We start from the raw sequence: 144,179 nt of genomic DNA, 5'->3' as shown, positions 1-144,179 counted from the left end.
AACAAAACAAAACAAAACACCTTTCCTATCTCACCTATTCTGGTCATATTGATTCAGATTACTACCTCATTGGAACTGCATAATTTTTTAAAAATTTAACCTTGTTTTGGCCCTGTAGTGGGTTGAATGGTAGCCCCCAAAAGATATGTCCACCTAGAACCTGTGAATATGATCTTATTTGAAAGAAGATTCTTTAAAGATGCAATTAAGTTAAGCATTTTGGGATGAGGTTATCCTGTATTAGGATAAGCCCTAAATGAAATGACAAGTATTCTTATTAGAGAAAAGAGGAGGAGAAGAAACAGAGGAGAAGACATAAATAAGAAGGCAATGTAAAGAAAGAGTCAGAGAGTAGAATGATATGTCTGCAAGCCAAGGATTGCCAGAAGCCACCAGAAACTAGGAGATAGGCATGACATGGATTCTCCCCCAGAAAAGAAACCAAAACCTCGCTGACACCTTGATTTTGGACTTCTGGCCTCCAGAATTGTGGGAGAATAGATTTATGTTATTTTAAGCCACCACGTTTGTGGTAATTTGTTATAGCAGTAACAGAAAACTAATCCAGTCTTGTAGAGCTTGCCTCAAGAAGCAATTTTGAGTTGAAGGGATCCAGAAACTTGCTAACTTGCGGATCTTAAGATCTAGCAATGACCCTCGATAATTCACTCCTGAAGTCTGAGACTCTGGGGCCCAGGGAGCAGAGAGATTTGACACGGATGAATGGATGAGTCATTCTGCCAGTTTTAGACCATGCCATGATACTGTTCTTTTTTTCTTTTATTCCACAACTGATGCCAACCAGCTTGCTATGACAGCTGTCAAATCAGATGTTAAAATGCTTTGATGAATAACTGAAATGCCACCTAAAAATACAAAGGTTTTTTTTTTTTTGTCATCTGTTAAAAGAGCACCATTCTGGAAACCACAGAAAAGTGCTCAGAGCTTTGGTTTTATTAATTTATTCATTAAAATATATACTATGCACATTCAAGGTTTCTGTCTTCCTGAGATTTACCTTCTATGAGGTCATTTCATTCAGTACAATTAACTTCATTTGACTTGATTTGCTCTTCCATCAGGTTCCTCTCAGTTTATGTATAAAACTCCAGACATGCAAAATGGATAAGAACGAGGATGATGATTTGCTTTATAGAAGGGTTCTTTGCTTTGTAAAAGGATTAAATGCATTGCTATTCATTCATTCAGAAAATATTTATTGAGAATTTATGTGGCAGACACCATTCTATGCACTGGGGATATAGGCGTGAACAAACCAACCTTCCTTCCCTCCGTAAGATTACTTTCTAATGAGAAAGACAGACATTGAACAGACAAACAATTATATAAATTGATAAACATATAATATGATATTAGATAATAATAAGTAATATGAAGAAACCCCTCTTCCCCCTGAACCTGTTTTGACAGGATGTTTCTACCATTTAGGATTCTTTTTTTTTTTTTTTTTCAAGGAACCTTGGTTCCTCTAAAGGCCATAGCTTCCATTTGATCTTCTAGCTTCCGCTCTTGAATCCCCTCAAATCTATCTTTCACCCAGTAGCCAACATGATATTTCTGAAACAGAAACCAGGTCATTTCCCCCTTGGCTTTGGCCTTCAGTGGCTTCTCTTGCCCTTAGAATGGGATCCAGACTCTTTCAAGGTCTTTCACTATGTGGCCCTTCCAACTTGGAACATTGCTCATGCCACTTGCCTGTTTGCTCACTTGTTCAGCCACATTGTTTTTCTCTTAGTTCCTTGAGTACACATGCAAATATCCTCTACCTGCAGTGCTCCCTCCCACCCAGACTTAAGGAGGTCCCTTATCACAGAAATCTATCTTAGATTGGAAATATATGTGCATTTGTTTGGTTCTTGCTCTCTGCCAGTCTTCTCTTGACTTTACTAGTCTGAAACACCATGAGGGGCTGGGATTACAATTGGGTACTCGGCACATAGTAACTATAACAAATACTTATTGCATTAAGTTTTAAAAATGGAAATGCACTGTTGAATGAGCTCCAAACTTTTAATAAATCAACCCATTGTAAAGAATGAGTTACTTAAATTATTATTATATTCAATTGTATTGCTTTATATATTTATTGTTCTCCAGTCCTTTTATGCCTACTGTTGTAAAACCAGAAAGGAGAGAGTTTACTGGAGTCAGGTGATTTGTTGCCTTCAGAAGTATTTTTGTATTTCTTCCCAGAACCAATATGTTGGCTAACAAATAGAAGACAGCTATCTAGCAAATATGACTGGCTGTTGACTGTACAAATACATTAAGTGGGATTTTGTGGGCTGATTTGGAAACCTAATAGCCCTTTACGACATTGTTTTAAAGGAAGAATGCAACCAGAGTGCCAGGTAAGAAACCTTCAAGGAAAAATTCAGAACTTAATTCACCTACAAAATAAGATTGAACTTCACTTTTTTTTATTCCCTGGAGAGAATCAGAAAACAATTTTTTGGAGTTACTGGATCAATTTCCAATACTCAGCCAAGAACATTTGATTATATATTTTTTGAATTTTCTGTAATGAAGAAATTATTTCTAGAAGAAAGGAAAGACACTCAGGGAATACAATGGCAGAAGTGTAACAAATGACGTAAGGACCCATTGTGGTAGTGACAAGGGTAGGAAATGTGTACACTGCTGGGACTCACTCACACGTGATGCTCGCAATCTTTTGCAGAGCTATCAGCCTTAGCCTAAAGAGGAACAGCCATAAATGAGCAGGTACAAAACCAGGACGTACACTGAGGTGATCTCTCGAGCCTTAGCTTTGATCTTTACCTTTGGAAGATGAGTCGACGTCTTGCGAGCATAATCCGTTCTCAGTTGGACAATGCGGAGGGTAACCAGAGAATGTACGAGTTTGCACTCAGGCTTGGAACTTCAGATTGGTATGAAAATCCCAACTTGGACCAACTTTTTTCTCCTCATTTCTATTCTGCCCTTGGGGCTGTGGAAGTACAGGTACTGTCGTTTTGCCCTAGGATTCCCCTCTTCCCATCATTTATTCTAGATATTCAGAGGAGGATTAACTGAGTACCATAAAATCCTGTTCTGGGGGAACCCACTGCTTTAGAAATTAAAAAGTGCTAAAACATCATTAATAGTTTGCGTATGTATGGCACTTTATAATCTTCCAAGTATTTTCTTTTATAAAAATTTAAAAAAAGGTAAATATGCATAACACAAACCTTACCATTTTAACCATTTTTGGATGTATAGTCCAGGAATATCAAGTATATGCATATTGCTGTGCCACCACCACCACCATCAATCTCTATAAGTCTGCTCATCTTGCAGCACTGAAACTCCAACCATAAAACAATAATCTATCAAGTGTTTTCTCACACACGATTTCATATTTCAGTCTCTTCTCTATAGCCCTAAACGAGGAAGGGATGGTACTTTTAGCTCAGTAGAGCACAGTGGTTAATGGGGCAGGGTCTGGAATGCTATCTGGTTTAAACTTCACGCATCAGTTATTAATTGTTCGGTATAGAACCTGCCTTACGAGGTTGTGAGGATTATAGGAGGTCATTCCTAAAGTGCTTAGAACATTGTCATCACACAAATACTGGCTGTAATCATCCCCACTTTGCAGATAAGAAAAGTAAGACTCAGTGAACTTGAGAAATTGGCCAAAACCCACAAAATTAATAAATAGCAAGTGAAAACCTGACCTGTGGTTGAGTCAGTGTTCTTTCCTTTATACTAGTCAAGAATTAGTCAAGTCTTAGCTCACTACCAACACAGATAACATGTAATAGTCCAGACTTTAGGCTAGCCAAAGGAGGGAATTTCACTTGAGCCTTAATTTACATTTTGACTTCAGAATCAAGGCCTTGCACGCTTCCTTATCAGCCCTGGAATCCCGTTGGAGGTGCCACATAGCCTTAACCTTAAAAGCATGTTGGGAACCAAGGAGAGCGAGAGCTGGGGATGGGGAAGTAAGAGGAAAGGTTAACAAAGGTCAAACAGGATTAAGGTAAATGTTCTAAGTTAGCACTGGAGGCCCAAAGGTAGTTTCTTTTGGGGGGACTGGCATAGGAGATAACTTTAAAATTCAGAGTAGCGCTGGTGAAGGAATCAAGCAAAGCAGGATTATCCTAGGAAGCCTGTCTCAAAATTAAGTGGGGAATAGGATACGTTCCAGACCCACGTCACAGGTGTGTGTGTGTGTACGTGTGTACACCTATTCAGGTATCTGGGATATAAGGTAGGATTCTCTCTTCACCTTCCTGCCTCACACTTTGTACTAGTGCCCAGGTGACATGGGAAAAATAGAGGAACCAAGAAAGGTCCAAGAGTGGCTAGGCAGAAGGGGGGAGAAAGGTGACCTCGTCACCTTACAGTGTAAGAATTGGGAAGGATGGGAAAGAAGGTCTGCTCTTGATGGCTTCGTGGAAGTGCCTGAGTCTTCAGCTCTGAGGCATACGAGTTCTACCAGTTATTTCCAAATTCTACCATTTTAGGGATTTCAAGTTCTTCGAATGAAGTGGGGCAGGTTTACACTACTGGATGCTTCCTTCAGAGCTGGCATGGGGCTGGGACAGGACAGGAGATGGTAAGAGAAAGACTTGCAAGATGGGCTACTTCTTTAACCCATTTTCCGTTTTCCCCTGCAGGTTTCCTCTTCATCAACCTCCCACCCCCTTTTTTTCTGTACTATTAACCTTTTCTTCTCTATGGCACATTGTTTTTGCACATAAGCACATTCACGTCTCTCTATAACTAAAAAATCAAACAAAATCAACAAAGTAACCCCTCAACATCTGCTCCCTCCGTCTGGTTACTGTTCTTTATTCTTGGCTCTCTTCATGGTCAAGCTATCTGAAAGGGTTGTCTCCATTCGCCAGTTACACCTCTTCTCCTTTCAGTCTCTCCTCAATGCACTACAACCCTGCTTCTCACCGCTTCTATCCACTGAAACTGCTATTGCAAAAGCCACACAGTTTTCTGCCATCCCAAATCTCATGGCCACTTTTTCTTCTTTTGATGATGGATCCTCATGTCATTTATTACACTTATGCCATTGTATTCCCTGAATGTCTTTCTTCTAGAAATAACTTTTTCATTATAAAAAATTCAGAAAATGTAAATATCAAATGTTGGTGACCAAGTATTAGGAATTGACCCAGTAACTCCAAAAAATTGTTTTCTGATTCTCTTCAAAGAATAAAAATGTGAAGTTCAATCTTATTTTGTTAAGTGAATTAAGTTCTGAAGTTTCTCTTGAAGGTTTGTTATCTGGTATTCTGGTTGTATGACAATGTTTTACTGCTCTGTCTTCATTACCCAGTAGTACATACCTGGCACATAGTAAACGCTCAATTAATATTTGTTGAATTAAATTGACCTCTGATAGAATCTGATACTTCATCATTCTCTCCTTTCTGTTCTTTCTCAGGCTTTTTTCTTGCTCTCCTTCCTTGGCTAGTTCCCTAAGGGTCAGTGGGCCCCAGAGGGGCGTGTCCTGCGGTCCCTACTTTTTCCATTCTATAGACTTTCTCTGGATGATTTAATCTAAACCCTTGGCTTCAATTGTCTTCTCTAAGAAAATGATTTCCAAGTCTATATCTTCAGCCCAGATGCCTACTAGAATCTCCAGTTGAATGTCTGCCTTGTACCTCAAAGTCAACATTTTCAGAACTGAATTCATTATCTCCTTCCTCACCCTTCCTTTTCTGTGTGCCCTTAGCTCAGTGAATGGTGCCGACCATGCTCCAAGTTGTTTAAGTCAAACCCCTGGAGCTGTGTTTCATTCCTTGGTCTTCCTCATCTCTCACATCTAATAAGTCATAAAACCCTACCGACCAATCCCGTCTCCTCAGTAGCTCTCAGATCCTTCTCTTTTTCTCTAACGCCACTACCATCACCCAAGTCCAGGCCACTATGATTACTCCCTCCATTATGGCAGTAGGCTCCTCATTGCTGTCTTTTACTTCTGGCTTTCCTCAGATTTTTGCCTTATCTTCATCCTGCTTGGCATGGATAACTTCCAGTCATCCCTCCAGTTTCATTCAATATCACTTCCTTTAGGAATCTTTCCTGACTAAGCCCTCCCCACCCTTGAATCCTAGGATATGTTGAATGTTTCTATTATAAGTGTTCCAAGCATTTAAATCATTGTATTGTAATTGCTTATTTAATTGCTTAATTGTGTAACTAACCACTAGATCGTAAATTCTGTTTTGCACTGGTGTGTTTTTAGCACCTAGCACAGAGCTTAGGGCACATAGTACCCATAGCAGCACACAGTACATAGTGGATGCTCGACAAGGATTCGTTGAATGAATCCGTGAAAAGATTTTATAAAATGAAGAAGCACCATTTTGTGGTTCATCTAAAAATAAACAAGGTCAGTAGTTTAGCAAATAAATCTATGGTGCGTGTGTAAACCTCCCACTCTCAGTGCATGTGGTTGATGAACCTCAACTATGTAAGTGAAACCTTATTTTCCAAGGAAAAATAGTCAATGTGAATTGCAGTGTCATAACTTTTGTTGCTCATAGCAACAGGCAGCTGCAACAAACAAAATTAGCAAAGAAGCAAAGGTAACAAAACCTCATTTATCCATCCAAATCTTTTCTGTTTAACTCTGCAGTCTTAACAGTTCAATAATTCCACTGCAAATTTGTTAAGATTCATTGCTTTCCAAATCCATCACATGCTCAGGCTTATTTGCTTGTCTCTTTCTGTTGGGAAACTATTTGTTTCTAAAGTGGCCCAGAAAACAACTTTTTTCAATGTTAATTACTGAAAGATTAAGAAAGGTAAAATAAGAGTCATGCAACAGAGGATTTGTTTTGCTCCTGGATTACGTGGTAGTCAGCATGCATAGTTATCTTTGGGAATGCTTACAATAATGTTATTTTAAAAAGTATAGCTTTTCTTATTGTATCCCTATGAATAAGATAATCATTTTTGTTTTCCTAGTCCCATCAATTAAATAGCTTTTTCTAAACACTTCTGTCCCTGTAATTAAGTTTCTGGATTATTTACTATGTAAATTGCAACGTGAGAATGGCCAAAGCAGTAGATATGTCCTAGGTCCTCAGTCCTTTTGGGAACATGTGACCCAAGCACTTATGAGGCACATGGGATATGGTGTGAGGAAGCAATTGTAACCAAATCCTCATAGGTCAGGGTTTCTTCCTACTAACCATCAACCAGTGCTTTGGACTTAATATGATCACTTAGATTGAACTTGAACTTGAATACCTTAACTCTAAGGGTGACTTTTTTACAAACTGAAATGCTGGGAGCAGTTGCTTTCTTCTAGCGTTGCAATACCTAGAACTATTGTTCTATAAATATTTGTATGATACTAGAGCATGTACCTAAATCTACTTTAAGGGTAATAACTTCATTCTTTTCTCCCTCCCTTCTTTCCTTCCTTTTATAAAAAAAATTACTATTTTCCTTTTTTCATCCAAGTAATATGAGCACACAGTTTTTTTTTTTATTATTGTTAAATTTATTGGGAGTGACAATGCTTAGTAAAATTACATTGGTTTCAGGTGTACAATTCTCTAATACATCATCTATATATCACATTGTGTGCTCACCACCCAGTTCTCCTTTCATCACCGTATATTTGACCCTGTTTGCCCTCTTCTACCATCCCCATTTTTATCCCTTGGTAACCACTAAACTGTTGTCTGTGTCTGTGAGTCTTTGTTTCTTTGTTTGTCTTGTTCCTTTGATGCTTTCAGTTTTATATCCCACATATCAGTGAAGTCATATGGTTCTCGACCTTTTCTGTCTTATTTCGCTTAGCATAATAAGTGTTGGAGAGGCTGTGGAGAAAAGCACAGTTAATTCCTTCCAAAATAGTAGAATCACAATTTTTGGTTGAATCCATATTTAGTAATTTATTATAACAGATATGTAGTTTTGTATGTATGTAATTTGTGCATATATATGATATATATAGTTTATATTATGTGTGTATAATCATATGGTTAGTTACACTATATATGCTATGTATATAGTTTGTAATACATATATTAATATTATGTATATAGTTTATATATACTATATTAGTCAAATACATGTATATAGTTGATACTATATATAGATTATACTATAAACTATGTTATATATACTGTATATAGTGTATGTATACTATATACTATATATATACTGTATATAGTGTATGTATACTATATAGTCAAATACATGTATATAGTTGATACTACATATAGATTATACTATAAACTATGTTATATAAACTGTATATAGTGTATGAGTACTATATAAAGTTTCAGCATACTAAAACATTATGTGTGCATGTAGTGTGAGTATATATAGTGTATGTTATAGTATACTTGCATTTCTTACACAATTTCTAGGTTTTCTTGGAGTTAGTAACTATTTTATATTTTCATTTCCTTAGTTTTATATATTCTGAATTATGGCTGATTCTTTTCCATAAAGTGACTCCCAATACAGCCTTTTTCATGATGAAATCAGTAAAGTAATCTGCAGTTTTATATTCTTTCTTTCTTAGAGGAATCTATCCCATCACCTTTTATCTTTCTTTTTCAATCAGGATTGGTTGCTTTTTAAACCTATTACACCTCTGTGTCCTAGGATTCATTTTGACACCCTCTTGAGAATTCATCTCAAGGAATTCTCTCTCAACAGTGCTGAATCTTCCCTTTTCTTGGTTTACTCCATCACTTTATGGAGTCAACCAAGAAATGGAGCATATTCCTCAGAAGCTTCCAGAGAAAGGGTGCCTAGGTGTTTACATGAAATTTTGTATGTCTGGAAATGACTTTATTTTACTCTCACATAGTTTGATGTTGAGAATTATTTTTCCTCAGAATTTGTCTTGGTCTTTTTTTTTTTATTAGAACTTTTCTTCAGATATCTGGCGATTCTTGATTATTCACATTTTTTCTTTAAGAGTAAGGCATTAAATAGAGTTCCTTGTTTTGATTGGGGCAGGGGACAATGAGGCTGATGAGGTGAATACAGAGGGAAAAGGAAAGGCTATTTTCAAGCAGCCAACCATTGTTTTTTGTTTCGTTTTTCAATTTTGTTCTTTTTCAAATTTTGTTTATTTGCATCTATGAGACTTAAAATTTCCATCTGAAAATTTGGTTAAGTTTCTTTTCTAAATCTCTTGAAAAGAAAGTATGCAAACCTGAGCTAATGTTTAATTTTTAAATATGACTGCTATCTCTTGTATTAATTATAACTTCATAGATTGTTTATTCCTTGATTTTCTTTTTAAAAATACTTTATTTGATTAATAATGTCAATTAGTAAATTCTGCAATTAACTAAATAAACGTATTTTACAGAAAAGATAAGATATTATGTGTTTAGCCATAAGATGGAGAAATCCTGGTTTAGGTGATTTATAAAGTTTAGGGTAGTTACTTTCTCTTAAGTGAGTAATCTTTCCAGCTTTAGGTATCTCATATGGATTCCTATCAGAGGTTCATTCTGAAGCCCTCCTTTCTCCCCCACAGAGACTCTCCAAAATTACAACTGATGCTTGTTTTTTCTTTTTCTTTTTTGATAAAAAACCAAAATACAGCAGCTCCCTTTTATAGTTGCAGGTGTTTACTTTGGCACTTAAAACAAGGCTTTAACTTGAAGCATTTCCAATAGTACATTATTTATAAATCCTAACTATCACTGTTTTTTCCTCTTTACTCAAGGGACTTCATAAATCAATGAATAAAGAAAGGTGATTGCACTTATAAAGCTAACATAATAAGCCTTCATTTTAACTTGGATTCTTTTTCCTAGATGTTATTGAATGAAAAATATATTCTTAGCAAAGTCTTTTTAAGACTTGACCATGTTAAAGGGATTTTCAGCATGAACACACCATGGCATTTGCTCAGGAAGTGATTTAGCATGTGTGCTGAGGACTCTTAAGTTGAGAAACTGAACTAGATCAATTTTTCATTCCCTCTGGTTCAACTTCAAGTACTAATAAACACTATAGCATGAAAACATGAGGATGTTTTGGATGTGGGGCTGGGTGAAAGGTAGTTTGTTTTGTTATTTCTTTTTTCTTGTGCTTAGGTTTTGAACTAAGATACAAAAGGAAGTAGGAGAGTTGATGCTTTGCTCTGAAGTTTTAAAAAGAGAAAAGGGAGGATTTCTGTTTACTCTGTACTTCCTGATTAGTGCATCTTAGACTTCAACCAGGCAGATGAGTTCCAGACTTCCTGAAAAGAAGTTTTGTTGCTGGGACCTTCTCATGTTTTCCTATTTACATGGCCTTTAGAACACAGGAGCACATTTTGTTATTACTTACATAAAATATTTTTTGACTACATAGTTTGCTAGCTGTGGGGAATGCAGAGTCATAAGATGTAGTCTTCGCATTTAAAGGATGTATGCATTAAAATATGAACATCTTTCCAAATTAGAACTTGCTAACTGCATAAAGAGTGGGACAAGCAGGTCCTGTTACTGCAGTTCCCTTTCCCTTCTCACACAGCCAGCCCTGCCTTGACCTAGCTATGGGGCAAGGTCAGCTCTCCTAGAGATTTGCTTGGTATGACCCTTTTGCTTCTAGAGTGCTCAGGCCAGTGCACCCTGGCTATTGGATATCCCACGCACATTGGGGTTTTCTGTCTGTAGTTAGGCCTCTTTAGCTTGGTAATGATTGATGATCAGACAACCTTTTCTTGGTTACTGACTTTTGTGCTTTGCATGTCTCTCCCCTCTCCAGCCTGTCTTGATTCTGGGAGGTGACAGACTGTACTGGTCTTATTACATACTGGTACCTACCAGTGCTGACCTCCTGCCATTCCTTTTTCCTGATCATTCCTTTTTCCTGCCATTCCTTTTTCCTCTCCTGCTGGGGACCATACCAGACTTCATGGGGGAGGTGAGACTTCAACCGAATTTTGTGCAAAACAGGGTCTTGAAAGATTAATCTGAGAGGGCACACACATTGGAGTGCAGACAGGGAGACTTCATGGAAGTTTTATAGTAGTCCAGAATAGAGGGTAAAGTCCAAGTTAGTGGCAATAAGAAAAGAGGAGACTGAGAAAGAATGATTTAGATTGACTGAGACTGAGCAGAAGGAGAAAAGAAGGCATCTTTGGATTCTTAGAAATGCTAAATGTAAAAATAAAAAGGTTTGGTTAGAAGGTAATGGTGACTCTCTGGGGTAAAAACATGAGAAACCATGGAGGGATCATTCCCCACTAGGGTGACCAAATGTCCTGATTTGCCTAGGACTGAGAAGTATTTCTGTTCATGGGGGTTTTGGTTTCAAGACAAAGCTGGTTCTTAGCAAACCAATCAATGCCACCATGATATAGTGTGGTATTGAATAAGAACTTTATCTTCTTTTTGGCCGGGGGCTCTTTTGACATTTTGAGTGAACTTTGCCTGTGTCATCTTGAACATTTTAAATAGTTTTTGAGATTTTAGTCAAAGAGGTTGAGATTGTATGACGGGGGGAGATTGCTACACATAAAAGTGGCAGGTGCCTGTGTGAGTATAGCCAAACTTCATGCTTAACCCTTAACCCCCCACTGCCAAATAAATATCAGCGTTCAATTTGCATAGATTAAAATGTTTTGCTTTTTTTGTTATGATTTCTTTCCTTACAGTGAATGATTTAATGCTTGCTGAAATGGCTCAAAGCAGAAATCAGAGGGATGAAGAGAAGATAAGAACAAGAAAGAAAGAGAAGAACTCTTAGAGTGAACAAATTGATTGCTGAATGCTGAACTTGACTGTACAATACCTCAGGGCAAGTATCTGGTAATCTCTCTTCTCTGAGATACAGATGGAGAGCTGATGAAGAGCTCAAAGTGCTTTGAGCAACTGGAATAGATACTGCACATTCGCGCACTGATGCTTATGCGTTTAGATCAGAAGACTGAGCTTCAGAATATGATTTACATTTAATGTAGATGTTATTACAACAAACTTATTTGGGTTTCCAGCCATCTGAATGCTGGAAGCAATAAACCCAAAGTTTGCTTCTAGGGGCTGACATGAAAATCAGTGCAAAGTGACCACTGGTCATTTGATAGTATGGAAAGAGACAGAAATAAAAATAAAAATTTGCCAAAGTAATCAAGAAAGGATAGTGGTCTTTTTAACGCAGAGATAATTATCCCATGCATCTGTTATTGTTTTATACCTTAATGTAACAGCTTATAGTTTAAAGAGGACCCTAAATTATCAAGAAAAAATCAAATACATTTAGCATACCTTGTTTGAGATCCAAGAGAACTATTTAACATTTTAGAAAGATTTTCTGTCAAACTTACATTAACAAGTCTTTAGTTTCTGAAAAATTGACTTCTGTGGAATACTTTATTCCAGGAACTATCAATTAGGGAAATGTTACTGCATGTTTAAAACAAACAAAATGAGGAAACTATGTGAGATCCAGGCCTCTGTGTTAGAATACCAGGGACCCTGCATTTCTGAGAAAACTGACTTGCAATCTCCCTATTTAGCTAGGGCTGCACAATGGATGCCAACTGTAGAACAAAGCCTGATCTTGTAGACATTCTGTTGCCCTGACTGCCGGCAGAGAGCCATCACAAGCTTTAGTGCAGCCCCAAGGGGCGCATATATTAAAGAAAAAGCAAGAGCCATGCTCCAAAATGGCTTATTTAAAATGCAAAGGGTAACAAGAGAGCTACATTTGGGGAAAGCCCAGCTCTCAGAAACAGGAAAGTAATACCGAATCTTGGTTAAAGTTGCTTGCTCTTGAACTAATTAGCTGGGGATTGAATTCAGCATGAGAAGTCAGAATGTGGGTTAAGAGTGAAGGAAAATGTTATTTTTCCTGTTAGGTACCAGCCTGGTACTTCAGAGTGTAGTAGCAGGCAGCATGTGAGATTCAGGCAATTTGACGAAATCATAAAATTGTGAAAAAAACCGTGACTGAATGAAAAGGGGTTCCAGAGGTATAATTTGGGTCAGATGCATGATAAAAGGCATTTTTATCTTCTTTGGTGGTAGCCTCTTTGTAATAAGATATGAGCACATTTCTCATTAAAGAAAAAAAAGAATTACACACAATTCAGTGGAACAGCAAATAATACGTTCCCACCAGTTTTGAAATACTATCCCTACCTAGCATTGATCTACTATTGTTTTCTTTCAAATCTCTTTTCTTGTTTTTCTAAGATGGGAGATTTGTGGGAAAATCATACATAAAAGAAGGAAGCCAAGATATTTTACTTTTGTTTTATTTGTGAACCTTTAAGAAAAGGATAGCATTTATAATAAAGTCATATTACCCATTGATGGCATCCCTCACTGGATATGTGTCCGTGACAGAACATGTCTGCATTTAACAAGATCTTCTTAACAGGTCTGTGCTAGATTCAAAATTTTCATGCCTAATTAGCTGTGTAAACAAATTTGGAATTTAGGGAATTTTCTGTCACAGGGGGTGAAGTTTAATTACTTATTTTGTAGGTGGATCTATTTTGTAGATGGGTTCCCCCCACCCCAAATTTGAAGTGTCTGAAACCCATGCTATGCTCCATGGGCTCCTGTTGACTCTTATGTCGTGTATTCTGTGTTAGTTCAGTTGCGGCTTCTGCATTCAGAAATGTTCAGAGCTAGAATTGAGGGTAGACCACCTCAGGGAGAGTTACACTGCCCACAAAGTGCAGGGCACATTTCAGCAGAGGGCACCGCCCCCTCCCTCCCCCCCCATTCAGGTCCTGCTTTGCCAATGCCCAACAGTTATGTAAGGTTTCCGTGCTCAGATATCTGCCAAACTTGGGGGTTTTGTGAATTTCTTGTTAGTCCATTGCAGAATGAAAAGAAAGGCAGATACAGACTGTGCCAAATCAAGAATTAGGAAAGAAATAGGATAATTGGGTGTGGCCATCTATGGGCAGAGAGCACCCACCGCAGCACCAGCTGGGCAGGAATCCACAGAGAAGCCAGGGGCCTCAGTACAGGTCACCCACAGGTGGCGTTATCTTCTATGACCCAAACTTAAATGGCAGAGCTCATTTGAAGCTCTTCCAGGCTTGCTGCTGGGTGTTTCTAATCGTGTGTTTTAATTAATGTTTATATTGTACTTGGGCCCAGAGGCTGTTTCAACAGACCAGCATATATTTAGAAATCTCTGAATAAATAAATGTAAAATAAGGGAAAACTGACTCTGCTGGAATGATGAGAGTGATTGTTTCTAAACAGATAGATTAAGGCTTCAGATTCTGTTGCTTGAGACTAACTCCTCTGAAATATCATGGCCTGTCACCTAAACACATTTTTTAGGTGTAACAGAGCATGGTTTTGGGATCTTATCCAGGATCTGACTTTAGAAGTCTATACACTGGGTCTTGAGGCAGTTGGGGACACTGTAGAATTTACTACGTCAATTTTGACTGTAAGAAAAAATTAACAAAGAAACAGTAGCGATGTCAGGTTGGCAGTAGCAGCAAATTTGTGAGGCAACATTTACTTGGACCAGTGTAGGTCTCTTCCCACTGCTGGAGAGAGGAGATAATTGGAATGGGCTAGTTCCTTTGTCTCCCCTCACTGTTTTCTCTTGCATTTTTGCTCTTCCTTTTAAAATAAGCTTATATCTCTTCCCCATTCATTTTGAGTTAGTAGCACTTTTAGGGAGTAGATTTAATTCAATTTTGCCAATATTTACTGAGCCATCTCTTCATTCAAGGCAAGAGCTAGACTTTTAGGGAAATGAGACGTTTACAAGTTAAAGGAAATGTATTTGTAAGATACATCTTGCTTCTGAACATGTGCTAAGTTTGGGGCAGATGAAAGCATCTTCTGCTTCTCTTTGTCAGGATCCATTAGTAGTTAAATTCTCCAGTTGTGATTTTCTTTGGGCTCCAGAGAGCTTGTGAAAGTTACTCAAGAACTATAAGCCTGGAGTGTTAGCAAATTGCCTGGCAATAGTAAGGAGGTCTGGTCCAGGGCAGATGAGTAAGGTTCTGAAGTCTGTCTGGTGATCTGCCATCACTTTTTGCTTATCTTTCCTAATAATGGCACCTCTTTTGTCCCCCTTTCTCCATCTTCAGGGGTCCAAATTCTTCAAGGTGCCCTAAATTAATGGTTCTTGACCCCAACTGCAAAAAGCATTGAAAAAATACTGATGTCTGGGCTTCATGCCCAAATCAATGAAAAGCACTGCAGTGAGTCTGTTGTACAGTGAGAGTTGAGATATAGTGCCCTCTGCCCACCTGAGAGCAAGCTTGCCCTCAGGAAAATACCTGCTTAAACTATCCTCCTTCCTTCATTCATCGTGCCATCATTTCTAAGACAGGTTGTAGATTTAATAACAGCTTTTTGATTTAACAACAACAACAAAAAAGAATAAGAAAAATATCACCGCATTAATAGCACACCTTAATTTTAGGTCATGACATGGTTTCAGAAATATTAAAATTTGAAAATCATGTAAATATTAGAATAAAGAGATATAGTTTTTAATATAATATTCACTGAAAGCAAAACTTTACCTGAAATTTTTTTGAGGGTTATTAGCCTTGTGAAAGAGTGTACTTTCTAAGCCAATAATTTCCCCCTGTCGAGAACCATTAGGCTAGTCAAATATGTATTTTAGGAGCCACAGCTTGTATCAGTTATTGCTCAGTTGCAGAGAACAGACCCCACACTAGATGGCTTAAGCTGAAATCTATAAACGACAGGGTATTCAATGATCTGCAGAGCTGGTCTGGGGCAGAAGAAACAGACTCTAAGCTGATGAGCTTCCAAAAATGAATCCTGAAGCCACGCCACAACTGAGCCATCAAAAAAGGAACTGCTGTGCTTGCCTTGATCTGTACACTGCCTGTCAAATGGAGAAGCGGTGGTCAGGAAGCCAATTCTGCTAAACCGGGGAGTCAACACTGTCTACAGCAGCCGAATGATACCTCATGTCCAGCCTTCTTCCTCAGTCTGGATCTACATTCTGAAAGTGAATCTGATGATGGAGCCTACAGTATACCCAAAACCCTATTTCCAAGGAAGCATAGGAAAAAGCAGTTAGTTTACCCGATTTTGTAATACATAGGAAAGCATTCCAGGAGGAGGTTGGAATAGATGTTGAACGAACTCATCTTTAATATCTTCTAACTCACACCACTGGGTAACCAACTATTCTAGGTAACTCGGTTTGGCCCAAGTATCCTCTTCACTCTCCATTTACATTTTTTTTATATCGAGTTAATTTTTGTCTTTCTTTTACTTCACTCTACTCCCTATTTTCTCATTGATAACCATTATTTTCACACTTCTTTCCTTTTTCTGGGCCCTAACTATAAATTTTCTGAGAACTTGAAGAGTCTGTATTTCATACTTGGCTTTGTCAATAGACATGATATGTGAAAAGTCTGGGTTGATGAAAAGTTTGAAGTAGATGAGCTAGGGCCTAGAATACTCAACTAACACTATCTGTATCTCTAGCCACTCAAGATACTGTGGGAATAAATATTCTGGGGCAGAGGCTTATATCTTTGAATCATATTTTCTCCACCTAGAAGACTGGAGCAACAATTAACATGAACAATTGTCTGATTGGAAGTAAATGTGGATCAGTAGCTGTAAGTCCAAGTGGATAAAAGTCAAGCTATGCTTTCTGTCTCTGGGTTATAGTCTTTTGCAATTAAAAAAAAAGGTGACCCCTTATGGTTAGACATAGTAATGATTGCTTACCTGATATATTTTTCTTTTAGTTTGTTGTTAAAATCTCCTAATTATTAATTTGGTTTAAGCTATGGGGACTTTGATCCTAAGTTAAATACCTTAAGAGAGGTAAAAACATCATAAGTCATTTACTCTTTAATGTAAGCTTGCCAGATAAAGCACAGGACAACCAGTTAAATTTGAATTTCAAATAAACAATGACTAATTTTAGTATAATTTTAGTACCATGTTTCCCTGAAAATAAGACCTAGCTGAACTATCAGCTCTAATGCATCTTTTGGACGCATTATATATTATAGAACATATATGTCATATATTATATATATTATATTATCATATATAATATATATATATATTAATTATAATGTATATTATAATTAATATAAGACCTGGTATTATATTATATTATGTTATATTATATTGTATTATATTATATTAAAGACCTAGTCTAATATTATAGTAAAATAAGACTGGGTCTTGTATTTTTTTCTCCAAAAGACGCACTAGAGCTGATGGTCCAGCAAGGTCTTATTTTCGGGGAAACACAGTATTAGTATGTCCCAAATGTTGCACAAGATATAGTTATACTAAAAAATTATTCATTTTTTTTACCTGAAATTCAAATTTAAGTGTATATCCTGTATTTTTACTTGCTAAGTCTGGTGTGAATGAGCTGATCAAGTTATTTCTTGAGAATCCATTTCTTGAGAGGGACAGGGGATGAAGAAAATCTGCGGGTAATGCACTCTTGAGAGGAATAAAGTTGACCACTTTGGGCAATCTACAGCAAAGAAGAGGGAAGACTAAAAACAAAGAGACACTAAAGTGGTTCTGGTTACCATTGACCATTTCCTAGACATGTATGCAAATAAAGCCCTGATATGAAGATAAATCTCTGCTCCTTCTCTGCAAATGTAGCCACTCTCCTCAAATATTTGGATCTGGTCCCAATGCAGTGTTCTGTTGCCCAGGCTGAACAAGCCAAGCTTCGAGGTAAGTGGAAGGGATGAGCAGTGCAGGCATTGGATACCTTGGAGCCTTGTAATCTTGCTTGCACAACCTCCAGATTGCATGGTTCTTGGCTTCAGTGCAGCTGGGCACAATTTCAATGCACATCTATGGAGACCATGTCACAACAACAAAACAAACTAACGTAGCTGTGAGTTACATTAACAGCTTGAAAAAACAAGTCAACAGACTTGAAGACTGCTCTGGGAGCCCCTCCCAGGGAGTCAGATTTTGGCAGAAAGGGAGTTACTGTGCCTCCTCTTTGTAAAGCTAAGATTATTCTATATGCTCTGCAGCGTGTCCCTTCCAAAGAGTTTTTGTTTGGAGAGAACCCTTATTTGCTTTATTGTTGATCAGCATTAGATCTTCCTGAGGTGCAGAGTGTACTGTATGGCATGCAAATTTCTTGCCCTAAAAAATGCTTTCCCTGCTACAGATGTCATACCCATACAATGGTACATCTTTTCTTCAGCTCTTCTACTGGTGTTGGTCACAAATACACTGAGCCAGAGCTTCTAAATCTTCTGATACTTAATTCAATGTCTGGTTACAAATTGGTAGTGAGGAAGACTTTACACACCTTTACATATCTTATATGACAATCCTGAAGTAATTTTGTTGGAGACTTCTTCCTCCTTACAGAGAATACATTAGTACATGTAAATTAAAGCTGGTAACAGCTTCCCCATTACTGAACTAAGAACAAACTGGCTTCTTAATGTTAGTGGATCAGGCCCAGGAGTATATATATGGATTGGAGATTGGCCATTATCAGGAACCTCCTGTGTTTTTTATTTTTATTTTACATCTATTTATTTCTCATCTTTATGGAAGGTTTGATTTATGTGCCACTAACATCAGTGTGTATGGGTACATACACTGAGGAAGCTGGTGAAGAGAAGGAAAATTAAACATTTTGGAGGGTATCTTCTTAACTGCTCTTTGTGATTTCTTTAAAAACAGATGTCAGGTATGCCTCATTTTGCATCTTGAATCTTTTCATCTGATTTGCATATATCCTTGGACTATCATATTTTACCTTAAAGTTTAGTTCCCTACACATACACTACATTATAACAATTCTAATTGTTGCCTTGTTTACTAACTGTAAACTTACGTCTGTAAGACAACAACAAAAATAGCAAAGCCATCCTCATTTTCCTGATTTTTCTTTGGTTGTCTTTTTTATACCAAGCCTCTTCTGACTCATATCCAGGGCTATCTCAATTTGTGCATGTCTCCAGATTTTTTTTTTTTTTCATTTTCAGTATTTCCCTAGTTCTTCTTTTTCCTGTTATTTATTTCCCAACTCCTCTTTCCACATATCCTCCTTTTCTACACTATCTCTTACTGTTTGTCTAGACCTTTGTTGAGAGATACAACCTTCTTTGCTTTTTATTTATTTATTTATTTATTTTAAGTGTGTTTTTCCAGGACCCATCAGCTCCAAGTCAAGTAGTTTTTTTCAATCTAGTTGTGGAGGGCACAGCTCCACACTGGCCCATGTGGGGATCAAACAGGCAACCCTGGTGTTACGAGCATCACGCTCTAACCATCTGAGCTAACCGGCCACACTTCTTTGCTCTTTTATCACAGAACTTTTCATGAGGTTCTATTCCAAGTCTCCTTAAACTATGTGGAATAAATTGCCTTAGCTCAAGGAAACACTCCAGTGAGAGGCATGGAATGACTTAGAATTTTGAGTGTGAAAGGAAATGGGCTATGATCTCTTTTAGGTCCATTCAACCCTTAGGATGCCATGATTTCTTGAAGAAATGCTCTTGGGATTGGTGGGTCAGGTGAACTCTTTTTGTGCATTTAGATTCTACAACTTGAACAATATGGTTTGAAATTAAGTTTTGCTGAGCTGAAAAATAAACAGACAAAATAATTTCCAAGCCAAAAAATATTTGCATCTTTTCAGAGAGGTCAATATTGTTGGATGGTCAGAAATCTTTGTAATATCTGAAAGGAGATTAACTCTCAGAAAGGAAAGTAACTGTGAAGTGATTAATTCCTTCCTAATGTAGGTAACAGATCTTTCTCTGGCATACCTTGGTTCTCCCTACATTTATGGTAACTTTAAATCCTGCCGGGGGGATTAGAGGTCATTGATATCTGTATCTTTCCATGTACTCCCTTGAATTCCTTGTGAAGGCTTTATTCAGGGTTAAAAAGCTTCGCTTTTATGGGACCATGCTCAATATGGGAGACATTGAAAAGGAAGGCTGCAAAGTTGTATGTCATAAGTGATAAGCATAAATTCAAATCTACTTATTTTGTTGAGGCAAAATAATATTTGTTTGTTTGTTTCATAGTGAACCTACTCTGTTCCAGGCACACTGTTAAACAGTAGTGAACAGTGGTGAGTAAAGCAAGATATTGGACTTTCACCCTCATGGAGTATAAAGTCCAGTGGGGAACACAGACAGTAATCACATAATCTTACAAATATATGTAAAATTGTCTCAATAATAAGTGTTAAAAAGGCCATACATGGAGTGATTAGAGACAAAACAGCTGGGTTTGACATAGTTGTAAGACAGGAGGAGGAGATCCGAAGGAAGAAGAGGATTTGCTTGGTTGATGAGTGGTGGGAGGAGTTCCCTAGAGACAGGGGCCAGATGCCAAAGTTCTGTGATAGGAAGGATGGATAGGGCCAGTGCAGTTGGAGTAAAGTGAGTTTGAGGCAGCAGCAGAGGGCAATATGAGGATGGGAAGCAGGAGCCAGATCATCCAGGGACTGAAAGGCCATGTTAGGGGTGAATTTGGTCTTTAATCCTAATAACAGGAAACCATCAAAATTTGTCGGGGGGTAGGGTGATCAGACTTACATGTCAAAAATATTCTATTTAGATATCATGTGAATTATTAGAGGAACTAAAACATTTAGAGCTAAGATATATTTTCTTATAAAAATTTATTGTGATTAGAACACTTTACATGAGCTATATCTTGTTACACAAGTTGGATACACAAGTTGGGTGAGGTGGGGTCTCAGGGAGTCACTAAAGTGGGAAGAGTGTGGTCAACAGGTTAATGTAGACTCTGGTTTGGTGCACAACATGGAGCTACTCAGCAAAAATCTCAGAGCACACTGAGGCCAGTTGCAGCCCACCTGCAGCCTGTGGTCTCTGATAGTTTTCTAAGACTTCAATGTGGGCAGGACTTGCTGCTCTCCAGCATTGGGGGAGTTGGGTGGGGTGTGCTCCCAGCGAGTCAGCAGGGTGGAGGGAGCGGAGCTCACCAGGCCAATCAAATTCAGATTTGGCCTGTGAGGGTGGGCTTAACATAATAAAGATTGTGCCCACCTGCCGATTGCATAGGAGAAGGATAGGACACAAGGAAAATGGCAACTGTTCTCCAGCCCTCACTACAAAGCCACAGACCTCAGTCTCCACCTTGTATGTCTCTTGACAGCTCTGAAGTTACTGTCCCTTCGTTGGAGCCCAAGGTGAGTGCCTGCTAGTTTGAAAATCTGTGCACGTGCCTTTTAAGAGGACGTCTGGTTTTCTTGCAGCCTTCAATCCCACCTGGATGGTCTGAATCCCCACTGTTTTTCACAGTCAGATGTTGTGAGGTCTCCTATTCTCGGCACCAGCACTCCAGGCTTGGGAGACTGGTTTGCAGTTGGGCTCCCTCGCTCCTCTCAGGGAAACGTCTGTGGCTGAGATAGCCCTCCTTGTTCTCAACTGCCACACAGAGGTTTGGGGTTAACTTGTTTCATGTCTCCATCCCTTTTGTTAGTCTTAATGTGGCTTCTTTATACCCTTAGTTATAAAATTTCTGTTCACTAGACTTCAGATGATTCTCCAGGTTGATTGTTCTATAATTGAGTTGTAATTTTGATGTGTTCATGGAAGGAAGCAGACACAATGTTTATCTACTCTGCCATCTTGGATCTCTTCAGCTTTGGGCTTTTCATATATGGTCTTTATTATGTTAAGGCATTTTCTTTTTATTCCTAGTTTGTTGAGAATTTTTATCCTGCAAGTGTGTTTGATTTTGTCAATCATCCTTTTCTGCATCTGTTAAGATGATCATATAATTTTAATCCTTTATTCTGTTGTGGTGAATTACATTAATTGATTTTTGTATATTGAATCATCCTTGCATCCCGACAAATTCCACTTGATTGTGTTGTATCATTTTTTTAAACGTGCTGTTGGATTTGGTTTGTTAGTATTTTGTTGAGGATTTTTGCACTTATATTCATCAGGGATATTGATATTTCTTGTGCTGTCTTTGCCTGGCTTTGGTATCAGGATAATACTTGAGATATATTTTCAAAGGGTTAACTTATAGTTCTCACTCACCTCCTAGGTAGTCGTGTACAAATCTTTTGGACAGCTTTTTATTCTCTTTGTGGCCTACTTATCATATCTATATAATGCCCTAATTGACTTGCAGTGTGGTTATGAGTCTCAATTGAAGCAACAGTTATGAAAACATATTGAGAAGGGTAGATTGCTAAGTAAGTTAACATAAATATTTTAATTTTTAGCAACAGTGGGCAGCAAAAAATGAAAAGCATGAGGAGGTAGCAGCCTTTGCCATGAATTATGTGGTGTTGTATTATATCTTCATCTAACTGAACTTAGTATAGACTTGTTCTTAAAATAGCAAAAAAGTTGCTAAATTATGATAGAGAATGTAAGGAGGAAAATTTCTTCTGTCTTTCAGGGTAGACTTGTAAATGAGTTGATACTATGTGTAAATAAAACAGAATATTTTGACCCCCCTTTTTTATTAGTTTCAGGTACACAAGACAAAGTAATACTTAGACGTTTATCATTTATATCCCCCACACTGTGTGAACCCCCCTTCCTCCATCCACTATCCCTCTGACATCGCACAGAGCCATTACATTTCCACTGTCTCTATTCCTAATGCTGTACTCCGCTTCTTTTAAGTATATACATACATACATATATATATATATATATATATATATATATATATATATATATATATATAAAATTATAGTTGGCATTCATTATTGTTCAGCTTCAGGTGTACAGTGCAGTGATCCGGCATCTACATCTTCCCTGAGGTGGTCTCCCAAATGGGACAAGTTTCCATCGGATACCCTACAAAATCTTTATAACATTATTTATTACATTCCCCAATTTAATTTTCAAAACCCCATGGTCATCTTGTGGTTACCGACTGTTTTCTAATCCCCTCACCTTCCCCCTTATCCCCACCCCCCCGCCCATCTAGCAACCCTTGGTTTTTCCTCTATGTTTCCAAAACTGTTTCTGATTAGTTCATTCACTTATTCTTTTCTTTAGATTCCACATATTAGTGAGATCATATGGTATTTGTCTTTCTCTGTTTGACCCCATTTTTTGACCTTCCTGTTTTGATCTTGTCATTTGACTTCATCATATTGACCTTAAGGACATTTTGACTCTTCTAGCTACTCTTTTCTCTGCCACTGATAACAATAGTGAAAAGTATGATAGCTGTATTTATTGAGTGATTACTAGATGCCAAGGTCCTTTCTAGGTGCTTTACATTTATTTTCTCTTAAAGTTCAACTATTTGATAAGTATGCAGTATTATAATTCTAATTTTATAAATGAGAAAAGTGAGAAACAGTCAGACAATTAGGTTATGCAACTTGACCAAGATCATTCACTCAATGATGTTTACAGTTAGTTCATGGAATACAAAAATGATTAGAAGTGTACAAACCATACAACTGGCCAGCCCTTCATGATATGTCAATTCTGAATTATCTGAGAGAAATTACTCATAATGCTATCATGAAGAAACAATCAGTTACTTTTAATCAAGATCATAATGAATATTAGAGGTATAAATAATCAATAAAAATAACAATGTGAATAATTAAAACTTTGCATGATAAAGTGTGTTATTTACCAAATTTAACAGAAAAATAAAATATTATTGACAAAATTAAATAGCAAAATTTTTACTTGGTATAATGAAAATCTCATAAATGATAAAATATTCACCATAAAATTTACCCCCCAAAAATTGATCCCGATGAAAATAGTATTATAAAATAAAAATAGAAATGGAAAAATTAGAAGTATTGTAAGTGTATGTAGAAACTTGGTCAAAGAATTACAATGATTTAGTGAAATTTTCTTCAGTATTTATCTTTCTCTATAAAAATGTGGTCAAAACAACCTGGAATAAAAATAACAAAATCAAATTTGTGACGTAAAATTATTTTGGCTCTGTTTTTGCATTTTTATATATCTTATCAGCATCTATTATGGGGCCTTCATCAAAAATACTTACTAAAGTAATCTACCATACTTGGTATACTTCGTTTTTCATTCTTTTTCTTCAAATCAAAATTTTACTTTATCTCATTGTGGTTTTTATTTGCATTAAAGTCAATGGAATTGTAACAGCTATATACAATGTCAGAGGGATAGTAGATTGGGGAGGAGGGGTTATCACTTTGTTAAGGGAGTAAATATTACGTTGTTTGGTACACCTGAAACTAATCACATATATTTTGTACTTTATCTTATTTCGAAAATGAGTGAATAAAAATTGACTGTTGGAAGTGCTGGCGCGGATGTGGAGAAAAGGGAACGCTTGTGCACTGTTAGTGGGATTGCAGATTGGTGCAGCCTCTATGGAAAACAGTATGAAGGTATCTCAGAAAGCTGAAAATGGAACTACCCTATGATCCAGTAATTCCACTCCTAGGCATCTTTCTGGAGAAATCCAAAACTCCAATTCAAAAATCTGTATGCACTCCTATGTTTATTGCAGCACTATACACAATAGCCAAGACATGGAAACAACTGAAATGCCCATTGGTAGATGACTGGATTAAGAAACTGTGGTACATTTATACAATGGAGTATTACACAGAAATAAAGAAAAAAGGAATCTTACCATTTGCAACAACATGGATGGATCTAGAGAACATTATGTTAAGCGAAATAAGCCAGAAAGAGAAAGACAAGTACCATATGATCTCACTTATATGCAGAATCTAAAGAAAAGAATAAGTGAATGAACTAATCAGAAACAGTTCTGGGGACAAAGAGGAAAAACTGAGGGTTGTTAGATGGGCGGGCGGGGGGGCGTGGGGATAAGGGGGAAGGTGAGGGGATTAGAAAACAGTTGGTAACCACAAAATGGCCTCCGGGTTTTTGAAAAATAATTTGGGGAACGTAATCAATAATGTTGTAAAGATTTTGTAGGGTATCTGATGGGCACAGGTCCCATTTGGGAGACCACCTCAGGGAAGATGTAGATGCTTGATCAATGTACTGTACACCTGAAGCTGAACAATAATGAATGCCAACTATAATTTTATATATATATATATATATATTTAAAAAATTGACTGTTGGGGTTCATATACTAAAAAGAGGTTGATCATTCACATTTAATGAATAAGTAACCCTTTTATTTCTGCCTGGAAATAATATGGATTCTTGTTTGGAACTGCTACAGACTATTTAGTCACATTATAGTCACCTAGTAAATTCTATTGAATTATAGTTACTCAAATTAAATTATTTTGTAAGTTGATAGTGAGTTTAATTTGTAATTTATGACAGTGATTTATAATTTGACAGTTTGGAGAATTCTGATCAGCTTAAAAGTAGGAGGTAAATATTTGACAAAGAAGCCATCTTCTATTTTGACCATTAAAAAAACCCCCTCGGATTCTGTTTCAAAAAGGGCTTACCTGAAGTTATAGTTAATTTTCCATTGGTAAAATATGTAGTAACTTTTGGAATCTTTCATTTACCTATAGTGGAAAATATCCGCATTAGAATCTGCATGGGTTGTTCAAACATAATTTCCACTAATAAATTATGAGAACTAGAACAAGTGATCAATAATGACCAAGAAATACAGATACTAAAAAGATGCTTCCTTTCAGTTAAAAAGAAGCAATCTTTTAGAAAAAAATCCAAGTTGTCGAAAATATTAAAATGTATGCATAGCTATAGTTCTTAAACTGGAGGCAATCTTACATTAATTTGCTATAATAAATAGCTAGTGAAATAAAATGCAACACATTAGTAGAATGGGCAGCTTGAGAATTGTGAGTTGTGGAATTATTTTACTGTTTTAGATTAGCTGTTTTAAGACATACTACAAAAGAAGAAAAACCTCAAATTTTGTATATAAAATGAAACTCTTTTTTTAAGCTCTGGGAAATCTGTTTGCAAATCAGTGTCATGCATGTTGTTTATGATTGGGTATATTAAACCTAAATCCAGGCAGTGTATCATAGTGGTTAAGAGGGCAGTCTCTGGAGTCTGACAGCTTAGGTTCAAATCCTTGCTTTCTCATGTATCAGCTATAGGACGTATGAACAATTATTGGGAAAATTATTAAACTTCTTCAAGACCTTGTTTCCTCAGTTCCAAAGTGGGGATAATCGTCCAGCTTCGTAGAATTGTTGTCAGGATTATATGTGTTAATACATGTAAAAAATTTTCCTCCTCCTCTTCCTCCTCTTCCTTGTCCTCCTTCTCCTTTTTCTTCGTCATAGCTACAGGAGAGACTTTTCTAGTCTAATACAAATAGGCTTCTTCTCAATTTAATCTATGGTTGGTTTTGGAGAATGTTCTTTCCTACCTAAATCATTCTTTACCTCTGTATTCATGTTCTTCCTATGGGCTCCTTGATAGCTGTGGTGTGTGTGTGTGTGTGTGTGTGTGTGTGTGTGTGTGTGTGTGTGTGTGTGTGTTGGGGTTGTTAAGATTATAAAATGTAGCATACTATTATATTGTGATGTGAATCTAGTATTACAGGTATTAAAATAATAGGAACACACAGAGAATAAAACTAATTTTGAGAAGGTACTTTTAACTGTGACCTTGGTAAAGTACTTTCCCTCATGTTTTGGCTTGTTTAAAAATTTTTTAAAAGCATGTAAAATGCAGCCATTGGACTAAATCCCTAATTTCCTTCCTAAGCTTCAGATTTATAATACTCTTCCTCCTATCTGAAATGCTTACCCAGCTGGTCCCAATTTAATGAGGCCATGCATCCTTGGACACCTGTATGATGGACCAATATAAGGTGGATTATATGTTTTGAACCCACTCAGGATTGTCAGTGGAACCACTGTGTTAAAGGGATCCAGGAATGAAATACGCAGAATCATATGCAATATTAATATGTAGGCCATGCTGAATGACAAAATGATGTGATGGAAAGAGGGTTGCCTGAATTTCTGCAGTTTTTAATGTTGAAAGGCATTCACTAACATCTTACTGAGCTGGTTTGTTTAGGCAACATATTACAGATAGAAGCTGTTGCGAATTTTACCTTTAACTTTCATCTTCCCTACTTTGTCCTCTTCTGTTTATAAAAAGCTACCGCTTAGCGGGCTATTTGTTACCTGTATTGAGTGTCACCACCATCAAGGACCCACAATTTTTAATGAACTCTTCTGGGCATTGAGTAAATATTTGCAAATGTTCTAAATGCCAGGGCCTCTTGAGAACTTAAGAGGAATGTTGCTTAAGCAGGGCTGGGGGTAGGGCAGAATAATTCCTGACTGCAGTGTGCAGCAAATTTTGGAAGTCTGGGCTGAATGTCTCCCATCTCTACCACTTTAACTATTACTGTATTGGTGGCTGCCTTTCCCTCAAACTGCCTTGAAATACTCTCATGTTGACACGTTGGAGGAGAGCAAGAATTCTCTTCTTCTCATTTGGGTTTTGATCTGTGTTTGAAAAGGGAATTATGGAAATGTAGGTCTGCAAGGGCATGACAAGGCAAGCCATCGACCTCACAATGAGGTCTCAGCAAGTTGCTTCATGTTTTCCATTTATAGCAGCTTCTTTTCTGCCAGCTTTTGAAGCACCCATAAAACAAAATAGGCTCATTAAATGTGAAGGGATAAGTGAAGTTGGTGGTTGCACCTATTCAAATAGGCTTTCTTTTTTAAATGTTTACATGCCAGAAAAAAGAACAGTCAGAAGATGAATGCCTCCTTATCAGTGGCTGCTCATGGCCTCCGTTTAGGGGTAAGAGATCAGTCCAGGTCCGGAACACATGTGTATTTTGCTCTACACCTAGCACTAAACTGGCCATCAAGGTTAATGTCACAGTGAAAAGGCAGGATGGCCTCATCACTGTTATTTCATTCACTAAGTTTGGATGTGAGCATGAAGACTGACTGTCTCGTGTTCCTTCCTAAACAATCAAGGACATGTTTTCATGACTTTTCCAACTTGGGCATGGGCTTGTCTTAGATATGCCATTTTGGTGACAGGGACAAGTGGTAGTCCTGGTCTTTGGACCAGCTCTTTCTATCTGTAGATCCTCTTCTTTTATGAAGCTTTCCCACAAATTTGGTTCCTTTTCTGAACCTACAGCAGCCATATTTTAAAGAGCTGAGGGGGATGCCAAGATACATAAGAGATGGTTTTAATCCTTGAAATCTACAGTCAAAGAGGTAACGTGATGATGTTTAGTAAATCACCATGCACATATGAGGCAATTTGAATGGGTCCTTGAAAGGTGGAAAAGTTTCTATGGTTTTGGGTTATAGAATAGTTTGAGCAAAGGCACAGAGGTGTTTATAGTCAGTGGACACTCTTTTGGGCCCTTATTTTATTTGGTCTGAGGAATATATGACACTTGCTTCATCTTTTTTTTTTTTTTTTTGGCTTTATAGTGTCATTTTATTTTTATTTTATTTATTTATTTATTTATTTATTTATTTATTTATTTATTAGTTTTAGGTGTACAAGACAAGGTAATACTTAGACGTTCATCATTTATATCGCTCACACTGTGAACCCCCCTCCCCCCACCACTTGCTTCATCTTGAAGGGTTTTCTTGGCTTCTGTGACACCACTGGGTTTCCTCCCATTTTCCTCATAGCTTTTTCCCAATCTCACTCCCAGGTTTCTATGACCAGATAGATGCTGATGATACCTGGCCTCTACCTCTCGTCAGTCTGCTGTCTTAAAGGTCAGTCCTATATATCTAGCTGTCTACTATTCACATTCACATATTCAACTCTTACTTAAATACGTTAAGTCCAACATGTCCAAAACTGAACTTGTTATTTTTCTCCCTAGTTCTGCATCTTCCGCAGTGCTTCTTATCTCAGTGAATGATGAATATCCAATTATTCAAGTCAGAAACATGGTATAATCTTTGACACCTCACTACCCATCCCTCTCCATATGATAAACCATTATGCCCCTTCTATTGTAGTTTCTTAATATCTCCTGAATCTGTCCAGGTCACTCCATCTCCATTGCCAGCTCCTTGGGTAATCACCCCATCTTTTGCTTGGATATTGGCAGCAGCCATCTATCTTAGATCTTTCCTCCAGCTAATTCTCTGTCTACATTGTAGCTAAATGAATCTTTCTAAAACACAGGCATGACCGTTGTATTGTTTCTTTCCTTAAAGGCCTCTAATAGCTCTCCTTTGCTCAAAGAATAGCATCCAGATCCCTAATTAAGGCTACTTGCCTTTCTTGTTTTGGCCTGTCTGAACTCTCTTACCTCATTTCTTGCCACCACCACTCCAGCTCTCTGAACTTCAGCCATTTTGCAGTGTACTTGCGGTCTACCAACTCACCAGGTAAGTTTTCATATCTTCAGGACTTGTGCACATTATCCTCTAGCTAGCACATTCTTTTCCCTTGCTCTTCGTGTGGTCTCAGCTGGGAAATCATTGTTCATACTGTGTTCTAATAGCCTGTTTAGTTGTCTATATCCCTTTAAGTCAGTCGACATCTCTTGTACAGTCTGGAACATTTTAGACGTTCAGTAGATATTTTTTGGAATTATGAGTTAGAAGTAATACATGAGATATCTTTAAGAAATGACAGATAACTCAGTTTAACTAGAATGTAGGATTTGTGAAAGATAGGAGTGAAAGTTATGAAATAAAAATGGTTAGTCGTCTTAGGTTGGGTTCCCTGAACACAAGTTCTGAGATAAAGAACCCAGTGCAGGAAGTTCCTTGGGGTCAACTCCTATGAGGGCAGTAGTGAGGCAGGATATGGCAGACTGAGAAGTTGAATTTACTGGAAGCTGCCGCAGGGCCCTCAGCTAATCTCACATGGCACATAGAAGCTAGCATCACCCTCCAAAGTTGTTCTGAAATGAGACAAGGGGGTCAGGCCTTTGTGTACCCACAGCAATCAGTCATTGGATTTGGGCTGCCTCTGGGGAGGGAGCAAGACTTGGGCCAAACAGCTTCTTTTGGCCAAAGCACTTTCTGGGGAGGAATTTCACTAAGACCTGTCAGAAGCCAGCACTGCTGGCGTCTGGGGGAAGGAATGCCTTGGTACCAAAGGGGGATTTGGGCGGCACTTCTCAGAATCCACAACACTAAGTGTGCTTCATGCCACACTGAGGAATTTACGCTTTATTTGGTAGGTTTGGGGATGTCATTGAAGGTGTTTACACAGAGAAATAATGTGAGTCAGAGCTGTATTTAGGAAGATTAACCTGGCAGAGGTGTTTAGATTGGATTGGAGATAGAGAAACTGGAGTTAGAGAGGAATGTGGGAAACTTTTGAAATAGTCCAAGTAAGGAAATAAAGGCCTGAGAAAAGGTGTTGGCAGTGGAAACGGAAAGGGCCGGTGGTTGGTTGCAAGAGATATGGCAATGCTAGAATTCACAGGCCCTGGCAACTGATTAAATATAGGAAATATGGAGGAGGAAGGAGACTCAAAGGTGATTCCTAGGTTATGAGCCGGGCTGAAATGTAAGAATGGTAGTGCTGGTAAGAGAATTTCAAGAAGCATATAGGCTTGTTGGTAGATTTGTTGAATTTTCAGGAAGGCAGCCACTCAAGTAGAATTGACATACAGATGGCTGGAAAGTTTTTCAGGAGGGCAAAATACGCATTAGTAAAAAGTTACATGATATAAAGATGGTCATGCAGTGGTGTAAGTATCAAATGGATATATAAACAGTTAATGCTGAAAGGTCTTAGAAGAGAGAAATCACTGTGGCTAAGATGTCTTTGTGGATGAGATGGCTTTTCAGTGGGGTCTAGAGGGAGCTGTGGGACCTATGTTTGGAAAGGAGAGATAGGGAGGGAGGCATGATGACATTCTAAGTGAGGGGCAATGCTTTGAGCAGAAACAGAGAAACAGGAATGCACGCATGTTCAGGAGACTATGAGAAGATAAATTTGGCTAGAAGAAAGGATTCGTTGAAGGAAATTTTGATTTAAAAAGTTGAAAAATTGATTGTGAAGGGACTTTAATGACAGGCTGAATGACAGGAAGGTTAGAGGAATTCAGGAGATTTCTTGCAAAACTTTGCCTCTGTTTCTGAAGTTTGATCCTATCTACTGCCTGAATGTGGATCTCCATTAACACCCAGAACTAACACTTGCCACTTGACAGACACTCTCGGTGTTTTTTACACCGAAGTGGCTCTGATGTAGAAGACTACTGGTCATTGGCATTCTTTTTCATAGAGATTGTATGAAGACATTAAAGGAAAGTCCAGCCTGCATGTGTTTCTGGGGTTTTTATATTCACAGTCTTTGCTTAGGTTTCATGAGGCATGAAGAATCTGCAGACTAATTAGTCCGCTGGTTTACAGGCTCACCCTGAAAAATAAATATTGTGAATCTGCAAGTGGAAAGTCAGTATGTATAATCTAGCTGCCTAGTCATGCCTGCCCCAAATGCTGTTGAAAACTTTGACCAAGGGCTATAAAACTGTCAAGAGCTGGGGCCCAACCAAGCTTCCACATTAAATAGCTCATTATTGAAGCTATTGGGAAGATAACAGGGCATGCATTTGACTTTCTGGGATCATTTGACTTGTTTGCTACAGAAGCATCTGGCAGAGCTAAACAGCTTTGTATTACATCATTTTTCATATCTTATTTTTTAATTTATACTCTACGTTGATTTATTTGACGTCAAAACTTGTCCGGCTCTCTTTTAAATATTACACTGTAGGATAGAAAGGGTATCTTGATATCAATGCAGTAACTTCTAGATGGAATCTTGAGAATGGCACTCAGACTGTTAAAATAAAAACAAAAAACATATTACTTTGGTGTTTTAGAACAGATATTTAATTTCACCCTCCTCCAAAGTGACCCTGGGCTGCTATGAAACTTCTCCACTGCATTTTGTGACATTTACATCATCAGTTACTTTCCATTTTCTTTGCATAATAATTTCATCACAGGTATTTGAAGCATCTCTTGGGAAAAGGATAAGAATTACTGCTGAAGCAACTAACTTTTTTTTGGGGAGGGGGGAATAGGAGAAGGTAAATGGTATGTGCTGAAGCTCCATGGTTACTTTTGGGATGGCCTGCTAGGTTGAGCACCAGTGATAAGAGAGTATGCAATTGATGATCTGTGAACAGTTACTTCTGTTAAGGTAAATTGGCCCATGCATGTCTGTAGCTTTCTACACAGCTAACTGCACAAGCTTTCATTCAACAGAAGAAAACATGTCAATTCTTGAACTATTTTTTAAAAAGCAACTGAGCATGTTATTAAGTTGCAACTGATATTCAACAGCTCTACATTAATCTCTAAGAAGCGAACAAAGGAGTATTTACTCTTTATATCTACTGTTCAACTTTGCACAATGTCCTTTAGATGTTTGGTCTAAAGTGGGTATGTTTCAGTGATTCAAAGAAGAATCATACAGGGTTGGGTGTTGTGTTTTCAATGTTAATTAATAATCTTACTTGCTTAATGCCTTACTTACTTCATTTAGATCTTCCCTAAATCCAGTCTCATTTTCGCAGCTGCCTCAGACAGCACTCGTATAAACGTTTCATTTCCTCCCTAATTTCCTCAGCTACAGATGAAGAAGAGTCATCTCCTGACCCCATGGCATGATGTTAAGAGTGCTGAGAAGATTTCCTTATTTCCCAAATTAACTCTCATAAATCATTTTTTTAAAATGAGGTATAATTGACATATGACATCATGTTAGTTTCAGGTGTACAACATAATGATTTGATATTTGTATATATTGCAAAATGATCACCACAATAAGTCTATTTAACATCTGTCACTATACATAGTTACAAAATTTTCTTGTGATGAGAAATTTTAAGATTTATTCTCTTAGCAACTTTCAAATATGCAATAGTCTTTTATTAATAATATTCATTTATTATTAATAAAGGAATGTAATTTTAATGCAATTTACTTACCCCTGGTCTCTACTAGCCTCACCTCTGGCAGATGGGGTTTTGGTTTACCAACATGCTTTTTTTTAAAAGGCACAGAAAATATTAGTAGTCACATAGAATTAGCCACTGACCAGTAACGAGGTGATTAAGCCTTTGGAATCAAACTGAGCTGGGTTACAGACCTGGATCCCCCACTTCCTGCCTGTGTGACTTATGCAGTTTATCTCTCTGAGGCTCAGTCTCTTCCTCTTTCAAATGGGCTCCTGTCATAAAGTGAGGTCATCTAAGCATATCAAGTGTTTAGCACAGTGTGAGGCCTCAGTGTTTGGCATATAATAGGTACTCAGTAAATACCAGCCCTCATTATTACTATTTAAATATGTAGGCATTAAAAGGCTACAGAGATTTGCTGACACTAAGCTATACCTTTAAGGTATTCGATATATAGATTTTCAACTGAGGCACTAACCTAAATTCTAATTTAGAAGATGCATGTGAATTGCTCAATACGTGCATCTTAACACCTCTGAATCCAAACTGCTCCTGCAGCTTTTGCCTCTTGCATCTATTTGTTTGCCATCTGACACCTCTTGCCTCTGCTGTGGTAGCCAAAGTCTGGCCTCTCCTCCTGGTTGTCTATCACCAGGTTTGGCTTTGTCATGCCACCTCATGTACCCAGGCCTGACCTTCTGGCTAGAGTTCTGTGTTTTAGCTTTGCCCCACCAGGTCGGCAAAGATGGAGCCATCTCATGGGCTGCAGGTAGGACACGAAGATGTTAAAGTCCTCAGTCAGTGGGACTGGTAGACTCTATAGCCAGAAGCTATCTAACAGGCACCCATATGGAAGATGCCGGTAACCCACAGCCAGATTGGGGACTCGATCTCCAATTTTAGTTTAATGCCCATTTTAATGCTTAAGAAGATTAATATGGCCTGACTGTGATTACCTATCATATTTCCAAGATCCTATGAATTCCTTGAGTTTGCTTTGAATTTTTTTTAAAAAAGGACTTCTTAATCTGATGTGACGATCATTGTGAAAAAATAAATTGCAGATACAGGAAAAGTATAGAGAGGAGAATACACTGTTCTTTTAAACCTATCCCAGAAATAACTACAGTTTACATTTGGAGTACTTTCTTGTTTCTGTGCATATATTTATATAATTGAGATAGCACCTCCTGCAATTTCTGCTTAACACTGTATCATAAACATCTCCCATTCCATAATAAAAATCTCTTTATAAACATTTTAATCATTGCATAATATTCTATCGTATAGATGTGCCATACTTTTAATCATTGTATATTTATAAACTGTTTGTTTGGTTATTAGAAACACTAAAGCAATCATATTTGTGCATAAACATTTTCTTATAAACTTCAAACCTAGTTCTAATACCTTTTTTATTTTGAGTAAAAGAATAGTTTTCTTTTTTTCTGTCATCCTTGGACAAGGAGTAAAAAACTAGACTGGAACCATTGTAGACACTTAAATATCTATTGCATGAATAAATAAGTATTTAAAAGGTGATTTGCCTTCATTAGAAATTAATACATGGAAGTGTGGAACTAAGTAAGAATTCTACTTACCCTTGAATACAGAAGTATGTTAAAAAGAAGGGATTTAGAGAAAAATAAGTGAAACTGAAAATAAATCTGGGAATTAGAAAACTGTTCTCTGCTGCAGGGGAACACTTCCATTCCCAGAATAAAGAACATCCTTATTTTCTAGCTTCTTCGTTGAGGCAGAGAATGCTGGCCAGGGACCAAACTTGTTTGCTCTTCTTCTTGGACGCACTGCTAGAATCTATTTCCCAGCCTTCCTCACAGGCATGGTCAAAGGAAGATGAGCCGAGTGACATAAGCCACCTCCAGGCCTTCCCCATAAAACAGTCTCACTTCCATCTGCCATTGATCTACCTTTTGATGTAGATGAGCACAGTGACCTTAGAAGTCATCTGTTGAAGATGGTAGAGCCCCTAAACAGAAGAAGCTTGGATTCCTGAATCTCTGCTTGGAAACAGTTGCCTGCCTATCTTGTTATGGGAGCCAGAAACCTAGGCTCATTTCTGACATGTCCTCCCTCACTCACCATATCCAATCCATCACTAAGTCCTTTAGTTTGTCTCCTATATATACTGAATCTGTTCTCTTCTCTTCATCCTCTCCACCAATACTTTTTGTCCAAGTTCACATATCATCTTTCCCTGGGCTGCTGGCAAGCCTTCTAACATGGATCCATTCCGGCCCCCTTCTAGTGTCTCAAATCTTGTTTTTCCTCTACTACCTTCTTTGGTGCTGGATGCTATAGGGCACATTATATTGTGATAGGACCCCTGGCCTGAACATTTGTGCTTGCTGTCAAGTAAGGGCAACACTAAGGGTGGTAGGAATATGTCTAGAAGCTATTCCTATACTAGAAAGGAACTAAGATTAACCATACATAGAAGTGACTGTGAATTGCATAGATATATTCTACTAAACCCAAACTAAATGTATCTTCCTAACTCAACTTCCCTGGACTGAATTTCCAAAAATGCTTGTGACCATTCCAGTGCCACCCAACATGAGAAGTGTGATGTGACAAGAGGGGGGCGTGCGGGGGAGGCTAAGAGGAAAGAGCAAGCCTAACCAATTAGCTAAAATGTATTACTTGAGCAAATTTTACAAGAATAATATGACCTTGTGACACATTGCTAGGGTCCCTTCAGAGCATTGGCAACAACTGGTGCAGGGAACGGAGCTTGAAGCTTTATCTTCAGTAGTTTCTCTGAAAATTCACCTTTGAAGAGCAACTAGTTTTATGCAATACTCTGTAGTTGGGCTTGTGATGTGCTCTGGGAGCAGATAGGCTCATAGTGTTAACTAAAAGACAACACTTTACATAACATCTAATTTGTCTTTGCATTTAATTCAGAACCATGTGTCCTGGGCATAGTTGGTGCCTGATTTGCTTAGTGAGTGTTACTAGGAGGAGAAGGAAGCCACAATAGAAGAGAAAGATAGAGGAAGAGAGAAAAAAAGGTGGAGAGCCAATAGGAAAAATGTCAAGAAAGAAGTTCAAGAGGTATGAAGCCATCAGGCCAGTTACTCCTGCTGCAGGTGTCACACTTATCAAACAGCATGCTGACCTTGGGCAGCAGAGATTGATGCCTGCTCCACATCCGCTCAGTCACGTGACTTTCCTGGGGGCTTCAGTAGAAACTTCTAGCTCACTGACAGCATTCCACATCAAGCCTCTGTGTCTCCTCTCCTCTGCCCAAGGGCTTTCTCCAGTGCCAGGGAGCTCGCCCCTTGCAGGCAGTTGTAAGGGGATGTGGCCTTAGTGCCCCTGGGGCAACCCTCACCACAGGGATGGATGTTGGTTGACAAATGGACCAGCCTAGGCAGCTTCTTGTGGGAGGCTTTTAAGGTGAATTCCACACTATTTCCCAGAGGATTCCCAGAGAGATTGAGTACCAGTTGCCAGAGAGATGCGAGTACCATAGAAGTGACCCTTTCTTTACCTCTCTCATTTTTGGCATCTCTCCCTTCCCTGACTCATTTTCCTCACTTCCTCGCCTGTGCTTCCTGAGTTAACCTTTCAAACTACCCACACTCAATGCTTGTTCAGAGTCTGCTTTGGGGCAACACAAACCAAAACACCTGGTTTAAGTAAGTAATTTGCCATTTAAAAAACATGATATAAATATTAAAATACAAAAACATGAGATACAGTTTTTAAAGGAAATAATTTGGAGATACCCCCAAAATTCAACAAACGTATGTATTTGTGTTATGTGCTTCTATTTAAAAATAATGCTGAAATTCTGCAGAAAGTAATTGAGTTTCTATGGGAAGATAAAAAGAAACTGAATTATTGCATTCAGGTCTTTAAAATTCTCTTGCGTTTATATTCCAACTCTGGCTTATTAAAGGGGTCTGTGCTCCGTTAACATACACATGCGCTTACAATATAAACAGCTTAACTAGACATCTGTGTTGACTACATATAAGAGGCAGTTAACTTTTTGCCTTGTTTCTGTTCAGTGATCCTGATATTTTAGTCTGCTGGCCAGATGAAACAAGATTGGTTTTTTGGTACCAGATGTGTCACAGTTTGGGTTTGTATTTTGCAGGTGCTCCCCCCAGCTGGGAAGATGGAAACTTGCCATCTTTTTGAGATGATGACTCAGGATAGAAATATAAGTGTGTTAAAAATAATTCAACATATTAATGAAGGGCTTTGTCCCTTGTGGGCTTCTTATGCATAACACATGAGCAGACTAGCAGCTGTTCTGTATTTTAAAAGAAGACTTAGAAAGTTAGAAGCATTTATGGCGATTCAAAACATAAGCAACTGCTTGGAGTCATGGAAACAAGATTCAACAATAAACTTGTATTTGTGAAGCTTCCCAAAAGTAATAATAGCAATGGGCTGTGTTCAGGTAGTCTTCGGGTATTGAACAGTCTTTCTACTTCCATCATTTGGATTCACTAAAACATCTTTTTTGTAGAGGTGGAGTGGTAGAAATGACTACATTTATTAGACACGGAGATTGGTTTCTAGCTGATTTCTACCCTCCAATATTCATATTTTTAAATCACATTTAAAAATCCTTACTTATGTCTGCCATTTTCACTGAAACATATTGTGAAAGAACTAAAAGCCTCACTGAGAACTGAGGTGTTAATAAGATGTACATTATCTTCTTCCAGGCCTCGAAAGCAAGAATCCATTTGGTCACGGTGTTCATTGTTTGCCCCTTCAAAAATCACCTAATGAATATTAGCCAATGTCAAGGAATGGCAATAATCTTTACATTAACTCCTAACCTTTACACTAATCCTATGGAAAGAAGGGCTGTGTAAGCCTCTTGGTCCAGCTTCTAAACCACAAATGTGTTAGACCCACTCCATTTTCACCGTTGTGGCTCTCAAAACTTCCGACAGGCCGACAGCTCGATTTGGATATTTGGTGATAGGCTTTTTTTTTCCTTTTGGAAATTGCTGTCCTCTCAAGTATAGTAAGGTCTACATGATTGGTTCTTGAGTTTCAGTTTCAGGAGTTCCAGAGAATTTGGTGTAACACAATTACTTCTGCCTCTTTGGAATTTTGAAAGCGAACACATCAGCTAAAAATTAAGAGAGTAGATCAGAATCAGTTGGGTATCTGTGTTATTTCAATCTCCCTGCATATAACAGCAGCAGTGACAACTGGTCCTGGCAACCAGCAAGACAGGTCCATGGTTTGGGTGGACACTGTGCAGGAAGAAGCTTGGAAGGAAAGGGATGGCTTATTGGTGTTGAACTGTGGAGTACGGCCAATGAAAAGAGTCCTAATCTAAGTCATTAGACCTTTAGTCTGGGCACAATGCTCTTGCTCAACAAACTGTACCCTTGAGCATTTCTTAAAAATAAGATGGTTTGACAAGGAGACACTTAAGTTTAGAATTCTATTATTATGAAAAAGAAGTGTATGTCATAGGAGATTTTATGTTTCGAGGAGATGGAGGTTGTAAGTTGTCAAATAAACTAGCTAAGAGAGAAATTTGGCAGCAGGAGGGAAGTTATTCTGCTTTTGAGAACTCTTTTGACAACTCAGAGGGCTTTCCTAACCACTGTCAGAAAGTAACTGTCCAGTCAGAGAGCATGGAAGACTCAGAGCCCAGAAATGGGTATTGGAATGGTGAAGTTCACTCGCACTACTGAGTAAAAACATATGAATTTCCGTAGAAGCATGTTTGAAATGTGGGAACCCATAGCTGGGCCTTTTTCACTGGTGGAACAAGGTAAAATGTCTTTCAGTTTAACATGAATAATCATATTTCAGTCAGTATCAGAAGAAAGAAGCAAAACCATGCAAAATTTGACAGAATGAATAAAAAGTTTTTATTCAAATTGTAATTTAAAAAATTTATAGCTAAATTGGGTTATTTCTCATGTCCTTGGCCCCAATAATGAAACCGCATTGTGAAGACCTGTTTTGGGGAAGGAACTATTGATTTTCCCTTCCACCAATGTCCCATGCTTTCCAACAGCCTTTGCATACAAAGAATGCTCAGATACTTTAAAAAAAAAGTTAGCAAATAGAGCCATCTTTTCTCTCAATGCAACCCTGGGGTACGGATTAGTTATACTTTTTAAAGCTTGAAAAACTCCTTGTTTCAATAGTCCAGTTTTATGGATAAAGAAACCAAAGTCCCAAGAAGCTAAGTCTCACAACTGATTAATGTTAGAACTGAGACTAGAATCTTGGTTCTTCCACACTACATCATGCTGTTAGATGTTGGAAGGGATTACCATAGAAGTTGCTCAATAAATGTTTGCTGCTGAGTAAGAACAACTCTGATGATGAATTATTCTCATAATTCCCATCTCTGGGAGCTGGTTTAAATCAGTGATTCCCATGGAGGAAGGGAAGAGGGAGGGATGTGTAGCTTGAAAACATAGCAAGGATTTTTCTTACTGCTTTGGTTTGATTTTGGTAATGATATTTACTTTGTTTTGAATTTCAAATTACATTAAAAGAGAGTATGAGATTTTTGTGTTTACCAAGAATGGCTGTACCTGTAAGGGAACTCATGTGTTAACTTTTCATAGTTCTTTCCAGGGTTTTGTTTCTGTGAATGAAAAAAAGATTTTTTTCACTTGCTATTTTTTTCAGTTAAAAATGAACCTGAAAATGGGTGATTTAGGCTCTGAAATTTGTGATTGAATAGTCTAGGAATCAGATTCCTTTTTAACACTCAAGATAAAAAGGAATTGCATGTGGAACCAACCCACAAACTGATGTTCACCAACTAATAAATAGATAAACAAGATATGGTATTTCTAAACAATGGAATATTACTCAGTCATAAAAAGGAATGAAGTAATGATGCATGCTGTGACATAGATGAACCTAGAAAACATTATGCTAAGTGAAAGAAGCCGGACACAAAAGGCCACCTATTATTTGATTCTATATATAATAAATGTCCAGAATAGGCAAATCCATAGAGACAGAAAGTAGATTAGTGATTAACTCCCACCAGGGCTTGTGGGAAAGGGGAATGAGGAGTGACTGCTAACGGATATGGGTTTTATTTGTAAGTGATAAAAATGATAGAGAACTAGATAGTGGTGATATTTGCATAACACTGTAGTGTACTAAATACCACTGAGCTGTACTTTAAAATAAATTTTATGTATAGTTTACAATTAACAAAAAAGGAATTGCATCAGTAACACTTTGGTACCTAAACCCTTTCCATGTGTCTATGATTTGTGTGTAGGACTAAACTTTGGGATTAACGGGCAACCATCTTGTCTGCAGTTAATAGCTTCTACAGATCCAGAGACAAATATATATGTATATATACATATATGTGTAATTTTATAGTAATATATAATTATATTTTATATAATAATATAATAATATATATGTTTAGCAGTCAGGGCTTATGTATAATTATTTCAGAGAGATTTCTGTTTCTGTCACAATCCTCGGAAGAGTTATAGGTAAGACCCTGTTTTCTTGTTTAAGAAGGAAAAATATGTGGAAATAAGATCTTGGGCTTTTTAAAAAAAGCTCTTACCATTCCTAGCTCTGACTTGAGATCCGTGTCTATACGTAGAAAAATCACTAGATTGATTAAAAATGGAAGAGTTTAGATTAAGCCTTAATTTATCTGGAATGTAAGTAATCATGAGGACAGATGACAGGAACACCCTCAACAGTCCTGCTGTGTTACGGCTCGTTGTTTACTCTGCTTTCTTGTCTGGCACTTGTTTAGACCTATTCTCTCCTCACTGTTTCTATGCCCCTTTATTTTTTAAAACCCAACCCCTGCTTTCCTCGCACAAGAAGTTTGTGTTTTGTTCCTTTGTCTCTTGGTGAACTTTCTTTTTGACAATTACTGCACATTTAGTCAACTCTTGAGAAACATTTGTTTCAGTGTCAAGGTTACCTGGTGTTAGAGGTTATTCATATGTATTTTGAAACTAGATGGAAGAGAAAATTGGTTGTACACATTTTTGTGGCACAATTTTTACAGTCTTTTTGTTTCCTCGTCTCCTAGATTATTTATTTTAAAAAATCAAAAAATCTTGCTCTGGCAGCTATATCTAATTTCTTCCCAGACACTAAAGTTATATTGGCTGCGTTAACAAATACCTCCAAAGACTGGGTGATACTCTAAAAGAATATTTGTTTTTATTTAAAAATATGATACATCAAAGTGAAGCAGTTACATTTTAAACAAATAAGAAGACATAAAACTTTTTCACAGGATTGCGAGGGAGGATGATTTACTTTTGTTCACTGTCACTCTGGATGCCAAGAATAAGAACCATCACCATTTTCTTGCTCTGTGAGCATCAAATATAAAGATGAGTAATTTTAGTTATAAGTTGGTGAAGTTTTAGGCCTTTAATTTTATTCAGAAATTGAAATTTCATCTAATTTTATTCAGAAAGTAAAATACCTTTTCTTCACTTTGCTCCACATCTTGCGGAACTCCTCAATTTACTGAGCTTTACGGACTGAATGTTTGTGTCCTTCCAAAATTCCTATGTTGAAATCCTAAAGCCCAATGTGATGGTATTAGGAGGTGAAACGTTTGGGAGGTCATTTGGTCATGAGGGTGAGACCCTCATGAATAGGATTAGTGCTTTTATAAAAGGGACCTCAGAGAACTTCCTCAGCTCTCTTTCTACCATGTGAGGATATGAGGCTGTAACCCAGAAGAGGGCTCTCACCAGAACCTGACCATGCTGGCACTCTGATTCTGGACTTCCAGCCTCCAGGCTGTGAAAATTAAATGCTGTTGTTTATAAGCCACCCAGTCTATAGTGTTTTGTTCTAGCAGCTCGTGAGATACTGATTTTGCTTCTTCAGATCTACTCCGTTGTGGTTTAGAAAGAATTCATTATCGCATCTCCTCCCTGTGGATTTCTCAATATAATGATTTTATAGGGGATACCTTATTCATTTTGGGAATGTTGCCTACTTTTTTTTTTCACATTCAGTATCAAAAGTTTCTGACAAAATGTAAAATACCTACAGAAACCAGCATATCATGCAATGATTTATTACTATGTAATAAACAACCATGGTAAGACTGATCATGAAAATAAAAACCAACACAAATATGGTAGATCCTCATTTTCTAAAGAAATATATCTTTATTGACTTTTTCCATTTTCTTACAAAGCAGTTTAAAAAAACTCATCCTTGAACTTGCTAGTCAATGTTATGATGGCTGCCTCCTTATAAGACTGTCGGTGGAGCTACAGTCAGGTTCCTTAAGCACCACAGAAGATAATCATTGCTTGGTCCCACCTTTTCAGAAAAGAATCCAACTTTCCCCGGATAGAGTATGCTTAGCTCTCTTGAAGAAGACCAGTTTAGTGGATTAATGTCTAATTTACATGTAGTAATAAAGACACACTTTGAATCTTTACAGATTAAATGCCCACTTTATACCATGGTGTATTCGTTTGAATTATTGGTGAGTGTACAGTATATAGATGTAGATGTACTAGATATGTCTATAAATAAAATAGTGCTTTAAGGTAACAATATTCTTTGGCTGATTTAAACGCCTCTAGCGGACTCTTTTAAAAAACTAAAATGAGAATGGCCCCACAATTATTGTCAATCTTAACACTGAGCTGGTGCGGAAGGTTCCTATACTGTTGACTGTCAGCATCTCCAGGTCCACGATATATTCTCTGGGTCCCGATAGTGACTTCACCAGCACAAGCATTGCACTGACAGGACTTATTTGCTAAAACAAAAGAAAAAAAGAGAAAGGGAGAGAATAATTTTTCTTGGATTGGAGTTTCTATTTTTGGTGAGTTGTACCTCTTATAAGAATTAGGGGAAGAATGTTGAGGGTGGGATACAAGTCTCTACTTAGTTGCTTCTTGGTTCCAACCCTTCCATGGCCTTGTCCCTTGTCCATACATAGTCATTAGTTCCAAGGTACAGGGGCCTACTTTTTTCTTTGTTTTCTATTTGTCTCTCTCTGTTAATATTCTCTTCACTTTTATTGAGTATTTCCAGCCTTTACAGAGACTGGAGTTCAGGTGAGAATCTGATAATTTTTGAACTGATAAACAAAGTTGTCCTCTTTTACTTCTCAACATTGTGGATCTGTTTACATTCTAGTAGATGAAGAGACCTGTAAATAGTTAATTTCAATGAAATGTGGCAAATGCTAAGATATGTGGGGGTATACATGGTATGTATAAAGCTACATAAATGTGTATATATGCAGGGAAAAGGAGGAGGGTCCCTCAAGAATTGAGGGAAGGCTTTTCAATGCCTGAGGAGATTCCCCCAGGATAAACAGAAATTTTGTAGAGAAGTATGTTCACAAAAACTGGATGCAATTTTATTTTAATGAAGACTGTGATGGGTGCTGGAAAGTGAAGGAAAATCAGGTTGGAAGGGCAGTTCAATAGATGTGTGAATCTGAATGTCAAGTGGAGGGCAGGCATAGAGACAAGGGATTACGATTTAGCAGTCACTTCAATGGGTGAACATTAAACCAAGATAGAGAATGTGTATGTGATAAGACTGGGTCTGGCAGAGGCCAACAGTTAAGGAATAGGCAGAGGAGAAGCAAGGAAGGAAACTGAGAAGAAATAGAAGATAAAGTGGTAAACAAATGAGTGGCCATCAGTATCCAATAGAGCAGGAGAGGCTGAGGCTGACCGGAACTGAAAAATGACCCCTGGATGTTTGTTGTTGGTGGCTTTTTTCCAGAGCAATTTTGGTAGGGTAGTGGAAACAGACAATAGAGATGTGGGATACGAAGTGAGAATGCAGAGATTGTGATTACAGACTATGCTTCAAGAACATTGGCCAAAAGGGGAGAAGAGGCAACATTTAGAGGAAGAAACAAGTTAAATATGTAGGAAGTAGACTGGGATTTGACAGAACAAGGTTTTAGAAAAGATGGGACCTTCAAGAATTGAGGTGGTAGGTTGGCCTTGATTGACAGAAGTAAAACCTTGTCTTTGGAAAACTGAGGGAGAGTGTAAGAAGGAGGACACTTGGACTTAAGTTTGCAGGGGATGGGATGCAAGATTCAGGTAATTCATGCCTGTTGGTCTCAGTGGTTTCAGAAGAGTAAGAGGTGAGGTTACTTACTGAAAATGGTAGCTATAAGGACTTTAAGAGTGTGGGGGACATTTGATATCAGGAGCTGAAAAGAAGAAATAAAAGAAAGCCATAGGATTGCTGAGCATACTAGGGACCCATCTGAAGTTGGAGACTTATAGTATTACCAATTTGTGCTGATAAGCTGAGTATGAAAATAGATATGGATTATGGGATTGATCTAGGGTTACTGGCCTGGGAATTGAGGTGTTGGTGACAGAGTAGTTCAAGGGTCTACCAAGCAGTTGATAGACTGGAAAAAACTGGGGGGGTAGAGGTCGAGGGACTAGTATCATTTTGAGGGTGAAGAGCAGATAGAGTGGAAGGGAGGGCATGAGAGAGGTCAGTCGTTGGAGACTAAGATTCTGATATGGAACTGTTCAGAGTGATACAAGTTCCGTATGTGGCGATGGGGTTGGTGGCAAAGTGGCATGAAGCTGAATGTCATGGTCAGGGAATTGTAGGCTAAAATAGTGCCCAGATCAGGTTACCGAAAGGACAACTTCACAGATTTGCCCCTTCTTATCGCAGGTCATCTTCTCTTCTGAGTGATCTCACCCACTCTACACACTCTCCCTGAGTTATCTCATCCAGAGCTATGGCTTCAATTATCATGTATTTGCCAGTGACTTGAAAGTCTGTACTTTGAATTCCAAGCCCACTCTGTTCATCTCTACTTTGATGTCTCATAGGGACCAGAACTCAATATGTCCAAACTGAACTCACCTTCCTTTCTACAGTGGCTCCTTCTTCCCTATCTTAGTAAATGGCATCACCATTTATTGTTGCTCAAGACAGAAACTTGGAGGTTATCTTTGATGCTTCCTTCTCCTCCACCACCCCATAGCACATGGATTAACAAGTCATGTAGTTCTTTTATGTCTTCATAAATCTGTTCACTTCTTTTGGACTCACTGTTACCACCCTAGTCTCCCACCTCTTGAACTACTTACTGGTCTCTCCATTCCTATTCTTGCTTCACTCCAATCCAGGTCCTACAGTAACAACTCCTCTACTTGGAAACCTTAATATTGTCTGTAAAACACTGTGTGATCTAGGCCTTGTTCGTCTCTCCAGGTTCCATTCAAACTACTCTGCTTGTAGTACCCGGAACTCCAGACCAACTGGTCTTCTTTTTATTCCTTTTATTTGCTACTCTCTATTTTCTAGTTTTCAACTTAAATCATCTTCTTCGAAGAGGCTCACAGACCACTCCTGTTTTGGTTAGGGGTTGACTTGTTATGCATTCATGAGCAACTTGCAATGCTCATTTGTAACATTCAGCATACTTGTGAGCCCTCGTTCCATGTCTTGATTATAAGCTCCCCGAGGCAGGAATTGGTTTAGTTTTATTCACTGTTATGTCTCTATGACCTAGCATGGTGCTTGCCTTTTGTAGGTAACAGTAACATCTTAAAGGTGTTGATTAAATTAAATGTATTTCAAAATAGTTTTTGAGCACCTGTTATGTGCCAGGTACCATTCTACATGTTGTGTATACAAGAGTGAACTGACAGCTAGTCTCCAACCTCTTTACATTCATGCTGTAGTGGGTGACATAGACAAATTAATACTATGCAAGGTGTTGATAAGAACTATGAAGAAAAAGAGGGCTCAAAAAGGGAGGATAGATATTGGGTGGTATGGAAAGAGGATCGTATTCTATCTTCAATTTCGTGTAGTACTTTACAATATGTTCCCTTTTCTAGGGAAAAAACGTTTTCTCAGTATTTTCCTCAAAGGAATATAAATAATATCCTGTATCCCACAAATCCTTTCAAGGATCAGGTCCAGTCTCATAACCACCAAGAAACATTCTTTGACTATTTCAGCCCATATTAATTTTTTGATATCTTGGACCATAGGTTTAAACACAAACTCCCCCCCCCCACCTGCCGCCTTCCCCCCATTCCCCCGCAGATGTTAACTTTTGCCAAATAGTAATGTTTAAAGCTCTTTGAAATAAGGAACTATGCATTACATGCATGTAGCACAGAGTGACCATACAGTAGGTATTAATTAAGGCCTGCTAATTGATTCTTATGCATTAAATACCCATTGCACAAGTGGAATTTCATTGGATAAATTTTGTAGGATTTGATCCAAATACTTTTTGAATTATGTGATAAGAGATAGTCTGGAAATGTTTTTTTCATTTAAAATAGTTTTTTGTTTCAAATAATTTAGTATTATTTAACTCAAAATGGGCAATGTTTCAGATCATTCATGAGCAAAAAGGATTTTACTTGAGAAAAAACACTGAGTATGTTTGAAATCATCATCGATAAATGCACTGATAAGAAATCATAAAACTTTTAAAGTGCCATGTTTATTGCAAGGAAAAAAACATGTGGGAATTTTGCTTAACTGTTTGTTGATTCTGCTAGGAAATTTTATTTTCTTAAATTATGGCTAAGGGTTCAAAATGGAAAATTATTTTAAAAGAAGATTTTTAGATGAACCTATTTTATTGCCATGGGTTACAAATAATGTTATTTGTTTGGGCTAGAATTGTTAAATTGGTATTATCTGAACTGTTTGAAATCAAAAATATCTAGTATATCTCAAATTAAAAGCATCAAATGTTACAAAATTTATTCTTAGCTATTAGAAAAAAGAATGGTAATAGATCGTATTTTGGGTTTGTTTTTTCTCTTCATAAGTTGGTCATGAGAAATTAATCATTTCTAATTTACTGGCAAAGAAACAGAATCACATAATTCTGGAACTGGAAGGGAACTTAATATATCAAAGAATAGTGTAAATGTGTAAACATTAAAAATCTGTAAACTTTACCACAAGGATGAATTTCCCAATTTACTTTTCATATTCTCAAAATGAAATATTAACTTTAAAATTTGATTAAAAATGAAGAGTGCCCAAAGGAGTTTTGAGAAAATTGTAACTAGATGAATAACATCCTTAGCGTGAAATAGTTACCGTAACCCTGCAAACTTCTTGGTGGGGTGCCATCCTTTTCACATGAAGTGGTGAGCCGTATTTAAAATATGTCAGAATTTTAACCTAAAATGAACTTGCTGAGAATTTTGCAGGGGGGCACTGGCAGGCTGAGGCATTGGAGTCAGGGAGATGTGCTTGGACTCTCTTGGAGGGATTGGGGAAGCCAGTTTCAAGGAAGAGAAGCAAGGGAATGGGGAAGCAAAGATTACCCAGGAGACACTGTGAAGAAGAAATGGCAGAATTCAGAGGAAGATTTCATATAGGCAATGAAAGAAAGGAAAAACACAAAGATGACCTCACATTGTCTGCAAGGAGGTCAGCAGGGGTGGTACATATGGCTATTGACACATACGGTGCAGGGCGTTGAGATCACTTCTTAGAGACTTCCAGTTTTCAGTTTTGGTGCAAATGTAAATAATCTTATGAATGTAACAATAAGGAACTCATTTTTTTTATGAAAAGCTCTCCAGGAATAATTTTTTTATGTGCAATTAATTAACTATCACTAATTTGTGGTATCTATTTGAGGTGTGTATATGTGTAAGCTTGTGTTTTAATATCACACACAACTTCATTAGAGTCTGCAACTTGTTATTTGCATGACTTTAGAGAAGCTACTTGATCTGTCTGAGTCTTACTTTTCTGTAAAAAATGAAGATCAATATTAACATCTATTTAAGAGTGTTACCACGAGGATTAAATGAGATAATACACACAGGAAGACCGTACTCAATGCCTACCTATAAAACTTTTTAAATATTAGCTTTCCTTCCATGTGAATACTACCAAACAACAACAACAGATTTGAACCTTCCTCAACAGCTAAGGCTGCACTCTGGATACTTACTCTTAGGTAGAACTCTCCATTTTCATTTCCAGATTTAATCTGAAAAGTATTGATAGTGTTGGCATAAATGGTTGTGGCCTGTATCTGGAAGATGTCTGATGGCACAGACCTATCAGATCGGATGCTCATGTATTTGTAGACTATGGACTGGGGAAGTTCTCGGCATACCGCATTTGCAACTGGGCAAACACATCGGCTGCAAAGGCAAAAAAAAAATACATTCAATAGTTTGGCTTGGTAAGCCCAGAAGATTCTTGCTTTCATAAGTTCTGATTTTTCTTACTTCTCTGGTGTTAGAACGTAGGGATCTTGACAAGGATTGCGTGGGTAACAACGGAAGCCGCCGTGATAATTCCAACACATTTCATCTTCCCGACACTCATTTGTTGTCTCACACTCATTTATATCTGTAGAGACATAGGGTCAAAGAGTTTACTGATCTAAGCAAATTATATAAGTGGCAGATTCAGGTTTGCAAGGAAGGAGATGTTTGGAAATCTGGACTGTGTTTAATTTGCTTTTAGATACAGGACTGGGTAGGACCTCAGTTCATTGCATTTAATTCAGGATAGATGTAACTAAGCCAGACAGTCAAGACAGATTAATATGTGTCATTTCGTGATATTTTATCAAGCACCTATTATTCATGTGTTGAATTCAAAGCCAAATGCTAGCCACTGACCCTGCTTATATAAACGTGAAAGGCACAACTTCTTGCCCTCAGGGAGAGTATAATTTAGTTAGGAATATAGATATGGCAGCAGTTAATTATAAAATAAAATGGAATTAACTGAGAGATTGATGGGTGCACAGGAAGATTTAAAAAGAATTGATAAATTCTGCTGCCTGGGGAATTAGGGAAGGCTGAAGGAATGAGGAGGCATCTCAACTTGGCCTTGAAAGGTGGTGGTGATATGGGAATCTCATGGTTGGGGTGGGGAGGGCCTTCCAGGCACAGAAAGCAGCAAGTAAAAACTAGGAAGAGGGCAGTGTAGTGTGTGGCTCAGCAGCTTCAGAGAAAGGTAAAGTCTAGAGATCTGGTTTCAGTAAACAATAGCAAAAGGGTAGTGGGTGTTCTGGGAGTGGATTAGACTGTGCAGAGGAAGCAGAGCACAAGAATGAAGCTATGAAGGGTTCCACCTAGCAGAGCACAGCTATTTAAAGACAGTATGGAAGAAGAGGACTTAAGGAAGGGGCTGTCAGCTGTGAGAAGCAACCCAGGAAAAGGCAGTGCAAGGATATCAGAGGGAAGAGAGTCCTGGGAAGGAGGGTTGTGGATAAGCCAGTTTGGGCAAAGATTGATCTTAGATTTAGGAATTAGGAGCTCCCAGATAACATGTGAGAGAGCAGTTTCAGTGGGGAGCCATTACATCAACAACAATTGTATTAATATACACATCACTATCTATGTTTATTTCCCTTTACATTTGAATAGTGATGTAGGTTTTATCCAACATAAGCCTTTTCTGAATCATTCTTTCATTTGTATTTTCATTTGTTAGTTTACTCATTCCATAAGTAATTTACTGAATCCTTGCTGCATGGGCTAGTAACTGGGATATGATCTCTTTTTCTTCTCTGGAATTCTCACACCTCATGTCCTCCTTTTCAGACCTTTATTGCTTTCTGCTTTGCATTATTGAAATATGCATGTTTGTCTTCACCTTTCTATTAGCTTGTAAACTCCTTGAGGGCAAGGACTATCATACACATCTTTATATCCTTTCATCACCTAGCACTGGGGACTCCTGATTTTTTAAAAAATATTAAATTGAACTAAATTGCTTCTCACACAAAGGAGGTGGAGAAGGGTGAGAAAGATATTATCTCTATTTGATATTGGAGGAAAGACAAATAAGGGTTAAGTAACTGCCCCAAGTTCATACAGTTAGTGACAGGCAACTTTCCATTGCGAGATACTACATCCTCTAAATGAGAATAATTCCATGCCTTGCCTTTTGGATTTAAAAAACAACAACTTTCTTTTAGTTTCCAAACTGACTAAAGCTATCTGGAACCCAAAAGAAGACTGGAAAAGTTATGAGGTTTCCAAGAGTAAATTACAAGAAATGTCTTCTTTTGGACTGACTATGGCTAAAGAAAGAACTTAAATTACTCAGAAGAAATCACAATCAATATTTTTCACTTTATTTTTTTTTTTGAAAAATAAAGATGCTGTTTAGCTGCAGAGCAAACTGATTGGTTTGTTATACAGAGTCCCAACAGTAGCAAAAGGACATTTTATGTAATAATTTCATTTATTACTTTCAGTAATTTAATTTAGACCCTAGCACAATCAACACCTTAATTGTTCTGGAAGGTTTCCAGAAATTATCAACAGTATTAACATATTTGATGAGTGTGTATTTGTGTATGTGTATAATCTGTCACTATTTCTCTGTCTCGCTGCTTTTCCCTCTCACCCCTTCCCTAATCCCCAGTTTTTATTTTTGCAAGACTATGGAAATGAGAGCAGTTACTTCATCCCCAAAATAAGCCTTCTGGAGGAATGTAAGAATCCAAACTCCTTCAGTTTTACTTTAATCTGTGGATGAGATTCGGAAGGGATGGTTTCAGTGGAGGAAACCAATTGATTTGTACCTTAACAGAAAATCTCTTTCACACACACATACAAAAAAAGTTTTGGCTTAACCAAACATCCTGAAGCTGTATATCTTCAAGATATAACATTCATGAATCCTCTATTTGAAGTTCCAGTGCATTTTCACCTTTACTTATAACAAATATAAATGTTTGCAGATATATGGACGAGGCAGGTCAGATTCCACTGTACATTAATTTACTTCTGTCTTTTGCTGAGCATTAAATCCATATAAGATGAGAAACACATAGACATTTGTTTGAAGGATGCCAGGGAAATTGGTTAAGATATGCCACTGGCTAACATTTTTCTGCATGTAAGATTCATGTTAAGAGACTCAATTAAGGTTCAGAAAGTACAACCATTACAATGCAATATTTTTTCCACAATTAGGGTTCAGAAAGCACAACTATTGCAATGCAATGTTTTTCCACAATTAATGTGTTACGGCATCTCTAGTAACCTGGAAAGGGGTATAAAGATGTTCCTTGTGCAATGACTGACATTCTGATTGTGCTCATATTTGGTGGTTGGAGTCTAGTTGAATAATCATATGCATACTAATAAATCCCAGGTCATGGATCTTCCTCTGAGTTAATATTTCTTTGTTAAACCATGATATAGACTGAGAATCCCCAGTGTCTCTTTTCCTTGATCTTTTCCTTTCTTAACAGCATTTTACTGCCCTGTGGGCCCTCTTTTAGTTCTGATTAGAAAGGATTCTCTAGAGTAGATTTGCTACTAGTCATTTACATTGCTAGGTAAATTTCATAAGACATCTTGAATTAGACAGGCTGTATACTTCACAAATAAGTTTTTACATATATTATTACATTTTCCTCCCTCAGCTGCCTTTTCCAAATTAGAAAGCTGAGAAGTTTGATAATTTGTTCAAGATTGTACACAGAATGTAGTGCATCTAGGACACAAACAGATTGCCTATCTTCAGGGTCAGTCATTTTTTTCATTCTCTCATTGTTTTATGTAAATCCAAGTGACGTGCTAGGTTTTCCAGGATTATCGACATTTTTAGTTTTATCTGAGCAGTGTTTTCCCTGTTAAAGAAATTTCAAGCTACATGTAGCATTGATAGTAGGGAGAAAAAGGTGCATATTTTCAGATCTTCCAAAGAGACTCTGAAATCATACCATGTAGAGAGTTACTTCTTCCACCTATGTGTATGTGTGAAGATCATCTGAATATTTATTTTAAAACTGGACCCAAGGACATTAGCTATTTTTTGAATCAATAGTTGTTTGCCAAAGAATTCAAGTACATTTTAATACATATGAGGCTGATATTCTCAACATCTAAACTACTACCCAATTTATAATGGTGTTTTAGAGGTATGTCTAACCCACATATTAAGCTTATGCTCTAGACTCAAACTCATGGTGAGATATTTTAATAATTCGATCTTTTCTGGTAGATGATTAGAAGACGCGTAGCATGGAGATTATATCAGCTATATAGAAGGGATATCAATATTTTACTAAAATTATTTCTATTTTAAGAAAGAAAAACCATTACTTTAAATTTCAAGGAAAGGAGGGGTTAACAGTGAATACCCTTTTTATGAGATGTGCATATCTGATGATAAGCAGGGGGTTAAGAGAGCTCAAATTGTACATTCAAGGTGGAAAAAAATGAAAATCTATGGCAGAACATCCTACAACTTCCTCCCTGCTCTTCCTGGTTAAAACTAAACATAGCAGATAGGAAAACAATAAACTTACCCTGACATGTTCTACCTCTCACTACTTGGTATCCCTGGGGGCACATACATGAGAATTTCCCAGGTTCATTCACACATTGATATTGACACAGGTAACTTGAGGTTCTGCATTCATCAATGTCTGTGGAATCAGAGAAGAGCAAGGACACAGAATTGAAAAACTACATTGGTAATGTTTTTTTAGATGATATAATAGAGTAAAAACACTGCAAATTCTGTGACCGAAATACAATACTTTATAAGACGCTCCAGGGCACATTCTAACAATTTTCAGGTCATTTCCCCTAGAACTTCACAGCGCAAAGAGTTTGTCTTACCATCAGTTTTACTTAATCATTACTGACAGTTTGGCAAATCCTGGACCTAACTGTACAAGCTGAAGAGAGTGAATGAATTAGCTTATGGTAGAGGCTTTTCATTTTGGGATCTGCAGACCCACCCATGATGTAGATTCATATGTGTTTTCTCAGAAACTGGGTCGCTTTGATACCAAGTTTATTTGAGCTTTGAACTTCAAGTCCCATCACCGGCTAGCTTCTAGAGGGGACATCCCGTCAGGATCTGACCTTCAGGGGAAGAATGCTTTTCATTTCTCAATGGTGATGTCATTCCAGCTTCCTTAGAAGGGTAGAGTCAGATGTCCAGAGCCGGCTTCTTTTGGTTTTGAGCATTGGAGCATGATGTGCTGCCTTTCTGGGTGAAGTATGACCTTTGTGACCCCAAGTAAAACTAGAAGGGTCCATGAGGAACTCAGAGACGTCAAGTATCAATGGCATCCCCTCAGGATGTCTTATGCCTTTTAAATTATACATTGGAATGTGCATGTGCAATGGACTCTGAAGGTCATCCCTTCAGTTCAACAGCCCCCTTTCTACTCATGTGGAAAATGAAACCCAGGCAACATAAGAAATGTGCTCACATCAAACTGTCAGGAATAAGACTAGAAGCCAGCTCTCTTGGTTTCCATTCTGTTTCTGATATGCAACCAGCATTTTTCAAACTTAAATGTGCACACCAGTCACCCGGAGTTACGTATAGCCTCTGACTCAGTAGACCTGGGCTGAGGCCTGAGAGTCTACATTTGTCACAAGCTCCCAGGAGGTGCCAACGCTGCTGGCCATCGGGTCACACTTTGAGAAGCAAGACACCAGTGCACCCTTTCTAATTATTAGACCCACCCTACACTTAATATTTCAGTTATTTTTCCCCTCATTTCTCTTGATAACATACAAAAAAGTAAATGTTACAATTGAATTCACTGGATTTTAGAATAGGATTTCTATGGATAAAACTTTGTTTTCATAAACAGGCACATAATCAGATAAAGGAACAGCGATCAAAGGGATTGGAGTCTTATTAAAAATTATTTGGAAAATATTTTACCTTCGCAGCTGAGCCTATCACTACTTAGTTCATATCCTTGATTGCACTGACAGATGAATGAACCAAGAATGTTGTAGCATTGCTGAGCACATTGATTGCTGGCATCACATTCATTTATGTCTGAAAGGAAAGGTTACATACATTTATATATCTATGGATTTAAACAAGTCCTTGCTCTTTGGTACCTGTGTCATATGATGGTAAGTGAGTAATTTCCTAGCTGGATTCTTTGCCCCGCAGAAGCTCATTGGAGAACATTCATTCAGGTTTCATATTTGTTGGAATAGCTTCAAACATCTGTCATATGCTTCTTTTAGAAATACCAGAATTTTTTTTTTCTGGGAATGACAGATATTTTGGGGTTTGATGAAACTTTCCAAAAGAATTTAATGATCCTAATAAATATACATTCCAGTATCTATTTTCTTTTGTTGTTGTGCAGAAGCAAAATGCCAAGTCTATAAATAATTGATATAAGACACTTATACTGATATGGTCTCTCAGCATGCTGTAGTGAAGATTTATCTGTGCTATTTATTACTTTTTAAATGGGTTCTGTTAAATTCCATTACAATTATAACATAAGCCTTTGAGACCCATACGGAGTTTTGCAATGCTCTAAGGCACTGAAAATATTGTGAAAAGGCATTTTTCCTGCACTAGATTCTTTCCATGTCATGCCAATCTTAAAATTGTGTGCCGTGACATTGCATTCTGAAAGGGAGAAGAAGCATGTAAAAATCAGATGCGCTTTCAGTGGAAAGTTTATGTACTTGAACTTGCAGTAACTCCTTTGGCACCTTCAGCATTTATATCACACACTGTTGACTAATTGGTGTGTGTATATCAATGGATCTGTTTTTTTTTTTTTTTTAATTTTTGATACACCCACAGAGGAGAACTAAACCCAAAGTTCACAAAGTTTTCCATTCACATCTTGATGTGTTTTCAGAAACAGATTGGTTATTGTCTCTTCAGCTTTATGCGGGGAAGTTGATGGAAACCAGTTCACTCAAGAACACAGAAAACTGGAAATACTGCAGTGTGGCATGGGTTTGTTTTTTCTGAAGACAGAAATCAGGTAGTCAAGTGGCAGCTCCCGAAACGCTCACTTACCTACACAGGTATAGTTATTTGCCGCCAACTGAAACCCAGGACTGCACTGGCAATAAAATGATCCCGGCGTGTTCACGCATCTTTGGTGGCAATACGGAGGCATGGTGCATTCATCTATATCTAGGTTATCAGGCAAACACACACACACACAGATACATTATTGATTAACCACAGCTGTGCTCTCGAGTTCTCAGCAGAACATTATCTAGAAAACCGACCTACGGAAGACCTCATTTTAAAAGTAATTATTGTTTTTTTAAAAAAAATAGGGTATATGTGTTCTACATATGCTTTGCTCTACATTCTGCCGTTAGGTGATACGTTACGAACAAAGACTTCATAAACTTGGCTGGGTGGGTTGAGATTTAGGAGAGAGAAAAGAAATTAAGACTGTTTCACGTATATCTGAGAATGTCAGTTTGAGGAATCTAAAAGCTTATTTATGATAACAGAAGTATAAAAGAACTGTCGAAGAATTGAGTGACGTAGCATAAAACTAGGAGAAAGTGTGGGCTGCTGTTTAGTAGGTGAGTTTGGTGAAGTCACTTAATAGTTCAGTATCTTTGTTTTTTCTTTTGTAGAATGCGGATATGCTTGTTGTGAGTATCTTCTGAAGTTTCTTTGAGAATCAAATGAAAGAACACTGTGGAAGGGAAAGGATGCTAAACCAAAGTGCCCTTCTGATGCATTGATGAAGTGTTCCAACCCGTGTCCTTCTCATATAAATATTTGCAACTATAAAATGCTCAATTGAGAACTTGCAGAGTCGGATTAACATCTTAGAAGCATAATAAAATTTCATTAATACATGACTCTATACTTTGTGACAATTCCAACATGGCATGTGTAATTCAAAATAACAATCATGCATGTACAATGTAAAGACTATATAGTGACACTCTCTTATAGTAAAAAACAAAAACAAAACTATGCCGAGCTCTTCTGATATTTTAATAACTAAAAGTATGGGAAGCAGTGTGATCAAGTGGCCTCAGGGTAATCTGAGTTTGAATCTTCTGGCAATCACTAACTTGGTGTTAGCCTCTTGGGGCTTCCATTTCTTCCTCTGTAAATAATAATACAACAATGTGGTAGAATTGTTGCAAGGATTATATGAGATAATGTAGGTAAACTTCCTCCTACATCCACACAAACAGGTAAAAAATGAATGGGAGCTATTATTAATAAGTTGCAAAATCTATTTGACTTAACTTCAATATTGAAACAAATGATAATGATAATCACAGAGCTTCCCCCTCATTTATTTAGGGGGTCTCTCAAATGTTGCCTCAGGAAGGCCATCTCTGACCATCCATATAAAATATTTATCTATCCCCTTATCCTGCTTTGTATTTCTTTGTAGCCATTGACACTCCTTAACACTGTATCATGTTATGTGTCTCCCTCACTATAATGCATGACAAATAAAACAGGGCCTGGCATAAGTAGGTGCCCAATAAACATTAGTTGAATGAATGGAAATGTCATGCTAGCTAAGAGTAATTTTAGCATACTTCTTCCTAGTACCCCGGTGCCCATCTCAATACCTAATTTGTATAAATAGTACTTTCTAATAGTTCCATGAAGGCTGTGATTCTGTAAAGTGTTTGTTCACCATGATGGCCCAACACCTAGAAGAGTGTCTGGCACATAGTCAACCCTCAATAAATATTCGATGAATAAATGATGCATGTCTTCACAACCAGTAAATACTCCTCAAACCATTGTTACTTGCTAGCATTATGTTTGGCACTGCAGGTTTACAATAATGATAAATATACATATGTTCCACCCTTATCTAGTGTGGAAGATGGGCATGAAAACAGATCACTGCGTGGAATGATAAGATCAACAGTGGAAAGGTGTAAAGGGACACGGGAGCACTGTGCTCCTCGAAGTGTGGCCTGCTAACCGCTGCTGGTCCATGGACTATTTGGACCAGTCGGCCACAAAGAAGTACAGAAAATGAGAGTACTTATTTAGAAATAGCAACTGGGGTTTACCACAACATTTTTATTGTACTTTACAGAAGAATTATTCTGTATCCGATAGGAGATTTACAAAAAGGATCCATCAAAATGTGAGAAGTACTGGCATAGAGGAGGGATGACTAATTCTATTGGTGTAGATCCTGGACAGCTTCCCAGAGGAAATGACTCTGAGCGGGGATTTGAGAGTTGAATAGGAGTTTGCCAGGAGAGAGTGTTCTTGGTGCTGAAAGAGCTTATGTAGAGGCACTGAAGTGTGACACTGTGTGATGTATGTGGGGAACTATAACTAGTGGGATAGAGCTGGAGTATACTTCTTTTTGTGGGAGAGGGGTGTTCAGAGCTGGGCAAGGATAGATTAAGGTAGACCTCATAAGCTCTGTTGAGGAACGTAGAGTCGGTTCAATAGGTAAAGAAAATACCATATGATTAGATCTGAATTTAAGAACATCTCCTCCTACTCTATCACAAAGGGCTACAACCATAACTTCCATTCTCTTTGATTCTTCCCACAGTAGTTTGGGTTAATTCTTTTTCTGTACTTTTTATGCTCTCAATTGTTTATTTTCCGAATACAATGGGCAAAACTTAAGTGTCTGTGTTTTCCCACACAATCTTCTCCCAAATCTCAGTTTCATCACTGCAAACCCGGGCCTTCCTTGGAGGTTCAGCGTGAAACCCAGCCTTTGGGCACAGCCCTGTGGCAGGAAGAACTCCGCAGAGCTCAGTGTTGACATCCTGACATCACCAGCTCACATTCTCAGGCAGAAATGGATGCTGGCTGCCTGTCCCCACATCCTCATCCTCTGTTCCTAAGAGGAAATAAGGGCTCTTGACTGATTTCTGGTAAGAGGTGGTGGTATGTAAATCAATAGACAAAGGAATTCAGTGAAAGGGTTTCATGCCTCATGCTGGACCTCCCAAATGAGCCCAGGACGCTTTAGTTAATTTCTTATTTGCTAGTCGACCTTCCCATACTGTGTTCTTCCAGTCATTCAAGAAAACGTGGTGGGCACTCATCGGGGATTAAGGAGGCAGCAGTGACACAAATCAGATCTATCCCTAGCCTTCAGGGAGCTCAAGTAGAGCTCTCAAATAGAGGCACAGGATGAACTTGGCTTTGCATTCCTAGCACTGCACCCTCTTGCAGCATCAAGAATGTTCAGTATGTTAACTCATTATATAATGATAGCACACAAGTATTCAGCCTGGCTACAGGCACTGTTCTTCATATTCCCACACACGAGCTCCTGAGGTAGGGCTAGTATTATCTACATAGTACACAGGAAAAAAGTGAGACAGAGAATTTCAGTAACTCACCCAAGTCCTCACCATGAATTAGGGGTGGAGCTGGGATTTGAACTTCATCATTTGCCCTATAAACTATGCTATGCCAAACCCAGTGAATGAAGCCTGTACCATCAGTGTTTACGTGCTATGGTCCCCAAATAGGTAACTTAAAATTATTTTCTCAGTTGCTTTTGTGGTCCCATTCATACCCAAAATTTCTGCTTTTGCTGAGTCTAACAGGTAACCAACATTTTGAAATCCAGACTATGCTCAATCTTTAAAGCTAGTTTTTTTTTTTTTTGTGAATGTGGAAAGCGAATTGGCAATCAATGAAAGGATAAGCAGTTGTTAGCTGTCATTCTCCAAATATACATGAGAGCTTTGTTTTGAAGACCTGATGTGTAAACAATTAAGTGCTCAAGACAGGACTTTGCTTATTGTATGGTTGTACTTACCTACACACTGCTCTCCTCGCTTCTGATACCCTGGAGGGCACTGACAGGCGAAGGACCCTCGCAAATTGATGCATACTTGGTCGGCTCTACAGTTGTGCGTCCCTGCAGCACACTCATCGATGTCTGTTAAAGACAAGCAATGTAGAAAGGGTTTGAGTTGGTTGTGAAGATGTTGATATGTCCTTCATATTGTCCTACTACTTTTCTTAAAGAAACTGACTTTTTACTTTATTTTTAAAATATTACTTTGCAATATTGCTGTATTAGAAATATTTAAAAAGATCAATTATTTTGAGTGTTCAAAAAATAATTTCATAGATGCCAGTGTGTACCACCCCGACTTAACAAATGTTGACATTTTTCCCTGCTTCCCTCAGCTCTTATTTTGTTAAGAAATGAAATATTTCAGATATAGCGATATAAAGCTATATCTGAAGCTTCGTCATCATCCCTTTACCCATCCACCTACCACTATCTTTGTAGGTGTGAATCCTTCTTTGAGATGTTTGTATACTTTTGCCATACAAAGAAACACCCATTAGAATATACAGTATTGTTTTGTGTTTTAAAATGTAAACAAATTGTATGATACTTGTTTTTTCTACCCACTACATTGCATTTGAGAAAATTTGTTGACAAATCTCTCAAATCTGCTCAATAACAAATCTGCTCAAATTTTAATATTCTACATTACTTGTTGTTGTTGTTATTATTGTTGTTGTTGTTGTGTGTGTGTGTTCGAATTTTAGGATAACATAACTGTATAAACCTTTTATTGCAAATTTCAAAATGCAAAGGATTGAAATTGGTAATATTCCTCTAGGAGAGGTAGGCTGGTATAGTGTAAAATACATATTTTCCCAAAGCATTTCAATTTTCCCAAAGCCTTTCAATACATATTTTCCCAAAGCATTTCAATAATATACTAAAGGTGCCTTAAGGAATAGGTACCAGTAGATCGCAGTTCTAGAAAAGTAAGAAATGCTCTGTCAAAATATAATGAACCTGTTATAATAAATTTCTTTGGGGTCAAAATGTGATGTGAATCTATGTGTGTACATTTATATTACACAGTAATTTATAAGTGAAATTTAATTTTGCCTTATCTATATCACTTTGCATTCATTCAGAGCTCTCATATTATGAAGTTAAATAGCACAAATGAAAGGATTAAGTGATTTTGGTGTTCCTCAACAACTTAAGACTCTTAAGCGTCATTAAAAAATATAGCCTTGAAATTCCTTGATGACAAATTTAGCATAAAAACTGTGACAAGCTAACATAGTCCAGAACATCTCTGTGGTAGGCCCAGGGCAGTGCTTTGAAAGAAATAGGCCAAAAATCACTAATAAAAGAATGAACCATCAGTTAATTAAAGTTTATTCCTCAATTCCTGCCCAAGCTCAGAATGTTGCCATTCATCTTTCTTACATTTCCAAGGAGAATTACTGCACTTACACTACCCAGTAAAATAATATAGGACATTCAGGTTATAAGAGGGTTGTCCTCAGATACAGGCTTTGAGTAGCTGGGTGTGGAAGTAATAAGGGAGATTCTTTCCAAAAGAAAGAGGGAGTAGAGATGAAAAATACTGGAGGGATGTATGGCTGTTTATTGGATAATAACCAATTAAAGTATCTGCTTATACAATTCTTTGAACCTAGTTTTTAAAGTTTGGTGGATTTATTTTTGTTATTTTTTAAATTTTTGTTTTGAAATTTATTATTGTTATTTTTATTTTCAAATCAGTTATTATAATTCTGTCCTTTTTAGGTACTATGTAAAGGTGCAGCAATCTTGCTTTGAAATTATCCATTATTTTTTCTGTCTTTTATTATTTTCTCATATGTACTTGATGAAAACATTTCTACTGAGGTTTCTTTGGAGCTTTATGACTTGCTAATGCAGAAATGACAGCAGAATTCCTATTGTTTTATGTCAAGAACATTTGCCAGCATTTGCAGTGATAACAGCCCTGAGAGATACTGCAACGTGAGATTCAGATGTGGCAAGTTTTCTCGGTAAGTGCTGGCCGAAGATCAAGGGCTCAGGGTGGCTGCTGCATTTTCTAAAGGAGGCCTCACTAGTGACTGGGGCTTCTTTCTGAGATACCTCTCTGCAAACCAAGCCATCGCATTCCCGATGTTCTACGACTGCCTTCCTATTTGCTGGTCATTCAGTTCTAAGTCTCTTTGATAAATAGGTTAACATTTCCAGTGGAGTTCATATATCACTAAATAGGTTTTAAACATAAAAAAAACCCTGCTGCCTGGACCTACTCTTTTCTAAGAACCAGTCCATTTACCTTCTGAGAAGGATTATTTAATACAAATACGAGGTGAGTTAAAATAATGTAATAAAAACAACAACACTAACAAAAAACACCAAGTAAAATACCACAGCCTCCAGAACCAGTACATTCTTTTCCTTTCTCTATCAAAAACCAAACAAAACCGCAATTGGACTCGTCTCACCCAGGACTAACTGGTGATATTTTTCATATATTTTCTACTTACTTGGATTCACTTTTATTTTAATTGTTTCAGAAGGGAAACCTCCTGAAATTTAATAAAACACAGTTGCCTGAAATCCCCTTTAAGAAGTTATTCCAAAGGAGTCTCGGGCACGATGCTTTGTAGTGTACTCTGAACTGGATCTGCTAGTATACTAAATGACTACATTTTCATTCATGGCTTCTCTGACTCAAATTTAGAATAGTTAGTTATCCTTTCCTTTTCTCTTAGCAGGTTATCTAATGCTGAAGGATGGAGATATATATGTGTATATATATATATATATATATATATATGTATATATATATATATGTATATATATATATATATATATATAGAGAGAGAGAGAGAGAGAGAGAGACAGAGAGAGACAGAGAGAGAGAGAGATTTCTTTGAACTATCTTCAATTATACTGTCAATTTACTAGTTTATTTAAATAATACCATTTTATTATTTTGAAAGTTGTACTTTGAGATCCTGTTATTGCTTATTCACAAAACATATAAGTCATATGAGAAAGTCATAAAAGAATATACAACGTCATATAAGAATCGTTATACACTGTTAAACTCTTATGCTTCTTTTCTACTTGCATGCATTTCTATTGGTCTTAAATATCAGAAAGTTGAATGTGATAAGAAAAGCACTAAAATATACACCTATGTCAGAAGCTCAAAGCAAAATATCCGTTCCTGCACAGGGGTACCTGTTTATGAAAGCCCTCTGTGGTGAAAGTATCTGTAGTGGCGAAAAAGCAATGCTGTATTTATAGGGGAAACTGCTCAGGTCACTCATGATTTTCCTGATGATCTAAGAAAGAAGTACTCTGGGGAGAAGAGTTTTTGTTTTGTTTGTAAACTATCTAAAATTAATCCTTGACAGATAAGCTCACTAGGTTCTTAGGCCATCGGTGAACACATTCCCTGTGCCCTGGACCCCACGCTCTTTGAGGAAGTGGTCTATGTCTTACTTTTCTCTCCTGTATTCCTACACCTAAGCAGAATGCATGAAACATGGTGGATTGTCAATAAATATTTGTTCAGTAAATGAATGAATCACGATTGCTGAGAACTGATGTTTAAGGAAAGGATCTATGTTTTATCTCATTTTGAGCAGCACTTTGAAGAAGATGAGATACATGGATTGACAGAAATAGGAGGTTATTTCTAGGCAGAAGGCAAGTTACATTAGAAAACACTGACAAGACAAGTGGTTGAATGGCTGACAGCTGGAGTCTGCGTAGCTGAAGGGGCTATGTGAAAGAAGCCTGGTGCAGTGCCTGGTTGAAGGTGCTCCTAAAATGGTAGTTCAAGTCAGGAGCAAAATTCTGGGCCTTAAAAAATTCTGGGATAAGAGTTTGGATTAACACCACAGGGAGCAGCTCTGAACTATGTAGACATAGCCTAATGTAAACATTATCAAAGAACAAAATAATAGAGTGTGCTTCCTAACTTATCACAACATGTAAATCAACTCACATTTCATCAGTCTAATACATTAAGAACAGCTAATGGCAATATTTGGCAATTCCCTCATTTTTCAAAGATGTGCCCGTGTTTTCCCTCCTAGTGATTTATACCATTGCAGGTCCCTCTCTTGCGGACTTTGGAACCACCGCTGCTTTAAACAATCCCATCTGATCTTCACTCAGCTCGTGCTCCCAGACTCTTTGCCACGCTGACCCCCAGTCTATGCAACTGCATACTCAGTCTTCTCTCAAAGTTAATGGAGGCAACTGTGTGAACATCCAGTAAGTCCCGGCTCAGGCCCTTAATTCTCTATGGTTTTGGCTCCTTCCCTTCAGCCTGACTCATATTTCCCAAACCCCTGACTCATGCCGCTTCCTCTCTCTTATGCAACATTTTAATCTCTGCAATGTTCTTTCCATAATTTGATAACTTACCACGACATGGAGTCACTTCAGCGTGTTTTCATGGGCAAACATTTTCTGTATCTTAAATGCCGTAGATTACCATTTAGACGTTTTAAACGTTGTGCTGCTTTAGGTTTAAGAAATAATTCAGAACTACTTTGGAATAAGACACCATCAACCAGTTGTGAAAATGCACTGAAATATGAGGAAGGGGATTGCAATTATTTTGTTTCTGTCACTGCTTATATGATCTTGGGCCACGACATCAATTTTTTTCTCTCTCTCTGCTTCTCTGTCTGTAAAACACACTGTCTATCCCTAATGATAGTGCAGATTAAAAAAAAAAAATTCAGAATCTTCAAAATATACCTTTTTGTTTCCAGACTGTAAACCCTTAGAGTAAAATAACCATGTCTTTACTAGTCTGTGTGGGACACTGTGTATACTCTGTAAATATTATTTGACGGTGCTGTGTCTTGAACTCCTGCGGTTAAAGCAAACGTAGTGGTTGGATTCCAGTTGCTGCTCTTTATTGATCTGTGTGGATTTAAAATTTTGTTATATTTTCCCCAACCATGCTGATTTAACCTCATAAATGGAGTAAAGTAGGGGGGAAAAAGGTCAAGCCTTCATGTTTGTTGTTAAGGGGAGTTTCTCTACTCCTGGCCTCTTTCTTTCCTTTTCTTTCTATTTTCATCTCCGTGCCTCCCTCTCCCTTCATAGTCTTAATGATTTAGAGAGACATCCATCTGCTCCGAGTGATTGGTCCTAATCCTTTTTAGTGAGAAGACAATAAATTAGTACTTAGCAAAGTACTCTTTTTATTTACTTTGTGAAACTTTTTAAATAGAAGGGATTCAATGGGTAAAGATCTTATAGTTATTTGGGGTATTCATCCTAGTTTTCAATATAATCCTGGAAGGTAGGAACTATCTCAACAAGAGCTGAGGGCATTGCTGTCTTCTTGCTGCCTCATCTGTTAAAGGCTACTGATAACAATAACCTGAGTAATCAAGACATTGCATTATGCTGATTGAAATCTGATTAAGAAGGTATGTAATATTTTATATAACTTCCTATACACATCTGTTAAAATTCTAAAATTAATTGGTGTAAAAATTGGTAAATACTTGGCAATCTTTAAACACATATTATTTGATTAGGAAATCAGATCTACAGGCCTCTGGTTTAATCTTGTTAATAGCCCTGTAGAATAAGTGGTCACGTCATCCACAGTTTATGGGTGAAGCAGGTGGATGTCACTGAAATGTAGATTGGTGAGGTAACCTGACCAAGGTTATACAGAGCAGAAATTCAAACCCAAAATTTCCATTTTGCCTGTGCATTTTAGGTTTCCAGAAAGACTTATTCCGAAAAGACTTATCCAAACCTAAAAGTTCTGGGTAACAGTTTTATTGTGTATATATATATATATATATGTACATATATATATATATATATATAATTTTTCTTAGAGTTAAAGAGAGGGTCCTTAATCTGTAGCATCTTGATTCTTCCCTTGCGTCTTTCCTCTACGTTGGAATAACATTCATAGCTCTCCAAGTCTTCTGTTTCCCTCCCCAGTCCTTAGCCAATTATCAACAGTTTTTGTCAAAGACTTTCTATTTCCCTTGCTGCTTCTTTCATAGTACTGGAATCAGATTTATCTGGGCCAAATGCCCAGTTCTAGTTAGCTTTTCACCCTTCTGAAATTATCAACCAGAATTCACCCAAGCTAAGCAGTTCTAGTGGAAAAAATAAATACTGATATTAAGTAACAAAAAAGGACTGTCTTCATCCATGGCCAGCAGTAGATTTATAGTTCTAGATTCTTATCTGTTCTGGCAAAACAGATTGCTAATAATTTGGTGTGCTTTAAATGATCAACAAAAATATCACCAAAATCAACAAATATCAGTCTTGATAGTTCATATTTTTGTTTTAGAAAGTGAAGTGGCAAATCAAGTGTCCTGGAAGTCCTTGGCATTGCACTGTGTTCTATCAGAACCTTGAAATATGCTGTTCCCATATGGAAAAATGCCACATGTACTTGGAGTTGCTTTTCCAGCAAAGATGATGGATTTGCCCTGCAAATTGACCCTCTCCTACCTAGTATCCTCTATGGCTGGTGGTATTCATTTGCAAGATGATTAGATGAGGTTAGACATAGGGTTCATGAACGTGGGGGAGAAAACCAACTCATGTGTGTGAACAATCAACTCATGACTCATCTGTACTCGGCACAGACCAAATGAACCAACCGGTTGTAGGCTAAAACAGGAGAATGAGCCAGAGAACAAAGGCCTTAATTCTCATTCTTCAGGTCTTTTCACACACTGGCTAAGTGAAGCTTACTGCTTTTAGAATCTTAAAGAAAAAACATTTTCCACTGATAAATAATTAATTGTCAGGGATGTTCTCTGGCATCTCTGTCATAGCCAGCTAACCTCTCACCCTTTTTTTCTTAATTATTCAAATGTTTGGGAAAAGATGAACCTGGTATTTGGGATGATATTATAACCAATCATCAATCTACAAAACTTGTGGAGATAAAACTCTTTTGAAGCAAGCAGCACCATCAGTCTTTGTTTCAGGGTGGCTCGGTACCAGGAATTAAAGACCTCTGTGTGAAAGTTCAAGTCCAACCCACACAAGCTGGGGACCCACTTCTAACTGGATGGCCTTCAGAGATTGAATTATGGTCCCACCTTATCGTGAGATGCTTATGCACTGACATTTCAGTTGTGTTTTCCTGGAGCTCTATCATTTCACCTTACCCCTTCACATCCCCAGTTCCCAATCAAACCCCTGGAAAGTGATGAATGGAGACTGACTACACTCAACTCAGTCCACCATGCCCTGCCTGAGTACTGTGATCTGTTTCTTGGCTTCTTTCCCCCAATCCTTACAGCCAGATTAGTCAGTCTCCTTAGCACAAAGCATACACATTCCTGGCTTACTCCCTCGGGCCAATCATCACTTGAGGTCACATAGCCCCTGGCCATGGCAATGCCAATTGCAACAAGCAGGGCTTGGTGACCTCCTAATTGCATGAAACCAATTACATTATACTTGTTGTTCATTCAACAATAGACAGCTTTTGTGCCCACTAAATTGAGGCATACCACTAAATTTGCTGAGTGTAATTTGGCAGCACTTCTCCAAATCACTAACTGCCTAAGGTTTTTGAAATAAAGTATATCTTTGTGCCTCTTGCCCTTCAGAGCATGTTACCTTCTTGTGTGTATTTTCCTACCCAGTTCATTACAGCTTACTTATGATGTTTCTGTACAATGTTTCCCCATAGGCCTCCGGGCCCTTATGCTTTTCTGAATTCCAAATGGAGCAGAGAGGTAGAATGAATGTATGTGTATGTGTGTGTGTGACTCACCAAATTTGCACTAAATACCTTTTTACTTTTCGATTCAAAATTCCAGCACAATGAAAGACAATGAAAGTATAAGTATGTAGGTAAATCTAAATGAATATTGAATATACAAAATAATAATAGCAAGGTCTTTTAGGATTTATAAAATATGTAGAATGAAAATGAGAATAGTAGCATGTAAATTGGCAGCAGGGTGAATGGAGTTTAAGTAGTTAAAGGTCCTTGCATTGTTTGGGAAGAGGTAAAAACTACTAATTTATTTTAGACTTTAATAAGTCAGGGATACTCATTAAATTAATCCCAAGGGAAAGCTCTAAAGGAATAGTGAAAGAGTATAAAACTACAAAGGTAATATGGGAAACTAAAATAATACAAAATACTTCAGCATTTTAGGGAGAATGGAAGAAAGAAAAGGAAACTAAAACATCCCTAATAGAAGGCAAATTCTAAAATGGTAGTTTAAGCCTAAACATATCAACAGTTACATTAAATGTAGGTAGATCAAATGCTCTTACTAAAACCCCCAAATTCTCAGGTTGATTAAAAAAACAGAAGCCATATATGCTGTTTTAAGAGACATAGTTTAAATATAAGGACACAGATAGATTAAAGAAAAAGGATTGAAAATATACCACACAAACACTAACCTAAAGACTTTTGGCTTTGCAATATTAATATCAGACAAAGTAAACTTTATGGGGAAAAAAAGATTAGTAGTGAATAAAAAGTAACACCATGTAACGATAAGAATTTTAGATCCCAGGATAATATAGAAATTATAAATTTTACTACACTCAATAACCTGGCTTCAATATAGATAAAACAAAAAAGGATAAAACTAAAGGGAATAATGCATAAACATAATTATATTAAGAGATGTAACATACTTCTCTCAGTAACTAAAAGAATAAGCATACGTATTCAGAAATGAATAGAAAATATGAATAATGATTAAAAACTGAACTTATTAGCATATATAGAACATTGTGAAGAATACATAACCATTTCAAGTATTGAGGGAACATAAAAAAGAAAATGATTATGTACTGGCCTTAACGTAAGTTTAAATAAGTTTCAGAAATTGCAATGTACAGATTTTATTCTCTAACTAAAATGTAGATAAGATAAAAACAACAGTTACAACAAAACTAGAAAAATCCCCTTATTTTGGAAAAGAAGGCACATACTTCAGAACAACTTATGGCTTGAAGAAGATAAAATTGAAATTTGAGACTTCTTTAAACTGAGTAAAAATGCAAATATTACATATCAAAACCTGTGGGGAAAAATGCCAGCCCATAGGTAGGCCTATAGCCCCTCCTTTTTCCTTATATCATTCTTAACTTTTCCCCCACTATACTCAATGTACAAGAGATGTATATGCAGATGAGATTCGTATCTGAGATGATCCCCTATGAGAGTCGACTTTAGAGTTTTGAGGGCTGCTAAGCAAGAAAAGAAGGAAACGATCTTGACCACGTCTTTCCAAAGGGCAAAACTAGAATAAATTGGTAGAAATTCAAGGAAGGCAGATTTTTGTTCAGTGTAAGAAAAAAATGTTGTGGTCACTGGACATTTTAATAGATTAGGATGTGATGAGGTGCCTAGCACTGGAAATGTGCATATGGTGCAATGTGGATCCCAGCAGTGGGTGGAGGATTTGACTAGTCATCTGTGTTTAAAAATGGTGTTAAAGTGCTGCAAACATGGCAGAATATTAACAACTTTTGCATCTGGATAGTGGGTATTCAATGTTCATGGTATTGTACACTTAAGTTTGAAAAAGTTCTTAATAAAAAATTGAAAAAGAGATGCTGCCACCACCCTAATGTGGAAAGCTGTGAGGATTCAACAAAACTGAAATCTGTTCTTTTTCTCATTCGACACCGAGTGCATACACATATATCTTTTTATAGTTGTGAAGCTTATTTTTATACTTTTATAACGTATCCTCTAACATCTGAAAAAATTGCTTGATGATAAAGTATAGCAAGGAAAGAGCTCTTCTTAAGTGATTATTTATTCCCTCCCTCTTCCTTGAGCAAAGAAATAGTTAAATGCTAGACTTATTATTCTTTGTCCTGTTTTAAGAATTTTTCAGGAAGACTCTGCAGCCTTCATCATATTAAGACACAAGATTATTCAGCGATCAAAATGTTAAATGTGAGCAACTTGTGCCCAAATCTTTAACATACCATTAAACCAAGTGAGATTTGACTTCTTGGTTTTGTTTCAAATCGATACTATACTTAGCATTTTCCCTAAGTTAGTCACGAATTGTCATGCATACTTGAGTTTAATTTGCTGATAAATTGTGTTTGATATACATAGGCTGTAAGATTTCCCCCACCTTTCTGTGTTAAAACACTTTCAGTATTGTGAAGCAATAGCATTTAAATAACACCTCAGTATTAGTTTGAGGAGTACCTGGAGGCAATAGAGGACAAAAGAAAACACAGTTCCATTAAACTACGACCCTGAGAGGGTTTCAATTCTGAATACTTCTCAAAGCTAACATATAAAATAGTCTTTGGACTTTAAATACATTTGTGGGCATTTTACCTTCTATTTCTATCGGGGACATAAATACATTTGGACCAGTTCTCTAAGGTCTCTTTTAGTTATAAGACTCTGAAATTCAGCTCACTTTGCTGAATTCCTTAATGCTATTATAAAAAGTATTCATTGTTCAGCTCTTATCTCTTCTTCCCTCCCTAACTGAAAACATTGAATCCTGGGAAACCTGAATAACATGCTCTTGCTTTTTGGGGGCTATCATCATCGGTCTCTATACCTTCTTCCCTTTTTCATTTTTCAGCAGTGACTTTCTGGGCAGAATCAAAGGAGGGTCTAAAATGGACTCATCTTTTTGAATAGGATTAAATGGCTCTGTTAGCAGAGTGAGATGGATAGAAAGTTCTCCTCAATGTTTAAATGCACTGCTGTGTACTTGTAAAGCTACATACCTGTCAGGAATTTAGAGTAGCTTAATGCCTGTTTAGCAGCATAAACTCTGAAGAAAAATCTCACAGGGAACCATGCCCTGTACACAGTTTCTATGCCTGTGGAGTACAAAGGGAGATGGACCCGTGCCAGTTGTGCAATTGATGTGCTAAAGGTAGACGCCAAACGAAGGCAGTCTTTAAGAGAATTTCTTGGCATGAATAAACACAGATGAAAAAAAGGACTACATTCTTAGATCTGTTATATATACTTAAAATGGTTACTGCATGAAGCACATCCGTGGAGCCTATCACAGTCCAAGTTTTCATTTTAGAAGAAAATGGAAAAATTGAGCAATTCATATTGTTAATTGAAAAATTAGTCTAGAATTATTTTTCCTTAGAAATGCAATAATTTGTTTGTGGAAACCTTTAAATGCAAACCTTTGGCTTCGGGCACACGATGTGCGTGACTGTGAGGATGCCAGATAGGTGTAAGGAGGCCCTGTCAGTGACCTTCAACTATGGATCTCTTTCTACGGCTTTAAGAAGAACAATCATACTATTTTCTCACTGCGTAGCCTTTTTAAGTTCTAAATGATTTTATGTGAGATTGTATCTTTCTTTAGTTGCTTATGCTAGATTTTTTTTTTGATTTTTTTTTCTAGCCTTATTATACCAGGAATTTATCATACCAGGAATTAGAGTTTATGGGAGGACTTGTTGATCTTTTGAGAAAGTCTGAGAACCACAGAATAAAATATTTTCTTATGCAACTCACTGACAGGAAGATATGAAATATGATTGAGACAAAAGAGTGGTTAAGATCATGGGTTTTAGAGTCAAATAGGTCTCAGTTCAAACTCAAGCATCACCACATTTTACTTCTGTGTCTGGGGAAAATTATTTAACCTTTCCAAGTCTCTCCAGCACATCTGTCAAGTAGGGATAATACTCATTTCATAATGTTATTGTGAAGACTGACTGAACTAATACACACCCCAAATAGTACCTGGTTGACACTAAGTGTTTCTTAAACTGTATTGAAGATTGTGAAATGACTACAGTTGGTGTATTTCAGATTGGTACTTCTATTATATACAGAAGGAAGGAAGCAAGAAAACTGCAGACAATCAGGGCTTTTAACAGAATTTTCTATGTACTTGCATATAATTACACATCCTATCTTCATTTCCTTGCTCAATGTCAGATTTTGAAGGTGGTCCCTCATGACTGAAATCCAATTAGAAAGAGCATTGAATGACTTCCCTTTCTTTGGCATATTCCAGATGAATGGATTCAAGAACAGGCAAATCAGCCTTTCTTTCTTAAGGTCACTTCTCATTAGAGAAACTGCAAGTATTCAAATAAAAGGGATCTGGCAAAACAAGAGAATCTAAGATCTTTTGCTTTTCATAATATGTTGTGATATAAAAGGACAGTTAAAGGCTATAGGACCCTTTCGCAGCAATGGAGTGTTAATGGTTATAAGAACTTCGGGTACTTAGCAAACATAGCTTTAATTAGACCTCTAATTAGAACCTTGGAGACAGAACTTTTGCGTGAACACATTATAGCGATGAAAAAGGGATGAAAATATAAATTTCAGGAGCAGTTTTTATTATATTAACTACGTCAGGGACAGTATGGTCATTGTGTTTCAGGCATTGATGAAATTATACATCAGAACCAGAGAACACATGGGGAATATTTTCAAATGTAGTGGAAATAACTGCATGGAAAGTCAGGACAAATATTTCTGATTGTTTGCTCATAAAGACAAAGCTCAGAGTTAAGACGCTAAGATGAAAACACCAGATGCTTGCTTGGCTTCTCAAATGAGAAAGTCCCAGGAGTTTCTATGAACCATAATGGTAATCTATATCACTTGTAGTTAACAAAGCATTCATTCAATCTTATCACACAGGACAGTTTGATTTGGAGTCAATTTTTGTTTTCTTTTAATGCTATGCTAGTAATATACTAAAACCATGGCATATTAGAAAAATATTCTTTTTGAAAATTAGTTTTGGTTTCTTCGAACACCAAATGACTTTCTCCAACTGCTTTCCTTATAGCAATAGGTAAATTATATATGTGAATATGATAGTCTCTTGTTGCTTTATTAAGGGTATAACAAAGAAAATTTATAAGAAATAATTTAAGGCCTAAGTTAAAACACTATGCTTATGGTGACAGTATGACAAATCTGCAGATTGGTTACACTGACTTCCTTTTCTGTCATCTTCTTAGTCTGCCTGTCTCCATCCTGCATTTCTGACTCCTTCCTATTTAAATATTTGACTTTGCATTTGCTCTTTCTCAATTTCACTCTAATTGAATAGATCATTCCTCTAACTTGAGAGCTCTGACTGCTGCCACATTGAAGGTATTGTGAGGACCATCTCCGACTTGTGTGTAGGCCTTGGGCACTGCTACTTCAGCAATGGTTCCTGAGTACTGTTTCTCTGGCCCAGCACTGTGGCTCTCCAGTGTTCCCCACCCTCCAGCTCCAGGAGCTCAGCAGGGCTGCCTCTGCCATCCTCATCTCCTCAGTGAGGCTGGGCCTCAGAACTCCAACCTGCCAGCTAATCTTGTGGCTATGCAAGCAGATGTCAATACAATGCAGGAGGTCCTGTACGGTTGGTTTAAACCTCACTGCAGCATAGCAGGTGGTTTCATATACAAGCTAGTCTTTTCCTTAGATTCCCACTCACCAATGCCATCTTATATGACCCCCCACATCAGCCAGGTTACATACTGCCACGTGCAACACACATGTTGCCACTTGTTTGCCTTTGCCTGTGAGCTTCTCTGCAACCCCTCTGCCTTAACAGAATAGATTCTCCTTCAAGGTCCAGCTCCCACCCATCTTCTTTATGCTGCTTTTTCCAGGTCCTTTTGTCCAATATAAGATCACTACAGAAAGCAGCTTGTCCAACTCATCTTTGGGACAGCTGTATCCACAAATTATCTTTGTTAAGAAAGAGGAGTAGCAGCAAACTTGCAATCTCTGGAAAGTCAACTGCCTTGGGGAGGTCTTGGACGACTGCTCCTCATCTCACCTCAACTAGAGCCACCTTAAGGGTAAAGGAGTGACCCTAGCACTCGGTCTGGCTTAGGGTCCTAAACAGTTCTTCTCTGACTACTGAATTCTGGCATTTTCCATTAGGAAACCAGCAACTGGATAAACCTAGTGGCCACATCAATGGCCTATATATAATTTTATAGCCTCAGTTTGTTGAAGGTACCAATTTAGATTTGATACATAAATTCTATGATTGTTACATTATAAAGTGGCAAAACACAATAAATAATACTCAATGCTTCCATAGTATTTATACAATTATATTGCCACTACAACACATTTTTTATAGGACTATGGAATGCTGTGCCAAATAAAGAGAATATGTGGAACCTTTTGCAGCTTCTGCAAAGGCTGGGTTACAGTTTTACTTTCAAGCTAGTCTCCCAATAAGTTTTAGTACAACATTTAAGGTGGAACAAACCTCAAGTCGTAAAAATCCTCTAAGAGTTACAGTTATATTCTGTGTGGACAAAATCATAATGTCCTGGAATGATGCATTAAATGCTGAGTGGATTTTTAAGGTTGGTGTTGACATTTTTAGCCTTTCCTGAGCTAAGATATTTTCCTCAGCATCTCATATTTCATAAAAATTTAAGCTTACAAACAGAGCTGTGTTATTTTTAGAATGAAATCCATACTTAATATGCCTTTGAGGCAGTGTTATAAATGGAGAATAAAACCAATCTTAATTAGTTACAATATAATTACCTAACTGGGTTAACAAATTGAGAACTCAGAAATAAGTTTTGAAAACAAATGGTGTGTTTACTTCTGTGAACAAAGAGGGTGGCCTTCATTTGGATTTACATAAGGAAGTTTCAAATTGGTATCGCGCATCTTTCACTTGGTGCAGAGGAAATCTGGTTATGTCATTTCCCAGTATCTTCAGGATGAAATCGAAACTTTTTAACATGAGATGCAAAGCCTTCATGATTTGAGTCCTGCCTAACCTCATGTGCTGCACATTGAATCATACAGAACACTTGTTCCCTTTTTCTGTCTTCCACTTATGACCTTAGCAAATGCTATTCCTCCTGCATGGAACATTCTTTTGCCTTCCCTCCTTCCCTCCTCCAGTTGGTTAAAGGCTCATTCCCACAACTTCCTAAGATGTAGGCTTGGTGTTATCTTCTCTGTGAAGTCTCTAAAATGGGACTCAAAATGCCACATTGTAATTACTGTCCAATTCCTCATAGACTACGAGCTCTCTGAGGGCAGGTACTGTAACTTTTTATCTTTTATCCTCAGCACCTCCTGTGCTTTGCATGCAGTAGTTACTCAACTCAGATTTGTTAAATAATCTCACTCTGACATTACGTTTAGGGATCCAGCTTCAGGATGCTTACATTATGGTCTTCTGCCACCTCCCAAAGTGTAAACAACAAAGCAAATGTGAAACTTTTCTTCCCTTGTCTTATTATTCCCAAATCCAATATAAAATAAAAAATAAATCCAGACAACTAACACATCATCTTCAGCAGTCCCCACTCTTGAGAAGGAAAATTACAGGCATGACTATTGTTTATGAAGTGTTCCAGAATGGAAACTTAAATAGGTCAATAAATGGACAAACCACGTGTTTTACCTTTGCAAAATTCTAACTGTGAGTAGGTCTTCAAAAACAAACAAACGAACAAACAAAAACAAACAAAAAAACAAACAAAAACAAAAACCAGTATCATGACTTAGTGAAGTGAGATCTAAATCCAGTTAAAATTCTTTTGGATGACATAAACTAAACTATATATTCTTATTCTCTTAAGATTTTGCTTTATTAGCTTAGTTGTCTAGCCTCACCCCTACTCCCAAACTGCCATTCCCCTTTTTGTACTCCATTTAGATTCTTATTATTAAACAAAGGTGATTTTTAACTGGAAAATTCATTTCCCCTAAACACATCAGGAGAACTTGTTGCTCTTCTCTATTTATAACCACATTATTTCTTAGTTCATGTTTATATGCAAAATCGATGGTAAGGGACTGATAGAGGAGAGGGGGCCTATTGATAATTGCCTCTTACCATAATTTCTACAATTGCAAAAACCATGTTATATTCAGGGCATAACTCTGCTTAGGTTGTGTTCATTGCATTTTGCAGTATCACAGCCTTAAACATGTTAAAATAAGAATAAATACTGTTAAAGGTCTATGTTTAGCCCCAGTTTGCAGACAGAGACTTGCTCCATATTCCTTCAGTCATGTATTATGACTAACGAACATTCTACAGTTTAATGGATGTAGGCATGAGGCAGAAAGGCTGATTATTCTGAAGATCCTTTCAGTGCTTATTTAATTCCTAATTGGTTATTTCATGGGGTGCAGGAGCTGAAATTGCACCAAAATCTTATTAATTTAAAATTTGATGATTACCTTTGCAATATGCATATTTATAACTATATTGCTAAACAATATTATAACCATATTATTATCCTACTTAGAGTGGAACTTGTTTAGAATCATCATTTGACTCAGAAGAAGCACTTGCCTGCAAAAATAGTGAATGTGTCAATTAGAAATAATTTTAAACAATGTTTTATAATCCTGAACATAATTTTTGTGGATCAAACTCTCTTTTTATGCCTCTTATTAGCATTGTTACTATATGTACAATACTTGAAAGTTAATTCCATTCTTTCTCAAGAAACTCACCCACCTTTAAATAAACCAGACTGACATATGACCTCTCCATCTCTGTTCCCCTCCTCAGTCCTATTAGAATGATTTAACACGTTTAACCATATGTGTATACTTATTTTTCTTCCCCATCCTACAACTCTCTTGAGGTAGCATTTTCATTATGTCACTCCTTGTTCAAAATCTTTCACTAGTTACAACAGCACTAAATCTAAATGGCTTAACCAAGAATTCAGGTTTCTACATAACTGTCGTCTAATGACTTCCTATCTTTTTTCCTGCCGCCCTATAATAGCCCTCCTTTCCCTCATCTCAATGACACCAATACTGTCATCGTTATTTTGTATACGGAGCATCTACCCAGCAGAGGCTGTCCTTTGTCTTCGGGATTCTTTACATCCGGTTCATCCTTCGTGACCCTGATCACATCTGCTTTCTCCACAAAATCCTAACCAGTCCTGGTTGCTGTATCCAGTCCCTTCTCTGGACTTCTCCAGTGCTTTTTGGTAACCACCATCTACCTTCGATTACACAGGGACTGAGACTCTCATCTAGGGTTTTGTGGATTTAAATTGTTAACTTGAATTACCTTTATCATTTAATTTTTTACAATCTGACCTTAATTACCATTTCAGATAGACTGAAAAGTTTTTGCCAGAAACACAGGCGTTGAGCACAGTTTGAACACATATTAACTGAATGCATTTGTGCATGAATTGATGAGTAAGGGACGAAAAGTTGAACAAATGAATGCACGAATGGTGCAGATTTCAGGGTATACATGGAAAAATATATCCTAAATTTACTCTAAAAATTTGGGGTCTAGTGAGGGACAGAAAGTCAAGGCTCTTGATATTTAAGGGATCCTTCAATGCCTACAGGACAAAAAGTAATGTGTCCAGCAAGGAAGGCTGGAAATAGGCTCTTTTGGTTCCATAATCTCTCAGTTGAGCCCTGTGTGTTTGGGAATTTAAGATCAGCATGAAGTTATGGTGACAACTTGGCCACACAATGTCTCCTTGCCTTCTACCCAAGAGGAAATGGTGACCTCATTGTTTGGGAAGTGGACTCTCCTCCAAAGCATTTGATGACTGCCTTTCTAAAAGAGTAAATGAAATGCAAAGTGGGGCAGGGCAGACCCAGGCTTACTCAGAGAGCATGCACCAGTTCTGGTGGTAAAGTCATTTCTGAGTTTTATATATATGTTTTTTCTTCTGAACCTTTTAAAAGATCAACTCTGGTTTCAGTTTAATTTTTTTTTTTTCAAAAGAAACCTACATGGCCACTTCAAATTTGTTCCAGATGGATTTAGTCATAGAATGATTGATTATCCACTCAGTTGTGAGCTATGTGGTTAAGCTCAGAAACCTACAACAAACTGGTTTGGAGCAGTGTTTCATGGTAAGTGGCAGAAAGGATAATCCTTAAGCTGTCATTTTAGAGTTAGTGATGAGGAAAGAGGAATTTAGTGGGGCTACTTATGTCAAGAGAATGTATTAGCAAATGGATGGCTGGATATGAGGAAATCTTACGAGCATAATGCGTTCCCCCCCACGCCTCATCCCTCCAGACTTCACAGTAAAGGGAACCAGATATGACTGGGAGACCCCCTGAGGGCTGCCCCAGCTCTCACTGCCTGCTTCATGGACCAGACCAGCCTCCCCAGGATGCTCTAGGCTCGAGGCCAGAGGCTGGCCTCTACCTGGCTGCCGAGACACCCATTTATATCCCACTACCTACTCAACAGGCCTACAGAGGTTTTTATTATTGGCATCAGAGACACCTGGACAAATCTGGAAAATAATTTTTGCGGAGAGTGACCAAGGAGGAAATGTACTACACTCCATACAGAGCTGTATTATGCACTTTAAAAAGTAATTTAAGAACATTTGGTCCATTTCCATGTTCTTTAAGAGGGGGGAAAACACCTTCCTTTGACTAGCTCCTTTTAATAGCTGTATTAGCTTTTTCTCTATTCTTTCCCTCTGGTTAATTCACAATCTGGCTACTAGAATATTCTTCTAGGGGAAACTAGATGTGTCTGGTGGCCTTCCCTACATGGCACTATTTTATAGGTCCTCCCATACATGGTTCAATTTCTTGGTTTCCACCTTCATTGATTTTCCTGTTTTTGCTCACTTATCTTTTCCTTTCCCTTAGAATGGTATTCTACTAACTTAGTGCCTTCTTGTTGAAAAACAAGCCATTATTCTACCTCTTATCAAGATACCTACTCCTTAGAATTCCAAGAAAGATCGTGTTGGGTTTAATGGCTTCTGAACTTTTAATGATTACACAACCCATTTATTATAATATTAGGATATGTTTAGAGCATGTCACCTAGTAAACATCTGAGGCAAAAGAAAAGATGTGAACATATTTAGACATGAAAATGACAATTCTAGGAGCAGGCTTTTGAATAGGCAGTAGAAAGAAAAATGTAACCAAAACAGAACACAGATTTTTATGGGAGATGGAGAACATTTTCCATGATTCCCTAACAAACACAAATATCACAGATGTCTAGGACAAAAGTTAACATGAAGCAAGAACAGTTGAAATTTCTTTTATGCAACAGGCATGTGAGTACATGTTAATCTGCAAAATTAAAGGTAGTTTTTATGTTTGCTCATACAGTTTTTATTACGTGGACATTGTTTATTGGTAGAGTGGGGTAAAGGAAGATTTTTTAATAAAAAGAAGTTTTAAAATAAAGGAGGTAGTTATGATTATTTAGGAGTGGTTTTGGAGAGAATTCATAGCATTTTAGAAATCCCAGGTCCATGAATAAGAAAATGGTACATTCATATAAAAGGAGCTATTAGAAGCAGCAAGGTTCTTCTTTTGGACAGTTCTCCACCTATTTCAACCACACCCATCAGGCTGCATATCTGAATGAGTCATCAATTCTCTAACCTTGCTGGGGATGTGGGTGCACTTTGCTTTTTAGCTTATATTTTGCTTTTTGAAATTATTTACAATTTTAGATTTAACTTTAAAGGTTTGGCTGGAATCAGTGCAGGGGGAGTCTAAATGACAGATTGTCGTTGTCAGCTTTTGAGGTAAATCGCAGGGATGCCATACTTTTGGCATTCTTGCCCTTGAACGTGGGCTGGATCTAGTGACTTGTTTCTAACGAACAGAATATGGCAAAAGCAATGAGTTGTCACTTGAGTGACCACGTTACAAAAAACTGTGGCTCCAATCTTATTAGGACTTTCTCTCTTGCTGGCACCTTCTCTTGCCCTTCACTTCCTTACAGAAAGGAAGAAGGCTGCCATTGTTGTAAGATGCTCTTTGGAGAGGTGTATGTGGCAAGATATTGAAAGAGGAAGAACTCGTGAGGAAAGGCGGCAGGTTGTGAATCCTGCCAACAACCATGAGTGAGCTAGAAAGTGGGTCCTTCCCAGTCAATCCCAGAGACAACTGCAGCCTTGGGAAAGACCCAAAGTCTCACGACCCAGCTCAGTCACACGTTGATTTCTGACCCAGAGAAACTGTGAGATAATAAATGTTTGCTGTTTTAAGCCCCTAAATTTTAGAGTAATTTGTTACGTGGCAATAGGTAACTGGCTGACAAACTTCCTTACGGTTTCTGTGTGATGGATAATAGTGCATAAGCTCAGGAAAGACTGGTTGCTTTGGTTGTAAGCATGGTTTGAGTCTGAGAGGGGAAAAAAATCCCAAACTGTGACATGAAGAAACTTATAGACTTTAAAGAGATTGTTCTTTGCTGAAAGGTCATCATATCCCCCAGTGAAGGTATTAAATCAATTCAAAACCAAGAAAATAAAAAGGAGCCTGTAACATTTAGTATTGTGTTGCCAACTTTACATTTTAAAGGCGTTTATATGAATACATGCAAAGAGTATATTTACTGTGCACCAAAATAAAAATAACTGCTTTCTAAGCTAGGATTGAAATGGAGTCCTGGGCAGTGGCTTGAACCATAGTAAATGCCCACGCCACTGCCTGGGAAAATGGCTGCAGTGAACCAGCTTTTAAAGCTCGGTGATTTGGTTCAGGCTTTTAGCAAACAACCAGTACTAGATGTGAACTGTTTTGTCAATAAAGAGTCAAGTCATTAGAACTGTCTGTTTTTTTGTTTCTGAGTCATTAATGCTATTATAATCACAGAATGCACCTACATTCTTCTCAGGGCAGATTTTAACTTGCTCTGGTATGTTTTCCTGAAAAAAAAAAAAAAGCCATTTGAAAGGCAAAGAAGAATTCCTATCAATAAAAACAGTTTAAATTCCAGGCATATATCAATTATGAACCATACAGTTACCACGCTCCCAAGGTTTGTAACTTAGACAAAGCGTGCTCTCTCTACTCTCTCATTCTTGTTCTTTTGATATAATGTTGAATAAGAGCTGGAAAGGACAACTCTTAATTTTAACAGCTAAGAAAGCTGAGGCCCAGCGATGTTAACTGGGTTAATACAGTCACTTAGGGGCCAACTCAGATGGGGACCTTTGCCTCTTGCTGAATTTCATCGGGTTTCTGCTACAAAAGACTATTTTCTGGGATCCTCTGGAGCACTCAAGCATTAAAAACATTCCACTATAGGAGAAAATTCTATTAATTAGTAAGGAAGGGAACTATCTATGTGTCACAGCTGTAGCTGTTACACTGGAATTTATATCAGAGAAACTGAGTATATAGCCAGAAGAGAAAAGCATCTTTTTTGGGGAAAAAAAAAAAGACACCACGCACCACATGCAAATCTGATTCTATCTAAATTATACCACATATTGCTAACTGCAGAAAATAGAAAATGAAGAATCACCAGACTTATCAGCTTCTTGGTAGGCTCTGTATATATCAACAAAATCTAGGAGCTTGCTAGACCTGCAGAATCAGAATCTTCATTTTAGTAGGATTCCTGGGTAATCTGTATGTTCATTAAAGTTTGAGAAGCACTGGTCTGTTACACAGGGTATATAGGAGATTCTCTAAAACATATTAAATAATTGAATCACAAATCTAAAGATTCCCACAGCCAATCTTATAAAAGCAGCAAAACTGATTTATTCAGGTGTCATCTTTTCTTTTTTCCTTCATTAGTCTTTTGAAGAAAACAATGCATTTATACATATAGAGTTAGGTGGAAGATTGGTAATTATATTACTATTTTATAAGATACTATAGTAAAACCTGTTTTCCATTCGCATAGTCTTACGCTTCCTCATCGTTGTTTCCTTTCCTGTCTCGTTCTCTTTTTATCTCTCCTCCAGTTCTATTTTGTATCTTTCTTTTTTCTTTCTACCTCTCATTCCTCTCATAGCTAGTTACTTCAGTCTCCCAGGGTGAGTTGGCTCCTGGAAGAGAAAGATATGACTCAGCTGTATGCCCTATTTTGCTTTTCTTCTCCATAAATGTGTGAATACAGTCTTGGCTTCTACCTTAACAGGTGTTCACCGCATTTCTGCTTTTTCCTTAGATGACTGATTTTCATACTGAGTTGTATGTGGTGATGGTTGGTGCTGCTGGGGGGAGAGTGTCTCAGTTACTTGAGTCGCTCACTCAGCAGAGGAGCTGGGGAAGTCCCTAAACTGGCTTCACCATTTCATCCTAATACTACGTGGGGTATATATTTAAAATCAGTCAATGGGCACGTAACACTTAAGTCACAATTTTCAGCAATTGCAGTTACCCCGTTGTGATCTTTGTGGTTAACAGGCTTTACCTAACTGTAACGGAGAAGAGGGAAAGTGGTGTTTTCTTTCTGCTGAGTAATTACATGGACATAACAGTGATGTATCCTTTGTTAGAATAAGTTTTAAATGTAGCTCTCCGAATCCACTGCAAAGGCTTGGTCTCAGTTTGAATCTGCACTGATTCTGCTTTTTCTAATTTGAGATCTACCCTGAGGGTGAGGCAGGCCCACTGCTTGCAGTTAGTTTTGCGCATTTCTTGGGATCTTGACTTGATTTTTTTTAAGCTCTTGAGAAAATTCAAAACACCATTCATATTTAATCAAATAATTAATTGAATCTTTCTTATTGAAGTCTTCCTTCCTTTCTCCTGTTACTATAAACTGTTCCCTCAAGATGAGACCAGGAAATGTGTATTTTACCGAGAAAAATATACAGTTAAAACCATTTGAATAGTTTCATAGATACTTTTTGAATAGATTCATAATACTTTTGGTAACGTGTAATTCCATCTACCTCTGACTTTTATACTGTAATATTTTCCAATAATTATTTAAAACTCTCTATCAGAACCCTAATACTGGGTGGCCAGATTTTTACATTGACAACTAAAGCTCTTTGTCTAATAGGGTGATATTCAGATAGGCTATCTGAGATATTAACGATCTGTGATAGCTTGGTTTGTTGAAAACTCTTGTTCTGGCATGTTTACACAATCGAGTTTTCTGCTTAAAATTAAAGAATCAATAGAAGATTCTGTAGTTTACTTAGAGGTGAACTCTAATTTATAATGGTTTTGTGATTTAACATTTTTGAAAGAGCTATTCATCAAATAATCTTCCTGGTTTTTCAGAACAATCATTAGCTAGTTAAATTGCACCACAATTAAGTTTCCTTCTTTCATTTAGCTTCTTTTATCATTTGTTCACTTTTTTTTTTTTCATTCACTAAAGAAGGGAGGTCATGCAACTGAAGTTCAAAACAAAGCCCTGTATCTTTACCAGATTGTGTGGGAGGACTTTTTTCTCTGGCTACCTCCCTGGATTAGGGTCCTTCTGATATATCAGGTCGTGAACTATTTTTACAAAAGGAGCCCACAGCTTTTCCTGGGAAGTTTAATTAATCATGAATGACTGAAATTTTCTGCTTTGCTTGTTCAGTGGAGTTTTAGTCTGGGCTATCTCCTGACTATATAATTTACTGAAGTCTAAAGAATGAAAGAGCTTGGGGATTCACTGTCAGTCCTAGATAAGCTATTTTCTAATTTGTTCTGTGATGGTGTATCTAAAATATTTGTTGTGTTAAAAATTCAGTTCCTCATTATAGATTACAAAGGTGGGTTAGGATGGAATCCAGGTAAATCTCTAAGAAAAGTTAGTAAAGAAATGGCCAGGATGCTGCAGAAGTGTAAGACAACAGAGCCTAAGAGGTTAGGCCTTAACACTTTTACTTCTATTTTATTGACCCTTTGTATAGTCTATCTAACAAAATGCTTTGTTGATTAAATACTATAGTAGCTGTCCAAGGTGCCCTATTCTCTCACAATAGGGATACACATGAATTTAGAAAGCAGTTTCTAGTATTGACATAATGGGAATAATGAGAGGGGAATTGTGTTCTGAATCATTTTAGAAGCATTATTGCCTTTGATCAGTTTAATTTTGGTACTTGTTACTTTCCTACCAAAAATAATGGTGCATTATATGTTTGTATACCTGTGTGTATATGGGCATGAACTTGAGTGGGTATGTGTATATATGCACATGCGTGTCTAAATAGCTGGAATAAACTTAATCTAGGCAAGAAATGGGGCATTTAGCCTGCATAGACAGGTTTCTAAAGGGTTTTTTTTAACAAGTTCTTTTGGAATGTCCTTTTCTATTTTAAATGAGGTATCACCTGATATCACAAACTGCTTAGGAAGGAACATGGATAAGGAGAGAAATGATGCCAGATATCTAAATTGCTCATGTATTTTAAGAGAATGACTTAGGTTGAGCTAATTCTCTAAGAAGCCTCTTCAAATCAATAACAATTGGAAGGATTCAACAGCAGACTCTGAAAAACAGACTTATACTGATCTTTGTAATTTTGGTGTATTAAAAAAGTATTGAGATATTTAAATTTTTCAGTGAATAGTAAAAATGTCAATGACAATTTAATGACATACTTATTTTGTGAATGTATATATGAGAGAAGGGCTTGGCTGCAAAATATTTCACAAGTGAAATCTAACTAATCACCACTGAACAAAAATTCTTCCCTAATCTGGATCATCGTAGACCTGGTCTCCAGGGTGGGCACTGACTAGGATCCCTCAAGCCGTTTCTCATTTTGGATTGAGTTCCACACCTGCACTCGAGGGAGTAGGATTGGATTCCTTGCACACAGCTCTTTAGAGTAAAAAACTCATTTCACTATAGTCCCTGGGGCTTTTTGAGATTTAACTACATGCACAAAGGCAGTTCCAGTTCCCGTCATAATTCTCACTTTAGCTGGGCACACATAAAGCTATACAAACAAACAGCTTTTATGGTTGTCTCTACTTCAACTCCCTACTTCACACTTGTATTTCACTGACAGTGTAAGTATAAACTAGTTATCAGGTCACCAGCTGTCCTCCGTAAGCTGGGTTCTTTCTTCCTGTGCCCCTGGGATGCATGGCCTTCCTTCTCACTTCTCTAGCAATTCAGTTCTTCCTACTTTGGGACCAGATCAGAACGGAGCTTCTCTAAGTCACCTACACCCAACGAAGTGACTTTCCTGGATTCCACCCTGTAGCATTTGAACAAAGTAGATTTTAAAAGGATAATTTCTGGCCTATGGGAGAGGGAAATGATCCGGATGGACTCTTTTAACCCCTTTTCCTTTCTTACTCTTATTATATAGAGCTTCAAATACCCCAAGTTTCTTCACAGTTACCAGACCAGTTTTATGATTTTCTCACTTGAAATTATCATGAACATTAACATTTCCCCAGTTCAACTCTATTATTGTTATTCACCAGTAGATTTCTAGGAAGGATATGTTTGACACAGAGATGCATTCATTGGTTAAATGGCTTGCCAGAAAGTAAAAAGAGTTTAAGTATTTTCAATTACTGGTCTTGTTCTAGGAATAATAGCAACCTATTTATTCACCAATGTTTATTAAAAACTTAACCATCCAGGATATAAAGAATAGATTTTATAACTTCTTCTTTCAAGTGGCTTACACTTAAAATGGGAACAAAATATCTAAGACCTCCAAAATTAATGAGAAATTTGATAAAAGACATAGTTGGGAAATACACCTTATATATACATATGGTCCTCAATAGCTCATTTTCAAGGATAGTTTTAGAACTCAGTAAACTTTAAGCCTGAGTTCTCTGATGATTAAAAACCATTCACTTATTCAAACGTACACACATATACATACACAAACCAAACATTTGCTTAGTGCTTATTCATTAATAAGTAAAATGGGACTCGGTTCAGGAAGGTATTGAGACAGATGTGTAGAAACACATTAGTATTTTGTTGGGGAGAGTTACAGAGGAAGGGACAAATACTAGATATTTGCTGTGCGGCGGTTCAGCATCAAGTGTACTTGCTGACTTGGTGTCCCCCCGCATAACCCCTTGTTAGCATTCTTGTCAGCAACACACTGCTCCTGGGTGGGGGGCTTTTCTGGGAAACCACTCTGAGACATAAGGAAAATGGACGCAATGCTGCTTCATGCTGGTTCTGTCTGGCTGCAGGATGATCACTTCCTCTGCTGCATGTATCTTAATTTCCTCATCAGTCCTCCCAATTTCCCCTCATCATTCTCTCCTCAACGATCCATTCCAAGGAGGAACCAGACTTTTGTTCTTGACCACATTTCTGGGATAAGTTTTCTTTTTCAGTCCAAATATGGATTTTAGTAAAGTGTAAGGCTACCTTTGTCATAAACGACTTTTACTTCTACTTTTAGCAATTTGTCATGTAGTTGGTGTGATGTACCAAGCGTTTATGGAACTGTTTGTTTCTTTTATTGTTATTTGTAAATTATGGGTCGATGATGCCAAGTTCTTTAAGGATTATGACCACCCTCTCCTTTTACTTTGATTTTATCAAAGTGCCTTAAAACAGACAGTGGTCCTCAAACTTGATTGAATTTATTGAACACTAATTGAATGGTTTTGTGTTCTGTTTGATCAACTTCACTTGCAATATTGCCTGGTTACCCTTGACTAGTATACATGTACAACTATTTGAAATGTAGTTCAAGTTTTAGAATTTGAGTTAGCCCAAGTCCCAAATATTTTAATCTAGTTAGTACATATTTACGTAATATTGGTTCACTCTATCTCCCTCCTTTTAATCTGTAGTCATATGAAATTGACAGCAATAATCTATCTATTCTGCTGCCAGTATCCTGGCACTCAGCCTTCCTTTGATGTCGTGTCTTCACTTCTTTATTAAATGTTTACAAATCATTTAGGTTCAAGCTACAAGCCTGCAATTGTGGCTAAATCTTTGTAGTGGCAGCCATTTTATTCTGCCAATATTTGAATGCAGTTTTCTTGATCAGTTTTATTTTTGAGTGTGCAATTTGCAGTTGCCTCCTGGAAAAAGAAGCATACTAATGCATTTCAGATGTGGCGTGAATTACTTATTTGTACATTCATGCAAAATCAAACACATTTGGGGCAAACTTTGTTTACTCTTTGGTTTCAAAGAATAAAATTGTGCCAGCGATTCAACAAGTGCAAAAGCAAACCTTACAAATGGGGCAACTTGTTGATTTCAGAGAACAGGGTTTGAGACTTTCTGCTGGAGAAAGAAAGAATGAGCCAGTATCAGCGTGCATTACTGAAGTTACCCAGGCTTGCAATTCTACTCTAATCTGCTTCTTTTTGAGAGGGAAATTCATTCCACAAATAAAACTAACTGTTAACTAGTTTTAATAAGAATCTTCTTGTCTTTCATGGAAAGTAAATCTTTGTTCAAGTTTAAATTGAACAGAAGATACTTGTGTGAATATTCTAATATTTTATAATATTCATAGAGTCTAAATAGAATGAGATGTCAGCTGTGCATGTGGTATTTTGGTAACTGAAAGACACACTTTAAGGCCAAAATTAGAGTCAACCTCCTCTTTTGTGATTTTGTATTAACTGAACCTTCAAACAGTATTGCTTCATCTCACAAGTTTGTGCCACAAGAGTAATGGGGGTGACTATAGAAGGTATGGGTATATCTTAGCACCAATCTATATTACCATACCCATAATGTAACTTAGAGATTCACCAACTGACAATGTAAGGACAGTTACAGTATTTCACATTTGTAGGTTTTATAGAGAGGTGTAAGATCTCTGTTGTCTTAGTAAGATACCTCCTTTACCTCTAGATGGCGCATATCATGTCCTCAGTGCAGGGATATAGTCCTGATGAGGACTCATGACCAGTCATGTTTAGGGATCACAGTTCTGGTGATGACAATAAGCAGGTGAGAAAAGTAAAATAGAAATATTATTCTATCCTAGAAGCAGAATGTACATTTTTGACGTTTTCTCTTTACTATTTCCCATATTTCATGTAAAGTATTCTGATCCCGCCCTCTTATTTTTGTAGCTGAATGCAGCTTCCTGAAGATAAGATTAAGGTAGAATACTGGTTCTCAAACTTGGGCAGGGCCCCAAATTATGGGATTGTTAAAACACAGGTTGCTGAGCCCCACCCTCAGAGTTTCAGATTCAGTAGGTCTGATGTGGCCCAGTATTTTGCATTTCTAAGAAGTTACTGGATGATGCTAATGCTTCTGGTCAGGAGACCACAATGGGAATCATTGAGTTAGGCAGTTACACAGCATAGTGTTTAGTGACAGAAGATTGATCATACTGATCTCTTCCATCTTTCTACCTCAAATAGTTGTAGTTTAATTTTCATGAGGCAATTTTAAGGACACTTCCTGATTGTGCACGAATCAGATACATATACATAATTGTTCATAAATGTATATTAAAAATTAGTCTTAAATTAACTAAAAATTCAATGACTACAGTATTTGAAAAAGTAAATTATGAAACAATGTTAGATTTTTCAGGAGCTAATCATTTTTGTATTACATTGCATGGGCTTATTTAAGTAATTAAATTTTCCCAATAAACGCAACTCCTATCCATTTATGCAGCTTTAGAGAATTTTCAGATACTCAAAGGTAATTAACAACTAAAAACAATGAAGAACTGTAAGCAGACTAAATACCCATTTACTTTCTGCTTGAAGTATTTCTTTTCTGTTAATATCATAATTTATTCAATGATAGTGTTCCTTTTACAAAATATCTATTTTCTGAGATCAAAGCTCTTTGGTGGGGGGCTGTATAATTATGTTACCAAAAAATGGGCATTTCCTCACAAAACTAATTGAAGCAACCAGAGACCCTAATGATGATTAGTGAGGATCCACAAAAGGATACTGTTTGAAAGTTGTTTGGTAATGACGATGCCAAGTGTGCTAAGCCCTCTTGATTACACTATAATTTATAGATTCTCTTTTGGACATGAGATCATTTAAGTTTCAAATGAAAGAAGTCAAAGAAAGATGTCTCTAGACTGAGACTCTGAGACTCTGTGCATGTTAGCTCAAGTTTCTCTTTTTTAAAGTCGATGTATAGATAATAACTTTCATTTTCAAAATAGTATTTTAGTTATCCTTATTTTTTAAAAAAAATGTGCAGAAGATAATAAATAGATGGTCAACAAGAGTCTGGAGCTTTTTAACCCTGAGTATGTTTTTGTTCCTGTAGGCTTTATAGAAGGCATTGTTTTTTTTTTTCTTTTTAGCTGTTTAGTTGTTCCTGTGTCATAAGTAATAATGATAAAAATCTAATCAAATATAGCTAAAAATGTAGCTAAATATTAAAAAATAAAAAATTTGGCAAACAAAACTTTACAGTTGAAATAGCTTCTGTTTGAAATAGCTCCTGTGTTTAATTTGACCATGTACCAATTTTGTGGGGTAAATTTTTTCCCCACAAAAATATGGAAAGATGAGCTGTGATATGACATGTATCTAAGTATGGAGGTGCTAATGTCCAGGTATCCTACACCTGCAATCCAGAACATGTGGAAACCAGTTCATTGACAAAATGGCAAGTGGGATCCTGACAATTGAAAAGAAAGGCTCTGTCCAGGTACATTAAAATCAATGCGATTTGATTTTTGAAAGTTCAAAACAAATGGGAAAACAGTCACACTGGACAAACCATACCTTAACCCAAAAAAAGAAAAAAACGTGGGTCTACCATTGAGACTTTCTCACTCTTGGCTGTGAGGTACAGGAGATTCGATTATTGGGGGTGTTCTAGGGTGTTCAACCATCCCATTTATTAAGGACTGAGGCATTTCCAGGGATGTGGGGATTTTAGTTTGCAAACCAGGACAGCCTCAGGTAGACAGTAATAGTTGAAAACCTAGGGTGTGTTTTCACATCTTTCACCTTATATAATACAAGCCAGGCACTGCATTCTGGATTTGATTCCATAATCAGTTTTATTAGGCATTTCTATTGCATTCATTTTTTAATGGCATAGTTTCTTTAGCAAGTTAGTAATGACTTCTGTAAATCTTGACTGAGTTTAATTATGGCTTAATTACCAGTTATACAAAATATCCTGTGTTTAATTTTTCAAAAGTTTAATTAAATGAGCAAATTCCTTCAAATTGGGCAATCGTTGCTTTTTCTTACTTGTCAGTTCCCAGATGATTATTTTTAATACAAGAATGGGGCTCTTAAAAGGTATATATTAAAAAAAATTCTTTTTCAACTTGAACTAGTGATTTCTAACTCCATTTCCTTTGAGGAAAATTACATACAGAGTGTGCACTAAAGATGTAGAAAAATAAAGTGAGTCATCAGTGGGTTACAATATACTCCCCATTCATCCAATTTTTTTGGAGCAGATGAATATCTGTTGTCTTTGAGGTAGATGATATCTTATGGAGAAACTATTAATTTATAAAACTTTATTTATACCTGACTCTAGATATGTAAAACTGAAGTGATCTTCATGTAATTTTATAACTGACAAGGATGGTTGGTGCCTGTCATTTGAAATTCTGAGTGTGAATGACTCCCCAGCATCATCCTCAGTTGACAAAAATTGTCTGATAAAAACAAAACTGCTCACTCTGAATTTGATATTTGGATATTATATTGCATTTTAAACCCCCTGTTTTTGCACAAAATTGAAAAAATTCTGGACAAATTTTTAAAAAAGGAGTAAAAGAATCACATTTTCATTAAATGTTAAAATACAGACAGCTGGTTAAACATATATTTATAAAATAGAGTACATTTAAAAATATCTAGTGGTATGTAAATTATTAGGTGCCAGCTGTGATTGGTAACAGTACATTCAAAGTACAGACTGAAACAGTACAGATTTCATCCATCACATAAACATGTCTTCAGTTTTAGGTTATGTAATAATAAACTGTACCTGCTGAAAACTGTATGTGGAAAAAAATTTTTAATACAAATATTGCTCATCCACAGGCATTCATTTATTCCAATCCCATGACCGTGGTAAATGTGTTTGGATTACTGGGCAGAAGCACGCAACATTGAAAAGGGAATGGAGGTCTTTATTAAAACAGAAGCCTCCTCAAACTCCTCAGTGATGTCAGTAATATAGGTCCTGGGAGCACATTATTGTTTTAAGCAGAGGTCCCCACACTTTCACATTGGTTATAAAGCATTATTTTGTGCTGCTGGCCTGGAATGAGAATGTCATACATCTGTAGTCAATTAGAAGAAGCTGGACTGAATGTTTGATTAGCTCAATAATAAATGGGCATAAGTGTGACTAGACTTATGTTAGTCAGATTCCCTAGACAGATTATTCTGTTGTTATCGTATGAAATAACCCCCTTTTATCAACAATTAAGTAAATCCACATTTGTAGGCACTTTGTAAAATTGTGAAGTAGGAAGAAATCCAATTTTAGCCTTAAGTCATCCAAAAAACTTTTAGCCCTTCTTCCAATGACATAGACCCCCAATTCCAAGTTTTAGAAATTGGTTGAATTATGCAGGACAGTTTGGGTTGGAAATATACCATGTGCAATCTATATATATATATATATATATATAGATATAATATATATATCTATATATATATATATATATATATATAATCTACCATAAGCAAAGTATTAAGTAATTTTAGCTTATAACTATAAAAATTTCCTGAAGAAGTAAGAATTATAAATATTTTAATTTGTGAAAAGTAACTTACTTTGTAAGGTTGTCTAAATCTTTTGAAGAAAAATTAAATAGGATTTTATTTTTATTATTCACATTTTATTATATAGTTTCTACTGTCACCAATGCATATTGTAAGTCCTGAATATGTTTTAGTCTAGAAGTTACTCATTCGGTTATAGGCATCATTTTTCAATTCAACCACAATTGTCAACAATGGACTACAAACTACTTTGGGAAATAACCCAATCATTTCTCTGTTTTTGGTCTTCTAAGTACCAGTGAAATATACATCTGAAGTCTGCAAAATAATTCAGTATATAAAAGTCAACACTTAAAAAAATTTCAGCAAAATGTTTCAGTTTCAGGAAAAATACCACCAAACCTTCTAAGATAATTAAATATTTCAATAACACAATGAAAATTAATATCTTAAGTAATCTGAGGCATTTTTTATCAATATTTGCTCAAATACATATATGTAAAATAACCTCATGAGGTTATCTCCTTGACATAACCCTTAAATTAAATATCAGAATATCAAGCAGTTGCTGAAGCATTCATCATCAATATTGGAATTCTGACTCATGACAGTAACACGAAACAGATACTAATATGATGGGCTCTCTGAAAAGTGACACCATCACAGCATGGGTTGACTCTTGAGGTAGGGTACTTAAAATTTGAACACAAAATATAAACTAGAAGTCAGAGTGTGATTTATTTCCTTACTTCATTTAGAAGCTGTTTAAAATCTCCTATCTCCTATACAGAAGATATAACTCAACACTGGTGAATAAGGGGCAGTGAGTACCACGGGACCGGAAGATACTTTTTGCCCTTAATGCAGCAGTTATTTGATCCCAGCTGAACTGCTCGGTGTTGAGGGAGGAAGGTGTTCTCTTTCTCACTCATAAGCAGGTAGAAAGTCAGAACTCTTGGGCACTTTTCATTGATGCATATGTCCCAGGCATTTATGGTATAATATGGGATCTACTCAGTCAGCCCTGCAGCGCAAAAGGAATCTGGGTTTCCTATGGCCTATCTCAGTAACACAGTCTTCCACATGAGGTGAATCTGAAAGGGTTTGCTAAAAAAAAGGGAAACAAAATCCCTTAGCACAGTCCCGTTAGCTAATATCCTACACGTCTTCGAAGCCTAAGATTCTTATCGCTTTGCTAGGCTGAGTCTACAGCTGTTTCTAGAATACACAGTGATGTGTACTCTTTGTGAAAACAAACAGAAAAACCCAGGCAGATGGTGCTATGGTGCAAGTGATATGAACAAAATATGTTCAAATGAGACCTTTAAAAGACATATGAATATGAGTGGGGGACATTCCCTCAAAGGTACTGAGAAGCAGGAGCTCCATTTCTTTATTCCTCAATAAGGAAAAAAAGTCAGTGGCAAGTTCAATTGAAAAGAAAGTTTGAGAAGCCAAAAGGGAATATTTATGGAGTAGCTTGACAGCACAATTTCAAATTCCCAACGAATAACCTGACTGCTCCTTCTGACAGCTGTGACTCGGCCCTGCCTGCCTGGCTTTGAAGGCTGGCTCTGCACTCACCACCTGTGTTACCTGTGGTTCTCAAACTTGGCTACACGCTGGAACCATGTGAGGAGCTTTAAAACATACTGATGCCTGGAACCCACCCCCAAGACTATTATTTCATTGGGCTGGGGTGTGGCTTGGACATGGAGGAGTTTTAAAGGCTCCTAAGTGACTCTAAATATGCAGCTAAGGTTGAGAACAATTGATGATCTCTGAGCCACAGTTTCCTCATTTGAAAAATGATGACTATACAGACAGCAACCACCTTTTAGGATTATTGTGATGATAAAATATGATAATGTGGGAAAAGCATATATAGCCAATGTCTGGCACATGTGGGAAGCTCTCAAAAATTTATGAGTTGTTATTTTCACTACAAGGTGCACTTGGGCAATAAGCTTCTAGTTAGGATAATAAATCATGCTTACCTTGGCAGATGTTATGCTCACTCTGCTCATAGCCTGTTGTACACTGGATCCGGTGAGAAGGGTTGGAGGGAATGCGCTGAGGGTCAGCTGGGTTCCTCCGGATGACAAAGTTGTTTCGGCCAGTCTGCACTTCTGGGCCTGCAACTGCAGTAGCACTGGCGACAAAACCACCCCCAGGCATCGCTCCACTTGTTGCCATGCCACTGGCTGCTATACCCCCAGCTGTACCTGAGGCTGCAGCTGCATTTGCGGCTGCACCCACATTTTCGGATGCTGGTGTTTCTTGTTGAGGTTGTTCATTATTGACAATAATCTGGGCTGTTTTAGGAAGGCAGAGGTATCCTCCATAGTGGTTGACGCATTTCATTCCACCTTTGCAAGCGTCTGGGACAATGTCACATTCATCAATATCTGTGGTCAGTAATAAAATAAGTCAGGAATCTTCATAGGGGGAAAACTGAATATGTAAATATACGCTCATGCCTTGTTGTTATAATACAAATAGGACAGGAAGAGTGACAAGAGATGGAGTCAGAAAGCTATGTTCAGATGGAAAGTCTTGGAAGCTGGCTCACCTTTGCACTGCTGTCTTACAGGATCCCACTCATATCCATCTGTGCATTGCTGTGAAGAAATGATCAAGATGGGGCCAAGAGACAGTTAATTGGGATATCCAGTCCCTAGGAAGTCACTCTAAAAGCTTCATTCTTATGGCAACAATCCTTGCACTAGAGTCCTGGATAGACGATGAGATGGGTGGTTCAACATACTCTAGCTTTTCTTTTTTTAAAGACATTTCTGTGCATTGGCCCACTTCAGGCATCCCTTCTCAATCACCAGTTGCCTCAACTCTTCCCTTGCGTTTGGTACAGTCACCCATGAATATCATCTTGGAATTTTTTCCTGTCTTGGTACTACTCTCCAATCTCTCTGGTTGTTCTGCTCTTTTATTGCTTTATTTACGTCTCCCATATTGTGTATTTTACAAAAAAAAAAAAAAAAAAAAAAATCGACCAAATTTTTTTTTCCAGCCCTTGACTGTTCCTTCTCTTTCTGAATCCTCTTAGAGCATTCCAGCACCTGGCTTTCCTTATCATTCCTATTCAGCTGAGTCCACAGCCTCCCTCTCACGCCCTGGCCTGCCTCCTAGTTTCAGTTCCCACATGTCCTCTCTCGTTCATTCACTGAACAAACCATCTATCAAGTACCTTCTCACACAAGACACCATCCTAGTCCCTGGGAATGCAAAGATCCTGAAAACTTTGTCCCTGTCCTCAATCAGCTCATAGGCCAGAAAAAAAGACAGACAGGTAAATGAGTTGGAGCAAGATGTGAGGTGCTGTGACACAGCATATTGAAGGAGTGATGGACTCTGGCCAGGGATGTGGGTGGCCATAACAGGATAGAAGGGAAGGCTTTATGGGGGAGGTGAAAACTGAATAGGGCCTTATAGGATTTTTCCAGGGAGATGTGGGAATTCTAGGATGAGGGACCATGTGAACAAAGGTGCAAAATTGTTAAAGAAGGGAGGAGCTGCTAGAAGTTCTGGGTGGGTCGAGATGAGGTTAGAGAGATAGGCAGGGCCAAATGTGGGAAGCCTTTTTTTTGGACAGGCAGAAACTGAATTCTCACTGAACTGAAGGTCAGTGAATCTCAAACTGTACTATGGTTAATAACCGAGGGTGCTTGTTAAAATGCCGGTTACTGGGCCCACCCAAAAGATCCGATTCTGGGTAGGAGGCCTGAAATGTGAATTCCTAACAAGCATTCCAAGTGATTCTGCTACAGGTCATTTCTTCAGATACAGGAGAAAGATGCTTCAGGAAGTATTGAGCAAAAGTAGGGTAAACAAACAAATGAACTTAAATTCTTTTAATAGAGCTGAGAGTTGCTTATATACACAACAGATGCTTGGCAAGTAAATAGCTGCATGGAGACAGAAAGGTTAACTTAGATATTTTACTGATATCTGAAACTTTACAGGGTAAACACTAGACTCACTTTATCTCCCAAATTAATTTTCTAGTTTTCCCAACGCTGTCCAAGGCACTGCCATCATTCTCAGGACCCAGGATTACAATGTTGACATCAGCATTGACTTTTCCAATTGTTTTTCTTCAAGCTCTGCTGACTGTGTGTCCATTTCTGTATCTACCAATTGGTATAAGCCTTCCTAGCCTCATGAGTAGGCAAGTCTCCTTAGCTGGTCTTCCTATCTCTACATGCTGCACACACAGCCTCCATGGCAAACTCTCTTGTTCTCTTGGTTATATTGTTCTTCCATCTAAGAAATCAGAGTGGCCTGCAGACCTCTCATCTCCTATGGTTACTCTCTCCAGGTTCTCCCCACGACCCAGCTCCAGCCCATTTGACTTTGTCACCTCCTGGACTCATTTTGATTGTTTTTACTCCTAGCCTTTGATTATGCCAGTCCTTCTGATTCAGATGCCTCTTCAGCCTTTCTAGATTAATCCAAAGTTATCACTCCCTCAAGAACCAACACAGAGTTGTATGTCCCCCAATATGCCAGATTGACATCAATTACCTCCTTATTTTTCTATTGCTTTAGCAACTTGTATAATCTGTATAATAATATTATTTGTACTTGCTTAGGAACTTTGTAGTTTTCAATGCTATCTTCCCAGAGTAAATTCCCTGAGGTTAAGGTCTGAATTTTCTTAGTAAACAAATAAACTTAAATCCTTTTGATAGTGATGATAATTGCTTATGTACATGGAAGATACTGGATGAGTAAATAGCTGAATGGATCCTATCTTTAACATGAAAGGGGGATATCAGGCTGTCTTGTGGCTATGAGCCCATCCTTCTGAAAATTATCTTTCAAGCTAGGCAAGATGACCATTCACTTGGATAATCTGTATGCTAATAGAAAAGATAGTTTATTTTAGGTATTTGGTTCCAGTACCTTTAATATGGATCTACTATTAAACAAGCCTAGAGTGAATTTAGCTTCAACACCTGCTGGCTATGTAGCCTTAAGCTAATGAGATATTACCTCTGATCTTCAGTTCTATCAACAGAAGGAAGATGATACCACTTACCTCATACTTTGCTGTGAGGATAAAAGGAGAAAGTGTCTCCACAGTGAGGTACTCAAAAAAAAAGTTACAACTTGTCCTTTAACCATGAATTATTAGGCATAAACAATTCAAAAGAGAATACACCTAATCTTAGCAAAAAGGATGTCATATCAGGGAAATCTGTTATAATAGTGATCTTAAAACAATAGTGTTTAATCTTCTCTGCTTAAGATGAGTAAGATTTAGGTGATTAGCAAAGGGAAGGGAGTATAAGATAAGCAGTTGTAAAAGCAGTAAAATTTCTTATTAGATGAATATAAAAATGGGTAACTCTTTATATCTTAGCTCCCTGAGAAGGTAGCCTGAATAACAAAACACTTGCATTTGAAGATAAACAACACATGTATTCATTTCTCTTGCTTTATTTATCTTCAGTAGAGGAAGCAATTACATTTACCATTAAGTTAACAAAATATTTATATTAAACTTTATTTGATTTATAGTTGACCTGAAAAACAAGGAACATTTGCCAGATGAATACTAACATTCTAAGGATAATGTAGTACCAAAAAAGCGAGATAATGTTTATTATCCGTAATTGACATTAGCTCACTTTTAAGAGTTTTACTTAAAAATTTTTTTTCACATTCCTTTGAGTAGGATGACTTAATTTTAAATTGGGAGCAAGTAGAAAAATATGTTTTTCATATTCTGATCCAGGACAAATGTCATTTGCCTCACAACGCTGATTAAAGAATAGAAAACACAAAACAGAGGTGCACATTCATCAGAAGTGAAGTAAGTGCTACCCTCTGTTCTCACCACATCCATTTCTGGTGGTGGGAGCGGTCAGATGGTATTTTCATTATTTCAGTAAACATTGGTTATACCCAGGCAATTAACTAATTAATTAAATATTACTTGGAAATATCAGACATGCTAATTAGAAAATGCAAAACCAAATTTCACACAATGAGTGTTGAAACCAGTTTAGCAAATATCACCTCCTGGTAACACATAAAGTCTATCTGAAGGGCATTTATATGAGTTATTGGTTATACTATAAATTAATATTAGCCTTCATAAAGGCAATAAAGGCCACTTATATGAGAACATAAGTCACACACAAATGAGGTGAAGTGCTTTTGTGACATTCAACTTTCTTTTTTGACGTGAGCCTTACTCTGCAAGTTTTGGTTTCATCTCCAGGCGCATAGGAATCCAGGTTTTCCAATTCCTTATATCCATTAATGTATTGAATGTGTTGAAAACAGGTAGCTTACTTTGGTTTTTGTTTTAAAAGGGTTCCCCTTTTTTGACCTTGCACTAATTATTACATTTTGGTGCCTACCTCAACTGGTGATCTAAGTGAGCTTTTGAAAGGACAATTTACAAGGAATCTTAATCGTGAACCACGCTAAAGCGTTGTTTAATTTATTACCCTCCGGAGTGCAGCCCGCGTACACTGGCAGAAGTGGAGCAAGTCTCCCTTGTGTCACAGAATCCCGCTGAACTGCACTTATCTCAAATTCCATCACCCCTTACCGTGTACGTGATGGTTTCTTCGGTGTCCTGTGACTTGACCAGAGCCAGAATCAGCATGGTTAGGAAAAGCTCTTTCAACATCGTGAATCTCAAAGAAAACACAGGACAAACCGATGCTTAGTATCAGCTGCGGGGAAAAGAACAAAACTTTAGCTGTGAAGTAACAAGTAAGAAAGGGGGGGGGAAGCTGAAGCTTCCACCAAACCCAGCTTTCAATCTCTTTTCTCATCTCCCCTCCCCTTCCAAACCCCTCACCACCGACCCCTCACCCCAAACCTTCCCGGGGCCAAAAGAGGCACCAAACACTGTAATACCGCGGCAGAATTACGTTTCGCCTCGCGCTACGCTGCGCACAATATATACAAAGGTACCGTTCCTACTGCACCTACACGGCAGGCTCGTGAAAGGAGGCGGAAGGGAAAGAACACAGGGTAATTAATTTCGAAAGAGATGGCGCATTTTTATTTATTTTATTCCCCCCGAGGGTGGAGGTGGGGCAGCAAACCTCGTAGTCCCTTGAACGTGAAGGCTTTTCCGTTTATGCTCACCTTCAGCGAGTGAAGCTCTTTGCACAGCCCAGCAGAAGTACCTGCTCACCAATATGAATTACCTTGCCCTCACCCTTTTTTTTCTTTTTTAAAACAAAACGCCAAAACTGAACTCGGGGGCCCTCTCCTCCCGGTTCCAGCAGAATACTTGCCCTTCAGAGCTCCTTCCACATCCCCCCGCACAAACTCTCAAAGTGGTCCGTATTTCCAGGCGGTTCTCTGCGCGCAGCTTTGTTCAAAAGCCCCAGGTTGTGCGGAAAAGCGTCTGATTGCCTTGTGCCTTACTATCCCGGGATTAGCTACCTTCAGGGTCTGGGCTGCGTAGGGCCGGAACCCGGGGACCGCACCGCAGCCCGAGGTGCCAGTTTCCGGGCGGCCGGCCTGGCGCCTCCAGGGAGGTGAGGTCCTCTTCCTTAGCAGTAAGCTACCAGGCGGCAGTCCCGAGAGTTGCTCGGGGCTCCAGCTTCTAACCAGCTCCCATGGAATTCAGGTGCGGCTTAAATCTCGCACATCGAACCCCTGAAACTACCAAACCTCGTTTACCGGCAAATCCCTGTCTACTGATGGTGGGCGCGCACACACATGCCCATCCAAACAGATGTCACCCAGGGACTTGCACATGCTGACAGCTCACATTCCGAGACCGCACACCTCCACCGCCCTCTCTGCCCGAGAGAGCCTGCACAATCTGGGGAAAGGCTCGGGTACACTGCACCCCTCAGATCACCCCACTTACTCCCCGGAGCGCAGCCCTGCGGGCACTGGGCATACTGGTGTGACCCCCGCCTCGGGGGCTCCTACCTGCGCGGCCGCGCTGCGCTCCAGGCCCGGGCAGCGAGGGGAGAGCGCAGGGGAGGGCAGCCCCGTGGGTCTGAACGGGCGAGGTCTAGCAGTGGCGCAGCGGCAGGAGGAGAAGAAAGGACGGGAAAAGGGGAAGGCGAAGGGGGGCGGAGGAGAGAGCTGAGGGAGGCGCAAGGGCTGAGCCAAGCGCTGCAAGCCGGGCGGGAGAGTGCGCCGCGCAGCTGGGTCCGCGCCCCCTGCTCCGAGGGCCCTCTGCCGCGGCTCCCAGACACGCTGCAACCCCAGGCCGAAAATGGCACGTTTGGCATGTGATGTCTGGGGCTTGAATCAGCCCTGGTGATGCTGCAGCCTCCCGGGCAAGTTTTCCTGTCTGCGGAGGGGTAAACATCTCTCGAGGAGAGCTTCTGAGGAGGTTCCTGAGAAACTGCTTTTTTTTTTTTTTTTTTGTAACCCCCAATTAGTGAATTCTAGGAGAGTAAATTAATCCCATTCATAGAACTGGTTCTTTTGCCTTTTCTTTCAGATGCTTTTTTGGTTTTATGGATTGGGAGGAGGATTAGCTTCGTCAAATGTAGAAAAAACAGCATTCATTCAACAAATTATTTGTGACCTGCTACGTGCCAGGTGTTAAGAATAGGCCAAATAGAGCTCATACTAACAAAATTGTGAGGTGGGGTTTGTTTTTGTTTCCCTCAAACTTCCTTTTTATGGGCCTCTTCTCCTCCGCCTTCTCTCCTCTGGTACATTTGTGGGAATCCCTAGTACTGGTCATTCAAAGTTGGGCATTTCACTCTCACCTTTCATACTAACGGTGGAATTTCAGGAATTTGGAGAGGAAAAAATTTTTTTCTTGCTTCTTCAAATCATACCACATGATTTAAGTTATCTCTGAAGGCTCCAACTCTAAAGTCAGATTAATAGTTTGCTTTTAAGGCAGTCATGTCTTCTAAGAAGCAAACTGCCAAACAAAATTTCATGAATGAGACAACGTGCAAACTGAAGGTATTAAGGACTTTGATCCAGAGCTGGAGGCAGAGGGTGGGAGGAAGAAGAATCACTGACCATAGGGGAAAAGGTGGTAGACAGTGCAAGAAGCAGGCTGTCAGGAGGAAGCCTCTCTCCTTATCTAGCGGGTATGCAGTGGGTTTGCCCAGACCTTGCCAGTTTGGTTGCAAGCCATATTGAAATATTGGACAAGATCACAGGAGCTTCACAACTTTGAACCTTACTTGAGTATGTAAGGTTTTGCTAATAGTATTGAAGATTTGTACTACCCAAATTCAAGTAAGTTTGTTGTCCTAGTCATTAATGATCTCCAAATTTTTCAAAGAAAAAATTGAATCTTTGCTTTTGAATAGTAAACAGTAAAAAAAGTCCAGACATTTTCTTTTTTTTTCTTTTTGAAATTTTTCCTACCTATCTTCAGCCCTTTCCCCAGAAAAAGTGGGTTAAAACTCCCAAAGCTCTATCTCTGGCCCGGAACTCTTCCCGTATACAAGTATACAACTGCTGACTTGTAATCTTCATCTCTACATCTACTGGACATTTCAAACTGAACAGGTCTGCTGAGTCTCACCCTCTTTCCCCACCTGCTTCACCATTTCAATTAAAAGCAATTTCATCTTTCCATTTGCTCAGGTCCAATATCATGGGTTTAATCTCTTGATTTCTCTTTTTTTCACATATGCTGCATTCTATTCTTCAGAAAAGTCTGTCAGCTTTATCTTCAAAATATATCCAGAATCGGACCACATCTTATCAATTCTTTTGCAACCACTCTGTTCTAAGCCATCCCATCATCCACTTGGATTATCACAACAGCCTTGTAATAGGTCTCCCTGCTTAAACCCTTGCCCCCCTGCAATCTTTTCTCAGCATATGTTCATACAAACGGAATCCTAGAGTATGTACTCTTTTGGGTCTGGCTTCCTTCACTTAGCATGCTTTTGAGTTGCCTCCTTGTTGTTAGGTACACCAGAAGTTCATTCCTTTTTGTGGATGAGTAGTATTCCATTGTGTGGCTATACCTTGATTTGTTTATCTGTTCACTTGTTGATGGATATTTGGATTGTTTATGAATAAAGCTGTCATGGACATTCACATAGAAATCGTTGTGTGGACATGTGTTTTCTTTTCTTTTAGGTAAATACTTAGTAATGGAACTACTGGGTCATATGGTAGGGGTATGTTTACCTTTATAAAAAAGTGTCAAACTATTTCCCAAAGTAACTGTACCATTTCATTTTCCTACCAGCAATATATGAGATTCTATTTGCTCTACATCCTTGTTAACACCTAATGTTGTCTTGTCACTTATAACTTTAGCCATGATTGGGGGTATGTAAGTGACATCTCATGGTGGTTTTGTTTTACATTTTTCTGATGTGTTAGTGATGTTGAGCATTTTTGTATGATTATTATCCATCAATATATGTTCTTTTGTGACGAGCCCAATCGAATCTTTAATCCATGTCTTTATTGTTTTCTTTGTCTTACTTAGTTGTAATGATTTTGTTAAAAATGTGGTTTCCCTGCAAGTCCTTTGTCAGATATATATTTATTGAATATTTTCTCCCAATCTTAATTTGCATTTTCATTTTCTTAATGCTGTCTTTTAGAGCAAGGATTTTTAATTTTGATAATGTTTAATTTATTATTTTTTTCTTTTATATTTTGTCCTTTTTATGTACTATTTAAAAAAAAATCTTACCTTGGGCAAATCTTTTAAGCTCTCTAAGTCTCAGTTACTGCTCCTGTAAAAGGGGGAGGATAATACTCTGCTTCTAAGGTTGTGAGGATTGAGTGAGAAACTCATGACAAATATCCAACACATTTGAATGAATGTTCTTACATATTAGAACGTATGGTGTGAAGGGCTGTAGTAAACCATTCCTCCCCCATAATACAACCCAGTGTTATTTAAGAATGCTTCCTATTCCTAACCATAGGGTATCTCCTGACTAGTCTAAAGACAGTAAAATTAGCAATGTATTTTCGAGCTATTGTTTCCAGGTAGGCTATTGTCCCACTTCGGACCAATCAGAACTGAGGATAAGGATTTTTTTTTTTCCATAGTTAGGGGAAAGGTGAAGGGGAGCCCTTTGCTTCAGTTGCCACTGGTAGACCTGTTACAGCCCAGAGATAAGCCAGCTTTAGCACGAAAATGATACCTGCTGTGTATGGCCAACACATGGAGACAATCTGGATCCTTGATGGATTGTTCATAGGCCAGACTAACCCTAGGACCCGTGATACTTTTAGGGATTCTCCACAATGTTTTATTTTCTTTTCAAGTCAGAAGAAAACAATATACATCATCTAGCCTGGGTTATATAATATTTGTCTTTATACCATTGCAGCCATAAAATATAATTGTTTTATGGAGGAAGGGGCCCCTGAAGGCAAAAGTGCCTAGGTAGGAACCATCAAAGTCACATGGTTGCCGTGATTGTTGAGGACTTTTCCAGTTTTTCCACTGAAAGTTCTATGTCCTGGGAAAGCCCTCAGTCCTAGGCAATCTTAAAATTTTGTGTAGAGGAAAGGTGTAGCAGAAAGAAAAGAGGACAGGTAGCCAGGTGTTCTTGCCTGGACTTTGGCGTGCTCTAGCTGGGTCACCATGGCAGTCACTCAACTTCTTTGAGTCAGTTCTGCATAAACATCCACTAGGGTAATAACATTTAGCTGTAGTTATTATATTGTACTTTATCATTGTTGTTATCATAGTTTTTACCAGTTCTTCATTGATTCCCTTTTCTCCTAGTAATAATATACTGGTCTTCTTTGGGAAACCAAACTTTATAGTGGTAGACCATGACCAGGCCTGCCTATAGCATGCCCTTAAGTATATACAAAGGGAAAATTCCTAGGTCCTAAAAATAAGGGGAAATGGCCGAGTGCCAGTACAAGAATGTCAAGGCCCAGCCCCTGACAATTAGGCATGTCAATGTGACAGAATTATCCTGTAGTGGTTTAAGTTGTTTCTGTATGCTGATAAGATTGGGCACATAAAGAGTCCTGGGCCCCAAATTCTGGAAGACGGCCTTTTCTACACGAGCTGTCAAGACTTGTAGGATTTAGGCCTGTCTCTGAATTACAAGGCAGACCAGGAGCTGGGGTATCCACCCTGAGCCCTTATTTCATTCATATCCTTTGCTCACTGATTCTTACTATCCTTGAATCTAGACACTACTGTTTGGCCTAGAGCATATCCAGTTCATATGATTTGTTTGGAGCTATTTTTCCTCTGAATTTTGTGGGTGAGCATGTAGCCCCGGCTATGCCAATAATAATGCCAATAATAACATCAAATCTCCTTTAGCCCCAGTGATTAGCTCAGAAATGATAGCTATACCCTAAGATAATCCCCAGTGCGGGGACAGTGTGCATAGGACCTGGGCCCAGAGAACTTGGCTTCAAATCTTGACTGTGCCCCTTACTGGGTGTGTGAAATTGGGACAGTTCCTTGACCTCTTTGGGCTTTAGTTTCCTCACCTGTAAAATGAGGACAGTGATAATCATCTATCTAAGTATCTGTCTTGTAGAGTTTTATGAGTATTAAATGAGAATGCACATAAAGCCCTTAGTATAGTTCCTTTCACATAGCAATCACTGCTGCTATTATTATTAATCACACTGCCCTATCATTCATCAGTTTATGCTGTGAGCTGAGTAAGTCAGATTCACTGTATGACAGGATAAAAGAAGTTATTAAGGTTGAACATTTTCTTCACATTTTTTGTTTGTAACTAGTTGATGGGATATTTAGAAGAAGCAGGGTCTGGACATTTTACTCCGTTTGACACCTGGGGTCATGGAAATGTGTGGCCCTATATCGAACAACATCCTGAGATGATGGTATTTTTGGAATAAGTAGCTCTGAGATAACTAAATTTTTGAATTTCAAGTGGCATATAAAAATTATACTTCCTTACTCATGATAAATAGTAACAGCTAACATTTAAGGAGTACTTAACACTGTATCAGAAACTGTAGTTAAGTACTTCATATGTGACAGCTCAACAGTACCATTATTAATGCCTACTTTGCTAAAAAGGAAATTGAGGCACAAGCAGTTTAGTAACTTGTTCCGCTCATATTGTGAGTGAGCAGCAGAGTGGGGGTTCAAAAGCAGGCTGTCTGGTGCCAGAACCTCTGCTCTAAATGCTCCTCTATATTACTTGCTCTGTACCAACTGAGTTTAGGATTGAGGGCATATTGGCGTAGAATTAACCCCTGGTCATTCGCGGAATGGGAAAGCATTTACGAGACTCTACAAGAGTAAGAAAAGATTTATTAAAAGTCAAAAAGAGAGAGAGAGAGGGAGAGTTCTGTTTGGAACTGGCAGAAGAAGTTTTACCAGGGCAGTTAGAGGGAAAGAGCTGCATCCATTTCTGTTTAGCTTGACTTTTATATTTTTCTGAGCAGGATGTAGGGTGCTTGTCAGCTTGCCGGAGGCTGCCATTACAATTGTCTTCTCCTGGGAAACGTGCTGTTCCCATCTATGATGGAAGTCACCTTGCAGGGGGTTGCTGCTGAGATTGGGAACTGTTCTGTTCCTACCTACGATGTATGTAAGGTGCTTGTGAGCTTGCAGGTGCAGTGCTAGCCAGGGGATTCAGAGCCAAGGGGTTAATGTTTAGCTGTTCCTGTTAGCCCTTAAGCTCCCTGTTAACTACCTGTCCCATCCTGCTGGCTCACAAGCCCACTCCTGTTAACTCTTTACTTGTCTCATCATCAGGGACAGGAAAGGGGCATGGGTGTAGTATAAGGAGGCATCGATGTAATATAACAACAGAAGTTCTAACTGGATGCATAGATTGAGCAGACTGCAATTAGAGATTGCAATAAATTCACCTTGTTAAATTGCTGTGAGCTTAGGGGAATCTGAGACCTTAAAGATTTGAAGATCTGTTTGGTGGGGGGAAATAAAATCACAATTTCAGAAGAGATTCATAGATGTTGATGACCACACATTGTGCTTTAAGTCTTCATATGCTTTGAAGTGTGTATCTGAATCAAAGATTTCATATCAGTGTGGCTCAGGCCTAAGAGTAGCTGACTAAGGTATAAGCTACCTGTGTCCAGTGGGTATCCCTGGCATTCTAGACACCAAGACATGAATTGCAGAATTAGCCTATGATGTCTGGCCATGTAGCCAAACCAGGCAATTTTGGGGTCCAGTTGGTTTTTAAAAGTATATTCCCTTATGAAGCTATTGAAGGAGAAGCCAGTGTTGGATGTATATAAGCCTTTGCCTTTCATAGAAAGTGTTCATTTGTTAAATACTAGTATTCTTGGTGACATGATCAAAATTGATCACTGACTACTGTAGGTCTGTAACATACTCTTGCAAGAATACTTTTGATTCTTGGGCTGCTTTCGTTTTGATGCTTAAAAATTCAATATTTTTGAAAAGCTAAGTGTACCGTTGTTATCCATGAAAATATTCTCGTGGTGAATATACATATGGATTTTTGTTATATTTGCCATTATTGAAACAAGTCCTTGGAAGAGATAGCTTCTAATATTCTTTTTAGTGCTAAAATTCTTTGATTTTATCTTGTCTTTTGTCACTGAATTAGAGTCAGCATCCGGCTAAGAAAGAAGATGAATTTAAGTGGGTTTTTGGAGATGCTAAGTGTTTTCTAACACTTAGAAACACATATGCATACACATATGCATACACACACACCATTATAAACCTGTACACAAAAGATAATGTGTACTTATTAAATTGATTGATAAAATACCCCCAAACATTAATCCATGTGACTTGTGCCTTACAAAAGGACTCATTGAAATACATGGAGGTTGGATTGCAGCTTTAGACTCAAAGAATATTGGCAAATTTGCATTTATGTGACATTAATTTGCCTCAAGTGTGTCATTGGTGAGTTTTTTTGTTTTAGTGAGTGCCAGATGTATTCTTCTTCTGAATATATTTAGTGAAATGATGCCGAATGCCAAATGGACATGAGAAAACTTTCAGTCATCTGGAGCTTGTAAATTGTTCTGAAATTTTTGGAATTTTATTGAAGGCTTGATTTCATCATAGAGCAGAGAATACCTTGGATGAATAAAAAGCAAATCAATCAGAAATGATTGGAACCAGTAATTAGAATTTCCTTGGAGAGATAAAACGTATGATGTAAATCCACTGCCTTGCAAAAAAGATTGCTTTCTAACAAGTTATCAGAGCTCACAGAGCAACTTCAGATGCGGACACAGATGTGAAGCTTTATTTTGTTTTTGGCCACAAGTTCTTCCCTCTCTCTCTCTTTTCAGACTTAACTTTTCCGGAAACTTTATTTGGCTAATCACGGCTAATACGGTTTAAAGATGATTGCATTATAGAGCATCAAGTTAGAAATAATACCCCCTGAAAATTAGTAATTTTATTTCAATACATAATTTTAAAAAATGGATTATCACTCCCCCATTTTGCCAGTTTGGAATCTTTCCATAATATTTTGTTGACTTTTAGTTTTAGAATTTTTGGTATTTTATTTTCCAACTTTATTTTACCTTACTTGAATTATTTTTTTCCTTCACTTCATGGATTTTTATTAAAATAGAAAATCTTCATCTGTCCTTTTGTGAATACTTAAGCTTGTATCTTGATACTGATTACAGATACCAAAATAGATTTTAAAATCTCTTTGAAAATATTTAAAATAATTTTTTTTTTTAGGGAGCAGTGGTTTAAACAAAATTAAAGACATTGTGTATGTTCAAATCTAGAATTTTAAAACTGTATAATATCATTAGTAATACCGATTTATGATTTTTTCCCCTTAGTATGTCATATCCTATCCCAATGGAACTGCTGAGAGCAAAGCCTAAAATGGAATGGAGGTTATTTTTCTTTCTGCTCTTAGAGAAATTTTAAGGCATAAATTATTTTGATAAACTGGCATTAACTTCTTTCTCACTGCAGAATGTGGAAAGGCAAAAAAAAAAATAATAATAAACCACAGAAAAAACAAACAAAAAAACCCCACCTTTCTATGTGGAATTACAGTGTGCTGCTAATGGAAAAAATATAAGAAATGACATATCTGACTTTTATGGTTGATTAAATAGGGCAAATGTGGAAACACTTTTCAAGGTAAGAGGTTAAAAGTTTACATATTCACAAGGGAGATATTGCAAGGATATTGCTTAGATTTAAGGGTTTTTTATTTTAATTTTTTTTAATAACACTGTTCAGGCAGATGCTTCAATTGTAGTTAATTTTTAAAAGGGCCAAGAGTTATAAAACACTTGAATTTGTTCAATTTAGTTGGAAGAATGGCAGGATCAGAAAGGACTTTTCCATCTGATTTAAGATAGATGAATTCATTTTATGGTGAAAAGGAAATAGAAGAAAAGGGAATCTTAGCAACCATCTGCTCCAACTCCCTCATGAAACTTGGCGCTTAGACGACTTGTCCAAGTTAACGCTAGTTAGTGGCAGAGCTGAGGACTAGAACCAGGTGTCTTAACTCCTCATCTTTGGAGCATTCATTCCCCTCCCCTGTTCTATCTCTTTATCAAAAGCCTCCTTTGTCTATTTCACATAATCTTTATTATCATCATCCATCCATACAATACAATTGAGCATTTGACTGGGGCATGTTTCCAGGCTTAGGGAGCTGTTGGGTGGAGCTGACCTGTACGTGTGTGGAATTAAAAGAGTGTTATCTCTCTCTTCCACCAAACTGTGATCTTCTGGAAGGTGGGAACTGTGTTTGTCTACCTCTCTTCCAGCCTACATGGCAGAACATGCTCTATGAAACTTTATGCAGAATGCACTGTCCTTCAGGAAATTTCTCCACCTGTCCTTATCCTATGAATCCTCTTGTCTGTTTTGATTTCAGTCCCCATTGCCTCCTACTAGGAATCCTCCTCTCAGCCCGACAATTCACCTAGTCAGCCTGACTTTGATTTTGGTATCTCTCCTAGAGATGACCTTTCCTATTATTTCTGCTTATCACTGTGCTTTGCAGACCTTGAGCAGGTGACCCCCATAACTACCCCTGCTGTAAGCTTCCAGGACACTGCCCTAAGCCCTTTCTATGCCCAGGTCCCACTGGTCTGGGAGCTGAAATTGATAGTTTTATCTTTGTATTGCTGACGAAATGAGGATAGCCTGGCACTTGGTAGATACTCAACAGATGTTTGTGGAACGAACAGCAAAAACACTTCATAATATCATCTTTGTCCTCATCCTTTTCATCTTTTTCTTGAATATTTATCTTGGAAAGATGGTGTTAAGCACTGTGTGTGATGTAAAATGACACATGGTTTGTTGGTCACACTCAGATACATAAATAAAACTTACTCTTTGTCTTGAACCTCTAGATAGGTGGTTTAAGTACCTGGAAAATTTAGTGTATAACTGCTTATTTTTCGCCTTTTCTGTGTATTGTGAAGACTTAGTTTGGTTATAAGTTTGTGCTATATTAAAGGATTGTTTTCTCTTCTGAGGGACTATTTAGTCAGTGAGGAAAATCGGGGTTGTGCTGTATACCCAAAGAAGACTATGAGTCTTCTTTCAAACACTCAGAAATTCTGGGCTAGAGCTAACTAATAAACAGCAATTTCAAAATAATGTGTGAATCAGCTGTATTTTAGACAAAATGGTAGTTATTTTTCTTCTGAAGTATATTAAAGGATTATAACAATTGGTTTAAAAGTGACAAACTTGATTAGAATCTTTTCCCCAATGATTTGCTAATATTTAAAAATGAATTTATTATGTTTCTAAACATTCTATAGTTTCCTTCTTCCTAATGGCTCTTTCAAACAACAGTGTTTGTTTTTTTTCAGACTGAAAAAGTAACAATGCTCAATGTAGACATTTAATAAAACTATAGGAAAAAATAAAGATGTAAATTAAAATCATCTATAATGAAATTGACTTTAAATATCATCACCCTAAGAGACAACCACTGTTAACATTTTGTTGTATTTCTTTCCAGACTTGTCTATATGTTCACTTACTCTCTCTTGATTTCTCTCTCTCTTCCCTTATTTATTCTAAGTATATATGCAAATATAGACAATGTTACTTTGGAGCATATACATTATATATATGTACATGATTTTATATATTGTGTTTTTCTTTCTTAACATTATATTTTAAACATTTCCTCATATTGTGCAATATTTTATAAAACTTATCTTTGATTTCCTCTATGAGTAATCTTTAGCCCTTAGTGCTAGTCATTACTGAATAGGACAACCATAATTTCCTGGATAATAATCATGTTCCATTTCAGTTGATTGAAAATCCAGCTTTCATGGGAAAATTATCCCTTCTATTTTATGACTTATAGATTGAATTAAATGCTTGTCTATCCTATGACAGCACCGTGTATATTTCCGTTTTCATTACATTGACCTACAGTTTATGATTCCCACGTGTATGTGCATCTGTATGTCGGTCTCCCTTACAGGACCAAAAGCTCCTTAAGGGGTCAGGGCACGTTAATCTTGATATCATTAGCTCTCAGCTGAGTGGCTCTAGTTGGTGCTTCATATGTGTTTATTAAAGAAAAATGAAGAAATGGAGGCCCAGGGACATTAAGTGTTCTGAGAGCAGGATTAGTCTAAGCCTCTTTGCTGGAGGGTAGGGCTGGTCTCCTCAGTTTCTTTGTTACTAGAGTTACTCCAGGCCACAACATGCCGACATTGAGAATAATTATCTGTTTCCTTGTCTTTGTATCTGCTTTTTACTGCAGGACCTTCAGTCCCACATTTTTCTCCTTCTGGACAGGGCAGGCTCAGGTCTTACGTGGGCTCATGAATGCATCCTTCTCACTTCTGCTTACAGCAGACAACTGCTGAGCCTGCAAAATGGCCTAACTCTCCTGGGAATGAAGTCTGAGGTATTCCATCGGGCACTGCAGTTCCCACAGTTGGGCTGGAGCCTTTGAGGCTCCAAAGTAAACTGTTTTCTGCAGCCTCTGAAGCTCTAAAACCACCCTGGACCCATGCAGAAGTGAGGGAAAAGTCTCTTGTTCCTTCTCAAGCTACACTGTTACATGGGCACCAAAGGGGCATTGATTGCATTGGCTATCAATATGTACAGTCAATAGCAGAAACAGTTTTTCTCATCAGCACTTTTCCTTAGGAATTGATATTTGAGACTTTGGCCACGGGACAAATCTGAGTGGCCATACTATCCTCAGGACATGCTGCTACTCTCCTCTCTTCCTCCCCAACTACTGTGTCTTAGTTATTGAATCAAACTTGGGTTGTCCCTAGGAGGCTCCTGTTTTGCAAAGTAAATCATCTTCCAACAGGCCTACCCTACCTGTTCACCAGACAAACTCCTACGTATGTCTGAATTTCAATGGAGAGCATAACATTTGTATCTCTATATCAAATTATACTTCAGTCTGCAAGGATGATATGTTGGTTGGTAATGAAGATAGAGAGGATTTGGAATTTTCACCACAGAGTCAAGAATCTGTGAACATTTGCTAATTCCAGACTTCCTTTCAGATTTTACATGAAAAGTTATGCTGTTCTTGGTACATGCTGACTCTTATTGGTATGCTTAATTACTATCACCTTTCTTCTCTTCTTTCTTCTCTTGCTGTTTGTTCCACATAGCATCTACTGATTGTGTTTCCTCCCTACCATCTTTTAGGCCCTCATTTATTGTTCTACTAGCAGCTGAGGAAAGCCAGATTTCTTAAACCAACATCATTGTATTTACATGGGATAGGTAACAAGTAAGTCACATAAAATAAAAGTACTCTTGTTCCTTTCATTGTTACTCATTTTTCTATAAAGAACCTTAAAACTGCAGTTGAACAAATTGAGAATTAATTTAAATGAAATAAAACATTTCAGAGTCATGTAAAAGGAACTGGATTCCTCTTTTCTGGATTTCAGCGGGAGGATCATTTTTTAGACCCTTCTTATTCCCATTATTTCCTGTTTATCAAAGGTCCTGCACCATTAAACAAGCACTAGATCTTTAATTATTTGACCTCCTATGACATTCATATTCTTTTTATGATTATACTTCAGAGGTTTAATTTCACTCTTCTATCATATAGATGAAGAAATTTAATTGAAAATAGATATCCCCACCCACCCACCCACCCAACCACCTCTAATAGCAGAGCTGGGTCTGGAATCCTGTTTTCTTGATAATATATAATATTCATCCCTTCATTCCATTTTGAGTGTTCCAGGCCCTGGGCTGTGTGTTGGGGAAATGAAGAAAGCCCTGTCTCTGGCCCACCCTTATTTGGAAGGGAAAATAGACAATGCTTATACCTTTCTGAGGGAATTGATGACACTTTTTTTTTTTTAACAGAACAGCGATCTTTTATTGTTTTACACTTATCATGCCATGAATTCATAGGAAATGGGTTCTAGAAGCTCAGGCTCCTTTTCATTGGTTCTCACAAAGTGTGCTTCTCTGGGTGGAACACACTAGCACTTCAGCTAAACCCAGGTACCTTTCTCTTTGGTTTCCTTCTTTTTTTGATCATTTTCCTTCACACATTTCAGGAAGCTGCGTATTTCTGCTCTTAACGTGCTTAATATGCTCAATACAAACATTAATTCTCTTGGCAAGAATCTCGCCCTTAACTTGTTTGTTTACAACAATGCCAACCAACTACATGCTGGGTAACACTGTGGACTCTTCCAGTTTTGCCATGGGAACATTTGCGGGGCATTCCTTTTTGAATAGTGTTCATTCCCTGGATGTCTACAATATCACCTTTCTTTTAACTTCAAATGTATGTGACCAGAGAAACAACTCCATGCTTTCTAAAAGGCCTAGAGAACATAGAGCAGGTGTGTCTCTGCTTTCCCTTTGTTGGTCATTATGGTGAATTACTGGAAGGTGGAATTTCCAGCTGAAAAGAAGCTCAAAGGTATTTTTTGAGATACACACTACACGTTAGTAAGATAGTTATCCAGGTCTGGGAAGTGGTTTATAACAGAGTAAAATTATAAAGGCATATTTTTGGGGTAAAAGTTTAGAGATTCAGATTTTTCCCCCCAGTAATAAGCTGCTGTCAAACATTCACTACATCTTCATTTAAGCTCCACCAAGGCAGGGGCTATTTTATGCCCATCCATTTCTGTGTCAATGCTTGCCATGGAATAGGTTCTCAACAAAAATGTGTGGGATGAATTATTGTATAAATAGTGTTTTCTTGGAAGCTGTGGTTAATTGAAGAATCTCTCCGAACACGATGAGGATGTTATGAAGACTATGTCTCCTTTCCTCCTACCCTCTGGTCAAGAGTGATTACCTTTATGAAATGCTTATCAGCTACCTTTTGTGATTTTGTTTTGCTACCATTTTCTTTGGTATATTGAAAAACCTGAAGAGACTGCTTGCTTAATGGACCTTGAAATACAATAGAGTTCATTTGTGTATGTTTTGCTCTTTCCAACTAGATTTCTTAAAGTGCAAATTTATAAAAGCGGGTTTGTGACTTATCCTTTTGATTCGCTATTTTATTTGGACAATGATGAGATTTTTAAAACACATAGAATGTTTAAGATATAACCAAATTGAAATTCCTTTTCAAATGAAAGTGAATGTGTATTTCTATTATTTGTAAGAGGTAATGTATTAAGTCTGAAAATGTGGAAATAATACTTATATGAAGAAGCTCTTAGTCATACATTTGAAATTGATTAATAGACTGCTCCTAAATTATAAAGTCACTATAAAGCCACTGACTATATACTTTTAAAAAAAATATTTTTATTAAAATGTAGCTAACATACAATATTATATTAGTTTCAGGTGTACACCATAGTTATTCAACATTTATACACCTAAAGAAGTGATCACCATGATAAATCCATCAACCATCTGACACTGTACAACACCATCAAAATATTATTGACTATATTCCCTATACTGTACATTACATCCCCATGACTTATTTGTTTTCTACCTGGAAATTTGAACCACTTATACCTCTTCAACTTTCCCCCCCTTTTAAAATTTTTCAATTAGTTACATTAAATATTATTTTATATTAATTTCAGGTGTACAGCATAGTGTTAGATATTTATATCATTTAAGAAGTGATCCCCCTGACTAGTCTAGTACCCACCTGGTACTATACATAGTTATTGCCATATTATTGACTATATTCCCTATGCTTTACTTTACAGCCCCATTTTATAACTAACAATTTGTACTTCTTAATTCCTTCACCTTTTTCACCTTACCCCCCAAACCACTTACCATCACCCCAATAAATCTAGTACCCATCTGACACCATACATAGTTATTGTAATATTGACTATATTCTTTATGCTATACCCTACATCCCCCTGTATGCTTTTCAAATAACCTGTTAAGTCAATAAATTCTGTGAAAAAATAAACTTAATAGCCAAACCATTTATGGGCAGTAATGTAGACTAAATTACTGGTTTTATTGCCATGCAGAGATACAAGTGTTTAATTTGGTGATTAGATTTAATTAGGTGATTATGTGCTGATCACCTGCTAATGCATTTTATTTTGAATTATTGAATACATTTAGTTGCTATAATTGAATCTTATGAATAGAAAGTAAAACTTAGCCAAATGTAAAATAATCTGGATGGTTTGTGTGTGTGGATATGTGTTTTTTATTTATTTTAAAAATTGTTTGTTTTTGATATTTTTATTAGTCCCTTAATTTTCCACAGATATTTGTAGAACACATGCTATGTACTAAACATTGGGTTTACCACTATTCCCCTAAGGATATTACAAGGATATTCCTAATATTCCCCTAAGGATATTAGGTGTCAAACATCTAAACAGGCAATTATAATGCAATGAGATAGAGCAGGTCAGAAAGCACAAGGAAAGGGCAATTAACCCCACTTTGGGAGGTCAAGGAAGGTTTACTTCCTGGAAGGAGGGACATCTAAGGTGAGTCCTGGAGGATAAGTCAAGTTTGCCAGGACACCGGAGGAGGAGGAACTGGCTTATCACAAAGGCTTAGAGAGCCTACAGGGGAGCTGTAAGTCATTCAATATGAATGGAGTAGAGAGATCAAAGAGGGGGGGAAGGGGAGTTGAGGCTCTATAAGTGGGTTTCAAGTATTTTTGTCTCAAATCGAAACCATGTTAACTGAATTTAGAAACAGAGGTCATATTTAACCTTGAAGAAAGCTTTTTAATGGGAGGGGTGGCAGTGAGTACCAGACTGCAGCGGGTTGAAGAGTGAATAATGAATGATAGAGACAGTGGTTGCTGTCAGGAAGTTAATTCAATTTATGAAACATTTAAAGTTTGTATGTCATTAAACATATAGGATTAGTATGGAATTATAAGTTGGCTACAATAACAGGTGATAGATTTACTATCATATACCTCTCTTATTGTATGCTAATTTTATTTTCCAAGAGTATCCTGAAGAAAATAATGTTAGGTGATAAAAATGTTTCCTCCAAAAAGAAGTTATCTTTTTATGATCAAGGCTATTGTCTTCTACTTAAGAATTATGGTGTATTTGAGATTTGATAAATTTCTACAAAGTTCTGTCTCCTAAGTGACTAATTGAGACAACTTAAAGTAGTTACAGTAATTGCTATAAACAAAGCAGGTCACAGAACATAATTTTTGAAAATTGTTTATTCATTTCATACCAGAATTCTTGACATAAAAAAATACAGGTTATAGGATTTCTTTGGTTCTTTTATACATGAAAAATTATTTGATTAGCAAAAATTCTTTCACGTTACTATGCAAAACAGCCTACTTGTACTGTATGTACCATCTTGCCTACCTTTCAGAACAAATTAGTTCTTTTTCAGGGTGAAAGAATTAAAAATGAGAATGATAGATGATGCTTCTGATGTTAGAACTGCTATCAGGGGTGGATTTACCATGAAGGTAATGAAACTTCAGAGCCTCTTCACTTGCATGGCCTTCTACCTAGTTTTGTATTTCTAATTTCTAAGGCCTTGTATCTAATTTTGTATTCATAATTTCATATTCTTTTTCTTAAAGAGGGCCCCCAAATTGTATATGTTCCAAACCAACAAAAACTGTGTCTGCCCTATAATAGATTTCTCTATAATAAATAATCCCTAGGTAAAGAATTTCATGGTAAGTATTTGAAGCTTCTAATTTGAACTTTAACAAGTTTTGAAGAAATAAACTACCAAAGAAAGAAGCACACATTTAAATTTTAAAGACGTTAATGAGTAGAGAATATTATTGAAAACCAGCAAGCAAAAAATTCCTGTAATTATGTAATTATAGAGAGGGTGCCAAAAAAATGTATACACATTTTAAGAAAGGAAAAAAAAACTGTATTAAAATTGTAATACTCAATATATACCAATAACAAAAGATGAATACGAGTTTGACTTCTGCAATTATAAGAGGTGCTCAGAGTGGTTACCATCAGCATAATTTTAATAGTTTTTTCCTTTCTTAAAATGTGTGTACATTTTTTTGGCAACCTCTATTTTATCTATGTGTAGCTTTGTGATCTAGAAAGAGGCCACAATTTTTGAGGCTTACTATGAGTTAGGCTTAAATTAATCTTTACAGCAATGCTATGAGGTATTACTTCCTGCATTGTACAGGCGAGGAAGCTGAGGCCTAGATTGCTGAGACTGAAGAAAATCTGGGCTTGCCTGTTAAGGATTAAGGATGCATTTAATTTTACCTTGTATTGTTCAGATAGATGGTCAATACACCCTGTGCAAGTTTGAGTTTGTCTGTTTGATACCTGAACAAACTTAACTTTTCACAGAGAAATACATCTAAAGGCAAATGCCCTTGGTTATAAGGGAAATATTAGGATCCATGGCTGGTTTAGGGCACATCTACGACAACACAGGAAATGGGACCCTAAGCACTTCAAGAGTGAGTCTGTCTGTGGCCTCATTAGCATATATGAATGATGGCTTATTACTTTAGCGTATTTTAGGTAGCTCTCCTAGCTAAGGTGTTTTATTGATTTTCCACCCAGGAGAGCATTAAACCACTCAAAATCTGGTTGTCTATAATCAGTATCTTATTATAATAAAACATTTGAATGGCTATCAGGAAATTGGCTTTTTAATAAAAGAAAGGTAAAGTTGTGTAGTCTTTGGACAAAATAAAATGAAAGAGATAGATCTAAATTAACTATGGCCATGGGAAAAAAGAAATATTCAATAAAAACATTCAATAAAAATCCTCTTGAATAATTTCTTATATGACCCAGAAACCTGTTGTCATGCATACAGCCTAAGATTTATATTGTCACTAAAATACTCAGCATGCATGGGGCTTGTGGTAGATATAATCAGAGTCAGGAATTTCATCTATTCTAAAGCCATCCATGAGTAGCTAATAGACAAAGACTTACTACATCTTCCCATTTTCTTTTTTTACCCAGCTGTGAAAGCATTTATGTTACCCAAATGGATTCATGTTATTCCACACAATCAAGAGTATGTTTAATTGAATCCTCCTGTGGTAATTGTGTTTTTAGGCTGGTCCCCGGTCTTAAAATTTCTTTCTAGAAGCTGGGAAAGGGTTTAATTGTTTATTTCAGGCTTTCCCCTGACTATTAATGCCTCCCTTAATTTTCCTCCACTCCAGTAATATATATATATACATACATATATATATATATATATATATATATATATATATATATATACATATATATATATATATATATATATATATATATATTTAGAAGAGCACCTGGTATGTCAAGCATAGTTTATTTTCTGTTTCAAATTTGAAATCTTAATTTTAGAAAAAATAAAAAGCCAACAGCTGGGATCCAGCAGAATCTACTTAGTTTCAGTAAATTTTTCTTTTAAGTAGCTGTAGTTGATTTTGTTTTGTTTTCCTATTCTTTTCTGATTGTAAAATTTTCTTCAAAAGTTTGGTAGGAAAGGGGGTATAACAAGTGAATTTTTGAGGGCTCTTATCAATGTATAGTATTACTGTATAATGTTTTTTAAGGTCTCTATATTTGGTATATTACAAAAAAACACACCAAACCAAAAATAAACCCTGCTGTTAAAAATTTACCAAATAATTTTATAGCTGAAAGAGTTGCTTCTGAATGTTATGTTTAACCTAAATAGTTGACAGATTTATCCTTCCAATAACCTCCTACCCCTGCCCCTCTAACCCCCTACCTACTAATTTTGTCTTATTTAGTCATGAATAAATAACATTTATGGTTACAGTTTGTGATGGCCCTTGGGAACTGTGAGATGCTCTCAACTGGAATTTAAATTTCTACAAGCAGTAATCCAATTTGTCAGATTTTGGGATCTTAGCCATGTATACTTAACATTATTCAATCACCAGAGTCATATCTCGAGGAAAGAACAGGTCTTGCTACATAAATTCAGTCTTGAATGAAAGCCAGCATGAGTCAAACAGACACAACTAATTGGGTATTCACTGTAAAGAACATTTGTTAGCAAGTTGTGGCATAATTGTTCATTATCTCATAGAAAACTCTTAACTCTATTGGGAAAATATTCTACTATGAAAATATAAAATATATGACTTGGAGGTACTTATTGGAAGGCACTCATTGGGAGGTTTAAACCAGGCTTTAAATGTAACAGAAATCTTGGACTTTTGATAGTAGGGCATCAAATTTGAAATGAAATTTAAAATACTAGGACTGATCAAGTTTGTCTTCTAATTATAGCATGGTTTAGTGTTTAATGAAAACTTACTAGCACTTGTATGAAAGTTAGAACTGGACGATTTTACTTGGATTTTAAGCCACCTGTATTCCTGAATTTTTAACCCTCTTATTTCCTCTTTTTATACATGCATGATTATTTAGAGAAAGGGTTAAAATCAGGATTGGTCTTTAATTTCTACAGTGTTTGCAGGGTTCTAGGAGAAGTGCCACGTTAGTAGGCTGCTCTTTGGATTGAATACTTTTTCTCCAGGCAAGAGGGACCCTGTAACCACGGGAATGAAGTGTATGCTATAATTCTTAGTCATTTGTTGATGTAGGCTAAATTCCAAACAATGAACTGGAGGTGAAAGTCCCTAGGTCCTATTACTAATCCCCACGGTCTCTTAGGTTCCCTTTGTTTTTCTTCTCATTATATTAACTGTGTAATGTCAGGGGATACATCAAACTCCATAATGGAAGCACAATGTATAAACAATTTATAACTTAAAACATTCCTCATCTTATAAGTATGGTTCTCTTATTAATGTATACCATCATTGAAATCCAGATAACTTTTTAAAAATGTTTAGATTTCTATAGATTTTCTACTTTTTCCCCTGGTATTGGATTTTAATTTGTATGACTTTCTTACTCTGTTGTATTAAACTATAGCCACAATAGGGCATTTAAAAATCATTTCACTAGTGACTTCTGTTGTTAAATGGCCTTGTGTTGAATTCCACAGTTGGATTCCTTTCCTTCCCTCCCTCTCCCCTTCCGCTCCCCTTCCTCCCTCCTTCCTCGCCTTCCTTCCTTGCTTTCCTTCCTTCCTTCCTTTTTTCCTTCCTTCCTTCCCTACTTCTTGAATCTCAACATCTTCCTTTGAAAACTGCCACATTCACCATAAAGAAAAAATGTGGTTTAAAAAGTTGTAATGGTACTGTTTACATACACTATTATTTTTCTAAGTACTATGTTTAAATTTTTTTCTTTTAAAATTATTCATTATGCATGATTATTATAGGAAATAAGAAAATAAAGACAAGCGAAAAGACAAAATCACCTAAAATCCTACCATCCAGACATTATGAGTGTTAACATTTTCATTTTGATAATATCTATCATTTAATATCTCTCTATTTACACACACAAACACACACACATATATTTATATGCATTATATTTATAATTAAATGGGGTTATTTTATGTCCACTTATATTGCCACTGTTTTTTTTCCCCCACATAATGTTATTATCAACACATTTCCCTGTCCATGATTAGGTATCTATGCTATCATCTAATAGTTGCTTAATGTGATATTGTATATGTTGCTATACAGTATTCAGCCAATCCCTAAGTCTTGGACATGCAAATTGTTTCCAAGTTTTCCAATCAGTGTCCTTATACATGAATCTTTTGCATTTGACTGTTCATTTCCTTAGGATGAATTTCTAGATGCATAATTCCTAGGTTAAATGGTAAACACACATTAAAACTTTTGATATCTGTTGCCAAATTGTTCCCCAGAAATATTATATCAATATGTAGTCCCTCCTCCTAAATGTGAGTGATTTTTTTTATCCCATACTATCCTTTTCTTTTTAATCTTTACCATTCTCACAGTTGAAAATGACATCACATGGTTACTCTGATTTCTATTTTATTATTAGTGATGTTGAATGCTTTTTTTATATATACAGAGGGTGTCAAAGAAATGTATACACATTTTAAGAAAGGAAAAAACTGTATTAACTGTAATACTCAATATATACTAATAAAAGATGAATACAAATCACATTTGACTTCTTCAATTACAAAAGGTGCTCAATGTGGTTACCATCAGCATCCAGACACTTCTGATTATGGTGAACTACTGCTTGAGCATAGATAACATTTCTTAAAATGTGTATTCATTTTTTTGGCACCTCCAGTATACTCATACATCTATAATTTTTTAAATGGATTGTCTATTTCAGTGTTTAGCCTATCTTGGTATTAAATCTATTTGTAGAATTTAAAAAATGTAGTAACTCTTTGTCTATTACCGTGTTTCCCCAAAAATAAGATCTAGCTGGACCATGAACTCTAATGTGTCTTTTGGAGCAAAAATTAATATAAGACCCGGTCATATTTTAATATAATATAGGATAGGGTTTTATATAATATAATATATAAGAAAGGGTTTTATATAATATGATATAACATAACATAACATAACATATACAAATATAATAATACCGGGTGTTATATTAATTTTTGCTCCAAAAGGCGCATTAGCACTAGGTCTGGCTAGGTCTTATTTTCGGGGAAACATGATAGATAGGATAAAAGATTTTTTTACTTTGTTACATGCCTTTAATATTTGTGATATTTTTGATATATAGTGTAAACCTTTAAGGTTTATTTTAAAAATTAAACACATTGTACAAATGAACACAAAAACTACATATATATATGTTTGAATAATAATAATCATTAAGCAAGTAACCTTAAATACACATCCCAGTTTAAGAATAGCACATTGCCAAAGCGTTGAAGTTTGTATGAGTTCCTATGATATCACATTTCCTTTCCTCTTGAGAAGCAACCAATTTCCTTAATTTTGGTCTTCTTTTCTTTATAGCTTTATCACATATGGAAAATTCTTAGACAATATATTATTTAATTTTGTATATTTTTGAGCTGTGTATAAATAGAATCATACTTTATGAATTCTTTTGTGACTTCCTTTTTTTCTTTAAACTAAACATTATGCATTGAGAATCATCATTGTTGAAACACCCTTTTAAATGCATGTATGGTATTCTACTATATGACCATATCAGAATTTATTTATTCATCTGTCGTTTCCAGTTTTTTGCTATTATAAAAAAATGCTACCATAAACCTTCTTGTACATATCTCTTGGTGCTTGTATGCAAAAAGTGTATTCTTAATATTACAATTGCTGGGTTGTAGGGTAAGCATATTTTCTGCTATAAGAGGGGTAGTGGATGGGGGAAAGGGGGTTGTCACTGTGTGAGGGATATAAATGATAAATGTCTTACTATTACATTGTTTTGTGCACCTGAAACTAATAAAAAAATGTTAAAAAAATGTAAGCCATCTGCTATTTAAAAAGCCAAATTGTTTTCCACAGGGCTTATACCATTTTATATTCCCATCAATAATGTTTAAAAGCTTCTATTATTGCACATTATTGTAATATTATTACTTTTTATGTTATCAGGCTTTAAAAATCACTGGTGGCTGTAAAATGGTACCTTATTGTTTTATTTTGCATTTGTCTGATTACTGATGAGGTGAACAGTTTTTTCATAAGTTTATTGGTCATTTGTGGATGCTCCTCTGAAGAAAGCCTTTTCATGTCTTTTTACTACTTTTCTATTAGCTTGTCTTTCCTCCCTCCCTCCCTCCCTCCCTCCCTCCCTCCCTCCCTCCCTCCCTCCCTCCCTCTCTCCCTCCCTCCCTCCTTCCCTCCCTCTCTTCCTCCCTCCCTCCTTCCTTCCTTCCTTCCTCCCTCCTTCCCTCCATCCCTCTCTCCTTCCCTTCCTTCCTCCCTTTCTTTTTTTTATTGCAAGGTATTCTTTATATATTCTGTATAGTGATCTTAGGTCAGTTTTGTGTATTGCAGTGCCTTCTCTCAATTTGTGACTCCTTCCCCGCACTTCCCTTTATGGTAATATCTGAAATTGATTTTTGTGAATGCTTTCATATGCTGTGGTAGGTTGTATTATTGGTCCCAATTCTTTACCCATCCCTGTATCCCCTTCGGTATGTGACTTCAAACTCCTCCTACAAAGTTAGATGCTATTTCCCCAGCTCTTGACTTGGGATGAGTCGTATGGCTTGTTTTGGCCAACAGAGTGGAGAATGGACATTAGTCCCAAGCATAGGTCTTAAGAGGTCTTGTGCATTTTTGCTTCTCCCATTGCTATGAGAAGAACATGTCTGAGCTAGTCCGCTAGTCTCAAGAGAAGGGGAGCTACCTCAGCCAAGCTTCATGAGCTGGCTGCTCAGCCAAGCATCATGAGCTGAGCCCAGTGGATTTCAATTGAATCCCAAATGACTCATAGACTTTTTAGTGATAATAAACCATTGCTGCTTTAATCCACTGAGTTTGAGGTGATTTATTCTATAACAATAATTAATTGATGCAAATGCTAATCTAATTTCATTTTTTTTTCTGTATGAAAACTAATCGTCGCTTATCTTATATAATAATGTCTCTAGTCTTTTGGTTTTCTCTGGGTTAATATTTACCTAGTATGTTCTTTTTCCAACCTTTCACTTTCAACCTATTTTGTGGTCCTTACGTGTTAGGTATATCTTTTGTTTGTTTTTTTTTTTTTTTAATTCCAGTCTGACAATTTTGTTCTATGAAGGAGTTTAATCATTTCATTTATAGTGATTATTATTGCTTTTGAATTCATCTCTACCATCTTAACTTTCATTTTCTCTGTCTTTTTCTATATTTTTTTTCTCCCTTTTTGTTTTCTTTTGGATTGGTTTGTTATTATGCTATTTTATTCATTCTACTTTTTCTAGTTTTTGATTATACATACTCTTTCCATTAATTTTGTGGTTGTCTTAAAATTTGTAGCATGCACATTTAACTTAAAAATCTTCTAAGGTAGTTACTTCTTCACCCTCTTAAATAATATAAAGACCTTAGAACACTTTAACTTTGGTAACCATATTTTGTACTATACTTATTTTTGTTCTATCATTTTTAAAAGGCCACAAGTTAGACATTGTTATCATTGACTGCAGTCAATATTTATTACATTTGCCAACATGTTTACTATATTTTCTCTCAGTATTTCAGATCTTCCTTTGGAGTTTTGTCCTAGAGTGTTTCATTTAGAACTTCCTTTAGTAAACCTCTTTTGGTGGTAAACTTTCTCCATTTTTGTTTGTCTGAAAATGTCTTCATCATACTTACCATGAAAGATGCTTTTGTTAGGTATATAATTCCTGGCTGAGAGTTACTATCAGTTGGCATGTTGAAGATATTATTCCATAATCTTCTGGCTCTCATGGTTACCCTCAAGATATCAGCAAATTGTTCATTTGTAGATATCCCTCTTTTTTCTCTGGCTTCCTTTAAGACCTCTTTAATTCAGGTATGCTGCAGTTTTTCATGATGTTTCTAGGTAAGGATTTATTTTCATTTGCCCCTTTTGGTATTGTTGTAATTCCTGAATCTGAGGATTTATGTCTTTCCACACTTCTAGCAAATTCTCTTGCATCTCTTCATTCTTTTTATTATCTTCTTTTGGCTGTCCTATTAAACATATCTCTGTCTACTGTCTCCTCCAAGTCTCTTGACCTCTTTTTTATATGTCAATCTTTGATTCTCTTTGCTGCATATATGTACTCAGATTTATCTTCTGGTTCACTGGTTCTCTCTTCAGCTCTATCTACCATGTTTTCATTCAGGATGACATCCCCTGAACATAAACCCCAATGCATCTTTTGGAGCAAATCTTAATATAAGACCCGGTCTTGTTTTGGGGGAAACATGGTAATATGATGATTAACCTGACATTAAGTTTCTAATCTTAATTATTATAGTTTTCATTCTTAGAAGTAATATTTTATTTCTTTAATCCTGTCCATTTTTATAGTCTCCTATTCATAATTTCAATACTTGTTTTCTTTAAACACATTAATCTCACATATTTTTTATTCAATATCTGATCATTCTAATGCCAGCAATTTCTGTAGCCTGATTGAATTACTTGGTTATTCTGTTGACTCTTGTTCATGGTGGCTTTGTTCCTGATGTGTTTTGTGATTTTTATTTGTGAGCTCACAAATAAAATGCTATCTGTGGGAATGTTATCTGTGGGAAGTCTATGAGGCATGGGTAAAGGTTATCTTCTATAGAGAGAATTTTCATTTGCTTCTGCAAGCCAATTGGGGCACTACAAAATCAAGAGCTACTTTTATCTACTTTAATCTGTTTGGGTTTTTTACCCCCTCAGGCTGCATAGAAACCATTGAGTTCTGTTACTAAAGCAAATGAAAGTTGACTTGAAGTTATGAGTTTTCTTGAATTCTCTTCTTTTTTCTTTTATTCAGACTCCATAATCCAGAGCACCACCCTCTGTGGGGCAGGAGGATTTTTGTTTTGTTTTGTTTGTTTGTTTGCTTTTGCAGTTTGCCTTTTTCACTTACAATGTCTCCTCTTATAACATCAGTTTTGTGGAAGCATCTTAATCTTAATTTCTGCTTTAAATTGATCCTGTCTCCTGTTTCTCATTAAAATTGAAATCTCCAAACTGCCAGAAATCAGCAACTATAACCAATATGCGCCCAGGCAACTGTGCATTTTAGTACTTGATTATCTTTCTGGAGTCCATCTTTTACGTTATTTTTGCGTCTGAAGAATTCCCTTATTTTCTTGCCATCTACACTATACTGCTAAAAGGTTTTTAAAAGTGTTTTGTTCAGAATTTTCAGGTATCCTGTGCAGAAATATTATTTGGTGTACACCACATTTCTGGAATTATACATCTAGAAATTTAAAATTTTGATGTAGTCAAATCTATCAGCATTTCCTTGTATAGTTTTGTTTTGGTGTTAAACTTAGGACACCCTGCTTCACTTCAAGAATGTTCAGGGGGACATGAGCAGCCGGCGAATGGGGATTCCCTGTCCAGGGCCATCCTGGGCGGCTCCCTCGGTAATTTCAGTGGTGGTCCAGGGGCTGTTAGTGTGGCTGCCACAGTCCACCGGGGACCTCCTCCGAGCCCACCCACTTCCGGAGGCTCCATTTCCATTCTAGGTTCTGGTGATGCTACACGTTTCACGTTGTGATCCTGAGGCACACAAGTAATGGGGCTACCTGCTTGACACATTGTGATGGAACCAACACCAAATCTGGGGTCCCCTTGATCACTAACTCCATAAAATCCTTTTCTGACCACACTCTGTGGAAGGCTGGAAGTGTACCTCGTGGGCGGCTTCTGTGGTGATAGGCGGTTGTCACAAAAACTTACTCATCAACTTCTTAGAGAATTTGACAGTCAAAAAGGTGACATTCACTTAGTGACATTATGTGTGACAGAATTAAATGACCAGGAAGAAAATGAAAACCACTTTCCAATAATTTATGGCGTTGCTATCCACATGAAAACTGCCGAGATTTACAGAGCCTCCTTCCAGGATCGCAGTCCAGGGGACGAGCTACGCGCTGCTCGAGCTTTAACAGGAAGACCGATGATTAGTATTTACGATTCAAGGACAGGACAACTCTGTACTGGACTCTATTCCTGGATGCCATCTCCACATGGGGATGACTGGTTGCAGCAAGATGATAAGGAAATACTAGAGAACCTTTTCTCTTCACCTCTAGCTGAGCCCTCCCACTTTGTTGAACACATTAGATCTACCTTGATGGTTTTTTACAAATACCCATCTCCAACAAACAAGTTGTTTCCTGGAATAAAGCTCTACTCTACAAGAAAAGAAAAAACAAACAAACAAACAAACAATGAAGATGGCTATGGGAAAAGATCTCTTCTCTAGGAAGCTGAATAGGAATAACCAAAGAAAGCAACTTTTTGGCAAGACACGAGACCATTGGTGGGGGTTGGACAGAACATGAGTTTGAATTTGGAATCTATATCTACTGAGTCTTAGGCTCTCCTTCTTTACTCAGTGTCTTTCAAATGACTCAAAATAAAATCTTGGCAAAGGCGAAAAAAATATTCACATATCTACATATATTTTCATTTTGTAATTTTATGTTTTAAATATTTAAATATATAATTCATTTAGAATTTATCTTGAAACATGAGAAGTAGAAATCTAATTTTCTTTTTTTTTCCTCAGATAGTTAAGTTGTTGTCCCAACATCTAGGTAATTTGTCAAAAAATAAAAAGATGAACTAATAAAGGCTGAAGTTATTATCACCAATGAAAATGGTTGTATTTGAATAGAAGTTATAATCATAGTTATTAGCTGCAAATATGGAAAAAATATGAAAATGGGTGGTTTTGTGTTTTAAAAGTATCTTAATTTCCTTTGTACTCTTGGAAAGAAGAGGAGTTTTAATTCCTTGGTTTCATTTGCCAGCGCCTACTGTGGAAGATATCTTTTTGCTTAAAAATTCCCAGAATACTCAAAAATAGGGTATTCAAACAGGAAACCCTGGGGAGCTAGAAATTTTGCTGACCTCATGTATATATTCTGTTTTTCTAAAAGCAGAATCTTGCATATATTGAATTCCTCATTGTGACACAATTATTGGTGGTCTAGTAGAGGATTCGGAACAGAAACACATTAATTTGGAAGGCAAAAATGAAACTTTATTTCCCCAAGGATATATACTACAAGGATGGAGAGAGGGTTGCATGTATAATTTCTATGGGAGAGTATTAGGCTCTTCTTTATAGATTGAAGAAGAGCTTTCTAGTCAAGCTTCCCTGTATCTGTAGAGTCATTTCCATGCAAACTAGAAATTTGCTGCCTGAGAATTAAAATTAAACTTCAAATTGTAACTCGTAGCTTTATGTCCACAGACCTATGTGGGAATAATAATGCAAATAACATAAGATTTGCAGTATGGACACAATCACAATCACTCACATTTATTTGTCAACCCTTCAAAATTCCATGATGGGTGTTGTGTAGGATAAGAAGAGACTCTTCCTCTTATTTATTAATCCTCACTTACTTATTATGTAAGAGAATAGGTTATTTTTATTAATAGAACATGTAAATTATTAGTTACAGTTTATTAAAAAGTCCAATAATACAATACATGTGAAAGTAAAAGTATGCAGAAGAGATTTGCCTCTTTTTGGCACTTCCAGATTTTATACTGTTTTCCTCTTAACATCAGAGTATCTACTGTGGTTATAGATAAACAAGGCAGTTAGAGTTGGAATCAAAATAACCTATTTGATGTGTTGGAAGTGGCTATATGAGCTACATTTCTGAAAACTTGGTCCTTGTTATTTTTTTCCTTATGAAAAAGAAGTTACACAATTCTAAGCAACATTTGTGACATATTTCATATGCTCACAGTAAATGAAACACAGCATTAGGAACGTAGTAGGCATTCAATAAACACCTGTAAATTAAATGAAAAGAGAACATAAGACAACATCACCCTGTTTATTTTCACTTTCTGGTTGGTTGCATTCTAGATAAATGACAATTTATTGTAGAGAGAGAAGCAGGACATTTTGGAATCTAGGAAAGACGTGGAAAGGGAGGTTGTCAAGCAGGTCAGGAAATTTGAACCTGTTGTCGAGCATTCTGAATATTTTTCTTGTTAAATATTATGAGATGCTTACCCATAATTAATTTTAGTTTTTTTTTTATGTGAGCTTGAGTTTAAACTTTGGGTAATTTCTTGATGAGTGCTTTTCTTTTTTTTTTTAAATTTAACATCAGATTTTTAATGGTTTGCATTTTGTTTCACAACAGTTGCCCAAAATATTCTTGAAAAAGGAGAGCTGTGTTCACCTTTAATACTTAAAAATCACTTGGAGGAAGTTCAATTGAACATGAGTATGTGTTTGCAAGGAAGTAAAACATAACCAGAATGAGTAACCTCTGTTCTCTGAGGCTTATTAAGCATATCATTTATGCTTGAAATAACAGTGAATTTATTTGTTTTAATGTCCAAAAACTTTGACCCAGGAGTTGAAAGGAGCTAGCTGACCAACACAGTAAAAATAACAGCAAACTTACTTTTTAACTGAGATGATATTTAATTTTATGTCTCTTCATCACTGAACATGCTAAAAACAGTTTGAAATAATTTTCTAGTGTTAGAAACACATTTGAAATGTCTACTCTGATAATATGAGGTATAAGTCCACCAAATTATCTGAATAACCCAAGTCTCAAAACCTACCCAGGAGATAAAGGAGAATTATTTTTTTTAGTTTAAATTATCCAAACTGCTTATCTTTAAAATCCCGTGACACTCAGTAATTGCTCAGTTTTCATGAGATCCCTGCTGCCTTGTGGACAGAGGTATATTAATAAAATGAAAGGAGTTAAGGAACTAGTATGCCAGGAACAAGCACTGAAAGGCTCATTTTACTTTAAAAATGTTGTTGTTAAATTAGAGATGATACATTATAATTTAGTTAAACTTAAACAAATCCTGATTAATCTCCTCATATATCTATATTTTGTTGATAACTCCTGAGAGATTTTGCTCCGTCGTTTTCCATTTTCTCTAATGGAATGGTTTGGTCTTAGCTTAATTTGATGTTCACTCCCAGGCCACTAATAAAGACAGGCCTCTTTCCCAAATGACTTTTTTTTTTTTAATTTTCTCTCTAGAAAAATGCTGATGACAACATCTTTTGTTAATACCCTTTATACTAAGCCTTCTCAATTGAATATGGTAACAGTTAATTATTTAATATTTAATAAATAATTTTGGGTCAAACAAGGACTTTTGCCCTCCTACCAGTCATTTTGTAGCTGTAAGTGTACCCTAGAAAACACAATAGAGAATATGAAACTCACACATTTAGTTGAGTTGTTTCTTTTACACTCAGAGTTTGATTATAGAGAAAGTGACATTGATAAAATGGCCTTTTAATAATTAAACACTTGTTTTGTCCTTGGGACTGTGCCATATATACATTGTGGGGTATAAAATATTAAGATGTGATTACTGCCACCAACTTACTTATAGTATGGATGAGGTGATCATACTTACATATGAGCATTCAGTAATTAAACAGCAACATAAGATAGTGTATGACTAAATGTCCAAATAAGCAGTATGAACAGCAAGTACTATAAGAGCTCCTAATAGGAATTAAGTAGTATTAGAGGACATTTGATTTAACCAGTGGAGTCACCTCTTACTTGGGTGTTAGGTGCTAAAGCTAATCAATACATAATATGAAAACTATTTAAGTCCATTTCCTTGAAAGTCTCTTAAATTGCCCATAGCTTTCAGTATATATAGTCACAAAAAAATATGTGCTACATTGGATAATGACATACACTCTCTCTCTCAGCAAGTCAGTACAGGTTATGTTTCCTTTGCTGTACAAACAGATAACTGAAGAACCTGGCTCAGATTCATCTTCAAACCCATCAATCAGCCTCAGAATCATGAGCTGCTTATACTATGAGAGGTGCATGGGAAGTGGGCCTGACTGACTGGCCTTCCCTCTCTTCTTTGAGAGAACAGTGGGCAGAATTATCCACACTCTACAGTTTTTCTCTCACCTTTTCATTTCTAATAAGCCTGTAGAAGTGACCTTACATAAGTTAAATATATATATGACATGTTCTACCACATATACGTTACATGTACTCTTGCCTTCTCTTTATATGCGCAATAGATAGTATATTCTGACTTGTTTTATTTGGCTGCATTTAATATTTATGTGGCATGCTTAGCTTAGCGTATTATTTTCCCATGATTATTTTTATAAGATCGAAGCTCTTTTATTCAGAACTTTTGTATTCTCTATCGTTTTCCTATATCTTCCTTCTTATCATTTTAGTTTAATAGGGAAAAAATACACTCTGTCTTTTTCTAAGCTAAAACCACCACCTGTTCTGGGTGCCACCCACTGCTTCTCATTTCCTCTAAAATCCAATCCTCTTAAAGATTTACCAATCAGCAAATATTAAGGAACACCTACTTTGATGCAAGTAATTAGACTAAGCTTTAGAAAAGAAGCTTTGAAGTGTATCAGAAAGGAAAATGGAAACAATCAGTAGCTCAAAGCATCATATTGTAAATGCCACGTTGGTGACACAGAAGGTAATTGGTGTGGCCATTCAGAGGAGGGAGACACTCATGGCCTGGAGTGACTGGCTCAAAAAAGTCTGGGGAAGGGCCAGGAACTAAGTCAAGCCTGGAAACTTGGGTAGGATTCTGATAAGCAAAGGGAAGGATGGGTGCATTCATGATACCATTCATTCAGACTGGGATAAATGAGTATTACCTGGTCCTGGTCTTCTGTGAGCTCATGATCTATTGACGGAGACAGACAGCTAAAAAGATAAATTTCAGCACAGTGTGGTAACTATGTTCATATAGGGATTAGAAGAAAGTTCTGTGGGGACTCTTGGAATCCAGAGACTCTTGGATTTTGATCAGAGGTAGGAAAGGAGAGGTCATTTGAACTTCACTTTAGAGGTAGGTAGGGGCTTGCCAGGGCACAGAAGGGAGAAAGGCACAATAGATCAAAGAAAGCACGCCTTCTAGGCAAGGATCTGGAAAAGGAAAGATGCCCCCCATGGCATCGACAGAGAGCTGGGGTTTAGGAAGGGTGGTGCATGGGGAAGCAGGTTGTGAAATGTCTTTTATGACTATCGGAGGAGTTGTAATTCATCTTGTAGGAAAAAGGGACTCAAAAGAGTATTGTAAGTCACAGCATGACATTATCAGATTTGGTTTCTTACAAAATGCATTAACCCTAGTGGCAGGGAGACCAGCTGAGATTGAAAACTACACGAGGACAAGGTTGTGCTTAATCCCTCTTGGTATGCCCAGCACCATCACGTAGTAGGTGCTCTATAATATTTTACTTAATTAAACCTTGTTGTTGCCTGAATTGTCTAAGGAAAGGTTGAGAACCCAGACTGAGGCCTTAGCAGTAGAGGTGGAAAGAAGAGAAATAATCTGAGTGAGTTTTGTGAGATAGTATCCCACACAAGTGTATTTCAGACAACAGTGTTTATTATCTGATTAGATGTAGTGGAAGGTGATTAGGAAGAACAGAAAGTTGAAGATAATACTAAGGCATTTCACTTGGGAGACAAGATGGATTTATTATGAATTAAAATAGAGACCACAGGAGACACAACGGGCTCTCTTTTTGAAGAGGACATGTTTTGTTTCAAGGGCTTGTGGATTTCTTGCTCAACTATGTCCAATGGACAACAGGAAATATGAGTCTAGAGAGTAAAGATTGAGACTGGGGATACAGATTTCAGAGTCACGAGCAAAGAGTAGATGGATTGGGGGGTAAATGACACCACACTGGAATGGCTGCTGTCCGAGGAATGGATGAGGATTTTACCAGGTTGAGTAGTGTCCACTCCCCAAATTCATGACAACCTGGAACCTCAGAATATAACCTTATTTGGAAATAAGGTCTTTGAAAATGTAATTAAAGTTAAGATGTAATCCTACTGGATTAGGGTGGGCCCAGGTGTCCTTCTAAGAAGAGAATATAAAAAACACAGACAGCCAAGAAGGCCATGTGAAGACAGAGGCAGAGATTGGAGTTACACATACATATAACTGGGGTTGCCAAGAAAATGTATACACATTTTAAGAGGTATTATCTATGTATTGCTTTTGAAGTTGAATTGAATTATGTAGCAATGTGTAGCAGGACATTCACTCAAAAGATGGCATTAATCAAATGAATGGTAGCGTCATTCATTATATTACTATTTTAATACAGTTTTTTCCTTTATTAAAATGTGTATACATTTTTTTTGGCACCATCTGTATGTGGTATATATACCAAGGAATACCAAGGATTGCCATGTACACCCAGAAGCTAGGAAGAGTTAAGGAAGGACCTCTGTAGAGACTTCACAGGGAGCAATACCCCGGTGGCACCTTGATTTCACACTTTGAGTTTCCAGAATTGTGAAAGAAGATATTTATGGTATTTTAGGCTACCCAGTTTGTGGCACTGTTATTGCAGTCCCAGGAGACTCATACAGGGACCGTGGAAGGACCTTGCTCAAGGGTAGCAGAGGAGGACAGATGAAAGAGGTAGACCAGTTCCAGAGGGAGGGAAGAGCCTTGTGAGCACAGGTGTGGAGGAGTCGCACAAGCATGGTTCCATCGGAAGAGATGATTTGTGTCAAGGGATGGTTTACAGATAGGGTCCCAAAGTCACTTAGGAACAGTGTGAGGTTCACTTCTGTGCCAGAAGCAGACATGTGGCTAACCTCTGACTTTTGGGGCAAGGCAGGGCACAGTATGGTTCTGAACTATTTCCACATCTTGAATCTTCTGTTTCTGTGCTGGCCTTTCCTCCTCTTGCCACCAAATTCACACTGGTCTTCACTATTTTGTAAAGGATAAGACAAGTGACCCTGGGTCTAATCTGCTGTCACTTCTCAACTCCCTTTGTACCCACTGCCTCCATTTCCTCACCTACTCATCCTCTGGAATTTGATTTCTCTCCTTAGTTTCCTGTTAGCCTTGAACTTGTTACATTCAGTGCCCTTTCCTCTCTCTTCGTTTTCCTTGACCTCACTGCATCTCTGTAACATTAACATTTCTGATCTTTTCTTCCTTGTTGAAAGTTTGTCTTCCTATGAATTCTCTGCTGCTATATTATTCCAGTTCTTAAATTACATCTCGGTCTCACCAGGGTTCATTCTTCCTGCTGCTGCATAATATGGACTAGATGATTCTCTTGGTTTGACTATGACTGCTGTGATTTTCTTCCTCCCTCCCCCAGTCAGTTTATATAAGTATTCATTGAATGAATTAATTCAATATGTGTTAATGCCATCAAAATGCCTTCCTCACATCTGACCTCCCTCAGGCCTAATCTAATTTTGGTCAGGAATATTGAGCATTAATTGTAATCTGTGTCACATTAGAATTCCTCTTATTTTATTTAAAATGTTTCCTTAAGGAACTCTTTGAAGAAAATTTGGAAAATATAGAAAATGTTAAAGAAAATATTTACCTAATATTTCCTTTCATTTTTCATATGTAGGGATTTGTTGTTCATTTTATAAGCATAGTTAAAAGCAAATGTTACATATAAATGTGTGTATCTATAACATATATGATATGTTTGTCTTCTGCTTTTTAATTTAGCATAATATAAACATTTTCATGTTATTATCAAAGCTCATAAATATTTCGCATGGGTGCATAATATTCTGTTGAGAGTTTATATTCATTTTTTTTCTTAACCATTTTCCTATGTTCAACATATGAGGTCAGACAATTAAGTTAACAAACTCATCCTAGAATAAGTGCTACATACTTCACTGCTGAATATCACTATGGTCATCTTCAAAGTACTCCCCTTGGGAAACTATGCACAAATGCCAGCACCTAGTCCACCCTTCAAAGCAATTGGGAACTCTTTTTCTGGAATGGCCATCAGAGCTGTCATCCTATTACCCTTCATGTCCTGAATGTCATCGAAATATCTTTCTTTCAATAGTTCCTTTATCTTTGGGTAAAGAAAAAAGTCATTGGGGGCCAGATCAGGTGAGTAGGGAGGGTGCTCCAATACAGTTTGTTTACTGGCTAAAAACTCCCTCACAGACAGTGCCGTGTGAGCTGGTGCATTGTTGTGATGCGAGAGCCATGAATTATTGGTGTCAGGTTTAACTTTTTCATGCCGCCTTTTCAGCATTTCCAAATAGTAAACTTGGTTAACTGTTTGTCCAGTTGGTACAAATTCATAATGAATAATCCTTCTGATATCAAAAAAAAGGTTAGCAACATCATTGCAATAAAGTTCGCGAACTTAATTATTAGACCTCATATAAATTATTTTTATGCTTCTCCATTATAAATCATTCTGCAATAGATATCTTTGAGCATAAAGCTTAATGTTACTCTAGGCTTTTCTTTCTTTCTTCTTTTTTTTTCTTTAAATAACTTTCCTAAGATGGACTTATTGGGTCCAGGGTATAAACATTTAAAACTTTAATATAAATTGCCAAGTTGCTTGTAACAAAGTTCTACCAACTTGCACATCAGCAATCTATAAGAGTACCTAATCACCACAGCCCTATTAAAAATGTTTACTTAAATTTTCTGCTCTCTAAGTAGACTTTTTTCCTTTAAGAACACTGATGATCTCAGTGAATAGACCTACAATTCAGATATTTTTGTGATACATGCATTTAAGGACTGATGGTAGAAACTAAGTTGATGACAAGGGTTTGCCTTTCACTAACAAAATTATGTTTACTTGGAAAGCAGAATCTCAGAAAAGGAATGATATGAAAAGAAAATTTGATATGGTTTTTAGAGGCAATCTCTTTGAATCTGTGGGACAGTATTTTGGCTTGAATTTCTCTGTAATTCCTTTGCAGAAAAGAAAATATTCTTAATTTCTTAATTTTAAGCAGAAAAACAATTCTAACACAGAGAGAATAACTTTCTCTCTGCAGATATGAGAGTCCCATATCCTCCCAGTAAACGTCTTCCCAGAGGCATGTACAGATTAACATGTTCTGATGTGCTTGTTATCTGCTCGCCAAATGAAGTTATGGTTTAGCAAAGCTTATATGAAAGAAGCGTGCATTCCTTCAATATAAGTATGTGCAGCTTGTGGTGTGTAGGGTCTGTTCAAAACATTAATTAAATTATTTCTGCTAGTTTATACTAAATGTACTGTCGGTTTATAGAAGAGATGTTTTTGTGTTTGTAGAGTCCTTTTAAAGAGTCTCAGATCCGATATTTTACAGAAAACAATCTATGTCTTACCAAGTCTGAATTTTGGAATCACTGTCTTATAACTTCCTTGGTTTCTGGGGTTAGTAATACTTGAATAACAGTCAGAGAAAATATAGGTGTTTGATAACATATCACTGGTATGTTCTGTATGTCCAACTTTTGGAAAAATCAAACTGCTATTAATATGTTGAAAGCTACATTTTGTAGAATGTTAAACATTCATGAAAGGAACGATGAAAGAAAGGATAGGTTTCCTGCCAGCATTGCGGTCAGCAGCAATACTCTGGCCTGATTACTTAAGGCGATGTTTTCCCTAAATCAGTCATGAATCAGTAATTATCAAGTTTTGCAATACTAGGCAATTCTCTTGAGACTAGCAAATGATTTGTAATGTTAAGTAGATAGCTTTTTTTTAAGAAAGAAAGAAAGAAAGAAAGAAAGAAAGAAAGAAAGAAAGAAAGAAAGAAAGAAAGAAAGAAAGAAAGAAAGAAAGAAAGAAAGAAATAATTTGGCTCCTCTTGATGGGTTTCCCTGGGCACTGGGCAGAACCCCTATTGATTTAATGGAGCTTTGTGTATGGAAGCTTTGTAGACTGAGTTTTCCTACATGATCAAATAGCACATGTTTGCTTTCTTTTCCCACAAAAATAAGAATGCTGCTGGTGTGTGGTGTACTGGTTTCACTTCCATTCATTTGGCTTAACTATTTAAATCACAATTTAGTCCAAAAAGGAAAAAAAAAAGAAAGAAAAAGGAAGTTACAGATAAAAATTCAGGAATCAAGGTTTTTGCTTTATTTAGTTTCTTCTAGTATGTTTTGGGATGACCTATTTGATTACTGTTTTCTTCTACTGTAAGGTGTTCTCTTATGTGCATTAGGATTGTGGATATTAGAGTTGGAAGGAACTTGATGAAAATTTTCTAACTCAGTCCTCTATTTTCTGAAGCTCATAGGAGTTAAACTGTCTCAGTTAGAGCCAGAATTGGTTAGACAGAGATCCAAATGTGGGCTCTTTCTCTTACTTGATAGTGCATTAGTCAACATGTCCATAATATGGAGACCTTGTTTCTGAAACAGGAAACCTGGAGCTCAGTGAATTACATCCTTCTGAAGAACTGTGTGACGCCAGGATTTTAAACAACTTCTTCCTTAATTGTCAGTACCTTCATGCTGTTGCCTCTTTTTTACAGTCACCATCCTGAGACTACATATTTTATTCAGGAGTCTTATATAACTCTGCTTTGTCCACCCCTTGCTTGTTTCACTTTGGACATGCTCTTTTCTCAGGCATATTTTTGACAATACCTTTGTTTGGAGGTTCCTAAGAATTTTAATGTTCTAATGTCCAGGAGGTCCCCTCATTATGGTGACCAAAAAAGAGCCAGCATCCAATGAGCTTTTCTCAATACTCTAGGATCCTCATGTCTCTTCTTAAAAACGGCTACATTTTCAGTCCTAAGTTAGTCTTTGTCTTGGGAGCCCTTTATCTAACAGTCATCATCCCCTTTGAGTATTAATGAATTTTGACACTCTGGGGCTCTCCCAGACATACTGATCCCAGAAGTTTGGTTGGGATCTTGGTAGAAGTTATATATTCCCATTTTCTCTGTTTCCTCACCACCATTCAGACTGGGTGCTGGTACCCTGATTGAACCTAACTCATGGCTAATCTTCAACATTGTGACAGTTCTGCAGTATGGGTTCCCAGATTGCACTATCAAGGGGGAACTGGGGAAGTTCCCACAATCACAGGCTTGGAAAGGAGCCCACTGGTCAGTGAAAGCTTGAGTCACCCCTAAAAATTGCTGCCAAGTAATTATCTTGCCTGATGGGAAACTTATTACCTTCCAAGGCGGTTCCTTCTCATTTGGACAGCTCCGACTGATGGGAAAGTCTTTGTCATACCTATTCAGGGTTGATGTGTTTCCTGTACTGAGTAAAACAAAATTCCTATTAATTAGACCCCCCAGAATCTTTCCAGAGTTGACTTAATACCTTTGAGAGGAAAATTTAGTTGCATTCACAGAACTTGGTGGATGTGGCCCTGTAAAATTCAGAATGTAGCCTTATATTATTGACAGACCTATAGTGGGCATTTCATATAAAACACATGGTGAACTAAACTGAATTATTCTCTGAAGAAAGCAGCGATCGCTAGGAGTATCGTGCTTATTGCATGTGTCATTCTTTTGGAAGCTGCTGCCTTGGGCTCTTAGTTTCTTTATATGCATGAGTCTTGTCTATACATCTAGTTGTTCAACTCCTTGGGTGTGGACCTGTCTAGTATGGGCAGTCCCTAACAAGTCTTACTCCTGACCTTGTGTTCTCAGGATCAGCTGGTGTATTGCAAGAAAGTAAAAGTGCAAGAATTGCTTCTTCTGTCACTGAATTGATTTTCTTCCTTGCCCCAAATGATGAGTAGGGGTGAGTGGCGCTGCATGAGTGTTGGCATGAGCCCAGGGCCAATTCTGTTTCATTGAAGATTTTAGAACGAATCTCCTAATAGAAACAAGTGTTCACAGGCCAGACTACAAAAACCTATCCTCTTTCTGTCTCTGACAGTACTGTAGCATTGGCAGAACTACATCAGGGGTTAAATTGACGCATGGGTGTTGGTCTGGCAGCCTGACAATCACATACCAGGAACACCCTTCTCCACTCATCTGCCTGGTGCACACTTCCTCATTCTTCAGGCCTCAGCAGGAATGTCTCTTTGTGGAACCTTCCTGATCTGCCCAGGCAACGGGATCACTTCTTCCTTCTTGTCCTCTGTGTACTACGGACAGTCCTCTGTATCCATACATGCTGCATTGCATGTGTACTATTTGTTTCTACCATTGCCTCCTTTATTTTTTTTGTGACCTTATAGAGGAAAGGGAATGAATCTCATTTTTCTTTGTGCCAAGATCAGTGACTAGTACAAAGTACGGAGATAACTCAATTAATATTTTTGAAGGCATGACTATTAAAATAGACGAGTTGTTTGTGATGGCGTGGGAAATGCATTCCCAAGCACTAGAGAACCTATTTACAAACCACCTTTTGGAACATAACATTTTTTGAAGTTGGGGATTGCTGGCACTGTGTTGTATGCTCTCAGCGCTCTGCCCTGGATGGGCGTGAGTAAACAGCATCTTTTCAGTTAACTACAGTGAGGGTCATGTGATGTGGGACATGCCATGAGCTGGAATAGGAACAAAGTGAGGCAGGTCCTGAGGAAACAGACCTGCTGTAGATGTTCTAAGGGAGTATAGAGTGACCAAGTAGGATGTGTTATCCATTGGGTATGGCCATGAAGAACAGATCAGGCAAGCAGTTGGCTTTGCAGAGTCTAATGGAATAAGTGAGAGGTCCTAAAGGTGGTTGAATATAGTGGTAGGAATGGAGCAAGAGGTGATCCTCAGAAGTGTAGACTGCTAATTGGTCAGCCGGCATCAGGTAATCAGGTCAGTTAGCAGGTGGGAGGTTGTATGTGATGGAAATATTGTCAAGAGCCTGGCAGATCTCCACACCTAGGGGGACACTGGCATAAAGCCTTTTGTCATTCATTTGTTCAGCAAATATTTATTGAATATTGCTATAGATTGAATACTGGTGCCTCCCCCACCCACATTAATATGCTGAAACTTAATCCTCAATGTAGTGGTATTGAAGGTGGAGACTTTGGGAGGTGCTTAGGTCATAAAGGCGGAGCTCTCATGAATGGGATTAGTGTTCTTATGAAAAAGACCTTGTGTTGAGGGCATAGTGAAAAGACAGCAATCTATGAACCAGGCATCAGGCTCTTAACAGATACTAAATCTGCCAGTAATTTTATCGTGGTCTTCCTAACCTCCGCAACTCTGAGAAATACATTTCTGTTGTTTACAAGCCACCCAGTCTAAAGTCTTTTGTGATAGCAGCCTTGAATAGACTAAGAGAAATACCTACTGTGAAAATGTTTCCAAGAGAAGGTGAACTGATTTTTAGTAGGAAATGAAGGAAGATGCTTAGTTCCCAGCATGAGGGCACATGATCAGGACTGGACTAACAGCTGTGACCTGGTATGAATTCCTTGTTATGGGGCTAGAGATCCCATAAATACCTTCTGTTTCCAATCATGATTTGTCCTGGAGACAGGATGGGATAAAGCTTCCAGGGTCAAATAAACCCAGCTGTGGGGAGCAGAAGGCCGGGGGCTGGATACTAAGAAGGGCCTGACAAACATCTTGACTGATAGAACTGCATCCAGCCTATCACTGTCCATTAAGCCATTAAATATAGTTGACTGGCTATACGAAATAGTGGCGCTACTCAGTAGAGAACAGGAAACACTGAGTTTAATCACACCTTGCACTTGAAAAATACTCCATACTTACCAAATACTTTCACATTGCACTATTTCATGGGACTCCACAATACTTTCATATAGGCAAAGGTGGTGTTATACCGCCCCCTTTTTTTCTTTTAATGAGTGCATTAGGCACTAACAATTTAAATGGATTGTCTAACTGCTGGTTAGGTAGTGACAGAGGCAGAACCAGAACTATGCACTTCTTATTGATAAGTCACTACTCTTTTCCTTATGCCACTGCTTTGCTCATGAGATGCTGTGTCAACTCTCAGAAGACCATGTTCACTGAGAATTCAGTTCATATTTGATTGGTTTCTGAGACACAGAACCTAGCTGGGTTTGAATATTCAGGAGGACACTCAGCAATAATCATGAGCCCAAGTATTGTTTATGATGATTGCTTTAACAAGTATGCTTCAGTTCTGATTGAGTAGTTTATTATCCACTTTAAGGCGGTCTCCCTAAATGTACTAAAGTAAATTAGCAATATCGGGGATTTAAAAATATTAGTTTCTAGGAAAAATGATCCTTGTGTATGTGTGTGTGTGTGTGTGTGTGTGTGATTTCACCACAATGAACAGAGATCCTATGATGTCCTATGTAGTATTCTAAGCATTGAGAACATGGCAATAAATGAAACAGACAAAATCCTCTTTGTGATAGAGCTTTTGTTCTGGTTGGGGAGGGAGTGTTTATGGAGGAGACTAACAGAAACCAAGTAAAATATAAAGTATGTCAGATGTTGATAAATGCTATAGAGAAAAATTCAGCAGAAATGGGAGCAGAATATGTGGGGGTGAGAAGTGGGTGAAATTTTAAATAGGATGGTTAATGAAAATTTTGAAGCAAATAAAAAACTACAAAAAAATTAGTAAACATCCAAACTAGTTATCAATTATTAGTGAGTACACACATACACACACACACACAATCTCCCAATCTAGCCTTTACTTTTCAAACTAACTTTTAACTCTATTCATCTAAAAAAATGAAATAAATTTGATTTGATGTTTTTGTAGAACAATAACAATAGGGAATTTAGCTATCACTAATCTCTTTTTTTGTTTGCAGACCTCCCACTGTTTATCTCAGTGATAAAATTCTACAATAAATTTTGACTTGAAAGATTTCAAGATATCACGAAAATGGAAATGATGAATGAAGGCTATGAGATGAGGCAAATATTTGGCAAGTCCTGTAAAGCACTTAGAACAAACTTTATTAAGTGTGGCAGAATTAGATGATCATTACTGTATTTATTTTTATCTGGGGTCAAACATAATTAAAATAAAACATTTTCTGTGGGTTTCCAAATTAGCCTAACGATTTATTGGTCTCCAAAGATCTTTGTAGATGACAATTTTGGCATAGAGTTCTAAATGAGAGCTCTCTAGATCCAGAAAGAAGATGGAAAATAATTTGTTTAAAAACTAAGCAAAAATCCTCCCAAGAAACACCATGAGAGACTGTTTTGTGACATGTTAAGGATTCAGTTTAAAGGTGCTATCAGCAATTTTTATGGCATGCTGAGTCCTCAAAAGTCCAGTCAGGGTTTAGAACTGCAAAGATCAAGGAGGAAATGCAGCTGCCCTCTTGTGGCCAAATTGGTGTTTTTTCCTTTCTGTCTCAATACTTGCATAAGAGTGTCTCATCCCTACCCCGAGAGCTACCGTGTTTCCCCGAAAATAAGACCTAGCCAGACAATCAGCTCTAATGTGTCTTTTGGAGCAAAAATTAATATAAGACCGGGTCTTATTTTACTATAATATATGACCAGGTCTTTAATATAATGTAATGTAATGTAATGTAATATATAATATAATGTAATGTAATATAATATATAATGTAATGTAATATAATATAATATAATGTAATACTGGGTCTTATATTAATTTTTGCTCCAAAAGACGCATTAGAGCTGATTGTCTGGCTAGGTCTTATTTTCAGGGAAACACAGTGTTAATGCAATAATGTAAGAATAATAATACATTTCAAGTTTTCAGATGGGCTCGAAGACCTACTCCCCAAAGCAAGACCCTTCAGCTCAGTCAATACATACTTTTCAGTTGAGCAAAACCCTTGGCTATTGGGAGATTATATTAAAATTGTTGCCCCTTCTACTATAGCCCAAGAGAAGTCACATGAGATTTCTGGGAGGATTTTAAGAATGAAAGCCTCAAGTCTACAAATACTTTCATGGAGGAAACTGTGAGATTTAACTGCAGAGACAGACATAGGAAATAACAATAGAAGGACTTTGGCAAATTTCAGCGGGATAATCAAGGCTAAGTCACTTAACCTGAGAGCTTAGACTTCAGGTTCCTCATATATGAAATGAGAGAATTCAAAAGCAACTTCCAGGACCCCTTTTAGCTCTAAAATGATAAAGATGTGAGTTGATGGACAGGGCAAGCTGCTTTCCTGTCTCTGGGATTTCTTTCCTTTCTGGTTATGTGGCTATATGATTGGTGAACAAAAGAGCCATTGGGGGAATTGAATGATGAAACCTTTGAAAATTGCAGGGCCATAGGGAGATTTGTAGAACTGCCCCGTTGGTCATGTGACACTTTTTTAGCTTACTCATACAAGTACTGAATTTATTAAGTATCGGCTATGTGTTGTGCATTATTTATGGTGCATGTAACACAATAGTGATGTGTCTTTAAGGTGATTATAATTTTCTAAAATTCAGTCATTTTTATGTGGCTTTATATAGTTTGCCTTTATGTTTATGTGATTTTGAGAAAAAGAGGAACTTACCTTAAACTTTAAAGGTCTCTGAAGATCATCTAGATGAGATTGGCTTGAAGCTTAGCAAGACTTCAGTAAATTTGGACAACAAATGGGTTTGGAATCAAAACTTTGAGATTGGGGGAAATGCTCCCTTTGGTGAATCTTCTAGTGAAGACGTGCCTGGCTATGCTTTGGTCATTCTGAAAACTGTTCTTCCATGGGCTGTATTTTAACATAAAAGGAAATCCTAGTAGGTCCCATATCTTTTCGGAAAATGTCTTTTCTGTGTTGTTTTCATATTTACACAATGCTGTGGAATGGTTAATTCAAAAAGCAAGATTATATTTTAAATGACTTATGCTTTTAAGATTTTCATTTTATAAAGTTAAGATTCTTTTACTTTTGTTTTGTTTTCTCCTTAAGTCCTTGTACATACTCCAATGTGTAAAATAGAGAAACAATCATTAATTTTGAAACATTAATTGCTCTGGATGTGAGAAACATTAAGCTATACATTACTAAAATGAAAGTTGACTTATGTTGTTAGTTATATGGATATACACAAGTATGCTATGGTCAGGTTACAGGATCTTGATAGAAATGATTACTCCAGATTACAAGAAGTTCTGGGAGGACCTCATGATGACACAGATTTCTTTCCTGTTGCCTTGGTATTTTCGGAATACCTTACACATCATCTACTATATGTGCCTTTGTTTTAAGTCAGAGTTTGGTTAGATAGAACATTTGAACTCTATTCAACTTGGCAGTGTAGAGAGCCTGGAGTCCAATGATTTGTCTTTAGGGCGGTGTTTGGGGAATAACAAAATATTTCAGAATCATTAAGGGTGTTAGAAGAGGGAATTTGGGAGTGGTTGAAATGCTTTGTGTACTTCTAAGAAGGAAGGATAGGAGAGATTAGAGAAGGAAAACAGTTTCAAAATTTTCACTTCGAGATTTATAAATATAACAAGCATTACTGCAGGTTCATAATAAAATACAAATGATCATAAACTGGTAAAAAGATGAAGCTTGTTCTAATCTCAGTGTAATAAAACTGAGAAGGTAAAACAAAAAGCAATTCACATTTACAAAGGCAAGGTCATTGATGAGTAATGTTAGAGCTCCCTCTTGGCCAAAGATAAATCTGTTAGGAAGTCTTTTAAATACAGGGTGGATGACATCATTTTAGTACATATGGTAGTATCATAGATTACTTCTTTAAATATGATTTTCAGGTAGATAGGCTCTGAGGAAGGTAGTCTGAAGTCTTGGAAAAAACACAGACCATATTCAGAATACACTAGGTCAGATGGCTGTGTGGTCTGGATATTTAGCCTGTTTCTTTACTTGTATATCAAGGTGATTCCTCTTCTCTTAGAGGCGTGTCCAAGGAAGTCTCCATGCCTTCCCCTCCCTACATTTTCTAGGTTTCTAGGAAAGTTTTGCTATCTATATATGCTTCTCAACTTAACAATGGAGTTATGCCCTGATAAACCCATTGTTAAGTTGAAAATATCATAAGTTGAAAGTACATTTAAGACACCCAGGCTACCAAACATCATAGCTTATCCTCGCCTACCTTACATGTGCTCAGAACACAATATCCAAAACCCACTGGCAACACAGTACACTGTAGAGTATTGGTTGTTTATCCTTGTGATCTCTGGGAGCTGCAGCTGGCTGCCGCTGCTGAGCATGAGTCTCTTACCGCATATCACTAGCCTGGGAAAAGATCACAATTTAAAATCTGAAATATGGTTTTTACTGAATGCATATTGCTTTCAAACCATTGCAAAGTCAATTGTAAGTCAAACCATGGTAACTCAGGGACTGTCTGTATATCTATCTTCTTTCCAAGATCATGCCATCATCAAGTCCTAAAGAGCTAAAAGAAGAAAAAGATTGTTTAGTTCTTGTTTGAATTAAGCAGTACATGAAAATTTAAACTAGCTCTGCCAAACAAAGAAGGATTTTTTTTTTTTTTTAAGCAGGGAAGGCAAATGGGCCTTCACCCCACGAACTATAGGAAAACCTGCATTTTTGGCTTTTTGTTTAGGTGCAGGGGGTGTGGAGAGCAGGGGTTTACATGTGGCTGAAAGGCTTATCTAAACATAAATAGATGGTTCTGTTTGGAACCTGGTTGTTGATTGCTTTTTACTCAGAGCTCTGTCCTGCATTCATTTGTCCTTTCATGTCATTGAAACATTTCACCATTGTGTGAACACTATTGAACAAAATTCATTGATCTTTATGGAGAAGACTACACTTAAGAGTATTGACTAATTCTAGATCACGAGATCAAATATGTGTGTAAGTTAGAAGTGAAGCAGACCAGACCTATCTAATAGAACTGTGAGCCCTGGCAACTGCAGTGAATTAGAGAACATGGGCTCAGTCCAGAAAGTAGTCACCAGTCAGCAGCTTGTTGCCCCACCAGGATGTGGACTGCAGAGTGCCAGATATTTCTACTTTTTTTTTTTTTTGAAAAAAGTCCAAAATATAGGCTTTAATGTGAAGTCTCCTGATTTTTAAAACACTATGCAAAACAAACAGGGCTCATTATCTGAGGACTGCCAGTTTGCATACTCTGATTCCAGCTACCTTAGCTCCTCTCTTGATCTCCTTATAGCACGATGGTTAAGAGCTAGATAACCTGGATACAAATCATAGCCCCAGTCCATACTAGCTGTGTGACCTTGGCAAGTTTCTTGGCATCTCTGTGCCTTAGTTTCTTCATCTATGAAATGGAGATGATAATACTAGCACTTATCTCACAGGGTTTTCAGGAAGAATCAAATGAATTAAATATATATAAAATGCTTAGAATAGTGTCTGGGACATGGTAGGTGATATTGAAGTGTTTAATATTATAGTCTCCTTCCTGCCCTCTTACTAAGAGGCTTGTGAGACCTGGGAAGAGAGGAGAGAGAAAAAAAAAGGGAAACAAACCTTTACTGAGCACCCCCTGTATTCTAGGAATTATGCTAGGTGCTTTGTATGACATGTTCTCATTTAGTCCTCATGCAGATTTTTGAGGTAGGTGTCTTTCCCATTTTACAGTAGAAAAAACTGAGACTCTGTGAGATTCAGTAATGTCTCCAAGGCAAAGTTGGGGTTTGGGCTTAAGTGGATCTGATTTCAAAACCCATCATTTTACCAGAAAGCTTACCATCCTCGACCCAGGGAGATATGCCATGAATTTGATGCCTGAGGGGACCTCTTTCACAAAGGGATATAAGGGAAATTACCTTTTAAATGTATCAGCGTGGGTCCAGAATAAGTCGGGAAACTTTGTTACCCATAAACTTACTGTACCTCCCAAGCAAGCATGAGCTCCTTGAGGGTAGTGACTGGGTCTTTGCTCTATCTGAAGCTCCCAGCATACCCAGTGAGCTCAGATGCTTGCAAAGGAATGAAAGAGGGACTCAAAATAAGAGGCCCTCAAATTACATAGTTTTGAAGAGTCTGGACGCAATGTGCAATGACAAGTCTATCCAGGCCAGGGATATATAGGCCATAATTACTGCCTAAAAGCCCTCAAAATGTTAAAAAAAAACCTTGGCCTCCTTTCCCAACAGCATTCTCACGGCATCAGTGAACAGAATCAGAGTGGATGGGAGGAGTGGAAGTGTGTGTGAAGGGAAGGAAGAAGGAAGGGAGACAAGAATGAAAGTGGGAAATCTGTCTGGAGAGATAGAGAGAGTGGGGGTATGGAAGGCAAATGCCATAGAGCAAACTTCCTGTCAGCTGCACAGAATGATCTTAGGCTTAGATGAACTTCCCAAATCAGGACAATCAAAAATCATACACAACAGTTTCTTTGGAAAAGCCCTTTTCACCTCAGTGTGCTCTGCTTTCAGATTTCTGTTTTCAATGACTTTTGTTTTGGGTAGTGGAATAAAACATTATGAGAAGTTTACTTGAAAGAATATCTGCTATGATAAATCATATAAAGTCTTTCCCAATTAGGGCTTAAGTCACATCTATCTACAACTCTGAAGCAGAAAAATGTGAGAAGCATTTTGCTAGCTGGTGATGTTTTTAAAGGATTTTAAATTCCTCTTCCATATGAGAAGTTTGAACATACACAGATCTTACTAATTCTTGCCTCATTGACTTAAATGTGTGAGGAGTCAGTGAAATAAACAAAGCCACAAAATAAATGATTAATAGGTCTGTTTTCAAAAATCAAGTGGAAAACAAACAAGTAAATAGAATTCCCGTTCCCACTCTGTCCTTAATCACTTTAATCTTTGTCTCCCACTAGATTGAGGGCACTGTCAGTTCTGCTGCGTCACCACTTGCTGCTCTTCTTTGTTCCATTCAGATGGAGTGCTAAGCCTAGGATGGCTGCACTATCCTGCACTATCCCACCCGAGGGTCAGGCAGGCTCACAGATGCACCTTTGGAACTAATCCAGATACAGAGGGCCACTAAGCGCATCCATCCATAGCCAAGCTTCCACATCTGAATGAAAGTCCAGCTAGTGTTCTTTCACAGGCTTCACCTGGAGTCCTG

The 144,179-nt window shown here is 37.3% G+C and overlaps 1 protein-coding gene and 1 pseudogene across 8 annotated transcripts; one reads left to right on the top strand and one right to left on the bottom strand.

Moving 5' to 3' along the window:
* Window positions 1–41,911: 41,911 nt before the first annotated feature.
* On the bottom strand, window positions 41,912–98,326 carry EFEMP1 (EGF containing fibulin extracellular matrix protein 1). Of its 7 annotated transcripts, none has more exons than XM_081068033.1 (11): window positions 97,553–98,326; window positions 96,204–96,291; window positions 92,193–92,241; window positions 91,618–92,028; window positions 58,303–58,425; window positions 54,570–54,689; window positions 53,454–53,573; window positions 52,072–52,191; window positions 48,017–48,140; window positions 47,734–47,929; window positions 41,912–42,546 (listed from the first exon to the last, which is right to left on the bottom strand). In XM_081068033.1, the coding sequence occupies exons 1-11, from the start codon at window positions 97,858–97,860 to the stop codon at window positions 42,385–42,387; spliced, it is 1,821 nt and encodes a 606-aa protein (XP_080924159.1). In that variant the 5' UTR covers window positions 97,861–98,326; the 3' UTR covers window positions 41,912–42,384. The 7 variants fall into 7 exon arrangements, with proteins under 7 accessions (XP_080924159.1, XP_080924160.1, XP_080924161.1 ...); XM_081068034.1 differs by lacking the exon at window positions 97,553–98,326 and adding an exon at window positions 97,055–97,540; XM_081068035.1 differs by lacking the exon at window positions 97,553–98,326 and adding an exon at window positions 96,752–97,418.
* A 12,061-nt stretch (window positions 98,327–110,387) lies between these two features.
* Window positions 110,388–123,722, top strand: LOC308506006 (protein N-terminal asparagine amidohydrolase-like; annotated as a pseudogene). Its single transcript has 2 exons — window positions 110,388–110,436; window positions 122,785–123,722. The product of its transcript is annotated as a protein N-terminal asparagine amidohydrolase-like (transcript).
* Window positions 123,723–144,179: the final 20,457 nt, after the last annotated feature.

This window comes from Rhinolophus hipposideros (assembly GCF_964194185.1).
Source record: "Rhinolophus hipposideros genome assembly, chromosome: 12".
In the NCBI taxonomy this organism is placed as follows: Eukaryota; Metazoa; Chordata; class Mammalia; order Chiroptera; family Rhinolophidae; genus Rhinolophus; species Rhinolophus hipposideros.
Note: the sequence above shows the minus strand (reverse complement) of the source record. Positions and strands in the feature narration are given on the sequence as shown.

Bases quoted from the DNA above. Each gene is read 5' to 3' on its own strand.
- EFEMP1 (XM_081068033.1), bottom strand. From the start codon at position 97,860: ATGCCAAACGTGCCATTTTCGGCCTGGGGTTGCAGCGTGTCTGGGAGC. The intron at 58,426-91,617 runs GTAAGCATGATT...TGTCTTTAACAG, and splicing joins TGAGCATAACATCTGCCAAG to ACATCGATGAGTGTGCTGCA. The intron at 53,574-54,569 runs GTAAGTGAGCGT...CTTTCCTTTCAG, and splicing joins AAATAACTATACCTGTGTAG to ACATAAATGAATGTGATGCC.